The sequence below is a fragment of the Schistocerca piceifrons genome, chromosome 8 (assembly GCF_021461385.2).
Source record: "Schistocerca piceifrons isolate TAMUIC-IGC-003096 chromosome 8, iqSchPice1.1, whole genome shotgun sequence".
Classification (NCBI taxonomy): Eukaryota; Metazoa; Arthropoda; class Insecta; order Orthoptera; family Acrididae; genus Schistocerca; species Schistocerca piceifrons.
Window position 1 is genome coordinate 393,687,872 of NC_060145.1, and position 144,179 is coordinate 393,832,050.

At 41.7% G+C, this 144,179-nt stretch overlaps 1 protein-coding gene and 1 pseudogene across 1 annotated transcript; both read left to right on the forward strand.

Moving 5' to 3' along the window:
* Positions 1–18,005: 18,005 nt before the first annotated feature.
* On the forward strand, positions 18,006–102,713 carry LOC124712374. The gene is made up of 13 exons (XM_047242670.1): positions 18,006–18,439; positions 32,362–32,620; positions 32,732–32,873; positions 40,826–41,037; positions 91,080–91,199; positions 91,582–91,617; positions 93,542–93,667; positions 94,277–94,403; positions 95,805–96,060; positions 96,999–98,311; positions 98,775–99,003; positions 100,571–100,695; positions 102,001–102,713. The coding sequence occupies exons 1-13, from the start codon at positions 18,006–18,008 to the stop codon at positions 102,156–102,158; spliced, it is 3,537 nt and encodes a 1,178-aa protein (XP_047098626.1). The 3' UTR covers positions 102,159–102,713.
* Positions 25,656–25,773, forward strand: LOC124712824 (annotated as a pseudogene).
* Positions 102,714–144,179: the final 41,466 nt, after the last annotated feature.

Genomic DNA, 144,179 nt, shown 5'->3' on the forward strand with positions numbered 1-144,179 from the left:
GTCTTGCTTCCATTACCAAAAAATGGTTCAAATGGCTCTAAGCACTATGGGGCTTAACATCTGAGGTCATCAGTCACTTAGAACTACTTAAACCTAACTAACCTAAGGACATCACCCACATCCATGCCCGAAGCAGGATTCGAACCTGTGACCGTAGCGGTCGCGCGGTTCCAGACTGAAGCGCCTAGAACCGCTCGGCCACACCGGCCGGCGCTTCCATTACCAACTGCAACATCATAACTGCCTCTCTGGTGCCTTTACCTTTCCTAAAGCCAAACTGATCGTCATCTAAAACGTCCTCGATCTTCTTTTCCATTCTTCCGTATGTTATTCTTGTAAGCGACTTGGATGCATGAGCTGTTAAGCTATTTGTGCCATAATTCTCGCTCTTGTCAGCTCTTGCAGTCTTCGGAATTGTGTGGGTGATATTTTTCCGAAAGTCGGATGGTATGTCGCCAGAGTCATACATTCTAAGCACCAACGTGAATAGTCGTTTTATTGCCACTACACCCAGTGTCACAGCTAATTAGCGTTAATTAACAGTGAATTAGGACGATTGCTAAGAAAGTTGCAGGTGTTGGCAGTGACAGAAGGCACTTCCTGCAATAGAGCGAGCTGGCCGGCGAGATCCTTGGCAACGTTCCTACACGCGCACGCACTTAGCACACGCATACACGCTGTGTTCACTTTTCTACGACCTCCTCAAGGCCGACCCGTGTCGCGTGGACGGATTTAGCCCGCCACGCGCCACCTTACTGCTCTCTCTCTCTCTCTCTCTCTCTCTCTCTCTCTCTCTCACACACACCGCTTCGCCTTCCGGAATCCGCACTGCCTAACATCAGCCTACGTCCTCTCTGTTTCAGGAAGCTGTACCTCACGGATCTCTTCTGGACAATGCGACAGAGCTAAACTGCAAAGCTGCCACCACAACTAATGGCCATGAGGCAGGTGAGTGTCACGCGCAATTTGGTACATTTTACTTCTCGGCGCAAGCACAAATAGCAAGTCTGCCTACACCTCATGCTAAGCAGAGCCCAAACACGTAAAACTGGCTAGGTACGAGAATTTGTACTGGAAAGAGCAGGTGCAAGTCTGGCGTTGTGAATGCAAGAAAGACGTTGAGAAATGTTTCCATGTGTATTGGATTAGGAACGGAACTTTGAATTTATTGTTAACTGCCACATAAACACTGTGTTCAATATGAGCACGACGAGTTGGTGTACAGCGCCAGATTTGCACCTGGTGGCCAAAATTGGAACTAATTTTTTTCCAGCTGAAATCAGTTCCGCATCAACGTATTAGCATACCAAGTTTCCCTGCCATACGCTAATTGCAGCCCACACTTGACCTGTGTGAGTAGCTGCATTTTAATTAGAATTACAACCACCCCCCGGCCCCCACTTTTTCTCAGTTGATGGAATTCTTATCCCCATTACAGTGCAACCAGTGATAATTAGGGGCAATTATCTCCAATTATTTGCGCCCCTTCTCTGAAACTAAGCCCGCTGTCGGTGTGGTGGCAAGGCCACGACTAATTCCAACACAGATGAAACGAACGCGAGATACTGTTGTCCCTGGCTGGCTCAGTGTGTGTGCTGGCCGCTGCCTCCAGTGGCTCGGTCTTTCTTCCGCTCTCTCGTTACCCGCTGCGACCGCTGGCTTTTGCCGCGCACACAGGATGCTGCGCTTGAAAGGAAGTTTAATACCGCTGAAAGGGCTGGCGCACCCCTGCTGCTGCTGCTGCTACCTCCCCCATAATAACGGAATTAACGACCTGCGACGACCACCAGCCGTCGCCGCACTGTTTACGTCAGCCGGCACCAGATACACAAGGTCGAAAGGGATACGGGCAGGGAACGGAAGAATCGAGAGGAAATAAAGAAAAAAAAAGGCACCAGCGCTGACCTAGGAGACGGCAGTCTGGGAAGCGCAACGGCGCAGTCGTTGAGGAAGGTCGGGCAGTTCGTTGGATCTGAATGCTTGACTCTTTGACGTACATTATTAGCAGCCATCTCGGAAAGACTTTATTGGATTTCCGTCACGTACCGTAGAGATGCGAGACGTCAGAATTGCTTCCAGGAAATGAGGGGGGCGAGCGGACGTTGAAAGTTCCGTGAAAATGGGAGTGGGTGGTTTTGCAGGTGAATTAAATCGCGTGTCAATGAAGTCCGAAGGTCGGAACCGCTTTATAAAACACCGTATCCGCCTGTACGTAGGTCGCGCCGGATTACAGGGTATTTATAATGTAGTTACACAAAAGTAACCTTTAATTTCAAAAAGATAAGTAACTTACTGAAATGCAGTGTATATTCAATTTTTGTTTGCAAACGTTCGTTGCTGCTACCTTTGGTAACAATACAAACGTCGCATCTGTAATCGATGTTCTGAGAACTCCTATGAAGCGAGTCTGGATGTATGGTGGTAACTGCTTGTGTCATCCATTGGCGCAAATCGTCGACGTTTCCCGGACGCGGAAGATCAAACACTCGGTCTTTATTGTAGCCCCATGCATAAAATTCCGTTTGCAATAAATCAGGTGATCGTGGTAGCCAAGATATTGTTCCACGACGTCCAATTCAAGTCGGCGCATTCCTACAGAGATGTGCGACAACTTCATGATAATAATGTGGTGGCACGCCAAATAATAATAATAATAAGAAGAAGAAGAAGAAGAAGAAGAAGAAGCGAGTCCCGAGGTTTCTGCTCATCCCATATCCGAACATCATGCCGTTTCACATTGCAGCAGGTATCGAAGGTGGCTTCATTACTGAACACAATTTTAATAAGAAAAACAAAAAAAATGGTTCAAATGGCTCTGAGCACTATGGGACTTAACATCTGAGGTCATCAGTCCCCTAGAACTTAGAACTACTTAAACCTAACTAACCTAAGCACATCACATACACCCATGCCCGAGGCAGGATTCGAACCTGCGACCGTAGCAGTCACTCGGTTCCGGACTGACGCACCTAGAACCGCACGGCCACCACGGCCGGCTAAGAAAAACATCTTCAGTCTCTGCACCATTATACACGACTCCATGACAACTTTTGAAATAACTCATTCGCGCGTGCCGCCTAGCGGGAATGTCGGGAACCTGGAGTGTTGGTGGTGGTGGGGTGGGGGGGGGGGGGGGGGGGCGCGGAGTAAACCATGAAGATTCAGTGCTGTATCAAATATTTCTATAAGTTGTTTATCCTTTTCTCAATTAAATGCTACTTTCGTACAACTGATTTCTAAACACCCTGTACAAGCCGTACCCAAATTGTAACGAGGGAAGAAAAATACAGTGTAGAAAAATGTATGTCGCCTCACAAATATTTAAAAAAAAACTATTTAGAATACGGTAGCTGTCAAATTTTTTATGAGTGTATGTAAATTACGTATATTACATAGAAGCAGCAGCCTCAGAACACAGGAAACACCCACAGATAAATTCAATAGATCAGGCTGATACTAACTTACGTGAAACTTTTGTCAATTAATATACGTAGGACAAACACGCCTGATTTTAAAACAAGATGGACAGAACACTGCAGGGCACTAAAAAGTAGTAGCTTTCATAATATATTTGCTGACCACTTAGCAGCCCACGATTGCAAACCAACTGAAGCAGACGTAAAACGCAAATTTCGTCTACAAGCCTTGGCTGATACAATAATACCGACCAAGCGCTGAGTCAGCCTCTGGCAGTCCCGTCATAGCAAGCAAGGGGTGGGATCAGCACACTTCTCTCCAGTTCGTTATCGAATTTGTGACCTGAACTAAAATAGACACAGATAATAAGAAATACCTATATGAAAAACTTAAAAGAAAATTTCGACATACAGAACGCATTAATAGAAGGAAAACAGAAAATGGTTCATTATTTAACACATTAAAGGAACAATAAAAAAGAATAAGACACACACACACACACACACACACACACACACACACACACAGGGAGAGAAAGCGAACAAAGTTCAAATGTGGCCTTTTCAGACGAATCACGACGTTTTTGTATGGCGTGAAACGTTTGAAAGCAATCACCCTGCAGTAAGGAGTGCAGGCCGGAGGAATGGTCATAACGGTCTGGGGAATGTTTTCGTAGCATTCTCTGGGTGATCTCGCATTCCAGGACGCACAGTGGATCAACACACGTATGCGTTTATACATGGTGACAATATCCACTCCTACATGCAGTTTGTTTCTCCTCACCACGATGGCATTTACCAGGAGCACAATGCAACATGGCTCGCAGTGTACGTGCGTGGTTCGAAGAGCAGCAGACTCCCAGAATCTGTAGCCAATAGAAAATCTGTGGGACCACCTCGATCGGGTTGTTCGTGCTACGGATCTTTAATAGAGAAACCTAGCGCAGCTGCTAAGGCACTGGAGTCGGAATGGCTCAACATCCCTCTCGGTATGTTCCAGAACTTCATTGATTCCCCTCCCGCACAACGGTCCGCACTGCAGAAGGTAGTTGTTCAGGCTTTTGACAGGTGGTCACTTTAAAGTGATCAGACAATATACGAAGAGGAGGATGGGAGGAAGGGCAAAAGGGAGGAAACTTTGTTCATCATAAGTTTATGAATCATGTACACTTTGTTCTATGTATTATCGTGTTTTAACCGCTTGCGTATCGTACTGCCTGAAATGTAATTTGGGGAACAGCCCAGGATTTGCCTAAACGAGCGTTGGAAACTGCCTAAAAACCACACTCAGGCTGGACCCCAGTCGTTAATCGATCGCGCGGGTCCGACCCAGGTCTGGCTCACTTCTCTGTCTAGCAAGCTACCGCGCTACGCCATACGAACAGGTCCATAGAGTGCGATTAAGTATGTATAAAATTATTGCGATAAGAACAAATTTATTCTAGGCACTTCAAAATTATTACGCATAGAACACCTTCAGTTTCGAAATTCAGATCTTAGCGCTGGTGTTACGTCGTGGGTAGATGCCAGAAATTTCCGCGCAGGGAAACCTGATCTTGTTCCCTCGCTGTATTAGCCATCGCCGTTCATGAGGTCCAAAATCGACTCATTGGACCATAATTTCTCATCAGTTCGGAGACGAAATTGTGTCAGTATCCATCCCGATCACACTGCCGTCATTTCGCAACCTATTCAACAAAAATGAGAGAAAAACGGAATGATATCGCATGGTAACGCAAATTTTCAGCTCATATCTGCAAGATGTGTCATCAAGCAGTTAAAAGCTGTTTGAGCTTCATTCACAACTAAATCAAATATCAGAGGTGCGATCCGCTGTACTCTTTTTTATTTTATTTTTCGAGCTATTACGGTTGCATAAAATATCCTAGTGCACAGATTATTATACGCAACGATATCACATGGAAGAGCACTCGCGTTCAGCGTTCATTGTGAAGCCCCATCGCTCCCCAAATTAATATCGCACTCGGTTTGGCTCCAACGACGCAGTTGAAAATTACATCGGTAATGAGTCAATCATTCGCACGCAACACACTTACGAGTTAAATGTTCGAGAGTAATTTGGCAGATGCGACAGCAAGAAAACTCGGTGATACTGCTGAGGATAATTAAAAATCTAAAATCGAGAAATAAATATTTTATTATGTGCTGTATGGATATTACATCTTACGCAGACATTGTCTGGAGCTAATTTCTGGGTGTCAGTTCAATATCGCGCTTCAAAGAGGGAAAAAACCATTCACTCGGTAAGTTTTATTCAGAATATAGCGTGGTTTGCCTACGTAAGTTGCTATTGTGACCGTTAGGACAACTAACTCACTTCTAAATCTAATAACACGTAGCAACATGATTAAATGTAGCACCTTTATGAAAATAAATTGTTACCTTGATTTTGCCGTTCTCTGCTTCGCGACTGACACACACATATTTACGACGGCAGCATTTTAGAGTCCGTAAGGCTATGCAGCGTTCGTGTAACGAATGTTTGCTCATATTTTTCTACTGCTGGCTCTAGAGTATCGCAGTTCCTACTTGCCGTGAAATACACGAGAATTATTGGTGAAATTATAGCCATTGCTCATGGTGGTCCGAAGTAGTTTGAAAAGCCTCTAAATATTGCAGAGTAGGTTGTGCTGAGAAATAAGTTGCATATTTCCCGAGTTAATTAGCACTGAAGTCAGCCATTCACGTCGTTGAGCGTGAAAATTCAAGCGGCCCGCCATATAGAGTAGTAATATTAGGTGTTCTCATAGCGTAGGTGATACCGCACGAGACTGTTCAGCCTTTGGCTCGGGTTCGATCCTTCCTACCGTCCCATGGCTAATTTTTGTATCGCTCTCTTGTTCGATTTTAGTAAACCAAACGAAGTACACTTTTGGTGACACCGTTTCTGGCGGGCTGTTTGCATTTGAGCGCCCAATGGCTCGATCAGCTAAGTTAAGTCCTACTTATCTCGGAAACGGTGCAATGTAATTTTTTCTTAAAAATTATTTCTCAGCGCAGTATGCCCGGTAATACCGTTACAAGCTTTCCAAACTGTTTCTGACCACGCTCTAAACGCCGTCGTTACCTCACAATATTACCTGAACAACGCCTGTAATGAACGTCAAAATATTCAAGCAGATGAGAGGCAGCATTCACATCGCGACTGAAATAGATGAAGGACATGGGATCTTTTTGAGACAGCATTTATACAGTAAATAATGCTTTTGCAGTGATGTAAGACCTCCAGGAGATCTGTAAGGCGTAATATACACAAAATGTAATTCTCATGTCTGTAACATGAAGCCTCCCCGAATGACCATAGAAATAGTTACATGTCTCCTTTGTCAAAAAGAGACTTATAATGACTATATTCATTACATTCTCGGATGCGTATAACCCTGAAAAAACTCCATGTAATCCTAGGACAACGAAAGCAGCAGGCTCGTATCCAGAACACAGGAAATTCTCTCCCGTCGTTTCCATTGCTTTTAGCAATATATCGGTGACACAGTTGTAGCTCACATTGATGAGAATGTGACCGTGTGTAGTAAAGCAGTGTGTTGTGATACTTGTATCCTCCCTGCTTCATCCGTCGTGCATTATTTTGCTTCCAAAGTAGCAGAATTTAGTCGGTACGTTTACTTCAAGCTCCCCAAGATTCACACTAAGTTTGCCGCTAATTTCACTTCTTTTGCTCCTTAATACTTTCTCCTTTCTTCGGTTTCCTCAAATATTCTTTGCTCAGTCGACCGTTCATTCTACTTAACATGTCCTGTAACACTATCTTATTTTCATAGATGACATATATGTCATCAGTGGAATTTATCATTGATACACAGTCACGCTGATTTTTAATTGCTTATCTGAGCCTTTCTTCCTTTCATTGCTTTTTCAAGATGTTTTTATTAAGTTGCTTTCTTGTCTGTTCGGTACACATCTATATCTAAATTTACAGCTACATCTACATGCCTGCTCTGCAGTACACAATTACATGCCTGGGAGACGGTTCATCGAACCACCTTTAAATTATTCTTCATTTTTGAACGTCGCGTGGGAAAAACGAGCACTTAAATATTCCTGAGCGAACTCTCATTTCTCTTATTTTATTGTGATGATTATTTCTCCCTGTGTAGACGGGTGCCAGTAAAAGAATGTTCACAGTCTAAGGACAGAGCTGGTGATTGATATTTCATGAGAAGATCCTGCCGCAATGAAAAACGCCTTTGTTGTAATGATTTACATCCCAATTCACGTCCGTAGCACACCCGTAGCACACTCTCCTCTGTTTCGTGGTGATACAAAACGAGCTACCTTTCTTTGAACTTTGACGGAGCACAACGAAAGTCTCGCCTAACGCGGATCCCACACTGCACACCAGTGTTCCAGAAGAGAACGGGCAGGTCGTCTCTTTACTAAACATATTGCACTTTCTAAGTGTTCTACCAAGAAACTGCAGTGTTTGGTTTGCTTTCCCCACAACACTATCTAGGTGCTCGTTCGCAATTGTAATCCATAGGTATTTAGCTCAATTTGCAGCCTATAGATTTGCAGTTGATTTTAGGCTATCTTCCAGTGAGCTAAAGATTTGAAATTTGAAACAAAGCTTAGTATAGGGTAATGATGCAATATTGATTCGCTTTCTTGTCGGTCTCTTCGGTAAGGGTGGGGGCGGGTTTGAAAACCTTCGGTAACGCCTCATACATCGGCTGCCCTGCAGAGCCAGCGTGTTCGCCTCTTGCGACAATGGGGTCCCGTACAGCAAAATACCCAGAAGGTTCAGAATGGTTCAAATGGCTCTGATCACTATGGGACTCAACTTCTGAGGTCATTAGTCGCCTAGAACTTAGAAATAGTTAAACCTAACTAACCTAAGAACATCACACACATCCACGCCCGAGGCAGGATTCGTACCTGCGACCGTAGCGGTCTCGTGGTTTCACACTGCAGCGCCTAGAATCGCACGGTCACTTCGGCCGGCTACCCAGAAGGTATCCCTGAACAACTTCTGAACGTTTACCAGTGAAGTTCTAGTTCACCCCGTACATATCGCGCCCTTCGTGTATGGCGTATAGAAAACTATAGACGAATCTGTCAGTTCCATCGGACAAAAAAAAAGAATAAGCAGATAGCATCCTAACCGAAAAATATCGTCATGAGCGAACATGTCCCGCGAATGTAAATGGGAAGACTACATTCGCTCGTGGAGGAAGTGCAAATCACGACCTAGGGGAGCCAGTCGCATTCAACGGGGCTTGCAAGCTGCCTGCAGAGAAGGCAGGAGCGGCTGAGATAAGGAGCGGCCTCCCTGCACGAAACTCGCGGAGCGTCGGGCGTGGGCGTCTGCGTGCGTGTGGCCGGCCGCTCAGCTGTGACCCCGAACGGAGCGCCAGCTAAAGGTCACCGCTTCGACCCGCCCCGGGGCCGACACGTGCCCGCCTATACTCGATGCGGTTGCCCGTGCTCGCAAACTTTCTCCTTCTCGGAATAGCTGCCTCCGGCGCCCGGCCGTCGTGATAACGTTGAAATATGCGCCTCCGCTACCGAGCTCCGCTACCCGCTGGACACGTCCTAGCGGCCACACCGAGCAACAGTTACGACCTACGGCGACCATCACTGTTCGGGCAAAGCATCGGTTAACGTTAATTCTGATATGAAATCTACATCTACATCAGTACTGCACAAGAAACCTAACAGTGTACTTCTGGTACCACTATCTGGTTCCCCTCTTCCCTATTCCATTCACTCATGGCGTGTGGGAAGAATGATAGTCGATAAAGCTGTGTATTATCTCAAATTTCTCGAATTTTCTCGTTTTGGTCATTTCATTAGGCGTATGTGAGAGAAAGTAATACGTTTCCGATTCTTCCCAGACGTTCTCTCTCGGAATTTCGATAGTAAATCATTGCATGACACACAATACCTCTCTTGTAGAGTCTGGCAGTGGAGTCTGTTGAACATTTCTGTATCGCTCTCACGCCGACTAAACTGTCCTGTGACGAAACGCGCCGCTCTTCGTTGGATCTTCTCTATCTCTATCCCCTCCGTCAACCCGATCTGGTACGGATCCCACACTGATGAGCAATACTCAAATATAGGTCGAACGAGTGTTTTGTAAGCCACCTCCTTTGTTGATGGACTACATTTTCTAAGGACTCTCGCAATGAATCTCGACCTGGCACCCGCCTTACCAACAATTAATTTTATATTATCATTCCACTTCAAATCGTTCCGTACGCACACTCCCAGATATTTTACAGAAGTAACTGCTACCAGTGTTTGTTCTGCTATCATATAATCATACAATAAAGGATCCTTCTTTCTATGTATTCGCAATACATTACATTTGTCTATGTTAAGGGTCAGTTGCCACTCCCTGCACCAAGTGCCTATCCGCTACAGATCTTCCTGTATTTCGCTGCAGTTTTCTAATGCTGCAACTTCTCTGTTGTGTAAGCCTCTTCCTTTGTGGATGAATTACATATCCTTAAGATTCTTCCTATGAATCTCAGCTGGCATCTGCATTTCCTACTACCTATTTTTTGTCGTCATTTCACTTAAGGTTCCTCTGTTAGTTGCTCCTAGATATTTTACGGTAGATACTGTTCCCAGCAGTTTGTCATCAGCGGTGTAGTTGTACAGCGGTGGATTACTTCTCCTACGTATGCGCAGTATGTTACATACGAGGGCAGTTCAATAAGTAATGCAACACATTTTTTTCTGAAACTGGGGTTGTTTTATTTAGCATTGAAATACACCAGGTTATTCCCCAATCTTTTAGCTACACAACGCTATTTTTCAACGTAATCTCCATTCAATGCTACGGCCTTACGCCACCTTGAAATGCGGGCCTGTATGCCTGCACGGTACCATTCCACTGGTCGATGTCGGAGCCAACGTCGTACTGCATCAATAACTTCTTCATCATCCGCGTAGTGCCTCCCACGGATTGTGTTCTTCATTGGGCCAAACATATGGAAATCCGACGGTGCGAGATCCGGGCTGTAGGGTTCATGAGGAAGAACAGTCCACTGAAGCTTTGTGAGCTCCTCTCGGCTGCGAAGACTTGTGTGAGGTCTTGCGTTGTCATGAAGAAGGAGAAGTTCGTTCAGATTTTTGTGCCTACGAACACGCTGAAGTCGTTTCTTCAATTTCTGAAGAGTAGCACAATACACTTGAGAGTTGATCGTTTGACCATGGGGAAGGACATCGAACAGAATAACCCCTTCACCGTCCCAGAAGACTGTAACCATGACTTTACCGGCGGAGGGTATGGCTTTAAACTTTTTCTTGCTAGGGGAGTGGGTGTGGCGCCACTCCATTGATTGCCGTTTTGTTTCAGGTTCGAAGTGATGAACCCATGTTTCATCGCCTGTAACAATCTTTGACAAGAAATTGTCACCCTCAGCCACATGACGAGCAAGCAATTCCGCACAGATGGTTCTCCTTTGCTCTTTATGGTGTTCGGTTAGACAACGAGGGACCCAGCGGGAACAACCCTTTGAATATCCCAACTGGTGAACAATTGTGACAGCACTACCAACAGAGATGTCAAGTTGAGCACTGAGTTGTTTGATGGTGATCCGTCGATCATCTCGAACGAGTGTGTTCGCACGCTCCGCCATTGCAGGAGTCACAGCTGTGCACGGCCGGCCCGCACGCGGGAGATCAGACAGTCTTGCTGGACCTTGCGGCGATGATGACACACGCTTTGCCCAACGACTCACCGTGCTTTTGTCCACTGCCAGATCACCGTAGACATTCTGCAAGCGCCTATGAATATCTGAGATGCCCTGGTTTTCCGCCAAAAGAAACTCGATCACTGCCCGTTGTTTGCAACGCACATCCGTTACAGACGCCATTTTAACAGCTCCGTACAGCGCTGCCACCTGTCGGAAGTCAATGAAACTATACGAGACGAAGCGGGAATGTTTGAAAATATTCCACAAGAAATTTCCGGTTTTTTCAACCAAAATTGGCCGAGAAAAAAAATGTGTTGCATTACTTATTGAACTGCCCTCGTATATTAAAGTTCAGGGCCAACTGTCAATCGCAACACCATTCATCCATTCCTCTTACTAATCGCTGCACTCTTCTGATGTCATCAGCTAATAGTCTTACGGAGCCTCCGACATTTTCTTCTAGATTATTTTTGTATCCTGTGAACAGTAATTGTCCTGTCACACTTTTAAGGGGTAGCCTACTCTTGAAACTAACTTTACACCTGTGTGGATTGGCAACTGAGCCGGCCGAAGTGGCCGTGCGGTTAAAGGCGCTGCAGTCTGGAACCGCGAGGCCGCTACGGTCGCAGGTTCGAATCCTGCCTCGGGCATGGTTGTTTGTGATGTCCTTAGGTTAGTTAGGTTTAACTAGTTCTAAGTTCTAGGGGACTGACCTCAGCAGTTGGTTCCGGACTGAAGCGCCTAGAACCGCTCGGCCACAGCGGCCGGCTCGTTTGGAATGAAGTATGTAATGAGGATGCGAGGTACCTTCTGTCACCGGAAGTCAGCTGCGCAGTCATCTTACAACCCCAGTGAACTATTTTCATATCACACAGATAAGATGAAAGGAGGGGTTATTGTAGTTAAACTACTTTTCACATTAACCAAGCTCTGTCAGCCGCGCGGGATTAGCCGAGCGGTCTCCGGCGCTGCAGTCATGGACTGTGCGGCTGGTCGCGGTGGAGATTCGAGTCCACCCTCGGGCATGGGTGTGTGTGTCTGTCCTTAGGATAATTTAGGTTAAGTAGTGTGTAAGCTTATGGACCGATGACGCTAGCAGTTAAATCCCATAAGATTTCACACACATTTGAGCATTTGTGAACATTTGAAGCTCTGTCAGAGGTTAAAAAGATGAAACGAAGAAGAATCTTAAGACGAAACCGGATCTTTAGTCTTCTAATCTGATAATTAACATCCACCCACAAAAACGAAAAACAAAACAAAACAAAAAAAGGTATGGCACTGTTGGCTGGGCTCCCCCGAGGTTTAGATTAAGCCGCTTATTGGAAAGTGTTTTCTACCTCTGAGCGCAGGTCCATTCCCTCACGGTGCAGTAGAGCTGTTTATTAAGTGTATCTGTCGAGCGTAGGTTATTGCAATGAGTGTGTATACAGAGCAGTGTCATGTTTGTGTTGAATGATGATGAGAGGAGGAAGACGGTGAAATCCGGTGCCCGAGCCGACCGGAGTGGCCGAGCGGTTCTAGGCGCTACACTCTGGAACCGCGCGACCGCTACGGACGCAAAAAAAATGGTTCAAATGGCTCTGAGCACTATGGGACTTAACATCTTAGGTCATCAGTCCCCTAGAACTTAGAACTACTTAAACCTAACTAACCTAAGGACATCACACAACACCCAGCCATCACGAGGCAGAGAAAATCCCTGACCCCGCCGGGAATCGAACCCGGGAACCCGGGCGTGGGAAGCGAGAACGCTACCGCACGACCACGAGATGCGGGCGCTACGGACGCAGGTTTGAATCCTGCCTCGGGCATGGATGTGTGTGATGTCCTTAGGTTAGTTAGGTTTAAATAGTCCTAAGTTCTAGGGGATTGATGACCTAGAAGTTAAGTCTCATAGTGCTGAGAGCCATTTTTTTGAACCGGTGCCCGAATATAGCCCACTCTTCTGGAAGTGTTGAAAGTCGACATTTGATGGGTGATCACCATGATCACTGTCTATCGCCCTTCTCCGTGACACACTGCAAAGGAATCTGAGATCTAATCCAGGACACTGGAGCAGCTTATGGTGACCGGGAACCGTGCGTCGTCTCGTTTCCACCCCTTGCCGACCAAACACTGGCGGTGAAAATTCCTTTTACCACCGCGATTGAAACTGGCTACCCAAGAGTGGAAGCCACCGGTCGGGCATAACTTAGCGGCCTGGGAAACACAGGTGGATGCTGAGCTACGCGCAGCACGAGAGTATGAGGGGTGTCCGGCAGCGGCGCCTCACCTGCAGCCAGGGGTGCCGCGAGCCGAATGCGACGCCGCGCGTGGCGCCCGCATCGATTCGCCGCCGCCGCCAGCCCCGCCGCCCCCACGGCGGGCCAGACGCGACAGAGCCGCCGCCGCCCCCTCGCGCCCCTGGCCGCCACTTGCCACGTGCCGACCTCCGCCGCCACACCCTCCACCCCCGCACCGTCCAAAAACGCGACACTTCCTCGCGCCGCGCCGCCGCTGCACCCCCTGCTGCTGCTGCTGCTGCTGCGCCGGCAGCCCCTACTACTCCCACACCTACACGCAAAAGCAAACTCCGTGAGGCGTCCTGCAGCGAAATAAAAGCTTGCCCTTTCACTCGCGGTGCCACCGTGCACACCCTGGAGGACATCTCCTCCCTCCGTCCCCCACCCCCTCCCGCCACTCTTCCCTAAGTACTCTTGCCGTCTAAGGGCACTGCTGTTTATATTCCTGACCTTTAAGCCCTACAGCGCACGTGAGTTGTGCAATGACGACGCCTGGTGAGGACTTACTCATTACCCTCGCCGTTTGAGAAAAAGTCTCCCCTCCGGGTTTTTCTACACAGCAGCGCTCGCTGAGCCCCGCGTTTTAATTGGACGTAGGAACCCCGACTGTACACACACCCCTCGCGCTCTGGCGGAACAATACAACGGACGTGTAACTAGGAGAATAAAACTAGCCAACCAGTTGCATATCTTAAGGTTCGTCTTGCAACAGCATTTTTTTATTAAATGCACTGCTATACGATGTGTGTGTGTGTGTGTGTGTGTGTGTGTGTGTGTGTGTGTGCGAGCGCGCGCGCGTGCTGCACTTTGTTTCCATTTCCAGCGTTCCGTATACGGTAAGATAATGGGAGTCAGAAAACAGAAGCTTTCGTGCAGAAGTACAAGGGAACGAATAGGTTCGCCCTCGTGAAAAGAAACAAATTCTGCATATTACCTCCAACAGGCAGTAGTTAACTTCAATAAGATTAATCAGAGTGGGAGTTCAAAAATGGCTCTGAGCGCTATGGGACTTAACTTCTGAGGTCGTCAGTCCCCTAGAACATAGAACTACTTAAAGCTAACTAACCTAAGGTCATCACACACTTCCATGACCGAGGCAGGATTCGAAACTGCGACCGTAGCGGTCGCGCGGTTCCAGACTGTAGCGCCTAGAACCGCTGGGCCACGCCGGTCGGCTAGAGTGGGAGTCTGAACCAAGTTAGTATCTCAATCACTCTCTTTCCGACTCGTTTACTCTAATGCTACCTATATCACTTTTGCGTAACACACGTAGCGTGTTAACGTGTAGTAAGAGACGGGAAGTCAAGAATAATTTTCAAATTAAAGTACCTTCTTTTCCTTATTTTCTGATCTATCAAAGCTAATCATCATTCAAGAATAGTACAAAGCTTTTGTTAGTTCATTACGGTACTCCCAATATCAAAGTCAAAAACATTAGCGCGCTGTTCTGTTTATCTTAAACCGATAAGGGTGCCTATTCATCAGTTGGTTTTGCTGCTCTTGTGGTCGACGTGGTTAAACAACACAAACATTAACATCGTGTTTTCGAAATGATTAAAAATGTTATTTACGAAATAAGTTCCGAAAAGTGTGTGTACTCTTCCCGTGTGCTTCTAACAACTTACGAAAATGTAGATGAAATAGGATTTTCGTAAGCTACATGGGGGGAATCGCAAATATGGTGCTGAAATTTTTTCTCGCAGTAAAATTACGTTTAGATACTAAAGTGACGTGTTAATTCGCCAACCAAATTCACATTGATGTTATTTAGTTGCAGATCCGATAGTGTACAGAGAGTTCTGCGCAATTTAGTAATGCAGTAAAGTTAACGTGATGATAACAACTGTTTAGGTATAGTTTTCGTAGCATAATTATCACTTTTACGGATTTGAATAAAGAATATGCATTGGCGATGGAACAAAGGTGCTGAAGCAAGTTTGAGTTTTATATGAAAAATAGCGTTTGCATAAAGGGCGGATCTCATAATAATAAGACCGAGCGAGGTGGCGCAGTGGTTAGCACATTCGGGAGGACGACGGTTCAATCCCGCGTCCGGCCATCCTGATTTCGGTTTTCCGTGATTCCCCTAAATCGCTCCAGGCAAATGCCGGGATGGTTCCTTTGAAAGGGCACAGCCGACTTCCTTCCCTAATCCGATGAGAGCGATGACTTCGCTGTTTGGTCTCTTCCCCCAAACAACCCAACCCAACCCATAATAATAAGAGCACAAGAATGCAATCAAATTGGGCCTCCAATGCAGTGTAGACACGCGTTCGGAGCTAATCTTAGAGGCACAGATCTCATTAAGAGACAGAGGAAGGTTTTGTCAGGAAATGGTTCAATTTGGGGAAGAAAATGCGATATCTGGAGGAGAATATCGTAACGTAATCACCATCTGAATATTCTCTAATCTACTAATATCTCTGTTTTTCTATACGAATTTACCTGTAAGGGGTAAGAAAGTTGACGAGCAATTGTTGGGCAAGTGATTGCTCAGGCGAACCAAGAGGCTACCAGCAGCGTCTCCTCAAAGGCCATTCAGCGAAAGTTGTTGCATATGGGCGTTCGCAGAAAGGGCATGGTTCGTGCACTCATGCTGATTGGCTGAAAAATGGCTCTGAGCACTATGGGACTTAACATCTGAGGTCATCAGTCCCCACAGAACTTAGAACTACTTAAACCTAACTAACCTAAGGACATCACGTACATCCATTCCCGAGGCAGGATTCGAACCTGCGACTCTAGCGGTCGCGCGGTTCCAGACTGAGGCGCCTAGAAGCGCTCGGCCACACCGGCCGGCCATGCTGATTACTGTTCATCGATGACGAAGGCTGGAATTTGCACGCCAATATCGCAAGTGGACGCGCACTGAGTGGCGACAGATGGCCTTTTCATATGAAACACGTTTGATGCCCCGTCGGACAAATGGTCGTTGGTGTGTACAGCGTGATACGCTCGAAAGCAAACAAGGAGGGAACGTTGTGGTCTGCGGAATGTTTTAATGGCATTCATTGGGTGATCTCGTCATTCTAAAAGGTACACTCGATAAACACAAGTCTGCATCTGCCCTTGGGGACCAACCCCACCACTACATGCAGTTTGTTTTTCCTCAGCGCCTTTGCATCTACCAGCAGGACAGTGAAACATGACACACAGCTCGCAGAGTACGTGTACGGTTCGAAGAGCACCAGGATGAATTTAGCGCACTTCCCATGCCACCGAACTCGCCAGATTTAAACCCGATCGATAATCTGTGGGACCACTTCGATCGGACTGTTCGCACCATGGATCCTCAACAGAGGAACCTGGCGCACTGGAGTCTGTATGGCTCCACATTCCTGTCGGTACCTTCCAGAACCCAAGTCATTCTCTTCTTGCACGTCCCTCGCTGCAAATGTGGTTATCCAGGGTTTTGACAGGAAGTCACATCAGTGTCACCAGTCAATGTATTTGGCTGGTTAAGCGAGTTTGCAGGTCGGAGCAATGCAGTGGGATCGTGCCTAGTAAAGCAGTGTGCCGTTCGTAGCGTTCGGTTGATGACAACTTTACCAGAGTTTCTTTTAATGAACTCTATACTTGAAACCGAAGGGTTGTTACTAACATACCTTGCAGAATTTCAAACTTTGTGAAATAAAACAAGGAAGCCTCGCGATCAGGCCCTGAAAAGCTAGCGATACTCGACCGGCCGCCGTGTATACTCAGAACATCATCGGATGCGGTATGGAGAGGCTTGGGTAAGCACATCGCACTTTCGGCCGTTGTCGACGTTCCTACATTGGTACCGTTATCTCCCTACAAGGTAACCCCTCAATTGGCATCACGACAGTGCGCTACACCTGATCCAGTCTTCGCACCAAGGAAAAATCCCTGGCAGCTCCAAGAAATCATCCTGGTTCTCCCACGAGGATCTGTCGCGTTGAGCACTCCGCTACAGTTGGTGAAATGGGAAAACTAAAAATTGAACTGGAATAAGAAGTCGTGTTAAAATCACTACTAGCAGCTGCGAAAGAAAAGTTTTTGTTTTGCGGGATGGAGAACGAGTCACATTAGATAACACGTAAGCTATTGACTCGTTTAGCGGTCTCCCTACAAGGTAACCCCTCAATTGGCATCACGACAGTGCGCTACACCTGATCCAGTCTTCGCACCAAGGAAAAATCCCTGGCAGCTCCAAGAAATCATCCTGGTTCTCCCACGAGGATCTGTCGCGTTGAGCACTCCGCTACAGTTGGTGAAATGGGAAAACTAAAAATTGAACTGGAATAAGAAGTCGTGTTAAAATCACTACTAGCAGCTGCGAAAGAAAAGTTTTTGTTTTGCGGGATGGAGAACGAGTCACATTAGATAGCACGTAAGCTATTGACTCGTTTAGCGGTCTTGTTACGTCGTAGAGTGCCTGGGGTAACAGCGTCGTCAGTTCGGGAAGGTCAGTAACGACGACAGAGGCCGCATAGGGAGGGCAACAAAAGGATGGCAGAGACCAAAAAAAGAGTGCGCCGCAAATCGGCTGGGGGTGGCGAAGCGGACGGTAATTGGCAAAAGCCCGCAGGAGGCTGGAAGGCAGCAAGGAGGCGGCGTGGGTCGGCCGTCACGCCGCACAAATATAGCGCGTCGGGTAGGCCATGGCGTCGCCCGGCAACGCGCAGACGACCCCATCGAGCGGCGCGCGGCTGGGCCGAAGTAGGTCAGTAGTGCCAGCATCTAGCACACGCATCGATCGCCACCTCCCGCCACGCCGCCGGCGCGCCGCGGTGCACCTTCCGCTCCCCTCCCCCCCTCCACCGCCCCCCCACCTCCTGCTCGAGCGTCGCGGTCACCCCTCCCGCAACCACTCCTGCCACCACCAGCGTCACCACCTTCACCATCGCCGCCACAACCACCAACCACCACCGCCGCAGCCATCAGGCCGCCAACCAATGCCAGGGCCGCTCCGTCCCGGCAGCAGCGCCGCCACGGCACCTGGCGGCCGCCTGGCGAAACAGGTGGCGCCCTATGCTTCCGCCAGGCCCCAGCGCTCGCTCGTCTTTTATTTGCCCCTGTGTTTGTGGTCCACACGGTCTGTCTCAGTAAGGAACAACGCTTTGTGGGGAAGGCAAGGGGATGGGGGGTTAAATTGGCTGCCTGTGCTAGAGGAACAGTCCGATATTTAAAGTATGCCCTCTGTACGTTTTGGTTAAGTGTCTGCAAAGGGACTCCTCTTCGGGCAGTACACAACTAACAAAATAATTGTCATGGAACGCCACATACCGTGACACCAATGCGGCATGGAGTACCTCTCTCATTTTATTTCGAAGAGAGGATGTAAATTTAGCGCGATACATTTCCCTTTGACAAAGCTTCAAGTTGCACGGTGTGGACCATCAGCGTTCCTTGGCCTTTTTTAATTCACATTGCTGCTCTCGGTTGTCTATCTGCATGTAATAGCTATCCATAGAGAAGTAACGAAATTTCCTGGCAGATTTCACTCTGCGTACTAAAGTAACATCAGGCAACTGGTCTAGAAGCTGTGAAAATTGAAGGTGGAAAGGAAAGGAAAGGAACCAATAATATTAGCTGCATCAGAACTATATGCAGAATCAGCAGCGACGAGTGAAAATGTGTGTCGGATCGGGACTCGAACCCGGGACCTCCTGCCGACTAGGCAGTTGCGCTAACCACTACACTATCTGGACACGAAGTTTATGGCCAATACGTGGACTATCTCCGAATGCTTCCCGGCCGACTCACACTCCCAACTAGCGACACCTACCCGAGGTCCCCGTCCATGTCATCCATGCTAGCAAATTTTAGATTCCTGCAGGAGGTCGAATTTTTTGTATGGAATTTTAGTAGCCAACATGATAACTTGTCATTTACTTCTTCCCCGCCGTCCCCTCCCACACTCCTCCCTCCCCCCCCCCCCCCCCGTCCTCCACCATTCTCTGATAACTAATAACTAATAACTCTTCCTGGTCTCATTTCAGTTATCTTAAGAACAAATGGACCGAGCTTTTACTAGCCTCCAAAGGATCGGCTTGAGCAAACGTTTCTCTACGCTCTTGATTCTGTCTAATTATTAGCTGATGATACCCAGGTAGCCGGCCCAATTGGCCGAGCGGTTCTAGGCGCTTCAGTCTGGAACCGCGCGACTGCTACGGTCGCGGGTTCGAATCCTGCCTCGGGCATGGATGTGTGTGATGTCCTTAAGTTAGTTCTAGTTTCTGGAGACTGATGTCCCATAGAGCTCAGAGCTATTTGAACCATTTTGATACCCAGTTATCTGTATCTGCAAGGTAATGCTCTGCTAATGGAAAGAGAGAAATCAGGAAAGTACAAAGGACTCTTTCGTGTCACTGTATCCTAATAACTTTAAGAAACAGGTTTTACTATAGTACTCTACCCCTTTTATCAGTCTCAAAATTAATGATGTTGTTAATACTACGTTAGTGCTTTGTAGAACACAGTCCAGCATTGTATTTGGTTTACAAACTTCAAGAATATACAGCCTTCAATCCCGTTGCGGTCTGTCACAGCGGGAATATTTTAAGACGTAACTGCAGTTTTTTGCAGTAATCGACATATCGCATATTTCAGTAATTTCACCAAATTGTTTACACTACATTAAATTCGTGGCATATTGCAAAAAAAAGACTAAAACACGTAAGTATATCTAAGCAGAAGCATCAAATATACTCTGCAGTCCAGCCTATAGTCCCATACCCATATCCAATACAACAAAACGAGCCACCGAAATGTTCTTCTCCATTTTATTAGATAGCAAATTTTTCTGAGCTACTATTAAGCCAACCTGTGTGAACGCCGAAAAAGCTCCTCCTTGAATATCATTTAAAATAAATTAATATGTGCAATCGTGAATAAAGCGGGTCCAAAAGCAAGGCACATTCTATTCATTGTAAACAAAAATACGCTGAACGAAAGACCATTAGAGATTCTCAAAAGTTTCGGGTGACATTAAAAATATTTTTGTCACACAATATCAGATAAAAAAATTAGTTTCTTTTACACTCATATGTACAATGAAATTAAAATTTCTTAATACCTAATTTTTAAGAACTTTTTTCAAAGGCATCCATCACAAACAAACACAAGAAAGCTGAATTACGTCTACCGTCCGTGTCGCAACAGACACGAGGGACATGGAAAACAGTCAATTCTTTATATAGCTACAGTTTCTATTTACGAAACCAAGATGTTGAACTTTCATGAAGGCACTGTATATCTTTCGCAACACAGCTTGACTATGTTGGAAGAAGAGCATTTAAATGCAAAATCGACTGAATCTGCACATGTAAAGTTTTACTTTGAATAAGTAACTCATTAAGCTTTTTTTCAAAAAAATAATTTCATAATCCACGAAATTTTTTAAAAAAAGTGTGTTTTTTGCTTTAGAGACTTGCAGTTGACCAACATGTCTTACGCGTACGTGATTATTATTATTCTTTATTCGGTTTTGTTTTTCGTAATTAAATTATTACGATAATATTAGGCTGTTATTTTTCCATGATAAATTAAATTAGTTATTATTCCAGCTAACGCACAGCATCTGATCCTTCTAAGCTGAACGAAGCCTGGATAGATAACTATTAAACTCGAGTAATTATTATATGTCACAAAAATCTACCCAGTCTAATTTGTGTGAAATATTTTGCATATATTTATGTATTTTTGGCTAAATATGACGTGAATCAATCGTTACTTTAGGTTATAGATTAAGTAAACCTCCAGATTTTTTCTTTTTTTAAGGAACAAATTACGGTTATCACTATTAAATATCTTCCATAGATCATAAAAAAATAACAAATTTAAATTCGTTTGGTTTCATTAGTATTCGTAATATATTTTATTGCCAGGTGTATGGGTGACGAACTGCAAATTCTCAAAACTAGTTCCGCACTGTAGCTTCACCTGTCATGAAATAGCTACAGAAGTTTCATTATCCGCTGCGAAAGTTGGCGGAAAATTTCTCGAGCGGCTACAGGCGGAACTGCCACTCGCTTGCCATCTAGCGGACATTGATGTAATGAGTCTTTTGTTCCCGTAACGGAACGAGGGAGAGCTTACGCCGGGACACAGTGTTTCGTCTTATATCCGACGACGTAATTTGATATTATTTAATACAGTTTAATACATTTTTTATGTTTTTAATAATATGCAAAATGTGACTGAATTAATTAGGATAGTTCGTAATCCACGAATCGTGTAATCGGTAGGGCGGTACTATTTGTGAGCGCGCTCGTGTGTGTGTGTGTGTGTGTGTGTGTGTGTGTGTGTGTAGCTTTCGTCCAACCGTGAAAATCCGTTGGTGCGGCAGTTGTTGCGACAAAATTATTTGTTCCGTTTTTCCCATCCCCCTCTCCGTAGTTCACGTTTCAACGAAAATGGTGACCTCTGACCTATAACCGTATGCTATACATACAGGTTATCACTTGTCCTAGCGTCCGTTACAGACGTTAAAGGACCGACTGTTTCTGAGAAGAGGTCGCGTTTTTTGACGATTCGTACCTGTCACTCCAAATCTGTGTCGAGAGACGAAGGAGGAAACGTTTGAAACCTTTGAACACTCTGATGGATGTGATGTCAAACGCAGGAGCTTGTAACGTAATATCAGGACAACTTCGAGCAAACGACGTTGAGAGTAGACAGTCCACATGTCGCATCTGAACGACGTGGATAACTTCCCGTTACAAGTACCATTTTACCACTGCAAGCGGTATTCACTGACAGATTTTAGGGTATGAAGTACGATGCCGCTACTGGCAACAGCCTGCTTTCTAAGTGTATAACTTAGACTTCTGTTTACTTTATTCGTTACAGGAGGTTTACTGAACAACATTACATTAGCATTTACATCATTTGCAGACTAATAATTACAGGTACTAGGAGTAGTATGTTTTTAGGTTGGTTAGTACCTACATGTTGCAAGAACAAGACATACATGCTTATTTTCAAGTGGGCGGCAGGTCAGGTGTTGAGCTGTGGGACAGAAAACGGTTAGCGTATGGCCGGCCGCTGTAACCGCTTGGTTCTAGGCGCTTCAGTCCGGAACCGTGCTGCATCTACGGTCGCAGGTTCGATTCCTGCCTCGGGCATGGGTGTATGCGATGTCCTTAGGTTAGTTAGGTCTAAGTAGTTCTAAGTCTAGGGGACTTATGACCTCAGATGTAAAATCCCACTGTGCTTAGAGCCAATTCTTTTTTTTTTTTTTTTTTGTGTACTGGCAGTCGCAGTGAAGTTACGACCATGCAGAAAACATCAGGTTGTAAAGTTTGTATGTACATATTAAAATACCACATATAAAAATACCTGCAGTTATATCCATGACGTCCTGTAGAGCTATAAGAGGAAATCATTTAGTGGCAGCTTGCAAAGTCTTGGCTTTTCCTGAACTTTGGCAACCACACATTTCCCGTGCTGTGTATTTAAAAAAATATATATGTTACTGTAGTATCACGTATATACGCCAGAATATGAGAAAAACTATAACACTGCGTCGCTCTAGTAAAACGTCTGAATTATTCCTAAGAGCTACCACGTCTCCATCGTATTTTTTTCTGACTCGTTAAATTTACTGGTAGCTGTATAACGAAGCTCAGTGGAGAACCTTGCTCGAAACACACAGATATTACAGTGCTATTCAGCTTTAGAAGGAAGAAATATTACTCCCAGGATACCTTCGGGAGTGGATAAATCTGGGTGTGAGAAAATCCGGCATTGCTTCGCGGGCTGCCGAATGAGTATGGCAATACGAAACGATTTTCGGGTGCCGATCGGTCGCACTCGTGCAGTTAGAGTCCATTTCCGGCAAATGCTACTTCATTTGCGAGTTAATAATTCCGCCGCAGAACGCAGGACCAATTTTAGCGGCGGGTTGTGTTGGACTTTGGTGCACCACCACAAATGCCTCGACACTGCGGTTGACTCGCAAACTGGTCTCGTGTGGCACGTGCAATACACATAGCACCTGCCGTTGGAATTCCAGCTTTGATTGTGTATGTAAATCCTTATAGTCCTCGTGCAAAGCACACAGGCGAACGGTGTGCGAGATCAAAGGAGAATTTCATGCAGCCAGCATTTTAGTTTTTATTACAGCTAAACTGTACACACAGTGACTGCATATCGAAGCTGGAACAGACATGTTGAAAAATTGCTCACTTTCCGTTCTCAGCCGTTTTCCCATTTATAATTCTCTCTCTCTCTCTCTCTCTCTCTCTCTCTCCTCCCAGTGTGTGTGTGTGTGTGTGTGTGTGTGTGTGTGTGTGTGTGTGTGTGTTTCGCCATCAGTAGACGTAAATAATACTGACATCATCTCCTCTGTGTTTCCCGGGGAAAAGCTCAATCTCGGGAAAATAATTTTCTTTTTACATATAAAGGCATGATTCTATGAACAGCACGACTTACTGTGTATTAGCTGTGATGTTTAAATAAACACACTGCAACATCTCATTAAATTTCTCTGAACCAACACAGCAGTACTTAGAAGAATCAGCAACCGCAGAGAGAGGAAAAAAAAAAAACATAAATTAATTATGTGACAAGTCAGTTGTGTGCTGTATTCTGAAACACTCCATTCGCGGTTCGTATTTTACCGATTTAACTACCCAAGTGCACCTCGCGGACAGTTCCAAAGATTGTCGACTCTTAATTCCTTCACAATTTCACAGAGTCTTTCTCGCGATGCTGTGATACAAGCAATTGTGAGGGGAATGTTAGCTTACCTGGTCGTGAATCGTATGTTTTGCGAGGGCGTGCTGACAAGCAATGCCTCCGAATTATTTATTCTGTTCTCTGTGTCGCTTGAGGTATAACATGTCATGCATATTATCTTGCCGACTTCCCCGCTGCGCTGAGGCAAGTTGCAAACCTCTGCCGCTAGATGGCTCCGAATTGTAGCGTCTAACATGGCGGTATAAAAAGTAACTGTGTCGGTGCGTGAGAGAGAGCGTGTTCGTCCACCCATTGAGCATCTTCTCCTTCAGTATAATAACGCTAGACCACACACATCGACATCTGCAACAATCCGATGCCTTGGGATGGCTGTCATCGATCATCCGACTTGGCTCCATCCGATTTTAAAATGTTTGCAAAACTAAAACAACGGACAGTTCACTTTGATAGCGATGAAACCGTACAACCAGAGGTGAGGTTGTCGCTCTGTTAACAAACTCAAACATCCTACAATGACTGTATCAACAATCTCGCCTCGCGTTCAGAGAAATGTGTCCGCCGCCAGGGTAACTATATTGAGAAATAAATATATAAATATTAAGAATAAAGATATAGAATGTTGCTAATGTTTGTTTAATTTGAAAATCTGAGTTTTTACATAAAAATCACAGGCATTATTTTTCAATAGGCTCTCGTAGAAGGTGAAAGACAGTCATTTCTTCTGATTCACCTTCTTTTCAGTTATTCAGTCTCGTCATCTTTAATCCACTTCTCTCTGTTCCTTTTAGTTAGTCTTCTTAGTTCATCATTCCGATTGTTATACATTTTTTTCTTTTATAGAATGGTCATGCCTCCTTTTCCTGCAATGATAGATTTCATCCAGTGTTCCTAATGTAACACATTCTTCGTTATTGTTTTCTTTTTTACTTCTCCACCATCTTCTAAAATTTTGAGATTTATATTTTTAATTTTGTTCTATTCATCTGATACGTTGAACTGTCTGTTGAATTTTCCACTTTTTCCTTCAATAGTTCACATCTTCCTGAGTTTAACTTCCGTCTCTTTTTCTTGTCAGTTGTCTTCTTTTGACATAGTTCAGACGTGTTTGTGTGTCTACCTCTAGCAAGTTATGATATGATTCAAGAATGTTCAAATGTGTGTGTAATCTTATGAGACTTAACTGCTAAGGTCATCAGTCAATAAGCTTACACACTACTTAACCTAAATTATCCTAAGGACAAACACACACACCCTTGCCCGAGGCAGGACTCGAACGTCCGCCGGGATCAGCCGCACAGTCCATTACTGCAGCGCCCAAGACCGCTCGGCTAGTCCCTCTCGACTATTATATGATTCAGTATATGTTACAATTGAGGTTTTCGCCACTTTCAGTCTCTCTCTCCTCTCTCTCTCTCTCTCTCTCTCTCTCTCTCTCTCTCTCTCTCTCTCTGTCTGTCTCTTTACGATGAAATCTGTTTATTACCTTGCAATGTCAGCAGGAGCTTGCCATGTATATAGCCTTAAAACAAGTTTAAATTGTTGACGGCGAAGAGAACACAGTTACATTAATTTGTTCTGAAATATAATTGCTATCTAATCTTCCCCTTGCCAACGGCCTTGCCGCAGTGTTAACGCCGGTTCCCGTCAGGTCACCGAAGTTAAGCTCTGTCGGGCTGGGCTAGCACTTGGATGGGTGACCATCCGATCTGCCGAGCGCTGTTGACAGCGGGGTGCACTCAGCCTTTTTGAGGCAAACTGAAGAGCTACTCGATTGAGAAGTAGCGGCTCCGGTGTCATAAGCTGACATACGGCCGGGAGAGCGGTGTGCTGACCACATATCCCTCCATACCCGCAACAAAACTGGCTCTGAGCACTATTAGACTTAACTTCTAAGGTCATCCGTCAGTCCCTTAGAACTTAGAACTACTTAAACCTAACTAACCTAAGGACATCACACAGATCCATGCCCGAGGCAGGATTCGAACCTGCGACCGTAGCGGTCACGCGGTTCCAGACTGTAGCGCCTAGAACCGTTCGGCCACCCCGGCCGGCATACCCGCATGCAGTGACGCATGTAGTTGAGGATGACACGGCGGCCGGTCGGTGCGTTGGGCCTTCATGGCCTGTTCAGGCAGAGTATATATAATAATCTTCTCCTTATTCGGTGGATTCTATAGTCTAAAGATAAAACGATGTGTACATACAAAACCATCGCCAAACAGTCTGTCGATGGGATGATAGAGTTCTCTGTAGAAATAAGAACTACATTATGCAGGCTACTATCTCTTATAGTGTCAACGATGGTTCGATAAGTAGCGGCAATTTGTGGTGAGATGATAGAGACGACAATGGCGCGAAACTTTTATTTAAATTTGCTTAAACAGCTTTTACAAGGAGACTCGCTGTTAGCTCAATATCTCACATGCGTTCAACTATACGAAATTGAGGAAGAAGAATGTAACTTGCTTACCTGGGCATTAATTATGTATTGTCACCAGATATATTCGCCAAGACGTATAAATGTCGATATGATAGTGTTCTTGAACTATCATATGTCTATCACTTCAATTTTTTCTTTGCCGTCACAGTGATACTATTCACTTAATTTTTTCGTGCTCTGTGCAGTTAAGGTAGTCGGATTACGCCCACATTAGTCCTCTATCAGTTTCTGTCTCACACCCCAGTGTTACCGATGCGCGGCACGTTTTTGGTGCCTAGGTACCCAGAGGAGACTCCGTCTATCACGCTCGCAACCGCCAGAGCGATTGGATCGCCGTAGCTCCATCATTTACGCCGCGGTAGTCACATATGCAGCGACACGCGAAATCTCGTTGTCCCCCGTCCCCTCGCAAATGAGATCGGTATAATCGATGCGTGACAGGTAGCAGCGTTCGCAGACCAAAAGCAAAGTCACGTGCGACAAAACGCGAGCACGCATGCGCATACAAACGAAAGATTTGGATCTGCCTGTAGAACCACGTGTCTCCATCGGAATAATATGAGCATGCATATTATCAGGACCTGAAGACGTTTCGTCTTATATAGTCTGTTGTTTCGGTGGTTTGTATTCATTCGGAAAGTATCATGTACTGTTGCGGATTGTACACATACATTAATGTATCACATTAATAACAGTAAATGGCACAGTACTATCAAACTTTAATCTGTTTCAGACGATTTTAAATTCTAAAGTTTGCGATATCGGCCGCTATCCGTTCGCCGTTCTTTCAAATAGGCGCGCCGTCAGTTACGCCGCCGTGTTTCCCACAGCCGCCACAGCGGCATGAGGCCTCTCCCACGAACGGTTACGCCTGTACCAATAAGATGCAAGCACTCTCTCTCCGGAACTCCGGCGGCAGGTTGATCTAAGTTAGAACATTCATGAACTGGCCCCATTTTTCGTGCCTGCCAGCTGAATAACATTTAAAGACTTTCATAGTAGCAGGGGCTTGACATCTTCAGAATAGACATTGTATTGAAAAGTCACAGGTTTATAACTCTTTTGTATATTTATATATGTCCGAATTCACCTCTACCGTCAGCAACTGACGCAGCAACTAAGTTATCTACTATTTCTACTATTTGATATTAGATGTAGAATAAATTATCATCTGAATTGTCTGTTAATGAATGGGATCCCTGCATAGCGTCGAACGGAAGAACAGTATTAATGTAATTACCGCAGTCAGCCACTATTGTTTTCACTATTTTTCTATTTTTTGGAAAATTATGATTTAGCACAACAGCTGTATTTCACTTTATTAGTACTACCTTTTCAATCAAACAACAGATCATCCTCAGGTATCCACATGCACTGAGAAAGACCGTAAATAGAGACCGTGACCGCAAGGGAAAACAATCATATCATACCGGTACAACATTCGTCATGGCAACCGTGCTTACCAAAAATACCAAGTCACTGACAGCTCATCCATCCAGTCCCATCATTTGTATCTAGATCTGCACCGACATTAAGAATGCAGGGTGGTATCCGATTTATACATATGTTAACAGGGCTGCAGTTTGACCTAAATTTTTAGTTTTGCGGTACGTTTAATGAAGGTCATAGAGCTATTGTGCCAAAGCATGATTTTTCAAAAACACTATTGTTTTGTTTTTATATGTCTACAATGCACAAGTTCTCGAGTGGATAACAATCCATATCCTCACGCTCGTGATATAGTTTTCTTTTAAATATGTCTGTCCGAAAGATTCATGCTAATATCCACTGCACTGCATCACAATACCTGTCTCAGAATTTTTCGAAAAAGAAAAAGGTTAGTAAGACAAATGGATTACGCACTTTTCTGTGTCATTGTTCAGATCAGACAGCATTTGGAGAAAGAGACAGATGGGCAAGGAGGGCAGAAAATGCTTAAGGAAACATCTCAAAATTCGCTCTAAGAACTTTGGGAGAATTAATGGATAATTCGCCTCGCGATAGGGAATTTAAACCTTATTCCCCTCGAAATTCGGCCTGAGAGTTCCGAGGATTCGCTCAAAGCTCTAAAAGCGAATTCTAAGATGTTTCCTTAAGCGGTCTCTGCCGCCTCCCCACCTCTTCCTGTGCCTCTTTCACCCAAATCCTTTCTGATCTGTACAGTTACTATTGCCTGCCCCTATTCTATTCGCGTATCACTTAAAAGGATTACATTTTCTTACGGCGTACATTTTCTTACATTTTTTACGGCTTACATTTTTACATTAGCTGCAGTGTAGATACAATTGATTTTGTGTGTGTGCGTGTGCGTGTGCGTGTGCGTGTGCGTGTGCGTGTGCGTGTGCGTGTGCGTGTGCGTGTGCGTGTGCGTGTGCGTGTGCGTGTGTGTTTATTCTGTTAACCCTGAAGGACTCGTACGAACGCTTAGCAACGTTTTCCGTGTTTTTTATGTGCCTATTGATCTCCCAACGCCTAGAGATTGTTATTTCTACTCCTTCGTATATTTATATTAAAGGAGTATAATATTTGCATGATCCACCATTTGTCTAGATTTATAGACCAGGATTTAACGAGAACGAGCCACCCTCCATGCCGTGTGGCTCGCATTGTGAAAGGTAGCCTACTCATTCAAATCTCAAATTAGCAACAGTTCAAAAATGGTTCAAATGGCTCTGAACACTATGGGACTTAACTTCTGACGTCATCAGTCCCCTAGAACTTAGAACTACTTAAACCTAACTAACCTAAGGACACCATACACATCGCCGGCCGCGGTGGTCTAGCGGTTCTAGGCGCTACAGTCCGGAACCGCGGGACTGCTACGGTCGCAGGCTCGAATCCTGCCTCGGGCATGGATGTGTGTGATGTGCTTAGGTTAGTTAGGTTTAAGTAGTTCTAAGTTCTAGGGGACTGATGACCGCAGATGTTAAGTCCCATAGCGCTCAGACCCATTTGAACCATTTGACATCACACACATCCATGCCCGAGGCAGGATTCGAACCTGCGACCGTAGTGGTCGCGCGGTTCCAGACTGTAGCGCCTAGAACCGTTCGGCCACCCACGCCGGCTTAGCAACCGTCATTTACGTTGCCGCGAGAAATGATACAAACGGAAAGCAACCGTTCTGTAGTTATAATTCCCCTCATTCGCACAAATATTTGTGACGAAGTGGCATAAAACTTAAGAGTATGAGCAACTGGACAGGGGTTCGAACCCAGTAAAGGAGCCTTTTGTCGCTAGGAGACCATTACGGAGATGCTCAACAAACTACAATGGCAGACACTGCAAGAGTGACGTTCTTCACCACGGAGTCGTTTACTATTGAATCTCCAATAGAGTGCGTTCCGGAAGAGTCGGACTAAACATATTACTTCTTCCCACATACGTCTCCCTAAATGATCCTAACGAGAGGATTCGAGAAATTAGAGCTATTACCGAGGTTTAACAGCAATCACTGTTCCTAGGCGCCATTCGTGAACAGAAGAGGAAAGGGAGGGGGTATCATATGGAGGTACCAGGCGTACGTCCCGCCACACACCGTCAGGTGGCTCGCGGAATACGAATGTAGGTGTAGAATACGCTATCCGATCAAAAGTATCCGGACACACCTATGTAATGTCGGGCTGCCGACGAGAGACCTACCAGCCATTATTAAAGGAGCCGGGGTGTGTTTTGATGTCAGCAGAGAAGCACTAACTGCAGCGTGAGTGGGCCGGGAGAGCTGAGTGACTTGGAATGCTGTCTACGTACTCACTGGATGTCACGTGAGTAACAAATCGATCAGGGACATTTCAACTGTTCTAAAGCTGCTCAAGTCGGCTGTTGGTGATGCGAGGGTGGAGTGCAAACGTGAAGGAACAACCACTGTTAACAACCTCATGGACTGGCAGGCACGGACCGCTTAGCATGAAATCAACGGACGGCACCACCCGTGAATAGTGATGTAAAATGCCCGGACATTTACACGATGGAGCAAATGCCCAGGATAAGTGCCTGCGTAAATGCCCAAAATTCACAAATGCCTTGGCATTTATACATATTAAAGATTAATTGATAACCGACGGCCGGCCGGAGTGGCCGAGCGGTTCTAGGCACTACAGTCTGGAATCGCGTGACCGCTACGGTCGCAGGTTCAAATCCTGCCTCGGGCATGGGTGTGTGTGATGTCCTTAGATTAGTTAGGTTTAAGTAGTTCTAAGTTCTAGGGGAGTGATGACCTCAGAAGTTAAGTCCCATAGTGCTCAGAGCCATTTGAACCAATTTTTTTTTTTTAGAACAGACGCTTAAAAAAATTAAGCCAGTGTATTGGAGGGCCATCGACAGCCAGACAGTCGGGTGCGTTTGACTAGATTTTGTTTATCCTTCTCTATCGCTATCGCTTGCGCCTTGTCCCGCGGATACGCAGGCTCGGCCATGGTTAATCGTATTTGGCATGTTAATTTTAAGGGGTTCGCAGATGCCCTTCCTGCCGCCATCCCGTACCCCCCAGGACGGAAATAGTGTACCCCAACTGTCTGTGTCTAGTGGAATCCGTGAAATAGTGTGAATGTATTCAGATGTCTGCGAGCTGTGTAACTGAGACGGAACATGGGGATCAGCCCGGTATTCACCTAGCGGGATGTGGAAAACCGCCTAAAAACCACATCCAGGCTGGCCGACACACCGGCTCTCGTCGGTAATCCGCCGGGCGGACTCGATCCGGGGGCCGGCGCGCCCACCCGAGTCCAAGGAAGCAGCGCGTTAGCGCTCTCTGCCACCCTGGCGTGTTTTGCTTATCCTTCTCTCACAAGCATAGAGAGAGAGATATGCAGTGGAGGCAGTATAATTTTTGTACGGTCTACCTGTTGTCTAGGGTTATACATTCGGTTTAGTGATAACAAGCCCCACGCGATCTCGTTATGTTGGTAGTGTCAGAGGTACTACTTCAAATCCGAACCTGGCATTGCTTTCCCTGAGAGATGTGAAGTATTAAAAAATGGTTCGTATCTTGTATTTTTCCCAGGGCTCTGAAAACATTTTGCGAAGAAATGACTGTAAAAATTCTGGATGAGCGTAGCCGGACCTTAGCAGTAACTTCAAAATCCGCTTATATCAATCGACCATTATACCTGTGATGTTATATGAATGTGAAACACTAATATTTAGAAAGAAAGATGAAGAAAAACTGTTAATATTCGAAAGAAAAGTACTAAGGAAAATTTTTGGACCTGTATACGACGAAAATAACATGGAATGGAGAATAAGAAGAAATGAAGAATTAAGAGGGCTGTACAAACACCAGTACATCGTCGTAGTGCTCAAGAGGAGAAAGTTGAATTGGGCAGGCCATATAGCAAGAATGACAGAGAATAGACTACCTAGAATGGCATTCATCAGAACAATAGAAGGAACGAGAAGAAGAGAGAGACCCAAAATCAGATGGCGGGATAACATCCGGGAGGACACAATGAGGATGAACAGCAGCAGCAACTAGACAAACAGCGCATTGGGCAGGCAGAAGTGGAAGAGGCTCATAGAGCAGGCGTATGGTCGATAAGGCCCTTGACACATGTAAAGTAAAGTAAGTAAAGTAGCTGGACCTGGCTTCCAAACCAATACTCTCGAATCGACCGCAGCTAGGAAGATAAGTATGCGTGACTTGGATTTTCTTATCTCTGAGTCATTCTGCGCATGGAAAGTGATCTTTCTGTAGTATTATGACCATCTTTCTCCTAAATTATAAAAGAAAGTGACGGGAAAGAGTTTCACATAAGAGTAGTGGAATGGAGGTTCGAACCCAGTACCCTCGAATCGAAACGGTGGCCAGACATTTCTGTAGTAAATTTTGCGGTATCTGTCGGAAGCACAGAAGCGTAGAGCCGCGGCTATAACAGGCCGGGCTCACGCGACGCGACGCAGCGCGACGCTAGGGTGTTGCGTGCGGCGTTTGGGCAGTTCCCCCTGAACACGCAGCCAGACGGCGGCTGTGCGGCCAGACAACGCACACAACCGCGCGTCAGGCGCATCGCCGGCGGCTGCACTCCTCCACACCCCTCTCCAGCCCCCGCCCACCGCGCCCACCCCCGCCCCCGCACCATAGCCCCTGTGTCTGCCACGTGCCGCATATCGATTTCCGCCGTCGCCGGGGTTTGGGTACCGGACCGCTCCGCTGTGCTGTGCACGCGCGCCGCGACACACACACACACACACACACACACACATACACACACGAGGGCGCACGCATCACGCGCACACGCACTGCAGCTGCAGCTGCAGCGGGGGCGGCGTCGGCGGCGGCGGCAGCAGCTTCGCACGCGCACACCGGACCGCCCTGGGGTAGGCTCGCGCGCCGCGGCGCTGCCGACTGGGCTGTCCTCGGCCGATGTCATTGCCAAGGTCGCGCGAGGCCGGGTCAGCCCGCTTGCTCCGTAGGCTCCCAGCCTCGGCGCACAAAACTCGACCTTAGCCCACTTTGCCCGCTCTTTCACGTGCCTCGCATCAATGGCTATTTATTCACGCACTCGAGATGCATTTAGCGCCCTTTCAACAAGCGAGAAAACCACACAGTAAGAATCTCTACGGACTGAGCATTTATGTGCGGAGAACGTAGTTTCTGTTGTCCACTTACACTACTTGCAAAGTCACGTGACCAACCGAGGTGGTGCAGTGGTTAGCACATTGGACTCGCATTCGGAAGGGCGACGGTTCAGATCCTTGTCCAGCCATCCTGATCTAAATTTTCCGTGTTTTCCCTAATTTGCCTCAGGGGAATGCTGGGATGGTTCCTCCGAAAAAAATGGTTCAAATGGCTCTGAGCACTATGGGACTTAACATCTGAAGTGATCAGTCCCTTAGAACTTAGAACTAGTTAAACCTAACTAACCTAAGAACATCACACACATCCATGGCCGGCCGGAGTGGCCGAGCGGTTCTAGGCGCTTCAGTCTGGAACCGCGCTGCTGCTATGGTCGCAGGTTCGAATCCTGCCTCGGGCAAAGATGTGTGTGATGTCCTTAGGTTAGTTATGTTTAAGTAGTTCTAAGTCTAGGGGACTGATGACCTCAGATGCTAAGTCCCATAGTGCTTAGAGCCATTTGAACCATTTGAACACATCCATGCCCAAGGCAGGATTCGAACCTGCGACCGTAGTGGTAACGCGGTTCCAGACTAAAGCGTCTAGAACCGCTCGGCCACTCCGACCGGCCGTTCCTCCGAAAGGACAGGGCTGAAGCAATGAGCGAGCGAGGTGATGCAGTTGTTAGCACATTGGGCTCACATTCGGGAGCCGGCCGAAGTGGCCGTGCGGTTAAAGGCGCTGCAGTCTGGAACCGCAAGACCGCTACGGTCGCAGGTTAGAATCCTGCCTCGGGCATGGATGTTTGTGATGTCCTTAGGTTAGTTAGGTTTAACTAGTTCTAAGTTCTAGGGGACTAATGACCTCAGCAGTTGAGTCCTATGGTGCTCAGAGCCATTCACATTCGGGAGGACGACAGTTCAAATCCCGGTGCGGCCATCCAGATATAGATTTTCGTGGTTTCCCTAACCCGCCCTTGGCAACTGCCGGAATGATTCCTTCGAAAAGGATACGGCTGATTTTCTTTCCCATCCTTTCATAATCCGAGGTAGTGCTCCGCCTCTAAAGACCGTGCTCCCCTCCTTTCGTTTCAAATGATTTCATCTCCATTTTTCCAGAGTTGCGTAATTTTTTGAATGAAAATATTTAAGGTTGAGAAACGTGCAAACTTCGTTCTGCTAATATTTGGACCAACGTCAGGAAAAAACTGAGTAGCGTCCATAAGACATGCTTGTATGTAGGAAAACATATACTAGAAACACCAGATACCCTCAAGACTGACAGAATTTTTGGTCACGACATTACATGAAAAATGTCATATCGAGCGCCCATCGCTCGTGTTATACACTAACCATGTTGTATTGCAGTATTAAATTACAATTTATCTGATGGATTGTATCAGATATGCTGGCTAATAAATGTTTTACACATTCGTTATGTACTGTGTTTGGTAAAAGAAAGATAAACAAGCTACGAAATCATAATTTCCCACCCGAAGTTTTATAAATCGAGTTTTGTTTCTGTTACTGCGATGTAATCGTGTTGTGAAATATCATAATCTGCGAAACAAAAATTTTGTATTTAAAAATACTGTCGGTAAGAGCATTGTGCACTGAAAACAAAGTTCCAGTTGCGTGCCTAGGTCGCGCACACAATTTTATCCTGTGTGCCGGCCGCGGTGGCCGTGCGGTTCTGGGTGCTACAGTCTGGAACCGAGCGTCCGCTACGGTCGTAGGTTCGAATCCTGCCTCGGGTATGGATCTGTGTGATGTCCTTAGTTTAGTTAGGTTTAATTAGTTCTAAGTTCTAGGCGACTGATGACCTCAGAAGTTAAGTCGCATAGTGCTCAGAGCCATTTGAACCATTTTTTTTTATCCTGTGTAGAAGTTGAAAAAAAGCGTACATTCCGCTGAGGAGCGGAATGGAACTCCAGACCCATATTACGTATGTCCCCTTTTGGAACGAGTTATACACCTAAAAAGTAGTGCAGAATGGTTTCGTACTTAATTAAGACTACTGCCACTCAGTCTGACGATCGCGCAATGTACAGGGCGTGTCCGAAAAGTAATTCGTCGCAATTTTCTGTGACACAGTTGTCGGACCGATTGACGTGGGTGGAGGGGGACCCTTAGCTTTCCAGTGGTAGGTCGCCCAAATGCTTCCGTGTTCTTGGTGCGTTAAGACGGTTCCTATCGGGAACCTCTACGTCGCGTCGAACTTAATGTGGAGAAATCTTTAGAGCAACGCTATGCGATAAATTTTTCAGTGAAGCCCAACAAGACGCCTCTGGAAACTCAAAGAATGTTTAAGGAAGCCTTCGGGGATGATTGCCTTTCCGGTCGCAGCCAAACAGGTGGCACAAGATGTTTGGAGAAGGTCGGGGTGGAGATCAGCCCCGAGGCCCGAGAGGGACGTCCCGTAAACATCTCGAACGGACGACCATGTGCCTCATGTCACCAGTTACTGAATTCAGACCGTCGAACAAGTTTTCGATTGATGCCGGAAAAATCTCAGTTTTACAAGGCAGTACTTCAGAGTCGGCCGCGTTCGAAAGGAGTTTCGTGTATCGTGGAAACTGCAAAACGACGGACTTTATTTTTGTTTCTTCGGCTGAACAGGGATCTCGGATGAAAGCATCTCGATTCAGTGGATAATGTGCAAGCTACTTCGAAGAAACATGAGCAATAAGTTTTTTTAAAAAAATGTAACGCACTACTTTCCGGCCAAACCTTTTACGCCAGAACACTTCCTCCACTCGCCGTAGGTAAACTGGTGATAAAAGCGGCTCCCATCACTACAATTCGAACCAGCTATTTCTGGTCGAATGCCACTATATTATTGTTCTTACACTGATGATCTCTGTTAGAAGGGCGGGGAGGCTAATATGGAGTACAACTAAATGAAGATAATCCTTCAGCCATACTGCGCACGGTGAGAATGAGCTATGATTATGTCCATACAGACAAGCATTTTTATACAGTATTGTCTATGTTAAGGCGAATTTTTGACGCTTTAACTTCCAGGAGCTCTTACACTTGTGAACAGTCGTTTAACAATACTCAAATAAAACATTTGAAAGATCAACGTCTCTTCAGGTACATCTTTTGTTGTTAAAAGTTCGGAACTTCACAGACAATTTTGACAGCGGTACAGATCATAAACGGTTTAACCTCTACGTGTCTCTCAGTCAATAACGTTTCTTCCCGTTAATGCTCGATAGTTTTCAACAAGCTGACTCATCTGAATCGCACTGATGAATGCCAGAAATGAAACCCATACGTTGCCAGCTCGCACAGACATTTTGTATTAGAGCAGATAAGACTTCGCAGCTAGAGCACACCAATGGAACAGTGCGCCGAGCTTCAAAATTCTACACTGTGCATAGCTATGTATTGTCCTCACATAGTCGTTTTTATGCGATCTGGAAATCCTTCTTGATGCGCGTAATGTTTGGCGTTTTTGAACTGATGCGAAATCACACAATGGCTGGCTTATCCGTCGCTGGAATAAACGTGTTTTGCCACCTTCCTCGCGTGCCAACGCCTGCGCTGCGCGGAGGATATTGTTAAGCGCACGACACCGCCATGGATAAAAGCTCTCCTAAAATTTACTCTGCAGCCCTTAATCATTTATTCTGGTTCGGTTACAATAGTTGTTTTACAAGAGATCGCTCGCCGAAACTGTTTGCTTGTGGGCACGAGTGGACAACACTAACAGTGCAGGTACCGTCATGCTAGGTTTTTTACAAGTCGATATCCTCCGCTAAACACGCAAAGCAGTACCACCGAACGGGGAAAATCTTTATTCCAGTATTGGACACAACTACATGGACGCTTCTGGCACTTTCGGACGCACCGAGGTATAACAAAAACGTAGAGCACTCGAAACAGGACTGGGAACTCTCAATTTGATCGTAAAGTAGTTACTGAGTCACTTACTTTTTCGCTTCGGACCGGCTAACGACTAAGTGTAACAAGTAAGACGATAAGTCAACTTTATAATATCCCATTTCTCCTTCACTTGTTTACTTCTTTCATTTCCCTTAGTTGCTATTACTTTTCTTAATTGCATTCCCTGACTTTTTTTTTTTTAATCTCGGGGGCTGTTTCACTTTCTAATATCATGTTCATATTTTGTTATACAGTATAATTCACTCATTGCTTATTTATACCAATTTCATTAAGATTTTCGTGTCCGTTCCTAAATATTATAGGTTTAATTCTTGAAAGTATTCCTTAATATTTTTTGTGAGTGTGCCAAGATTCATTCGTTGGAAGTTTACGTAAAATACTAATAATTTTATCTTAATTACATCTAACTATTCCGAGGTGTTGGAATGCTTGTTCCTTACCTCTTAACTAAAATTTTTTCTCCCTTGTTGTTTGTTTTTCTTTTATCGTTGCTAAGTCTGCGAATAAATATTAAAATTGAGCTGAATAGCTCTACTGTGATACTAAATTTCTAAAGAGTGTTTTCTTTGCTTTTGTAAATGTCTTTTGTTTGCTGAAAATCGAAGTCCTTCTTTCGACGATTTCGCTAAGGTACTTACGTATATTGCGTTTCCCGATTTTTTTGGTGGTGCCGTTTTATGCTTAGCTACGCTAGCAACTGAGCCTTTAGTAGAAGGAAAAATGTTAGACCGTCTTCCTCACTTTCTCATTAGACTTTATGTGAACTTGTTTGTGGTTAGAGTATTTTAGTTACTGTAATGCGTAACAGAAATTTGTAGTTTGCATTAAAAAATAAGGCAGGACTGTTAAGACAGCCGCTATTAACAGAATGGATACTAGTTCGAACCCCGCTCAATGTGCACGTGTACACTTTTCCAATTTATTTCAGATCTCTCCGTATAACGAGCGACACAGCGTTTTATCATTTCCTCCCTGGCTTTGGTAAGAAGATGAGGCTTCGCAGTGCTGAATAGTGCAATAACCGCCTATGCACTCTCCGTATGGCTAGGATGGGGCCCACTTGCCGTGAGTGGTTTCGATCGCTCGGCTAAAAAGATGCACCATTCACAATGAATAACACAGATACCGAGGTGGGAAGTAAAAAAATGGGTATGCTGATAGCTAAAAGACGAATGAAGACTATCGAGGAAGACGTTGAGTCATATTCCAGAAGATATGGTTATATTTCAAAAGATATATTCGTTTCTTACCAGCAGAATATTTGCATTCTTTATGATCTGTTGACTAATTTAAATTGCACAGTAAATCAAAAGCAAAAAAAGAATCATTGTTAGCAACAATATGTATTGTAACCTAATTAAAAATCCTGTGCTCTGTTCTTTTGCGTATGTAATTCATTCTTGTATCCACCATGTGTGGACTCTCACTGACTTGGTGACGAACATTTTTGTCCCCTCATTCCACATCCAGTAACTACATTTTTCATATCTCTTAGCTCTAACACTCTTTGTTGCTAATTTTATGACCTCTGAGTTACCCCATTTCCCATTATCAGACATTTATTTGTGTTTGTGTTGATACACGTAGGTGAAAAGTGAAGAGAAATTCAGAACTATAAAGGTCTCAACATTATGTCGACTTCCAGATTACGCAGAGACGCATACGACAGACACTGACTTACGAAAGAGAACCATAGGAGTTAGGAAAAGTGCAATACTGCAGGCCATTGATTTTCGAGAGCGCTTTCTTGGATTGTATAACAGCAACTTGACAGTAAGAAAACCAGCTGAGTAATAAAGACAAAATAACAACAACCTCTCACGAAAAAAAAGTCATTTATTCACTTTGGTTTCCGTAACTAATGTCAACAAGAGTGATCTAATCTCACGCCTGATCGATGCTTTAGTAATGGTTGCGAATACTGATGCTCAGCATCTGACACATGTATAATTTGTATAAACAAACTAGTTATCCGCCTGGACTGCGTGAGAAGTGATTTTAGTCGATTCTGAGAAGACGTAGAGAGATGGGGGGAAGGAGGGGGGGGAGGAGGGAGGAGGAGGAGGAGGAGGAGAGAGAGAGAGAGAGAGAGAGAGAGGGAGGGAGGGAGAGATCGTCTCCTTTCGTTCAATTAGTTTCTTTGTGCTGGCGTCCATAAACGTAATATACTTCAGCGAAAAAAGCTTTCAAAAAATTTGGATTTCATTACGCCACTTCTGGCAGATTTCGGCCTTTATATATCGTGGCATAAACACTCGTGTACATGTGTGCCAAATACATTCCAGGTCGTAGGCTGCCTTAGTCCCACAGGCATTTAATTTTAGACAAGCAGAAGGATAAACTAGCTTTGGAAACGCTTGTATCTCAGAGCTTAGAGCTCAGTGGATCTCTCTGGACAACATTAAAGAATGAAGCAGGGTTAATGACTGACTACTCTGAAAGGGATTCGGAGATTCTAAAATAGCTTTTACTCAGTATCAACAAAAGCGTACTGACGGTCTTCGATAAACAAGACATTTATTAAACCTATGTTACAATACTGAAGAAAATACACTCGAATGACAAAAGTTGTGCGGTGTCGTGAAGGAGCTCATTTCATCCGGGGTAGTACAGCATCTCGATGTAGCATGGAGTCAACAAGTTCTCTGGAAGTCCCTTGCAGGAAAATTGAACCATCCTGCCTCCATAGCCGTTCATAATTATGAAACTGTTGCCGGTGTAGGATCTTGTGCACGAACAGACAGACCTAATCATCATGTTCCATAAATGTCCGATGGGATTCATGTCGGGCGATCTGGGTGGCCAAATCATTAGCTGGAATTTTTCGGAATGTTCTTCAAATCAGTCACGAACAATTGTGGTCGGTGACATGACATAGTTTTCGGCAACATGAAGTGCGTGAACAGCTGTTCTCCAAGCAGGCGAACACAAACATTTACAATTAATGACAGGTTCACCTGCACCAGAGGACGCAGTACATTCCATTTAAGCACAGCTCACACCATTTAGTAGCCTCCAATAGTTTGCACAATGCCTTGTTGACAACTTGGGTTCATGGCTTCGTCGGCCGGCCGCGGTTGGCCGAGCGGTTCTAGGCACCACAGTCTGGAACCGCGAGACCGCTACGGTCGCAGGTTCGAATCCTGCCTCGGGCATGGATGCGTGTGATGTCCTTAGGTTAGTTAGGTTTAAGTAGTTCTAAGTTCTAGGGTATTGATGACCTCAGAAGTTAAGTCCCATGGTGCTCAGAGCCATTTGAACGATTTACAGAAATGAGTGGCATATGACGAGCTGCTGCTCCATTATACCCCATTACTTTCAACTCCCTGCGCAGAGCCATTGTGCTAGCTAGACTGCTACTAGCACTTTGGAATTCACGACTGGTTCTTTTCGCTGATTTCATGCAATTTTTTTAGACCCACCTTCCGCAAAGGTCGACGCTCCCTGTCCTGAAGTACCTGCTTCTACCTGTATTGGACTTAACAGTGGTCGTTACTTCGCTTTTCTTTGTCACAATCACACTCAACAACCGTCGAAAGTTGGAAGCTCCGATTCATATTGCTGTTACTGATTCTCTACTCACAAAAACACTCGCTACCTTCTTTTATACCGGCAGGTACGCCTCTAGTGATATCTAGTGGTCAATTCCGCAATACACACGGATTCTAGATACGTTTTTTTCCGGCAGTGTAGGTGTAAGCAGGTTCCAGTACCTCGAGGGCCCTTGCCGGAAACCTCCACATCGCCATCACCACCATCAGCAGCGAGAAGCAAACAAAAGTTGTCTCCCACCTCTGACAGGCATCTTGTTTGTGGTACAGGAGGAGCGCGACGGTGGCGGAGGCGGGGGCGGGAGTGGCGCCGGCGCCGGAGGCGGAGGCGGCGGGGGCGGCAGTAGCGTCCCCGTGTCGGCCGTCGTTGGCGCCGACCCCGCTTTTGACCCGAGCACCCTTCGAGAGGATGAGTTCGAGAAGCACGTGGTGTACATCGTGCCCGACGTCGCCACGGAGCCGGGCTGCCCTAACCGCGCGCAGGAGTCGCTGCCCCGCAACCTGGTGCTGCGACCCAGCCAGGCGCTCAGCGATGTGAGTACCAACCCAAAATGTCTCTAGCTACTCTCTTAGTCTCGCCAGCAAGGGAGGCAGGTGAGTCCCACCGTGTGGTAAACCCAACGACGACAGACACACCGCTGCCGTCATGAAGGTATGTCAATTAAGTCCTGAAAATCTGCACCCATCATGGACTTTTCTTGAACAGAACATTTCTGTACTAAGTACGGTATTATCGGAGGAAATACGACTTTGCTTCTTTCGAACTTTGGTCAGACTGTTAACGACGATACGGGCATACAAAATACACTACTGGCCATTAAAATTGCTACACCAAAAAAAAAAAAAAAAAAAAAAAAAAATATGCAGATGATAAACGGGTATTCATCGGACGAATATATTATACTACAACTGACATGTGATTACATTTTCACCCAATTTGGGTGCACAGATCCTGAGAGGTCAATACCCAGAACAACCACCTCTGGCCGTAATAAACGCCTTGATACGCCTGGGCATTGAGTCAAACAGAGCTTGGTTGGCGTGTACAGGTACAGCTGCCCATGCAGCTTCAACACGATTTTACAGTTCATCAAGAGTAGTAACTGGCGTATTGTAACGAACCAGTTGCTCGGCCACCATTGACCAGACGTTTTCAGTTGGTGAGAGATCTGGAGAATTTGCTCGGCAGGGCAGCAGTCGAACATTTTCTATATCCAAAAAGGGCCGTACAGGACCTACAACATGCGGTCGTGCATTATCCTGCTGAAATGTAGGGTTTCGCAGGGATCGAATGAAGGATAGAGCCACGGGCCGTAACACATCTGAAATGTAACGTCCACTGTTCAAAGTGCCGTCAATGCGAACAAGAGGTGACAGAGACGTATAACCAATGGCGCCCCATACCATCACGCCGGGTGATACGCCAGTATGACGATGACGAATACACGCTTCCAATGTGCGTTCACCGTGATGTCACCAAACACGGACGCGACCATCATGATGCTGTAAACAGAACCTGGATTCATCTGAAAACATGACGTTTTGCCATTCGTGCACCCAGGTTCGTCGCTGAGTACACCATCGCAGGTGCTCCTGTCTGTGATGCAGCGTCAGGGGTACCGCAACCATGGTCTCCGAGCTGATAGTCAAAGGCTGCTGCAAACGTCATCGAACTGTTCGTGCAGATGGTTGTTGTCTTGCAAACGTCCCCATCTGTTGACTCAGGGATCGAGACGTGGCTGCACGATCCGGTACAGCCATGCGGATAAGATGCCTGTCATCTCGACTGCTAGTGGTACGAGGCCATTGGGATCCAGCACGGCGTTCCGTATTACCCTCCTGTACCCACCGATTCCATATTCTGCTAACAGTCATTGGATCTCGACCAACGCAAGCAGCAATGCCGCGATACGATAAACCACAATCGCGATAGCCTAAAATCCGACCTTTATCAAAGTAGGAAACGTGATGGTACGCATTTTTCCTTCTTACATGAGGCATCACAACAACGTTTTACCAGGCAACGCCGGTCAACTGCAGTTTGTGTATGAGAGAAAGTTTGGAAACTTTCCTCATGTCAGCACGTTGTAGGTGTCGCCACCGTCGCCCACCTTGTGTGAATGTTCTGAAAAGCTAATCATTAGCATATTTCAGCATCATCTTTCTGTCATCTAAATTTCGCGTCTGTAGCACGTCATCTTCGTGGTGTAGCAATTTCAATGGCCAGTAGTGTAGGTTCCCAAATATACGAATGGTTTGAAGATTTCGTAAGTAGTAGGACTCAGTATGTTGTCCTCGACAGCCAATATTTGTCAGGGACGAGGAGATCGTCAGTAGTGCCCCAGGGAAGTATTCTCTACCTGTATAAATGATCTGACAGAAGAGGTGAGCAGCAGTCTGCACTTGTTTGCTGATGATGCTGTGGTGTACGGGAAAATGTAGTCGTTGAGTGACTGTAGGAGGATACAAGATGACCTTAACAAAATTTCTTGTTGGTGTGATGACTAGCTGGTAGCTACAGCTGCAAAAGAATCGAAGTTAATGCAGACAAGTAGTATAAACAACCCGGTAATATTCGAATACAGCATCAGCGATGTCCAGGCTGACACAGTCACGTTGCTTAAATATGTAGACGTAACGTTTAAAGTGATGCGAAATGCAAAGAGCATGTAAGGACTGTGGAGGGAAAGGCGAATTGGCTACTTTGGGTTATTGGCAAAGTTTTAGGAACGTGTGGTTCATCTGTAAAGGAGACTACATGTAGAATACTACTGCGACCCACTCTTGAGCACTGCTGGAGTGGTTGAGTTCAGCGCCAGTTCGGATTAAAGGAAGACAGTGAAGCAGTTCAGAGGCGGGCTGCTGCATTTGTTACAGGCAGACTCGATAAATACGCGAATATTGCGGAGATGCCTCAGGAACTGAAATGGAAATCCCAGGAGGGAAGGCGACTTTCTTTTAGAGCAACGGTATTTAGAGAAAAGGAATTTGAATCGGACTGCAGAACGATCCTATTGCCGCCAACGTAAGGTTTCGCGTAAGGACTACAAATAAGAAAAAATAGGGTTCGTACGGAGGTATATAGGCAGTCGTTTACCACTCGCTCTATTTGCGAGTGTAACAGGAACCGAAATGACCAGTAGTGATACAACGTACTCTCTGCCACGCACCATACATTGACTTGTGGAGTATCAATGTAGATACAGATCTAGGTGACCCTTATCCAGTCAGTCAAAGAGGGACCAACAGTTTAACAAAGTTCAAATGTTCAAATGTGTGTGAAATCTTATGGGACTTAACTGCTAAGGTCATCAGTCCCTAAGCTTACCCACAACTTAACCTAAATTATCCTAAGGGCAAACACACACACACCCATGCCCGAGGGAGTACTCGAACCTCCGCCGGTACTAGCCGCACAGTCAATGACTGCAGTGCCTCAGACCGCTCGGCTAATCCCGCGCGGCAACAGTTTAACCTGAACCCCAAACAGCTGTGGAAAAAATTGGGTATCTTTCATACCGGTAAATATTACCACAGGTGAAATATGTAGCGACGGGTATAATCGTGGAAATGACGGAGGACTGAACCCAAGACCATTGGATCCGTAGCCTGGTATATATATCAGTAACGGAGTAGACACACTAAAAAGGAGAGAGTAGAATTTGAACTTCATTTGACGTTTTGGTCATTATAAAAGCACTGAGGAAGGAAATTGGTAGTGCCTTTTTTGAGAAACCACCGCAGTATTCTTCTTAAGCGATTTGGGGGAATCATGGAAGAGAGAAATCTGTATGGGTGGAAGGGGATTTGAACATAGTTTGAACATCGTCAGATGCGTCTGCCTTCCGGAACTAGTATAGTGGGCCCAGTGTAACACCCCTACGGTTGTGACGATTGTGCCAAGCAGGGTGTGATGAGGAGGATCTGTCCACGCTCGACAGCGTCAAGAAAACGTTATTCACAACGAGAGATTTATTGATCAGAAATACAGGAACGTCTTCTCCAGGTGCCGGTAGCTCACTCGGGCCAGCAGTGTGCGGACCCAGTCAGCAGTAGCGGAGTCGTGTCACTCGGCAGTAGTGCCGCAACCATTACATCACGGGTGGTTTACTGACTCCCAGGCATCGCATCTGGCATGACTCTCGACGGACGGCAGCACACAGCACCCTCTGCGGGCTGATCTCTTAAGTGCTCTCGTTGAATACGTCTACCCAGGAGGCTCACCCCTCCAGCCAAGCCCGTAGTACTAGGTATCACAGGACAGCTGCAAGATTGAGATTAGGAAAGGTGTAGTATTTACGCTTGATCTTTTATACACTCTACTATGCTGGGGGTAACACTGACGTCATATACAAGCGTTTTCTCGCAAGTCTGCCCTTCAGACTTCCGTAACTTGGTCTTTCATACACTCTTTTCTGTCGTATCAGTGCCAGAAAAGTTACTGTTGCGTTATAACTGGGATTTCTTGTAACACTCTGCTCTGTCACCAGTATGACGACACCTGTCTGTTCACATTACGTCATTGTGCTTCATCTGCAAACTGGGCACTCGGCCGGTCCCGCTGGTTGCAATCACTTCCGTGTTCACCTCGACCTGCTCAACATTTCCTCGTAGCTGGCAGTTTGCCAGTCACTGACTCGGCCGGCTTCATTCCTGGTGTCACCAATCAAGAGCTTCAACATATTTTTAGTGTTAGCCTGCGATGCATCTGATGATTTCATAGACCGAAAGCAGTCATGAAATGATCATATGGCATCATTGTCAGGGAGACCCTACCCCGTCAGGGGCTGTTCGTATGTCTGGCGGATATCCTTCTGCTTGACGCTACTTCGCTGACTTGCACGTCTTTGTGAAGAAGACAGATGAGATAAAATGATAAGGACAACACAAACATCCAGGCCCCGAGCGAAGAAAATCTCCAACCCGGCCGAGAATCGAACCCGGAACCCTGAAGCCTAGAGGCAGTGACGCTAACCGCTAGGCCGTGAGTCGCGGTCATAAAATAAAGAAAACAATTGCGATCAAAGACTGTTTTCAGATCCAGAAATTTTGAACATTAGGTCCCTGTATCGTAGGGTCATACTTCATAAAGTTTTGTTTGTCCATGTAAATTCTCGAGAAAAGCACGAAATGCTTAAATGCAAACAGCATGCACAAGCTTTGCAATTCAGCAATGCACACGATCACCTCCTAATATTGCTCCCAACAGTCACAGCGTTATATATTTTTCCCAAGCAGTCTTCTTGGAAAACGTTCAAATGTAGATTCGGTCGAGGTCGAGAGCAATTGGGCGTTTTGATTTCGTTCTTAGCGCCAGAATATCCTCTCTCAGAGTTGAAAGAAAGCCTGTGTGCTTAATTTAGTGGAAAAATGTCCCTCATTAAGACTTTAATTACAAAACAGGGCTTTTGTCAACCGCCAAAAAAGTCTTCCGAAATTAGACTTGTTAGCTTAAGCTGAAGCGGTTAGTATTGGCCATGGTTTCGTTTCTGTTTGATTCTCATGAGGATGCACTATTCACAATGACAATATTACTATCCGACTGATTATTGTCGCATCATCAGAGTTACGTAACAAAGTGGTAAACATCTGCTAGCGGCATAAGTATCTTCATCTAGTTACATGGTCACCATGTGGTCACCATAGTTTATACTTATTTCTCTTTCACAGTCAATAAACATATAAAGTGTCGAGCTCATGGCGCTCACGATAGTCCAGGTGCATTCTTTTAGACAGTGTTAATGATCGGTTTGATGAAGTGCAAGGTACATACGCGTATCCAGCTTAAGAAATAGCTTTTAGCTAAACATAGTCTTATTTTGCCAACAAAAACGAGATTAGACATACGTGGGTTAAAAGTGGGTTCTACAAGGTGATTCGTAATAGTGAATACACCTTAGACGCATGGGATCGTCAAAATCTATCACAGTTCTGTAACGTATCAGATAACAAAATGGCGTGGCATAACATCGTCAGGAAGATTTTAGTTCATTCTGCAAAAGCAGCGAATTTCTTCACAGTCTGCTTTAGTATTACCACAAGTAATGACGGATTATAAACCTTGGACGTTTATGTACACCTGGAAGTAAGCACACCAACAGCAGTTTACTAGCTACACTTACTTTTGGAACCCATACTTGGTAGTAATATGTCGAGAACAGTCGTTCTCGAAGTCATAAAATCTGTATATCAGTTGCCTATTGTAGCACTAGGCGGAATATTTTGATGATAAACATAGGCTACTATGTTCCTAATTGTGAGATTCTTAAGTATTATTTTGCGTTGTTCATCTCCATTGTGTCACCGCACAGCATGTCGATTATGAACCGTCGCCATAAACAGACCTTCGATGCAATGTCAGCACGCCCACAGATAACCATCACGCCACGTGTTGCCTGTGGTCATGCGATTATTGTTTCACTTCGCTCAACCTACCTACCTAGACTCAAAAACATATCATATCAGTATTAGGTTAACATTGTGTCAATACTTGAAACAATTTTTGTTTTGAATCTAGTCTGAGCATTTCTCCTTCCTACAACAACGCTTCTTCTCTTTTGATAGTCTTCACATTGTTCCCAATAATTCTGTATAAGTTATTTAGTAAAATGCACAAATCTGTCTTGAAGATGGAGACTTGTCTTCATTCGGCCACGGTAGCGTGGAGTTTAATATTTTCTTTAAATAAATAAGAAAAAGGCTTTAGAATAGGATAGGCACTCCTGATCAGTTATGAAACCACACGCAACATTCTGCTAATGATAAAACTGTTTGTATGTTTAACTACGTTACTCACCTGCTATAGCGGCCTGTATAGCCTAACGCAGCTAATCCAAATACGTAGCAGTTCCGATATTCTTTAGGTATAACTATTTAAAGTCGATGCCATCATTTTATATGGCATCAAGTCACTCCAATACGTCAGCGAAAAGAGTATCTTTGGTTTTATCCAACATGGAATTAAATGTGATTTAGACACAGCAGACAGATTCTTTGATATTCATATTAACATTCACCGGAATTAACTGTTGCATTTCAGAGATGGAAATGCGGTTGAAATCATCTCAGTAAGAAATGTTGTGGCATTAATATTACAGTAGCGTCATTTGCGAACAAAAGGTCGTGCCAATACCATCATAGTTAATAGAGCTATGATAGTAATTTTAAAATATCGGTTAAAATAGAATGATGACCTCTTTAACTGATGTTTAAGGGGAAACAGATTAGTTTCACTCAACGCGTATACATTTAAAAACGGAAACCGCACCGCGCTACATTTACTCTTAAAATATGGAGACAGTAGAAACTTCAGATGTCCGCAATGCGTTTTGCGCATTGCTGGCATGGAACGCGGAAAACGTAATGCATATATCTCTGGTCTGAGAAATCTCCTTCTAAACAGAACACGTTATAAATTTCTTTATTAGAGCTTGTATTATTCCGCCCGAAATGCACAAACGCCTCTCCAACGACATTTTGAGAGTTAATTTAATTGCTCGCGTTCTCTTATTTACACCGAAAAATAATCAAATAAAAGGCTCTTCTTAATAAGAATTGCCGAGTTTTTAATATGCTTCTCCGGCAAAACAGAGCCAGGGAATAAATATTTCTTGAAAGCTACAGAGCATTGGCTTTCGCAGAAAACAGCTGCCAACGAACCCGTCTCGGCCATCAACTTTCAGATTCCTGGTGCAGCGAGACGAGAAACTAGTAAGCGACAGGCGCCGCTGCCAACGACCTGAAATAATTTCAAGAGTTCCTGCCACGTTCCGTACGTGTGGGGGGGTGGGGGGGCACGCATTTCGCCTTCTTTCTTCCTTCTCCTGTGTGTACTGTGGAAGGTGGAAGACGAGAACCTGATGATTAGCGGGGGGGGGGGGGGGGAGGAAGACGCGGGAAAGAGGACAACGAAGAGATCTTGTTCCATTAAGAAAGCAAAGCACGTCCGTGCCAGCGACGATTGCCTAGAAGAAAGGTAAACACCGTTGAACAGTTCCTCTACTATTTTGTACAAAGGCGTTTTCTGTATGTGAATCCGGCTGACCCGCTTGGTACTGACGTAACTTAACGGTGACCTGTAATTGTGGCCGCATGGACGCTCCACTTGGCTGATCGCGTGGCGCACACCCCCTTTGATCCCGTGCAGTACGTGGATGATTCAAAAACTAGAGGCACTTATACTAAAACGTAAAAATCGCTTTACTCGTATGGCCACCAGTAAAATGGTTCCCAGAAGGACAGTCTCTCTAAAACACAATTCTATAACGAACCTACACTTCATTCATCGATACTTTCACCTAACATATGATTAAATCTATTTTCGCACTGTAGTAGAAAGAACTGAATACGGTGAAATTTGTTGAAAAATGCTGGTACAGCTCTGGAATAACCACCTCACAGGAGGCTTAACTGAACAACACGATTTTGTGTGCATGTACTGTAAGTATTAATTTATAGTTAGTAGTGCAATATGATACATAATACTAACGTAAGAAGTTGCCCTGTATGCACCAAACTAGGTCTGTATTTTACTGATTCTTGCTATCAGTATTTTTTTCCCCCCTTACTACTACTTTCATCGACTAAATTGCGTAGGAATGCTGAAATCAGAGCAGAGAGATTACATCAGGTACAGAGGCGTGCAGATAATCATCTTTTTCTCGCATCATACTCGAATGCAGTAAAACGTAGAGTGGCTAACATTTGTTAAAATTTGAGTCGTCATGGTAGGTATAATATGCACTCGGACGAACGCGGTACAGTGGTTTATGAAATATGTAGATACGGATCTGTGTGTAAAAGCATAAATTAAGCCGTCCCACTCTAAGGACTCAACAAGGGAATAACAGTCACCTAACGTACAATCAAAACATTAGGAGAATGGGAACTCACACCAGATCGCTGCCTGACAGAAGTGAAGCACCCAGAGACGGAAACGAAACGGAACTTCACGAAGTGAGAAGAAACGCGATGTTATTATTCGAGTGATTACAATATCGAGCCAAATTTACAAAGAACTTTTGTGGCAGTATGGGCCCACCTAGCCCTCCTATCGGAATGATGTGCCGCAAGACACACGGGATGACTGCCGACATAGCCCCTTCACGTTGCTCATCCTTCGTGCACTGTTTCTAATGACCTTAATGTCGATGAGACTTTCTGTCCTCTGAACAACGTCTAATTAAAACGTTGTGTTGTAGTGTTAGTAGGATACATGAGCTCTAACATTATAAACTGCCGCAGGGCTACACATTACGCGGGGTGAAGTGTCCAGATATACATCAAGAGGTAAAACCAGACGTCGAATCGCTGCAAACGATCTATTGAAGTTACGCCCGTGCGGGACGCTGGCGCTAGATTGACACTGCAGTTACAGTCGTACGAATTCCAATAGAGACATTTATCAGAGGAGGACATCTGTGTAGGGCATTTTGTGCAGTCGTGACAGGATCTGATTTCTGCCCAAATGACATGAACCGATTTTTATACAGCGTTATGCAGGCGGGCTGTTGACATTGCCGTGTAAGGCCCACATTTGGCTCAATTACCTTGCGTTTGTGTTACTCAAATGGGAGTAAATTAGACACAACTGACGTGGTTTAGAGATCGGCAACTTCCAGCCACGAGCGCCGAATCGGCCTACAACTTCAATGAAAGTGGGCATTTACTGATCGCCACGGTGAATAAATAAACTAGAATAAAAATTTTAGCTCAACAAAACAAATAAGCTCTAAAACAGAAGATGACGCTCCACGAATTATCCGAGTGGGATGGAACTTTTTAGATTCGGAAAAAGTAGGTGATTGATTGAAGAGAAAGAGCTTCACAAATTAAGCAGTTCAGTAACGCAATGGTCCACCTCTGGCCTTTCTTCAAGCAGTTTTCGACTTGGCATTGATTGACAGAGTTGTTGAATGTCCTCCTGAGAAATAGGTTGCCAAATTCTGTCAATTGACAAGTTAGATTTTCAAAATCCCTACGTGGTTAGAGGGCCCTGCTCGTAATGCTCCAAACTTTCTCAGTAGGGGAGAGACCTGGCGACCTTGTTGGACAAGATAGGGTTTGGCACACACGATGACATTCAATAGGAAATCGAGCGGTGCGCGGGCTGTTGTTATATTGCTGAAATGTAAGCCCAGGTTGGCTAGCCATGAAGGGCAATAAAACTGGGACTAGGATATGGTCGACATACCGCTTTGCTGTAAGTACCGCGGATGAGAGGCAAAGGGGTCCTGCTATGAAAAAAGGAATTGCTGTCGTGAATATCATTCCCGACTGTCGGACCGTATGGCGAGCGATAATCAGGTTAGTATCCCAGCACTGTGCGGGGCGTCTCCAGCACGTCTTCGGTCTGGAATTTCATTGACTGGAGTAAAATTGTCGTCACTGATGAGTCCCGCTTCGAACTGAGCCCCTGATGACCAGCGAAAACGTGTCTGACAGACCCCCAGAAAGTGGTGGGATAGCAGCCTGACAACCAGTAGCAATGGTCTGGGGCGTCATTTCTTTTTATAGTGGAGCCCCTTTGGATGTTATCTGCAGACCCTTACAGCACAGCGGTACGTTGACGATATTCTACACCCCGTTTTGTTGCCCTTCATGGCAAGCAATGCTGGGTTTACATTCCAACAAGATAATGCCCGCTCACATAAGGCGAAAGTTTATACTGCTCGTCTTCGTGCTTGCCAAATCCTACCTCGACCATAAAATGGTTCAAATGGCTCTAAGCACTATGGGACTTAATATCTCAGGTCATCAGTTCTCTAGACTTAGAACTACTTAAACCTAACTAACCTAAGGACATTACACACATCCATGCCCGAGTCACGATTCGAACCTGCGACCGTAGCAGCAGAGCGGTTCCGGACTGAAGTGCCTAGAACCGCTCGGCCACAGCGGCTGGCACCTCGACCAACAAGGATATTGGAGCATTATTGTCAGGGCCCTCAAACCATCTCAGGGTTCTGATCATCTAACTCAGCAGTTGCACATAACTTGGCACGATGTCACTTAAGAGGACATCCAACGACTCTATCAATCAATGCCAAGCCCAATTGCTGTTTTCATAGTTGCAAAGGTGGACCAACGTGTTATCGACTTGCTCAGTTTTTGAAGCTCTTTCTCTTGAATAAATTATTCAATTTTTTCTGAAATTGTAATCATTTGCTTGCATGCACATCACATCCACCGAATTCCGTCCCATTTGGATAATATCTTCGTGGCGCGTCACTTTTTTTCCCAAGAGAGCCTGGATCACACTCTTGTCAGGTTCGTCCAGATACAACTATTCTGTGTTCTTCGTTACTCACCTCAGTCGAAATCTTGAATGATTATTTTAACAAGGTCCTAAATGCTTAAAAAATGGCTCTGAGCACTATGGGACTTAACATCTGTGGTCATCAGTCCCCTAGAACTTAGAACTACTTAAACCTAACTAACCTAAGGACATGACACACATCCATGCCCAAGGCAGGATTCGAACCTGCGACTGCAGCGGTCACGCGGTTCCAGACTGATGCGCGTAGAACCGCACGGCCATACAGGCCGGCCGAAATGCTTAGCTATCTCATTGAGATAGTATTCTGGTGTAACTTTTCACAAAGGCAGAAAATATTCATTGTACAAGAATTGTACGTGGGGTTCACACACGTGCATCTTGCAGACATTTCTTTATGCAGCTGGAAAAATTAAACACAGTGCCACAGTGCATTTCTTCGCTTACGAAACTGGTAACAGTCCATCTGAGTTTAAGATACTCGTAAGCACAACACTGAAAGAAGAAAAAAAGTTCCACATTACCCATTAATGGATCTAACTTTGACACAGGAAGGCGAGAAATACGAGGCTATAAAAACATTTGACAACCTACCTATGGAAATAAAATATGAGTGACGGCAGAAGTATTTTGAAATGCAAATGTAAGACGTTTCTCCTTAAAAACTGTCTGGGTAGTACAGAAGCATTCTTGACTGACAGAAAAATTACCATTTTAACAGAAAAAAGCCTGTAAATGGCTAGCACATAGCGACAAGGTGTCCCTTCTAAGATTCGTCAGGAGCATTTCTAACGGTCTTTTGACAAATATTTGCAATTACATTTTTGTAACGTGTAGCTGACGTGGGCAAACAATGCTCAACGCTCATCACATCTTTCACGCGACGCCCGTTATCGACGGAAAGTGTCTGTTTTTCCCCATTACAAACAAAACGATTTTTGAAGCGGAATTTTACGTGCCCATTCGATAGAGCGGTCTCAAATTAGTCTGGTGCGATATTCGATTTATCGATATGTATTAGCAGAGAAAGTAAAACACGGACAGACAGTACTCTAGCAGCGGCTGAGTAGCGGTGCTGCATGGCGGTAGCATTCAAGGCGCCGCTACATTGCTACTGGAGTACTGGTTATTCTTCCTGTTTTAATGTTTTCTTATGCGAAGTGCCAGTGTGCGATTTAAAGTTTCGTCTTCACCAATGTGACCAAAACTGATGGTTACGTGTTTATCTAATCAGCTTGCTGGACATGAAAGTCATTAGTTGCATCTATGTTTGTGAAGTACATTTTGTTTCTCTACATACGCCTTCTTGAGAAACAGAGGCATGGTATTAGTTGTGTAGACGAGAAAAACGGATTGTTCTAATTACTGCCAAAGAAATGTTCAACGGAATGCTGAGCGGTGGAACGTATTTAGGATGGGTGGAGGGGACTGTCAGTCGTTCAGGAGTAGCGTGGCTCGAGTATCGATCCAGCCATTCAGTGTAGGTGTCTTGTGGTTTCAGTAACTCAGTCGTAGAGAAATATCAGTTTCATCCGCCAAACTCTCCTCTGATTTCATCCCCCATAGCTGAACATGTCACTTACGATCACGTTGTCGACAGGTGTTAATGACGTCTGCATTTCTCATGACTAGGGTTCTCTGCCCAGCCTTTTGCAGCTGATACTGGCAGTGTGGCAAAAAAATGGTTCAAATGGCTCTGAGCACTATGGGACTCAACTGCTGTGGTGATAAGTCCCCTAGAACAGAACTACTTAAACCTAACTAACCTAAGGACATCACACACATCCATGCCCGAGGCAGGATTCGAACCTGCGACCGAAGCGGTCGTGAGGTTCCAGACTGTAGCGCCTTTAACCGCTCGGCCACTCCGGCCGGCGGCAGTGTGGCGCAGTGACCATTATCTCAGGGCCGATTCTGTTTGGAAGCTGCGGAGCGGTATCCCATTGGAAGAAGCAGCAAAAAGTGCTGACAAGAAGCCTGCCATCGATTTAGACGCCGGCAGGAAGTGTGACGATCGCGGCCCAGACAAAACGTCTCCGCGTTGCTCCATTGGCGAGAGCCCGGCCTGCTATTGGCCAGTTCTGGGACTCCCACGAACAACCGCAAACCGGGGGTGATTTCGCCGGCTAGAGCGTCGCTGGCCGTGAATTTTAGTTCAGCTTTCCGTCACACGTCGGCGGTGATGTAGCGCCCCCTGCGGAACCCTGAGGGGAGCGGACAGTCTATGGGGAAGGGGGCAGGGCACTGTCTGCAGTCCCGCAGTCACACAGGTGGCCATCGATATGGGACGAAAATGATGAAAGGTGAGGGAATTTTGATTATGACGGCAGCAGCGGAAACGCGCAGCAAGTGCTTTTGTTCTGACCTCCCGCCAGAAAGGGCACCATACTGCGCTATTACCTGTCCGGCATATTCTATCGGACATATTACGCAGTACACCCGGCGGGAGCAAGGTCGTAAACGCACATCAGAAAGCAGGCGCTTGACCTGAAGGAAAATGACTCTAAAACCTGTGACAGAAGAAGCTGTGATGTCCAGTTTTTTTTTTTTTTTTTTTTTGTCAGAAAAGGGAAAAAAATGTTTCAAATGGCTCTGAGCACTATGGGACTTAACATCCATGGTCATTAGTCCCCTAGAACTTAGAACTACTTAAACCTAACTAACCTAAGGACAGCACACAACACCCAGTCATCACGTGGCAGAGAAAAATCCCTGACCCCGCCGGGAATCGAACCCGGGAACCCGGGCGCGGGAAGCGAGAACGCTACCGCGCGACCACGAGCTGCGAACGACAGAAAAGGGAGGAGAGCTGGTTGAATCCAATTTCTGCTAACCCAACCTACCATGAATGTTCTGTGTGAAATTCAGGATAAGTCTACAGTGATACCTGCTTGAAGTCCAGCCAGGAAGCAGTTCTAAAATAATCACACTTGGCGAAGACAATTATGTCAGTCGTATAAATGGGTAACGAAATGGTATTGTTAACGCGGATGGCAACCACGAATTCGTGCAGCTGTAGACGACGCTTTGAGGAGCAAATTGAGAGTAAGAACATACGCCCAGGAACATAATCCAGAACTAACTTAAAATTAGGCTACTTTGAAGACTGATTCATTAGCACACGACTCTACAGTGTTCATGCGAGATTCGATGTAAAGCCATGGAATACGACAGTTGCAGCTGCAGCCCCGATTTTTAATCTATTTCCAGAGCCTGTCGGCGGTCGTTACTCTATTTGCTTACTGAAACGGCGCTCCCACTGAATGATGCTCTGCAAACGGATTTTATCGGTTTTCCTGAGAGGGTGTAACTCGAGAGCGTTTGAGAAGAATCCTTGAGTCTCGCTGTAAACTTCAGCCCGTCATGGCTTCATTTTATTGCATAGCGGTACAGAAATACGCACAGCATGAAAAAGAAGGTTGGTTAGAAGTATTTGTACTGATAACGTTAATATCGGTAGCATCCTAATGATATCTCGAGCCATTCCATTACCTACGCTGTTGTGCTGTAATATCACTTCATACGCTGATAAGTAAGTCAGCTCAGCTACTTTATTCCAAATACTGAATGGAAAGGTAAGTTTTCTAAAATTAACTTTAGCGTGTAGTCTATCTCTTGAACAGCATAATGTTTCTGGCTGCACAGACAATGGAATTAAAGTTCATTGAGAAAAATCTGGAATGGCCATCGGTAACAGAAAAACTCAGAACGGAAAACATCATTCAGAATTCCTGAAAAGCTTTTAAAATCATTTACCTTCAAAATAGAACCTCAGTAGCTGCCACGGCGAACTCGAGCAAAGTTATTAATTATTCAAAGTCTTTAAAGCAAACGTGTGAGGTCCATGACAGCTGTAATAAGTAAATCCGTTCCAGCCTTATTCGTTGAGAAAGATGAATGCAATAAAAGTGAAATTAACGTGTACACAGACTACGTGAAATATTGAGCGCAATTCAACTATGCTCTGTCTGCATGTTTCATTCAGGAAGGTAGATAGTAAAGCCGGAAACAGCAATTGACTCGCTGCCGCAGTAAAAACAAACCCTACAGCGCAAGATTAAAAGCACAGTGTATATTTAGATTCAAAAGCAAAATTTTTCTCCCTGCAGAATAGGAACATTAGACATGTCTAGTTTTTGCATATATTTTTCAGACGTGAACTTTAACACGGCATCTCACAATGCTTGATTTAGATTTAAGCCAGTTCTTGCATATTGGACGTCAGTGCAAAGTGGTGACAGCAATGAGTGTATACTCTTACTTAGAGTTCAGATGATCTGACCCTATATGACTTTTTTTTGCGTTCGACTGTTAAATGGACACGGAACATTTCAATAAGAATATTTTATACAATTTTTGTATTTATACAATTTTTTTATTTACAGCTCAAACTCAATAAACCCACCGCCCTAACTCTGCCTGGACCACATTCAATTGTCTTTTAATTTCTCTACAACAAGTCGGTAGTTTGTCAGTGCTTAAGGTTTTGAACGTTAGTCCACTATATCTGTAATAGTTCGTTTCAATAAGTTGGAACCGCCACGATAAAAGCCTATCGTCAGTATGATTTTCTACGGATGTGCCATTAATTCCTCAAACCAGCACATCTTCCTTGAAACAGCCTAGGCAAATATAGACATTTTCGTCAACAGCACGACAATGCCGCTGCATTAAAGACGGCATGCATTGCACAGAAACTGATGGAAATCCAGCGATATACTTACTGATAAGATTCGACTCCACACTGGTTTCGGCTCTCCGGACATTGCTATCGACATCAATACCGTCACAGCACTCAATAACATAATGCACATAGTCGTTGATTAGTGATGCGTCAGTACGCAACAGCACACGCCATAATGAAAAGTAACAAACTCTAAATTCTGTCCACTGCCGATCTAGTAGTGATGGTTCAAATGGCTCTGAGCACTATGGGACTAAACATCTGAGGTCATCAGTGCCCTAGAACTACTTATATCTAACTAACCTAAGGACATCACACGTATCTATGCCCGAGGCAGGATTCGAACCTACGACCGTAGCAGTCGCGCGGTTCCGGACTGAAGCGCCTAGAACCGCTCGGTTACAACGGCTGGCAGTCTTGAGGGTGTCGAGGTTCAGATCTTCTCCAGCTAGTCTGAATTAGACGTTACTGAATCATCTGAAGGCGTTGCGGGCATGGTTCTCTCAAAGAAGCCACAGCCGAGCCCTTGTCCCAAACTCGAGCAATTGAGATGGTGTTCATTCTCTAACGACCTTGGTATCGACAGAATATTAATCAGTGAACATATTTCTATCATGATGCAGTTTACACCAAAACAGAGAACCATTATCCATAAACACAGTTGCATTCAATACCAAGTAAAGTTAACAACAAATGTTGCGTTATTACAGTTTAAAATTCTCCGAAGTTTCGCAACTTCGGCTCTTACGATAGTGGGCGACCGAGCGAGGGAGAGTAATACCTAGTCACTGGACTCTCATTTGGGAGGACGACAGTTCAGATCCATATCCAGCCATCCAGATTTAGGTTTCCCGTGATTTGAGAGTCTGCATAGTTGCGAGGGAGTAACGTACAATGCTGTCTCTCCTGCATTTAGACAGAACATTTCAAACTGGATCAGTGCTCGACTTTGTTTAGCAATAACGTACGTCAGAATTGGTCGTTGATACTAGCAGAGCCTCTGTTTAAATTGCGCTGGTCCATTTTTGTCTTCCAGCTCACGCCGGACGCTGACGCTCCCACAACTGTACGCAAATCTCAGGGCAGGCAACTTGTAACCAACGGGGCGCTCATCCGTTCCCTGTCTGTCTAGACAGACACAGATGTAGCCGACTCTGACAGCGGAGAGCAAATTATAGCGGTCGATTTGCAGCCTAATTCAGCTCCAACACGGAGCTTAGCGCAGCTGACCCACTTCCGCACCCCATCCTCGCCGGCACGGGGTATTTGTCGCAGCTCGGCGACGTGTAAAGCCGACACGACACAAAGGAAGCTTTCCTGAAAACCGCGGAGGGATCGGCTGCAAAATCTTCTTCAGAGACTGCAGCTTACTTCACAGTTTAACAAAAGAATCAAGGAAAACAGTGAGGTTAAGGCTTTATATCTCGCCGACAGGAAGGACCACTTGCTTCTTTGGGGATACGAAAACAAAAGTGGCTGTGGTCTATCTGGAGGAACCATCCTGACATTCGGGCAAAGTACAGCTGTAAAACTACGGTAGGCTACCGTAGACTACCAAAAGTAAGTTGTGACTATAGTAGCTTTCCTATGGTCAGTCCATGTCATACCCACATTACCTGTACGTAAGGTGTGTTGCATACCTATTAGGCGTTACCTCATGACGATTACTTTCTTTACGTGTGCGGTCAGTGTCTTCCGAGTTTACCCTAAAAACCGGAAGCGGTAAGCCGTCTAGGAAATGAAAGAGGATATGCAAAGGGCTGTGTAACCTACAAAACATTTTTTTTCTGCATAGTTATCCAAAATAAACAGTATTTATAGTAAAGTAGAAATTTTCAATGTTTAATTCAGGTTTTATTCCAAAATTGTTGATTTGCAATGTGAAGCAGAGGGATGTTGTACTAAAAATAAAGGTAAAAAAATAGAGATTTGTCATACAGGGTTAGAAAATGTGAACAAACTGCAAAACAAAAATATCAAGCACCACTACAGTACTTCATCGAATTTAAATAAAATATGTTTCTGTTATTCATAAACACCTTTCTGATTTATCAGTAATAACAGGAAAATTTTGCCTTTGATTATGATGATGACTGTTCTGGTGAGCACAAAGCAGTAATAATTACATATTTTTATTTGTCTGCACATGTAAACAGTACATGCATCAAAACCGCTTTCGCTCTCTTACAACACCGTCTTAGTCGACTATCTCGTCAACACGATTGATTTCAACTTTCCCGTGAGTGTAATGAAAGCACAAACTCTTTTAAACGCGATTCAAAAACTAATTACGTTTACAATTCACTCTAAACTTAATCCTTACAACCACAGTAGTATAGTACACTGAGGAGACGAAAATCTTGGTCCCGGCGGAGGTTCGAGTCCTCCCTCGGACATGGGCGTGTGTGTTTGTCCTTAGGATAATTTAGGTTAAGTAGTGTGTAAGCTTAGGGACTGATGACCTTAGCAGTTAAGTCCCATAAGATTTCACACACATTTGAACATTTTGAACGAAAATCTTGGGATGCCTCCTAATATTGTGTCGGACCTCCTTATTTCCGGCGTAGTGCAGCAACTAGAAATGGCATTGACTCAACAAGTCTTTAGAAAGTCCTTACAGAAATATTGAGCCCGGTTGTCTGCACAGTCGTCCAAAATTGCTGAAGTGTTGTCAGTAAATGATTTTGTGCGCGAACTCTCTGTTATGTCTCATAAATGTTCGATGGGGTTCATGTCGGGTGATCTGGGTAGCTAAATCATTCGCTCGATTTGTCCAGAACGTCCTTCGAACTAGTCGCAAAAAATTACGACCCAGTGACATGCCATCCATAAAAATTCCATCATTGTTTGGGAACATGAAGCCCATGAATGGCTGTAAATAGTCTCCAAGTAGCCGAACATAATCATTTCCAGTTAACGATCGGTTCAGTTGGACCAGAGGACACAGTCCATTCCATATAAACACAGCCCACACCAATAAGAACCATCTTCAGCCTCCACTGTGCCTTGGTGACACCTTGGGTCCATGGCTTCGTGGGGTCTACGCCACAATCAGTCCCCACCATCAGCTCCAACCAACAGAAAACGGGACTCATGTGACCAGGTCACGATTTTCCAGTCGTCTAGGGTCCATCCGATATGGTCACGAACCCAAGAGACGCGCTGCTGGCTATGCAGCGCTGTTAGCAAGGACACTTGCGTTAGTCGTGAGCTTCCATAGCCCATTAACGCCCAATTTCGCAGCACTGTCCTAACGTATACATTCATCGTACATCCCGCATAGATTTGTGTATGTTGTTTGTCTGTTCGCACTGAAACTCGACGCAAACACCGCTGCTCTCGCTGCATCGGCGTGGTGAGAGGTAATGCCTGAAATTTGGTATTGTCGGCGCACTCTGGACACTGCGTATTTCGTAATATTGAATTTCCTAATGATTTCCGAAATAGAATGTGCCATTCGTCTAGCTCCAACAACCATTCCTGTCATTTCCCGTCGTGCATCCACAGTCAACTTTTCCATATGGCGGCTGACCCCGGCGGAGGTTCGAGTCCTCCCTCGGGCATGGGTGTGTGTGTTTGTCCTTAGGATAATTTAGGTTAAGTAGTGTGTAAGCTTAGGGACTGATGACCTTAGCAGTTTAAGTCCCATAATATTTCACACATTTTTCCATATGAAGCACCTGAGTACAAATGAAAGGCCCGCCAATGCACTGCGCTTTTATACCTTATGTACGTGATACTACTGCCATCTGTACGAGTATATGTACAGATCGCTGCCCTATTGACATTTGCCAGCTCAGTGTAGTAAGAATACAAAACAAACAAAACTCTTTGATCGTTGACTTTATGCTGTTAAAATTCACAATATTCTGAGACAAAATTTACACAAACGTCCGTTTTATGATTTGTAAGTGCAAATATAAGAAACGACTTTATACAAAATCTTCAGAAGCATGCATGCGCTGCAGCTTAGGTGGCCTTTGTAGACCAATTTGATGTTTTGTTTCCGAACTGATAAGACTGCAAGTGTCCTGTATTAATTTCTTCGTTTCATCTCTATGTAGACCACTGTCGGACGTGTAAAATACTTATCGTTTACACCGCGTGTACCGAAATTTCGTCAGTGTGCAGAAGAACGGCTGATACTAGAATTACAGTAACCAGTATCATATTTTTGAACAATATTTATTAAACTTTGGAAGGTAGGAGACGAGATACTGGCAGAAGTAAAGCTGTGAGGACGGGGCGGGAGTCGTGCTTGGGTAGCTCAGTTGGTAGTGAACTTGCCCGCGAAAGGCAAAGGTCCCGATTTCGAGTCTCGGTCCGGCACACAGTTTTAATCTGCCAGGAAGTTTAATATTTATTAAAACTGCAACCCATTTAGAGCATTCTGAGCCGGCCGGAGTGGCCTAGTGGTTCTAGGCGCTACAGTCCGGAACCGCGCGACCGCTACGGTCGCAGGTTCGAATCCTGCCTCGGGCATGGATGTGTGTGATGTCCTTAGGTTAGTTAGGTTTAAGTAGTTCTGAGTCTAGGGGACTGATGACCTCAGATGCAGCAGCGCGGTTCCAGACTGCAGCGCCTAGAACCGGTCGGACACAGCGGCCGGCCAATATAGTCAGTGCCAGTATGCCTCGTCGACGTCAAAGGGAGCCATATCGGAATGTGAGCGAGTTCGAACGGGGCAGAATGATAGGTCTCCGAGACACGGGGTTGTCATACCGTGACAGTTAGGCTCGCACATGGCATGCTGCTACGACAGTGATGTGTGTGTGGAAGCAGTGGATAGAGGAAGGTCGTACGCAGCGACGAGCGGGAACTGGACCACGGAACATGACCACAGCACGGGATGACCGTCATCTTGTCCGCATGGCTGGAGCACTGCAACATGTGTGAACTTGTCTGCATCGACGGTTCGTCGCCGTCTGCTGCAGATTGGACTGGTTGCGCGCATGCCAATCCGTCGGCTTCCATTGTCCAGAAATCACAAGCTCCTCCAGCTGCAATGGGCACGTGAACACCGTCACTGGGGTGCTGAGTGGCAATATGTAATCTTTTCGGATGAGTCCCACTTCAACGTATCCTACAGTGATGGCCGCATACGTGTTCGGCGGTACCGTGGTAAGCGCAACCTGGAGGGCTGCAATGTGGAGCGGCATAGAGGACAAACAACAGGTGTGATGGTTGGGGGCGCCATTGATTACAACAACCGATCTCGCCTCGTACGTATTGCGGGCACTTTGAACAGCAACCGGTACCTAACGGTGGTCGAGAGCCTGGGGTACTCGCCCATCGAACATGGTATGTCGTCCATCGAACATGTCCGGGATATTGTTGGTTGGCACCTGGTGCGTCACGGTCCTCCAGTAACTGGTGTCACGGATTTGTGGGCTCGGATGCAAACTGCGTGGAGGGAAATCCCTCAGGGACGTATTCATAACCTTACTGATTCAATACCACGGCGTATAGCAGCTCTAAATGCAGCGCATGGTGGCCACACGACATACTGAATAGCAGGGGCAAAGGATATGTACAGATTTGAAAAGGCAAGCAATTGTTACTTGTCATGTACCTAACCTGTGGCACTAAATTAATTGAATTCATGCGCTTCCTTCTCGGTACTACAATTTCCACAAACGGTAGTGTATGACACGTGGTTAGGCATGTATGTACTTCCTTAGGCAACACAAAGAGAGAGAAGGAGAGTGGTGATTGTTTTCTCATCCAGCAGATATGCACGCTATGCTATCTGATTTGTCAGAAATATAGGTAGCTTGTTTGGCTGATTTGGGTAGCGAAATCTGCTCTGTTTCGTCAGCCGAATATCGCCGTCACCTTAATGAGCTGTATCGACAAATTTCTAGGTCCTCCTGGAGACGAAAATCATAGCAGTGAAGTGACATATATGTTTCTCTCGGTTGTATGGAACGACAGTAGTGAGATTGCTTGTCATGGAGACTTGGAATAATGGCAGAGAGGACCTATGGTGTTTGGTTGTGCCCATGGCCACACTGCAATAATTATATCAACGAGGTTTGTCCAGCATTTTTATGAGGAATGGAACAATATATGCAGTCATGTAACATGGGATGAGAACAGTGGCTGTAAAAAAAAAAAAAAAAAAAAAAAAAAAAAAAAAAAAAAAAAAAAAAGAATCCTTACTGACATGGACCACAGACGAATGTCACCACTTTCAATGGCAATCTGTTTAAAACTTAACAAGAATTTCTATTGTTGGTGAATGCAGGTCCATGTCAACCAGTTTCCGAACGAACGTTGCGGAAGGTACTACACAGTGGCACATAATGTTGCACTTCTACAACGGGTCAAATAACGCAAGAGTGGACACTAACTGAATGGTTCAAATGGCTCTGAGCACTATGGGACTTAACATATGAGGTCATCAGTCCCCTAGAACTTAGAACCACTTAAACCTAACTAAGGACATAACACACATCGATACCCGAGGCAGGATTCGAACCTGCGACCGTAGCGGCCGCACGGTTCCAGACTGAAGCGCCTAGAACCGCTCGGTCACAACGGCTGGCGAATACCTTTATGCCTCCGTATAGCCGCAAATTTCTCGTATCTTACCCTCGTCGTCTTTACGCGAGATGTATGTTGGCGACAGTCGACTCCTTCTGCCGTTTCCCTGAATTTCCTCAGTAGTGTTCCTTGAAAAGAACTTCGCTTTTCGTTTCTATATACATAAATTATCTGGTATAGGATGGACAGGAATCTGCAGTTGTTTACTGATGATGCTGTGGTGAACAGTGATGTGTCGAAGTTGAGTGACTGTGGGAGGAAGCAGAATTTCTATTTGGTGTGATGACTGGCAGCTAGTTCTAAATGTAGAAAAATGTAAGTTAATGCGGATGAGTAGGAAAAAGAAACTTGTGATGTTCGAATGCAGTATTGATAGTGCCCTGCTTGACACAGTCACGTCGTTTAAATATGTGGATATAAGTTTGCAGCCGGCCGCGGTGGCCGAGCGGTTCTAGGCGCTTCAGTCCGGAACCATGCAGCTGCTGCGTTCGCAGCTTCGAATCCTGCCTCGGGCATGGATGTGTGTGATGTCCTTAGGTTAGTTAGGTTTAAGTAGTTCTAAGTCTAGGGGAGTGATGACCTCAGCTGTTAAGTCCCACAGTGCTTAGAGCCAGTTGAACAATATAAGTTTGCAAAGCGATATGAAATGGAACGAACATGTGGCTATTGTGGGTGGGAGGGGGGGGCGAATGGTCGACTTCGGTTTATTGGGAAAGGAGAATACAAATAGGACGCTAGTGCGACCTGTTCTTGACAACTGCTCGAGTGTTTGGAATCCGTACCAGGAAGGATTGGATGAGGACATCGAGGAAATGCAGAGGTGGGATGCTGGATTTGTTACCGATAGGTTCGAACAACACGTGTTACAGATATGCTTCGGGAACTCAAATGGGAATCACTGAAGGGAAGATGCGTAACTTTGTGGGTCCTTTCTTTTACCCTGTGCTTTTTTCCAACCGCATGGGATTCTGCGTTGGGCGCTGGACGAGAGACTGGTGATAAACATAACCATCAAGGATAGAAGCGGTGTCGCACGGCATTGGCGCAATGTCTCCTGAGGGTCCAATTTTTTATTTTTTTTTATTTTGTTTTATTTTTTTTTTAATATGTTGAAGAGGGGCAGCAGCCTCTTCAGTAGTTGCAGGGGCAACAGTCTGGATGATTGACTGATCTGGCCTTGTAACGCTAACCAAAACGGCCTTGCTGTGCTGGTACTGCGAACGGCTGAAAACAAGGGGAAACTACAGCCGTAATTTTTCCCGAAGGCATTCAAATTTACTGTATGCATGGAGAGCTGCATCAAACCAGTCTCAGGACTGAAGACAACAACAACAACAACAACAACAACATTATAGTCTGAGTAAACCCGACGTATTTGCGCAACATAAACGGTTTGATCATGAAACTTTGCTAATCCACGGCAGATGTCTTGAAGCGCAAATTCACAGTCGATAGCGCGTAGGCCAAACCCGTTGTACCACCTGTGTGATGTTAGCTGAGCGAGACTAATTGTATCGTCCACTGTGCGCAGAGCGGGTGTACAGCTTGCGAAGTAAACGATAGTGTGGATCTGCAAGTGAGCTCGAAGGAAAAGGTGTGGTTTGACGCCATAGACATTTCGTTTGGCAGCCGGTGCCCTGACCCCCAATCTCGGCCGCGCCGACGGAAAAAAAATCACAATAACAAATGTGCGTAGCCGCGGCACGTGCCGGCCGGTCCGGTGGGCCGAGCCTCCCCCCCTAGGCGCGCAGCTCGGCTCGAGCGCGCGCGGTTCGCGAGCGGTACTCGGTGCTCCGCCCCGGCAGATCGAACCCCGCGCCCTGGCGCTGACGTCAGCGTCACGTGACCGCCGGAGAGTGCCGCTCCGCCGCCGCTGCCGCGCCGCGCCGTCCTAGACCTAGACCTAGAGTAACTCGGCACGCGCCAGACAGCCCGCCGCCCCCCGCCCCCCGCACGCCAGCCCCCGGCCACACGGGTCCTCCTCCTGCCCCACTCCCGGCGGCGGCGGCAACGGCGGCGGCGGCGGCAGCAGCGGCCAGAATCCGGCTCGCGCTCTTCGCACTCTCTCGTGCGTCCAGTCCGGCTTCGCACCCCGCCGGGCCCTGCGCAGACCGGAGCTGACACGGCCGCCTCTCCGCTGGCCTCTGGTCACGTAAGGAGCGATGACTCTGGCGTTCGCCTGCTACGCTGCGCGCTTACGCCCTTTAGCGCCTGCACGACGAAACACGCCTCACTATTCTCGTTTTACTCCCGAACATACCTCTGTCCCATCCCGCTGCCCTTCCCGTCCTGTCAAACAGTGCACCTCCGGCCGCGCATGCAAAGGTTTCCCGCGCGCTTGATTTTGTAAGGGGACGCTGGCCGTCCTAGCCGTAGGGCGCCTGCGCGCTCCCGACCTAGCCCTTCAGTTAACTGAACGTGCCTTCGCCGCGTCCCTTTCCGTCCCTTCCGCTCGACCCCTCCAACTTTGCTACTTTGCTACACCCCTTGGCACCAACCCACCTACCACCTCGTACATCCGATATTCTACCGCCTGTTTTTCTTTTATATAAATGCTGCCTGCGCGAAAACAGAACTATCAATTTACCAATTAGCACGTGGCGGCGCGAATAAGTGACAGAGTGCCGCGCTCCTGTAATGCTAATTGGCCTAACTAACTCCCCGACCGATGACTGCAGTAAAAAATAGACTCGAATAGCACTGCCGATCAGTCGTGGTGAATAATACTTCAACTGTGTCACTCTTTTACACCGATTAACTGTAAGCCGAGACATCTAACAGGTTGCAAATTGCATCTCAGTGTCTACGCTGAAGCTAAATAATAGCTGCATGACGACGCTACAGTAGTTCATAATTACACAGATTACTTCCAACGCTTTTATCTTTCATCTGTCTGTTTTTCGATTAGTTAATATAACTTGTCATTCCCAACAGCTTTTACTAAACTACCTTTTCTAAATAATAACAAGTACATTAGCAAAGGTATGTATAATGCTAGAATGCATGCTATTCTCTTTTGTCCCGTTGTAAATTAAGGTACCATGTACAAATTCTACGAAAGATTTTTTTTTTTTTTCAATCATAATTGTGCTTCCAAATTTTCAGAGCAGCCTTCGACATTGCAGTACACCAAGCTTAAGTTTGCGAATCTGTTGTTCCATTTTTGAAAAAAAATACATGTTTTTATCAGAATGTTTCCAGCTCACCTGATGGCGAATTTTAGTTACGCAAATTATGCAAGGCTGTTAGTGAATTTCAGTTATTGATCATATGTAAGCTGTATGACATTTCAGCTTAATATTAGCCCTTCCAATTTTTTTGTTATTCATTTGTAAATTTATGATGTAGTCTCTTTTAAGTATAAAATGTGTGCAAAAAAAAAATCCCTATCTGACATACGTTAGACCATGTTAAAGACTCAACAGGTATTGTGGTAATTGAAATATTGCTGTATATTCTCTGTATATTGTATGCTTCTATTGATTTTACGTGTTGTCACACAGTGATTCCGAAGACTCTCTCTCTTTCGTTTGTATCCTAGCGAGCTAGCGAGGGCACACGCCGCCAGCACCCCGCCACACACGCGGGAAGCGTGGGTGGGGGGGGGGGGGGGAGAGGTTAAATACGGAGAAAACCCAAGGCGTTGAGATGGAAGCACGAAAAAAAAGAAAGGAAAGAATGAAAATTCCTTTTCTGTTCTTGCTTTTTTTTTTGTGTGTGGGGGAATGGTGTGTGGAAAGAAATTTTACTTACCTGCTTTCAAACCACATGATCAACCCTCTTAAGCCAGCGGTATTTTAGCAACCCGCAGGGAAAGGTACCCACAGAACAACGCAAATTTATTACATTTATTTATTATGCAAGTCTTTGTTTTTCCAGACAAGTCTGCTTCTACGTTTAGAATTGCATTTCATAGCATTTTGACAAATTATGGAGATCCTAGTCACGAGCCTGTCACATTACTAAAACCGGCGCCCATCATTATCTTAGGAACGTTGGCTGACCCTAGTAGAGTGTCAGAATGGATGTGAGGAGGGATGGAAGGGGTGGTGGGTGATGGTAGGGAAAGGCTGTTTGCTACAACACACATGGGGAACTGTCTTAATGTTTACGTCAATTACGTGTGCTGCGAAGGTCTTTTCAAAATGAAAGCCCATTCCTTCATTTCTGGAGACATTTCAATGCGGCCGCTGCGTGAGGTTGAGGTTGTCTGAGATGTGCTGTAGTAACTCTACACAAATGAGCGTGTATTTGATAGTACACTACGATGGGCATGGTTTACTCATAAGTGAAGCGTACAGGGGTGAGTTGGTGTTAGATGTCGGTCGACTCATTTTATTGGCAAACACAGTCACTTCCATCTGTTGACCAGTTTCGACCAGCACAACTCTTCTTCACTACTCGTACAACAAGCAGTGTGCTATGGCATCCTGTGCATGCCCAAGTCAGGTGCTGTCATAGACAATTTTTCATTACGCCCTCCAAAAATTTCTCGACACATTTTCACCTAGCATGAAAACGAACTTGAATAATCTCTTGTTCTTCCAAATTTCCAATATTTTGCAAACAGTAGCAATGTAAGTTTATATCATCGAATGCAGTATTCGTTCGTTTGACTGTCCTGCGTCATATACTCTACTAACATGTTTGCGAACAGACTAATTACGTGACTTTGCTTCATATATCGAATACCTCTTATATCAGTATCACCGAAACACAATGTCTGATTTTCCTAGTATTTGACTCAGCCCATCCACAAAACAACAAAAATTTCTTCGCTGCTGGTGTCCATTTCAGGAAGAAGACAGCAAGCAGTCAATGAGAGATGCAACGCCTTGTTATCTTAGGAATTTGTCTCCAAAATTTACACAGCTGTTGTTTATGCCAGTGAGGCTAGAAGTAAAGTTTTGTCGAAAAATTTACCATAAGTTGGGACGGGATATTTTTGTACTTATATTTAAAATCTCCAGACTGGAACACATTTGAAATGATAGAATACGGTAAATTAAAAATAAAAAGACACTATTCTCGATGCCACAGAGGTCAAATTACTAACTTGGGATAGCGAATGGATGATAACCGATTTCCAAGTAGAATCTATTAATGAACACCAGCTGAGCAAAGGAAACAAGGAAGTCCACCTATGAGATGGATATAAGATGTTCATTACGCGATAAATGCTAGGCTCCTTCAGGAGGAGATTTTTTTTTAATTATATTTTGGAGGCGTGGTCATACAGCCACCTCAGTAGTGGAATGTCAGCAATGATTGTAAGGGCAACACAACACCCATTCCCAAGCACAGAAAATCTCCAATCCAGCTGGGAACTGAACTCAGGCCCCATAGATTAGGATTCTGTCACCCTGATCACACAGCTACTGGGCTGCATGCAGGAAGGAGATTGGACAGACAGGAAACTGTGGAAGCTGAGAAGCGGAAAACAATGACCATTGTTCAAATGACGTACATACGGAATGTTACAAAAGATATCGACAGACTTGGGGGGTTGAAGAGGATGTTGTGAGGAACGAACTGAGGATAGGAACCCATATCTGGAAATGTCATCTGACGACCCCACAGGGCATCGAAGTTATAGGTGCCAGCGCCTGCTAGTAGGCCACCCCTTTGGCATCAAACGTGACTTTGTACACTGACGGACGATAGGCGGAACGTCTCACAATGTTGTTTAGTGATTGCGGCTCTCCTATCCCCAATTTGTCCCTCAAGACACACTCTACAACCCCTCGAAGTTTGTCGGTATTGTTTTGTAACTCCATGTGTGAGGTACAAAATTGTTTTATCTAACTCTCAGTAAACTGTTAAGAAGATCTTTTCACTTGACTTCGCTGGCACACACAACAACAACATCGCACCTGTAGCGTTTGTAGACATACAAAAGAATGTATAATTAATACGTGAGCACCTGATGATGGAAGTGTACTGCCAAAACGTATCTTGCCAAACTAAATATTGGTTTTAAATGTAACTGAAGCAGCAAATGGTGTTGCTTATTAAATTATTATTACTCTTTCTGTGGCTAGCCTTTCTAAATGGTAGAGTTCATGTAAAATAAGACATTGTAATACAGATAGATTGGTCTTAATGAATGTACTGATACATGTAATTTATGGGAGATTAGGGGTAAGAGAGTGCCATTTAGTCCTTAAAAGTACGAATAAATGGAGAAACAAATAACTGATCATCAGGGTAGTGCTAGCTGGTAATAATTACTCATAGAGATCTAGTATGGGCTGTAATTATCGTATGTCAGTGAAACTTTGTAAATATTCTAATGCGTTAATGCGGAACCGATGTACGCTGGAAAAAAATTAGTTCCAGTTTTGGCCATCAAGTGCAAATCTAGCACAGCATCTCGTCGACGTCTCCTTTGGTCATACTGAACAAATTGTGTAAGTGACAGTTACTAACAAAATTAACATTTGACCTTTCCTGTCTGCATCCCGTTCCTAATCCAATACATATGGAAACTTCTTTATACGTCTTTGATGAAGTCACAGTGCCATATCTTCACCTGTGGCGCAAATTGGAAGTAGTTTTTTTCCATCTTAAATCGGTTTCGCATTAACGCACTAGAATATCTACAAAGTTTCGCTGCCACACGATAACTACAGGGCACATTGGTACTCTATGAATAGCTGCACTTAAATTATAACCACCTGGTGTTATTAGCTCGCTGGTTTCGACATCCTTGTGGTCAGTAGGTATGATACTATAGCAGGCTGTAAGCTCCCGCGTTCTCTCGAGCTCTAAACGGGTGAACATGGACATTGATTGGGGGGGGGGGGAGAGAGGTGTAACATGAAATCTTTTGCTGACACGTTCAGGAAAAGAAAAGTGAAGCTTTCGCTTTCGAAGAAAGACAAAAAGGGGGGATCGGTGGAAGAAGGATGGGGGGGGGGGGGGAGAGGAGGCTAAGTGAGAGGAATGGAGGCACAGCTTTCAGAAATAGAACGCAGAGTTGGCGTGCCCTCAAAGTGGAATGCGGCTCGCAGAGGCGAACTGCGGCAGAAGGGGGCTTATAGCTGGTGCAGCGGCGGGAATATAACCTAGCCCCAAGGCCGGGACAGCGCTAGCCGCGCGAAACCCAGAGACCAGAATAGCGCGCCGCGCTGCACAGCGCACCGACTACCCGGAAACTGCGCGTCCCACCGCGACCGCCGATTATCACCTTCTCGTCCCCAAGTTGCCACCACCTGCATTGCTGGTTAAGGCTGCGATAGGCAGCTAGCAAAGAGTCCGACATCCAAGCGCATTTATTCGAAATTTCCCGTGCCTTACTGCATCCTTTTGTCGTTGTTCATCAGCATCAAAATCTGCACCTACACGTGGATATAAACTCCACAAGCCCCAGCATAGTATTTGGTAGGCGGTTCTTCGTCAATAAAGGCCACTATTATCTCTATTCAGTTCGCGTATGTCGCACGGGAAATACGCCTCTCGATAATCTCTGTACGAAAGCTATGGGACGTTTAAGTAAAAAAGAGATTATTCTCCACAGAAGATTCTCAGAACATTTCCTGAGAAAGTTCTAAATTTCGTATGATTCAAAATTCGAAGCATATTCTCTGACGAGGCAGTTCTTACTCACTACCTTCCCTCCTTGAGATCGTGTGTGTCGTCTGCCACGTCCGGCACAGAAGACACGCGTAATCTCACATTTCAATAGCCTCGCTCAAACAGATAAACTATTCGATGTACGAATACGGAGTTGGCAGAGTTGCACTACGTTTCGATTAATTTTTGATGTTCAAAAATGGTTCAAATGGCTCTGAGCACTATGCGACTTAGCTTCTGAGGTCATCAGTCGCCTAGAACATAGAACTAATTAAACCTAAGTAACCTAAGGACATCACACACATCCATGCCCGAGGCAGGATTCGAACCTGCGACCGTAGCGGTCGCTCGGTTCCAGACTGTAGCGCCTAGAACCGCACGGCCACTCCGGCCGGCAATTTTTGATGTCTCGGGAACACATTAGGCGAACTAAATCTCAAGAATACATTTGCGTCTTCTTCAAACCGGAACTCTGTCGGAGTTTTCTAAAACGACATAATTTCGTTTAATTATGACGCATAATGATGCACTTGCACGTCAGGTACTTAAGCGGTTGCCATGTGGTTTAGTTACGAGAAACAGATACCTAGGTTTGTAATAAAACAGTTACTGATTTTTCTGATCCGCTAATTATTTCTAGCCGGCCGAAGTGGCCGTGCGGTTAAAGGCGCTGCAGTCTGGAACCGCAAGACCGCTACGGTCGCAGGTTCGAATCCTGCCTCGGGCATGGATGTTTGTGATGTCCTTAGGTTAGTTAGGTTTAATTGGTTCTAAGTTCTAGGGGACTAATGACCTCAGCAGTTGAGTCCCATAGTGCTCAGAGCCATTTGAACCATTTTTGAATTATTTCTAACATAACAAAATCTAACATTTATGCCGTAAGAAAACATGGTGATGACATCTGAAACTGTCTATGACGCAGTTGTTTAGTTTAATTTATGTCTCTTCTTACATCGGGGTGGAAACATGGATCTACACCAAGCGAGGTGGCGCAGTGGTTAGCACACTGAACTCGCATTCGGGAGGACGACGGTTCAATCCCGCGTCCGGCCATCCTGATTTAGGTTTTCCGTGATTTCCCTAAATCGCTCCAGGCAAATGTCGGGATGGTTCCTTTGAAAGGGCATTTCCCATTCAAATTCCCCAAGAATCTCTGTTCCACTTTTGTATGGGCAATAGCGGCCTGTTACGGTCTTAGCATCGAGAAAAGCTGTCCACACTTCGAAATAGTAATTCCTTCTAGGTAAGGCTCGCGAACACTCGAGCAGCATTCAGCAACAGACCGCGATTGAGTCTTGCGTGCATGTACCTTTCCTCCTAACGATTTCAAGTATTCGTTCAATATTACGTCACTCAAAAATGGTTCAAATGGTTCTGAGCACTATGCGACTTAACTTCTGAGGTCATCAGTCGCCTAGAACTTAGAACTAATTAAACCTAACTAACCTAAGGACATCACACACATCCGTGCCCGAGGCAGGATTCGAACCTGCGACCGTAGCGGTCGCTCGGCTCCAGACTGTAGCGCCCAGAACCGCACGGCCACTCCGGCCGGCATTACGTCACTCACTCCTAAGGATTTCACCTAGAAGTATATAATTAATAACATAGAATCATATTAACCGATTCTTTTTTCTTGCCTATACTCATCGAAACACGTAAAATTATCCAAATTATTCGGTTTTTCTTCTTCTTAAATTTGGCGAGAACACTTAATTGGCATTCCGCCAATGATTTATGTGCTAAAAGGGTGGATTTGTTGTAAGGGCAGCGGGTGTTAGCGTCAGGATACCAATATTTGTAACTCCGCAGTGCATATGACTCAGACTTTTCTCGTTTTTTCCGTAATAGTTAGAGAAATAGTGACATTTATCCGCTGAAACTGATTTCAATGTAAATAGTTTTGCTCTTTTAAAATAATTCTGCTTGTGACTTACTGCAGCGATATTATTTTTATTGTACGCATCGGATTCCGCCGTTATTTGCTTCGAATGCATCAGATGAAATATTTCAGCCTATTTGGCACATTCTTCTGGCAAATGGAGTACACGCTCACAATTTCCGTGTCAGGCATTCAATTCGAAGGCAAGCGTGACTCTGACCACATTTATTCCAAACCGACAGTTTTGTTTACAATTGGTGAGCTTGTCATAAAATAACGATCAATCAGCATGTGTTGACCTCGATGAGTGCTATAGGAATTGTGTTAATGGATTCCGATTTGGACAGTCCGTTTAATGTATCTAGGAAGTAGCATCAGAACGCTTAGGCTAGAAATTCTACTGCGAGCTTTTCTTTAGCCTCTTTCTCGTCAAACCAACTGATATATTCATCTGTGCTGGTTCGCTAAATATCTTAACACCCTTGTGCTTTAGCGACACTGAAGACTGAACAAAAATCTCGTTCAACAGTATATTCCTCCTGACTTCAAGATATATTTTTTTACCTCTTGGTCACTGCTGCTGCTAATCAGTTTACGTGATTAAATCCCTTGCTTAATATTCATGACAATACTCCTCCCTTCCGTTTCCCGATTCCTGATAAAACAACTTCAGAAAACGTTCTTCTCAACTGAAAGTAAGGCTGTTTGGAAATTATTTCACAGCGAAAAGAGTTTTCACCAAGAAAACGATGTATTCCATTCACGCCATCCACTTTAATGGGGATAAGAATACCCTCCACAGCTGTTCTGAAATTAGCCGTATATATCACGTCCCACTAAGTTTCAAAAGCAGCGAGGTCCCAATAACGGCTCGAAGAGTTACTACCTGTAGCATTTAAATTACACGCCTGGAGACCGGTGTGGCGCGAACTCGACGCCAGCAACTTCTTGTGCGTGACTATATACACTCCAGTGGCGCACAGTGTTTTGCAAACGAAAACCGCTCTGCAGTTAATCACACTGCATATTGATTGTGTAATACGTGGCTGCAGGGACACATCGTAGAAGCTACGCCACTAATTAAATAGTCTGAGCGCCAGAATCGCATCTCGTGGTCGTGCGGTAGCGTTCTCGCTTCCCACGCCCGGGTTCCCAGGTTCGATTCCCGGCGGGGTCAGGGATTTTCTCTGCCTCGTGATGGCTGGGTGTTGTGTGATGTCCTTAGGTTAGTTAGGTTTAAGTAGTTCTAAGTTCTAGGGGACTGATGACCATAGATGTTAAGTCCCATAGTGCTCAGAGCCATTTGAGCGCCAGAAGGAAGCCAGCGCATACATCGTCATTGGTGTCAAAGAAAGCAGATTGAGCAAAACATTTACCAGAGGGGAAAAAAATTAAAATGTAGCCGTTTCGCTCTGAAGTGGTGACTGTTATACACTTTATGACAGAAAAAAAGACGCACCACGAAGAAATTATCCGAATGGGACGGAAATCGGTGGATGTTATGTACGTGTACAGGCAAGGAAATGATTACAATTTCGGAAAAGCTGGATTATTTATTCAACCAAAAGAGCTTCACGTACTAAGCAAGTCAATAACGCGTTAGTCCACCTCTGGCCCTTATGCAAGCAGTTATTCGACTTGGCTTTGATTGACAGAGTTGTTGAATGTCCTCCTGATCAATATCGTGCCAAATTCTGTCCAACTGGCGCTTTACATCGTCAAAATACCGAATGGTTGGCGGGCCATGCCCAAGATGCTCCAAACGTTCTCAGTTGGAGAGAGATCCGGCGACCTTGCTGGCCAAGGTACATTTGGCAAACTCGAAATCAAACAGTAGAAACTCTCGCCCTGTGGGGGCGGGCATATCTTGGGGAAATGTAAGACCGGGACGGCTTGCCACGAAGGGAAATAAAACGGGGAACAGAATATCGTCAACGTAACACTTTCCTGTAAGGCTGCTGCGGACGACAACCAAAGGGGTCCTACTATGAAATAGCACCCCAGACCATAACTCCAGGTTATCGGGCCGTATGGCGGGAGGCAGATTGGTATCCTATCTCCGTCCAGGGCGTCTCCAGACACGTTTCCGCTGGTCATCGGGGCTCAGTCCGAAGCGGAACTCATCATTGAAGACAATTCTACTACACTCAATGAGATTCCAGGCCGATGATGTGTCGGCCGACGCCTCGTACGGCAGTGGGTGGGATACCAACCAGACTGTAACCTTCCATACGGCTGGACAACCACGAGTGACGATCTGGGATGCCATTCCTTTCCGCAGTAGGATCCCTTTGGTTGTATCGCACCCTTACAGCACAGCAGTACGTGGATGACATTCCACTCTTCGTTTTGTTGTCCTTCATGGCAATCCTCCTGGGCTTACATTTCAGCAAGACAATGCCTCGCCCGCACACACTGAGAGGTTCTGCTGCTTCTTTTCGTGCTTGGCGGGCCCCCTACCTCGGCCAACTTGGTCGCTGCATCTCTCCCCAATTGAGAACGTATGGAGCAGGGCCCTCGAACCATCTCGGAATTTTAACCGTCTAGAGCGCCAATTGGACATAATTGGTCACTATATGCCTCAGGAGGATATGCAATAACTCTATCAACCAATGCCAAGCCGAATAACTGCTTGCATATGGACCATGGATGGATCAACGTCTTACTGATTTGTGGCCGAGTGGTTCTAGGCGCTTCAGTCTGGAACCGCCCGACCGCTACGGTCGCAGGTTCTAATCCTGCCTCGGGCATGGATGTGTGTGATGTCCTTAGGTTAGTTAGGTTTAAGTAGTTCTAAGTTCTAGGGGACTAATGACCTCAGATGTTAAGTCCCATAGTGCTCAGAGCGATTTGAACCATTTTTCTTACTGATTCGCTCAATTTGTGAAGCTCTTTCTCTTAAATAACCCACCCAATTTTTCTGAAATTGTAATCATCCTTTTTTCTGCGCATGTACATCACATCTGCCGACTTCCGTCTCATTCGGAAAATTGCTTCGTGCTCTTTTTAAGAATTTATTTTGTGCGATCTACGCAGGTTCGTTTTGTAAACTTCATTAGTGATCTGGGATCGGTAAGTTTATCTGTGAGTCAGCGGTTCCGGATTTAACCTTGTTACTAAGTAAATAAAATGGTTCAAATGGCTCTGAGCACTATGGGACTTAACATCTGTGGTCATCAGTCCCCTATAACTTAGAACTACTTAAACCTAACTAACCTAAGAACATCACACACATCCATGTCCGAGGCAGGATTCGAACCTGCGACCGTAGCGGTTACGCGGTTCCAGTCTGAAGCGCCTAGAACCGCACGGCCACACCGGCCGGCTACAAATTAACTGGTCAGCTTATGAGCTAAATAGCCACCAACTTTGAAAGGCGTCCATTTCGCTCTTAAAATGTTGAATTACATTGTAGCTAATCGGAAATCGACGATACGTGAAATAACACGGCGAATCCAGATGAGAGATATTTTTTAAAATAAAAATCTCTTACGCAATGGTTTCGTTTTATCTTGTGACGAAAGTTAGTTTTTTTTCGAATAACTGGCATATTACAACAGCAAAGGAACATGTTGTACAAAAAAACCATGGCGAATTTGAATCTCGAATCACAGCCGAATGCTCATCATGGAACTGGTATTTTCTTTTTCACTGTTGCACTGACCAGCTCCCAGTAACCGTACAGGGAGTCAGTAATCGATAATGGCGTTACTTGCGCCTTCTGCTGTTTCTTTCGGATTTCCTTGCGCGCGTTCACTTTCGCGGTTGCGGCAAGCCTTGGCAACCAGTTCATCCATTTGCTCCCTAACGGGCGCTTTGCCAGACCCGTGGTGACCCTCCCACCTCCTCCTCGCCCTTCCCCACCCTACGAGCTGTGAAGTCGTGACTTGGGCTGACTTAACCTGCAGATAAGCAAAGAATTGCTCTCTCTCTCTCTCTCTCTCTCTGTACAATTTCGATAGTCTTCCCTCATGGCGTAGTTCAGTTGCCTTTGCGTTTGCATATGCTCATGCGGCATATATTGTGGCGGGAAAATATGTGTTTAAGAGGAGGACCTGGTCGAGAGATACGGAAAATGGCTGGAGTTCGGGATTGTTTTTATCAAAATGGAGATTTTATCATTTCATTATACATACATTCGCGTATGAAAAAAAGAATTATGTCATAACAAATCATAAATGGCGGGTGCAGCCTCGCGGCACATCCTGGATTGCGCAACGCACTATATAGACTCAAAGCTGTTTCAAAAATCGAAAATTCTTAAAGCAGAATGAACTGAGAGGGGAGGGGGGGTTGGCACCACGATGGGGTTGTAAAAAATACCTCGGAAAGAATGGCAGTTATCTGAAAAAATGTCAATTTCTTGGCATGTTTTTCTAAGTTCAGGTGTTTTAAAAAATACTTGCAATTCGAATAAAATAAACTCCCGTTAAAGGACACCTAAATTTAATTATCCTTCATTTTAAGAAAATCAAATGAATAGAGATACGTGCGCCTAAAGTTATATATGCTCTAGTTCTGAATCTGAAGTTGCATTTTTTTCAATCCGAGCTCTTTTAACAAACTGATATATTCCTTGTTCCTGTCAGACCGCGAATTTTGTGCTGTTCGTCCCTATGACGATTCCTAACACGTTCATGGTCTTCAAAATAGATGATAATCTTCGTTGAATATACCTGCAGCTATATATGCTAGTATTTCAATTGTTATTGCCCTACAATAAAGATGTTTCGGTACCAAAATGTTAAATGAATGTGCATGTTCCCTGAACATTACCACGAAGCGTAAAACAGATAAGGATGAAAGAAAATTTAATTTGTAATTGTTTAAATTTAAACAATATTCTATAAAAGATCAGCAATTAAGAATGTATATTTGCAATGAGTACTGGATTTTTTTGTACGGTGTGTAATTAGAAATAAGAAGAGGTGCATTTTTCACAAAAATAGCAATTATGCAGTGCATATGTGCAGATATTTCTACTGATGACGGAGGACAGTATACTGAACAACCTTACATTAGAATTTACTTCATTAACAGGCTAATAATTATAGCTACTACGAGTCTCATGTTTTTAGTTGGGTTAGTGGGCTATCGCTAAGTTCATGTAGCAAGAGTAAGCCACTAATGTTCATTTCTCCCTGCGCAGCAGGTAAGGTGTTGAAGCGTTGACGCAAAACCTTCTGTCTATAATGACAAGCGTAGTTCAGTTAATTGTGCAGTTACGGGGGCGCAGATATCACGTCGTAAAGTTTATGAAGCGTTTCTGGGAAGACTTCGACACAGAGAAAAAAAATAGCCAACACACTGAAGAGTGAATATATTAAGGTACCACATTCAAAAATACCTTCACTAATACTCATTACGCCCTCTATGTCTGACCTGCCTAGTCTGCAATGGCGGGCATGGCAGCAGCGGCCTGACAAGAAGGAACCAATGACTTACGAGCACCGTAGACAAGAGCACAACGCCAACGGTATAAAGCAGTGCTTTCCGTGTTCAGAAGTACAACGCTCTCACCGCACAACGATTGGTGGTTTTTGTTGTAGGCTATAAGCACATTTTAAAGTGTAAACTACATGGTGTGGTTTCCAGACAATAATCAAAATCATGCAAACACTCTGATATGTGTTAATAACGAAGTTCATACACCATAGCATTGTGCATCTAAGAGTGAATAACGTGAAAATATGTTTTTAATAAATCTAAACTTCCAAATAACGCAAGACTCCCTGTGGACTCTCCAGTTTGACTTTCCTAAGAGAGTTCAGCACTAGCACTAGCATTATCATTTATTAGCACAAAGGCAATGCACAATTTGAAGTAAGGTGCTCCCATTGGTAAATAAAGACCACGTTTAAAACGAAGACTATAAACTATTTTGCTCTGGCAAGTGCAGAGTGAATACCTTTTTACCTTCGTGGACCACCGCTTTCTTATCTGTTGTTTCCCATAACTCAAAGAACGACAGGCGCCGGTAATTTAGCGTTGAAAGTGGACCCATTGATCACGGGAGCTGGGAACATATTTCAGATTACGCGGTAGCTATCGTAGGAACCAGAATTCGCGATTTTCAGCACATTTGGTCTGACTAATTGCTTGCTCGTCCCGTTTACAAACCCAGTGCCAACTGTTATTACTTTTTTTACCAGTCGTCTCACCCAATTTCCGCTGTCGATGCCAGACCCCGTAGCGCCCAGGAGAAATCACGAATCTGTTGCTAAACACTCGATGCGAATGTATTTCGGCTGCCATATTTCCATGCTACGAAATGTTAAAACTAATGTGGAGACATACAAAAATTTTTCACAAACAGTTCAAGATACCAAGATAATGTTCTCAGCAAATGATAGTACGTCAGGAGCAAATATTTTGTTGTATGACGGATACTTTTAAACTTTCATCTGTCGAAGAATTAAAAACCGCCTGTGGTTTTTAAATAGCACGATCTATTTTTAAGGGCATGCAGTAAGTCTTGAAAAAAAGAGTACAGTGCAATATGGTAGTATACGAGTATGTTCACAGTGGAACTTTTTTCACAAACTGGCCGGGAAAATTGCTTCTAAATGTAAAACCGAGCCAGGTGACGTAGCGCAATTCCACGAATATTTCCATGAAAACATAGCGTAATGGCGCTAAAATTGCCAGAACTTCACCCTCACATTCAGAACAAAAATTTCCGACTATTATCAGACAAATTCCACAGTGAACATCCCCATCTTATATTTACATATTCGTATTCTCGCTTTCCACAGTTTATCTACCGAATACATTGGACGAGAAAGGCTCGAACTAGAAGAAACCACTAGAGAAAGAGTTCTTGCAGGCCGTAACAATGACTAGTACAGGATAGGGATGGCGGTTATCGCTGAAATGACCGTTTTTTCGGTTGTATCGTCTTTTTCGTGCCCAGTTTAACTTTGCTGTTAAAATCGTTAAAAATAACCGATTTCTGAAATAACCGATTTTCGATTTTTTATTGCTGTTATTTTCAGTAATAAGTGTAGACATCGAACCATGACTGAAAAATTCCAAGACTTCCTCAGACTTTTACATTAAGCTTTCAAGATACACAGAATCAAAATATAGAATAGAGAAAAGAAAAATTACTCCGTCCACCGTTTGCTGTTTTTCTCGAAAAGTAGTAATGGGCTGAACACTACGAAAAATCACCAATGTCCTCTTGTTGATTCTAATTTTTTGAAACTCTGCTCAAAAAACATGTTGTAATCGAGCATCATACCACTATTTCAGCATCACGAATAGTCAGTGCTGAAGTGTGAAAACTGAGGTTGGAGCTCTCTTAACTTTTTGCGTTCAATTGTCCGTTTCCAAGGGCTATAAGCAAATAAAGACGTATGCACGCAGATCAGCTACTGTCTATTTCTATCATAAAGTATGTACGAGTTCTTAAGTTTTTTATTTATCACTGTTACCATAACATCCTTTTCCTTTTATTATTGCGCAGAAATGGTAGACACACAATACCGTAACCTTAATTCAAATGAAAAAATTTTTAAAAGAAAGTTTTATTTAAAAACCAAAGATTTTAGCACCGCTGTTATGGTAAATTGATATTCCGATTTTTTATCCGATTATTATTAGTAAAAAAAGAAAGAAAACTGTTATAACCGAGGCGAAACAAATACCGAAAATTATTGGTTTTCAGAATTAAAATACCAGTATAGGTTTTAACCGGTCGCTTTTTTCCATACCTGCTACAAGATCCGTAGAATTTCTCAGTTCGGCCACGAGGAACAGCGGAAAAAAATTCAAAGATATGTGCGGATCAAGAACAAACTACAATCTCTTTTTTACTTCTTTCATGACATGAGATGGAAGGCAATAGATGTAATTTCGCTTCGAGCAGCGGTTCCTTACAACAGCGACGGCTGAAGTTACGGCAAAGGCGTTCTACGTAAACTTAGATCCCAAGCTCATTTAGTCAAGAGGGTGGATATTGGCGCAATAGCGCAGAAGAAAGAAAATATAAATGCTAATTTGACCGGCAGCCTTTTCGAGTCACGTTAGTGCGGAATGATTCCCATTCATAAGCAGAGAACGGATATTTTCTCATTACAATGCTGCTGCTACCGATAGCTTCCGGAGCCTCTCAAGTCGGATAGATACATATGGTTTTACACTGGTAGCAACCTGCCTGAAAATGAGGCAAACAGGTTAAGAGTAAGCTATTGTCAACCCTCGTAATGCCCTCGAATTACTAACGAAGGTGATGAAATACAAACTTGTACAATGCACAGATAGCGGAATTAGTGCAGGTTTTCCGTGCAGTGGTTCCTCAGGGTGATTTACTGTTGCGTTACAAGCAACGCGCTGAGCTCTTTCTGCGTATACCGAGGAGACAAGGCGCTGGTTTTGTCTGTGTATCTGAAATTTATTGCCGACCTACCCCGACAGAGTAATGCGCTGACTGCTCGCTTCTAAGACAGGGAAGTAAGCCAGACGCTTTTTGAATGTAAGCCTTGCAAGAGTGTACCTCTTCACTATATCACTGCTGCATTTGCCTGGCATTTCATTCACTGTGACCATCTGGAAGGCTTCGAGTTACGATACATCACTTTCCATAATTCTATAACCTGCGGTTCGGTAACAAAATGTAACGACTAAAAAAAGTATTTAAATCAATGTTACGATTGAACATTTGCGACTTGTTGAAATTGAATGTCGTTTTTGGTTGATACTTCATCGACAAACGTCTAGTAAAGAAGATACTACGGCCGACATCAATGGTTTCCAGTCGATATTATAGCTGATTAGATAATCTCACGGAAGACCCCACTTACGTCACATTAATTTACACGCAGTGAATTTCGTTATAAGAGGAAAGAGCTGCGACTATGCCAAAATCATAGAGCGGATGTCCTCAATTTCGTTGGTTGCCAGTACATCGATTTGCAGATGGAAGAAGTTTCCACATTTCAGTAGATGAATGACAGACTGATTCCTCAGTTCAGCCTCCCTCTTCTAAGTCTCTGATGTATGTTGATGGAAATAAGAGGTCGATGTTGCGAGATTGTTGAGCGAAACAAGATGAGATTACTTCTATCGCCAAATAAGGAATTAATGTCTTTGATAAGCTGTTTCCCACAGTTGTTAAGTAATTAAAGCAAAATATGTTGAAAATATTAATCTATTTCACCATCAGTTTCGATGGTCAACAATCGTTCTTAGATAGCGAAACCGCCTTCTCACATCCTTAAGCGTAAACAACAGTGACGTCATAAATGCTACGTCAAATTAGTTATATCAAACGTGCTTCAAACGTGTTTATCTTCGATAAGAACATTTGTGATCAAATACATGTTCAGCTTATGTCATGGAAGTTAATACTTCCTATTTCACTGCGAAATACGATCGTTTGCAGTAGGTTTCATCTTTTAAATTTGGCCCAGGCATAAACTCACTCGAAGTGCGTTTAGTTATAAATGATTTTAAGGAAGATGAAAATGTTTGAAACATATTTTATCTTACAGTTAATTCAGTACAGAAAAAGGGTTTCCGACATCAGTAAGAGATGATGCAATCATTTCCGTTCCTGAAGATGATTTACTATTTTCGTAGAAATATAAAGTGGCTCTTCTTTGCCGCTGTTTGTTTTCTCAACAAAACTTCTGATGTTTCTCTCAGAGTTCTTGCTTACTTTGACGTCATTATTTATGAAATATGTGCAATAAGCTGGGGAAGAGCTTTTCCCATTGTACGTAGAGTGTTTAAATTCGCCTCGCAAAGCTAACTGTTACAGTAATAAAATAACAAACATGTAATGAATCTGTTTTACTCGACCATATAATCAACTAGGTGATATGTTTAGAATGTTCAACGGTAATGTACACACGAAACGTTCAGTATTCACTGGTCACATTGCGCACTAAATATCTCTTCTTTCGCCGACGATCCGCATCCATTACTACTATTACAATAGCATTTACCGTTTGACATCGTTACCACAGTAGGTACTTGGTTACAAGTGCAATAGCTGCCACAATCACGTTAATTAAATATCGATCTTTCGCCCAGCAAATAAAGGAAATTATCTCCTCGTTTCCGTTGTTTCTTCTTCTGGCACGGAAATCGTCTGTGTGAATATGCACAAATTCAGCCCATTATCTGTCCAGTAGGGAAACGCCTAACTCACTCAAAGAACGAGAAGTTTCTCACACCGTGCGTTCTAGGACAGCGCAATGGTAATCAAGAAAATGCTGATGGCAGAACCAGAAAAAAATATACAAATGCCACTAACAGTGTCGTGTTACGTAAAATTTTTAAAATATGTGGTGCAATAACGTACGAAACGAATAGATTCCATACAGATTAGCTTCGGAAAGAATGTTACGGAAAAATGGAGCTAGAAGGGCTTAATCTGGCAACGGAGGCAACAGTGGGTGGAAACAATAGTAGAGCATGACAAAGACTGTGACACAGTCTGTGGCACAGATTATTCAATACTCTTTGTACAGGAAACACACGGAGATGAAGAATCGATGAATACTGAAAAGAAACAAAACACGGTGTAAAAGCACACTACACACATTATATCGATGGCTTTAAGCAAGCAAATACAAAAAAAAAAAAAAAAAAAAAAAACCCAGAGGAGAAATATGATCTTCAAAATTGCTAATCGTGAACAAGTGCCGAATGATTAAATCAAAAGAAGTAGTTTGAAAAATTTGGCTTAAAATCCCACTAGTACATTTATTTCTGTTTTTCATTTGTTTTTCCGGTTGCAGTAACGACTAGTTTCGACCGTTGTGTAGGAGCGCTAAATTTACAGTTCGCTTAAAATATTAACGTGTGTCGTGTGTGCGTGTCCGACACACCTTGTTCAGCATCACTTCTGAAAAGTTCGTCCTGAGACAGGTATCAGTTTATTCTGAACTGGGCCCATAGAGTTCTGACGCAACCGATAGCAAAAATTATTGCAAACGCGGGCAAGTTTCCAATAAAAATACGTGTTTCTGCTTGCAGCTTAGATATTACTAAAGGGCGCAGAACGCTTTGGGACGTATTACACAGGGCAAGTCAAAGAAACTATTCACACTAGACATCTATCTACTTGTTGAATAAATGTTAATTTGCACATACAGTAATAATGTCCTCTGGTGACATACCACGCATCGTTACAGCATTGTTAGTGATCAGTACATATGTATTATTTTTAATGGCACAAATTCCGCGACGTGTTGATATCTGGTCTTCAACAAGTGGTTAGAGTGAAAGAGAAAATCTCTCGTACCTTTACGCATCGGGTCCAGGGCTGCGTGCTGCGATAGCGCAAAAATTTAATTGAACGGAAGTTGGCTTAATACTCTTAGTTGGGAATTCATACCGTTTACAGGAAGAGCACAATTATAGCATCGATCTGACCGTACGAATTAAAATTTTCACCCTTAAGCCACGACCTACAAACAGCGGGATGGTTTTTTTCACAGGACAATTTCCTCACATCCAACTGAGTTACTGTTCGTGTTTACTTGACATTGAGTGAAAATAAGAGACGGGGGGAGGGCGGTCTGGTGAGGAAGGGTGAAGAGAGGAGAGATAAGCCTTTGATATGGATACCAAGTATGTATTCCAACCCAGGTTTTCGCTTTTCACAAACAGTATTTAAGGCAGCGGATGACAAGCAAAGGAAGACGAATACATTGTGTTAAAACGAGGAGTGCTTTTGGGTAGCCTAGCAGTTAAATATTCGCTGCGGACCATTTTCGATGTCCATTTCAGCAGTCAGTTTTAATTCAGTACAAACGTCCGATATCCGCGTGTTCCTAATTTGCTACTAAGCGATCACTCCATCTCTAAAGTAATCATGAGAAGTCTCTATTAACAGTGGTGTTGGTCTGTGATTTGGCGAGCACGAAAATAAACCACTAGAGATAATAATTAAAGAAGTTCGTTGAAGGTCGACAAACACATCCTACTGCGTAAAATATGACCACGAATTATTTTTCCCCGTTCTAAAACTACTTTTGCGTTTATATCCACGTGTCTGTAGCCGTACGAACACAATGCCGAAGCCGTTTGATACAGTCGAGAAGGTTTTACTAGATCGCACTATGGAATACCACGATGTAGTCCTCACAGCAGAATAATATCCTTTATCTGACAGTGGAAAATCTTTCCCTCTCTCCTCTTCCTTTTTCTCTCTCTGTTGAGACCACTTCTTCTCACAGAGCTCGTCTCAAATACAAAACTGATACGGTGCTAATCGTCTCAAAATTATCCAGCGAAACGAACAACGGATATGTCATTTAAACGTTTTCTGTGTCATCTAATAGTCAGCATCTGGGAAACTTCATTCCACGCATGGTATTAGAACTTCTCGTTGTAAAACAGTCGATTTTGGCAAATCTGCAGATTCGTCAAACGACTGTATAGTTTTTTTGGACCTCAGAACTTTTGAAATCGGTTGAACATGTCTATCATATTGTTGCGTCCCTCCTTGATGTTAGAACTGAAGTTCTCGTTACCTGGAAAAGACGAAACACTGCAATGAGTAACATACCTATACAAACGGTACCTGTACTTCGCAACACAGAGTTTTCTGAGGCGCTGCCCATGTGACAATTAAATGCGAGGAAGATACATTCAGTGCTTTATCAGAAACACTGCACACAAGAATGGCGTGCTCCTGGTTAATTCCAGTAACGCCATATCACGGAAGCATATGCATGCAATCCATGTGCATGTTAAAAGGACTCAATTACACCAATATCGCAGCACCTGATCTTTTTACCCTGTAGTCGTGCTAAAACACCGGTAATCGTTTCTAGCGATACCTGGCAGAACTATGTTCCGAGTCATTTTGGGCAGCACCTCGCGAGTTTAAAAGCCATTGGATTAACTAGTTTTGCTATCCACACATGACAGTAAACGCACTCAAACGCAGTTTACGTTCAACAGGTTTGGAGCTTAGCTGCAACTCAAATTTTACACAACCGACTGCCCAACAAAATATTAGCAAAGACATTTGTTTCTCACTGTAGTCCACGAAACAAAAAGTTTCACATCGTCTTCACGGCCACCCCTTGCAAGATGGCTTTATACACACTATATTGTTTCGACAGACTCGTTTGAGACAGATGTTTAAGATTATTAACATAACAGTAGGAAAAAAGAAAAATGAAGGAAACGGTCATTATAATCTTCAAAAATGGTTCAAATGGCTCTGAGCACTATGGGACTCAACTGCTGTGGTCATAAGTCCCCTAGAACTTAGAACTACTTAAACTTAACTAACCTAAGGACACCACACACATCCATGCCCGAGGCAGGATTCGAACCTGCGACCGTAGCGGTCGTGCGGTTCCAGACTGTAGCGCCTTTAACCGCTCGGCCACTTCGGCCGGCTTATAATCCTCAAAATCAGGGCAATGAAAGTGAAGATAATGTGACTGAGATGGTGTAGCGGATCACATACAGGACAGGAACAGATTATATTTGCTACTTTTCTTGTTATGAGAGACCATAAAATTAAAAATATACCAGAACTGGTTACTAGGCAAAAAAGGGAAGCAGACTATAGCGCAAAGACAAACGAAAAACGAATTCGACTAGATAAATAAAGTAGCAGAGTTACGAACGTTGCCAGATGACTGCAAAAGAAATCCCTCGGCTTATATCAAGCGTTTCTTTTTGTAAAGTAGATCAATACCGGAAGTCAATTACAAACAAATCTCAGCAAAGAGCGATAAGATAACGAACCAACTTCCTGTTCTACAAGAATAAGCATGTTAAGTGAAATTTTCAGTAGGCTTCATAAATACTCTAAGAAATAGCCGGATGTATCTTTTATTACAATAGTTTCTAAGAATAAGAGGAGAGAAATGGAAGTTGGCTAGCTACAGAACGAAATAAACCTGGAAGAAGTGCTGAATTTGAGTACGTTACTGTCACTGTGAAATTTCTTGCTCGGTTTGTAAACAGGATTACTCTACATATGCTGAGTCTGATTTACAAATATAAAAAATGACGTATACACTTCCTTTCTCATGTGCTTCATACATACATAACAACAGGCATAAGGAAAATAATTTTCCTCACAGCAGTATTTCATCTTGAGGCATATTTTCGATAAAATGTTGTGACGAGAAATATTCCATCCAGAGGACTAGGTCTCAGTTGATAGCTCCATAATTTCGTTCTGAGGCAGACTGAATACCTTGCTTAATATCTGCTCTTTGCAAAATGAGTCCTACCAAAGAGCGTCGCTCTACATCTCGTGTCCGTATCGCCTCTGTATATGCACAACTGTAAAGTGGTTCATGTAACCTACAATTAAAGAGTTCACGAAGCATGCGATAAAGCACTCGCACAGACTGCGTACGGAATAACCGCCAAAGTTACGAGAGCGGGGTTTCCCATAGCGTCTAGAGCGTATTAAATGGGGAAGTAGAGGAACGTAAATGTGGTGAGAGGACGTACAAAACCTAATTTCTTGTTTTTGTTCCCGACGGAAAAATTTTGTCCGAAAACTGGCACTCCAGAGCACAGGTAATCAAATTCGTGCTGGAAATTTTTTAGATTTCCCATTCAGGGAAACGTCGGTACAGTCGTAATTATCACAATAATTTTGCAAAATCCTACTACGATTCTCTAGCGCACAATCCGATTAAAACTTCAAGCACGTCTGGGCGAATTGGAGAGTATATCCTTTTTAATAGTAAGCTTTCGGTCGCCATTAATCGGCGTTGTTACTCATCTGATTATGCTAGGAGTACAGTAAACACACGGCATTTATCGTCTCAGCAGAAGAGATCAAGGGCCAGGCTAAACCTATTTAACATAAAACGGGGAGAAATTTGCGTGAAATATAAGTAATTCGCAAACAAATGGGTTCTTTTAATTGCCAATGACGTTTGGAAACTACTCAGATTTTTTTATCTTGTCGAACACCGGTATAATAAAAATTGGTGAAAACAATTCCAATCGGCAAACTCCTGCTTCGATTCTGTGGCGCACCGCCAGATTAAAATTTTAGACAAATCTGAGCTTTCGTTACCCGCTAATTAGTGGTATTAGTCTGACCTACGCTAGGAGTAAAGAAAACACACAGCGTCTGTTGTCTTCGAATGAGCGTAGGAGAAGTCAAGACGTAGCCAAAAAATATGGAACCTAAAACGGGGAGATGTTTGTGTGAAATGTGAACCTTCGGCAAGAAGCTGACCGTTTTTAAGCAGGCCCAAGTCATATCTGGCACGTGAAGTTTCCTTCCGTGGAACAACATTATAAAAATGTTGATCTCGCAGAGACGAGTCTGCAAAACAGAACATCACAGGTAATTATGAAGCTGGTGAAACACGTCAAATTTAAGGAAACGTACGTTAGTAAATGAAAGCACTTTATACGTACCGACAAATACAAAAGTTACCTTAATTCCATGAATAAACCAACATCGTTTATGAAATGGTCACAGAAAAAAATGGAAGTTAACAGACGTAAGAGCCTACTACAGCAAATGAGATTACAAGTTCCTTCACCATAGCAGACAGACGCTATATGTCCACTTCCACGTCTACGTGAAGAATTGTAGCAGGTGTCAACCAACGTTTCTTCTTTGGTATTATGTTGGTGTTGTTCCGTTTTGAACACTTCCCCCGACGTCGATACAATATCAAACAAAACAAAAAAAAAAAGAATAGAATTCTCTCGCCTCTGTAGGTAACTTGACTGGTTATTCTTACCTCTTCACTTGCTTTAAATTTAGACAGCATAGTGTCAACAACAATAATATCAATACTCTCCTACGTTGCACCCTGCCCAAATCTTCCTTTGTCCCTTCTTTGGTCCACAACTCATAGAGAGTCCGAACAACAATCTCCTCGGATAGACGCATCTGTCCCGCTGTCAGGCGAGAGTACTACCGGCATATCGTAGAAGCTCACGTTAGACTTAACGCAAAGGCAAAACCGAGATGTAAGATGTTACTACGGGAATGGCGGTCCAAAAATAGAAACTGTAATTTCTTCCGCCATTCTCCGCTTCGATTAGAAACTGGGGCTAAAATTTCAATCCCAGTAAACTACAAAATACAAACATGGTAAAGCCAGATAACGATAAGCACAACAATTAGATTTTTGTCGGTTGGTAATTGATTCGCGAGTTCACATGCTGCAATTTCCGAAAATTTATTTCATATTAGACATAAATTACACTACTTTAACCAGGGCGAGTGTTTTCGCAAACTAGTTCAATACCAGCTACGGACGCAGGTGGGAGGACACTCATAAGCTAAGTCAGTCTTAGCTACCAAAGAAAGCCTCCGCCGGAAATGCGGCTACCACCCTGTAACCTGTGCTGACTGAGACCCCGCAGTGAAAACTGACAGCTACTCGCGACAGCCCAGTCTGATTTGCTCCTGCATATATTTCGCCAGACCCGCTCCCTGGTGTGCTCGCCCGAATGCGACGCCGGGGGAACTGTCTAGTTGGCGCCAACCCGGGAAGGCACCCGACTGGTGCAGACGCAGACCCACCTGTCGGCGACTTCTGGAACCTCAACGCTAACTCTGCAGCGGCGCACGACGGCAGCGCTATAATATTAAGCGTCGGCCTGAGAAATGAAAATGGGAGGGAAAAACGAAATGTATACTTAAGAGAGTTACGGCTTCGTAATAATTTTCGATCCGGCGTCAATCCTGCAAATATTTCTGAAATTCATTTTGAGCAGTTCTGTATTATTGACCTCGACTGTACTGTTCGTTATGTTTATTATAATTTATAAATACGGTATCCCACATTATTGTCAATGAAGAATACCACTATTAGTTTTCGGCTAATAAAACCATGAAGCAGCGTTCACTGCATATCAAGTAGATAGAAAAGTTATCGAAGAGGTGTCACATCGAAAGGTTTGCACCAAGCTGGGAGCAACACAGCAATATTGTCAACGATGTATAGTCTACAAAACTAACAATAGCTCTATTTAATTGCCTGTACAGTAATAGTTATACAGGCTGAAGTAAAAAGTGAAGCTCCCATCAACCCGAAGGTTGGTTGGAACATCACAACGTACCTATATACACTCATTGTGCTATTTACGTGGTAGTAGTTATAAATTTTAATTCTTGGTCTGTTAAAACTTTTTTTTCTTCGTTTCTCATTTCTCCTACGATCTAGATATACCTTCAAGCGTATCAATACCGCAAGCGCGAAGTTTCTTAAAATAAAAGTGTGGCTTTCGTTTTCCGTAATCGGTTAACAAAATTCCGTGATCAGTTCGGTAGAATAGTGCAGCAGTAATTTTTTAAGTGAAGCTAAAGCTGCTTTTTTCGCTGATCAGTGCCGACTGACGACCCGAGCTGGAGGCACCAAGCTCAGAGGGGCGCAGTGCAAATATTTTAATGGTCTTACCAAGAGTGTCAGGAGAGCTTTAAATCGTACGTGGCTTGTGACTTTGTGAGGCAAAATGGTTACGAATCAGTCCTGCCCACATCATTGTCCACCTGAGATGGTGATCATCTTCTAATGACCTCCTTTATTTAACAGTGGAATAAGCTTAACGTTTCTACCATAATAACTTTTGATACGCAGTGAATAGCAGGTTCACCCCAGAGACCAAACTATTCTTTCATCGTCCATATAAATTACAATTTTTATCGTGTTCCGATACTTGGTCAGTAAGTTAATTCCTTGTGCTAAAGGGAATATATAAGGGCCTACAAAAAAGTTTCCATTCAAAAGCTGTACTGTCCAGAATCAGTATGCCTAGCAGGCAAAATCACTGTGAGCATTGAGACAATCATCCCACCAATGCACCAGGCTGAAGATACCTGCTCGGTAAAAAAAACAGTCTCCTGTTGTGTGAAGATGTCCAAAACTGCCCACTGCACATCCTAACCCAACAGGAATCCTCACCTCTTTTCTAAGAGACCAAAGGGGTGATAGTTGTATGAGGAGAGGCAGGACAGGCTCTTGAGCGTCTCCCATTTGAGTTAGTATAACTTCTGCATTATGACATTTGTGATATGGGGATGTGCTTTTATCCTGAAGCAGTAGCACCCTTTGTCGCAGTTTTCATTCCACATCGGTAGTTTTTGACAGACATGCTGCCCCACATACATTCTTCATTGTATGATGGATGTCTACCAGAGTTCGTCTTTCAGCAGCCAAAAATAACAGCATATTGGCCCTGCATTTGGTAATAACATTGCCACAGTACACATTTTCTGCATTTACTGCTTGCACATCAGAAAGACACAAATGCCACATTAATCCCTTGTCTGCATGTCAGAGCTTACATACCTGCACCAGAGTCTCTCTACATTGCATGTATGCTGCAACAATACCCTAAAATGGAAACTTTTTGATCGTCCCTTATATAATCTTCTTTCAGGTAAGCCTACGATGTGGACTTCTGTAGCTACCCATGACTTAGTTTCATACAATTATGTGTTGTTTGCCACAGATTGGCTCATGCTTATTTCATCTCTCTTCTGTTTATGCATTTATGATATTGTTTATTTATGGAATAACTGAACTTTATTCTTGTAAGCTTTTATTCTGACTGATTCTGTTTATTTCTACGCCAAAGACCATTTGTGCTGCACATTATGCAGGTAAGCAGTTTATTAACTTTACCATTTTCTTTTATTTTAGGTACAAGGTGTTTGGAGTACTGGGTACATACCACCAGGAACCAGATTTGGTCCTCTTGTTGGAGAAGTTTATGCCAAGGATGCTGTTCCCAGCACTGCCAACAGAAAATATTTCTGGAGGGTAAGTACTCAACATGACATGTGTATGTATAGTAACCAACGAACCAACAACCACTGTTGTTACCTGTAACCATGGCACAAATTAACCACCTCCCAAAGGCATCAACTAGAAGGTGGCTGGGCTTTTACTTTCATTTACTATTGCTGGAGAAGTTAATGCATTGTTTGGGTTTCTTTATGTGTTAAAAAATCACGATATGGTGAATACATAATACACTTCACACAAAACTTTGCATCTTGAACAAGCTGTTACACATTAAATTATATCAGACAATCTAACAGTAATAATAATAAAATCTTTGTGACACTGGTGTATGGGTTTGTTTTCTTATTGCTTGTTTTTCCACTTCTTTTCATGTCATCCTTCTAAAACACACAATCAGGTGCAAATTAAAGAAGAACTGGGACACTGGCCTAAGGTACAATGATTATTATTTTCACATATCTGAAACTACTCACAATTAAATCACAAGGATAATATGTAAGCTAGTTAAAAGATAGAAATTAAGGCACATATACAATAGCAGAATTAATTCTGGACACTTTGTAGAGATTCATTGAATATTGCATTCAGGTGTCCACCAACATCATCAGAGGTCTTGTGGTTTGATCACTCTGAACCATGAACTGCCTATGGCCTCTTGCAGCTCACTCTGGTTACTGGGATTCATGAAGCCATAATTTTCAATCTTGACCTCAAGTTCTCAATTGGGATGCAGAGGGGAGTGTTGCCCGGACAGGTCAGCACACTAATCTGGTGGTCAGTAAGCCATTTCTTATTGATTCTAGTGCTGTGACATGGTGCATCACCTTGCTGAAAGTTGCACTGATGTCTATTGTCTGGAAACAAATCATGGGTATGTGGCAGCAATTTGAGCACTACAACCTCCTCTTGGTGTTTTTGTTGCAGATGTTGCCCTGTAACACTTTCAGACACCCATTGCCATGTCTTGCAATGCAGCCCCACATATTGAAACAGATGGTATGCTTCATAGTGGCAGTGATGCACTCAGACAACAAGTCTTCATTTGGTCTACAATGAATGAATTTAAATCCACAATTTTCAAAGATACTGATCTTAGTCTCGTCGATTCTAATGATTCTAACCCCATTCTCTTACATCCACTTCCTCTGTGCTAAGGCCCATTGCATACATTTCTGCCTCTGCATTTTGTTCAGGCAAGGTTTATTTCTGGGAGTCACTGTTTGTAAACCATCTTCACAAAGTTACGATCTGACTGTTCGAACAGAAACTTCAACCTCTGAAGTCTTCAACAAGGCATGAACGTCTTCAGAAAAATGTCAACAATCTTAAAGTCTTCATTAGTCAGTGTTGGTATTCTGCTGATTATTTGAGCAGTTTTGGTTAACCCGGTTTCTTCATACTGCTTGCAGATTTTCCTCACACCCAACTTTGCAACACCTGCACCCATGCTTTTTGCTATTTCTTCATAAGTGCAACCTTCTTCATGAATTATTATTGCCTTACTCCTTTTACTCTGTGACCAATCAGCATGTTATGGCCCCAGAAGCGTAATTTCCAATACTGTCTTCTGTCTCAGCTCACTTTAAATAAATCTTGCACTTCAACAACAATAATGTATTGCTTGCTTCTGTAGCTATAACAGTGTTCAGCATACTTTTTCTTACTATAATATGCATTCCTTGTTTGATCTGTCAGAACAGAACAAATGACAGGCTTGCTTTGCAGTTGCACAAGGATGTAAAACAGTGAAGTTTTCAACTGCATTTAGTGAAGTTTATTCATCTGCTTTTAATAAAAATATAACATATTCTATTTTCTAAAACTGATAAATATTTAGTATACACATCATACAGAAAAAATAGAAGAATAGCTCATTGATTTAGTATACTACAGCTTACATGCATCTCGTGATGTTAACTGAATGAATGTTTCAATTAAGTGTCCAGAATTAAAACCATTGTGTTTAAAAGCAAGCACATATAAAATAAGATGTTTAAACAAACCAAAAAACTGTGGAAAGCAAAATGCACATGGAAATTATTATATCCTTCATTTTTCAAATCAATGCTCTATACATTATTGAATATACATGTTAAGAGTTTTAGTTTTCCTGCCTTTCATATACAAATGCATGCTTCACTTTTTTGCCTTTGTTACATATTTAAAAAAGAATAATGAAACAATATGAATGAAGTCTTCATTCCATTCATACATTGTATTCTGCCACATTCAGTACAAACATATAAATGACACCACATCATAGCTGATTAATTCCTACTGAATAGACTGATTAAAAACACATGTAATAAGTATTGATTACCCATCTATCTAAAATGCAACCACTTTTGTCATTTTAGGTCTACAAGGACAATGAATTATATTATTATATGGATGGTTATGATGTCAGCAAGTCCAACTGGATGCGATTTGTAAACCCAGCATATTCATCAGACTCTCAAAATCTGATTGCCTGCCAGTACAAGGTGAACATTATCTCCTTTTATACAAAAGATAGGAATAGCCATTTTCTTTTTATAGTTTTTCTTTTTATAATTTTAGTAAAAAGAAAGAAAGAAAGAAACAAGGTAAACATGAATGTGCAACATCAGACCCAAAGAAATTCATTTGTTAACTCTGCAAAATCAAAATTGTACTTTTTAAAACTTTTAACAGTGGGAAAAAAGTAAGACAGACTTTTTGGGAGATACACATAAAAGTAATTAATTAATGGAGGAAAAATGAATATGAACATGGAAGCAACAGTTAAAGAGAGAAAGCAGCTTTTGTCTTCAAATTACAGTAGTGTGCTCATTAATAAGAATTGAAGTAGGTGGAGGATAATTGGTCCATTACAACTCCTTGTCTTACGGATAATTCACCATGCATTGGAAAAGCATTGTATTATTCTGAAAACATCTAACAGGTTTATTTTTAAGTATTTAAAAGCATTTCTATAAAGAGCAACAGAGAATTTAATTTTTTCATTAAATTAAGAAATATTAGAAATTTTTTTAACTCTGTTTCAAAACTTCCATCAATAAAAATAGTTGCATATAATAAATTTATCATTTATGCAAAATTTCTTCTTACAGATGAATATCTATTTTTACACAATCAAGCCAATCCTACCCAACCAAGAGCTGTTAGTGTGGTACTGTCGAGAGTTTGCAGAAAGGCTTAATTACCCACTCACTGGGGAGCTCATGTTGCAGAGAATACGTAAGTCAAAATTTACACTCATTTGTGTGCATTTTTTGTTAGTCATCTTTATCTACATTAGTTTCATACATAACCATTTGTTCCAAGAATGTTTGAAGGAGGGGGTTGGCTGAGAGTTAAGGATTCATCTGCTAATGATTTTTTCATAATAACTAGGAATACATCTTCAGGACTGAGTATTAATGAAACTCCAAACAGCATGCTGAGAACTGATAACCAACTGTTTTGTATATTGTGGTGACAAAAGACTTGGGATAGTAATATGCACATATGCAGGTGGTGGCAGTATCACATACACAAGATATAAAAGAGCAACACTTTGACAGTTTTGTCATTTGCACTCAAGTGATTCATGTGAAAAAGGTTTCCGATGTGATAATGGCTACATGATGGGAATAAGTAGACTCTGAATGCAGAATGGTAGTTGGACTAGATGCATTTTGAAAATTGTTGGGAATTCAATATTCTGAGATTCACTGTTTCAAGAGTGTACCAAGAATACCAAATTTCAGGTATTGCCTCTCAGCACGGACAACCCATTGGCCAATGGATTTCACTTAATGACAGAGAGCAGCAGTTTGTGAGCGTATCAACTGGAACCCTGATGACTGGAAAACTGTGGCCTAGTCAGATGGGTCCGGATTTTAGTTGGTAAGAGCTGATGGTAGGGATTGAGTGTGGTGCAGACCCCACAAAATCATGGACTCAAGTTGTCGACAAAGCACTTTGCAAGCTGGTGGTGGCTCTGCAATGGTGTGGACTATGTTTATATGGAGTCTACAGCGTTCTCTGGTGCAACTGAGCCAATCATTGACTGGAAATGGTTATTTTCAACTACTTGGAGACTATTTGCAGCCATTCACAGACATCATATTCCCAAATAATGATAGAATGTTTATGGACGACAATGTGCCAGTGGGCCACAATTGTTTGCAGTTGCTTTGAAGAACAAACTGTACAGTTTGAGTGAATGATTTGGCCACCAGATCACCCAATATGAAGCCCATTGAACATTTATAATAATTGAGAGGTCAGTTCATATGGCTACAAAGGCAACATGTCTCATTATTTTCTGCAAGGGACTTCCATCGACTTGTTGAGTCCATACCGTGTCATGTTGCTTCACTATGCTGGATAAAATGAGGTCTGACACAATATCATGACATTAGAAGGTATCCCACGACTTTTGTCACCTCAGTGTGTGCTCACCCAGTGACACCATGACAAAAAAACATTTGTATTACTGATACCTGACACTCCACAACACAGAACAAATAACAAAGTAATGGGAACAAATATCTCAATATAAAAACATATGCATTTTCTGTATTGAAACTGGAAGCATTCTCTGCAAGGACACAATGACTTACCAATTAAGTGATGCACAATTTTATGAAACAGGACAGCAGGTTAATGGTGTGGCACCTCCAGCCTCACTGCCTGAAGTATCAACAACAGCTGCAGCCAGCCCAACGCGGCCTCCCAGTAAGGATGCTGGAGCACCATATGAACCAAGAACCACACAGTTCACTCCTACAGCAGATGGTTCTGTGCGTTCTGATGAGGGCTACCACAGCAACGAATACCATGATGATGCCTTCACACCACCTGAGGACAGCAGTGATTCAGACAGTGATAATTATGTCCTCGATTTCAGGTGAGGGATTAAAAGTATGATTAAAATTATAAAGTTCCTGGAAATAACATATCCATAAAGCTCTCAGTTTACTGAACTTTCATACCAGCACAGAATAAAATGTGCAATGATACAGTTTAAAGCAGTAGTCTCACATTTACAAAAAGGCTGGTGAGCATGTGGTGGGAAGAACAAAGACATCTCCTGTTTTGAATTTAAATATAATGCTGATTTCCAAGGTTATCATTTTCAGTATAACATCCATTGCAAATATCAATTCATATTTACATTTACACTACTTCAAAGTAGTAATATTCCGGCTTCACTGAGTTCTGTTTCAAAATATAAATGTGGGTGTATTTGTAATTTGTTTCATGAAAGCATTTTCATGTGTGTGCAGCATATAGTGAAAACTTGAAAAATTACTTATTATTCATGTTACTGTAGCACAAAATTTTCGAATAATATATTTGACAATTCAAACATATTTATATACCACAAGCTCCCCACAATATGGTCTACTGACATGACATACACATGTTATGCCCCACACGATTTTTGAAAAATATTTGAAGAACATTTCAGCTATCTTGTGGTATTTTCAATTGCACAAATGTAAACATGTTGAGTAATTGCTAATGGCCATATAACACTTGAAAAATGCAGAGGAAAAAAGAGACTACATATTATAAGAATAACAAAGATACATTACAGGCAACAAGAAAGGCATTTTATATGCTTGTACCTATTAATTTATATGAGTTGTTTATTGATCACAGTTAATGGTAGCATGTTTAATTCTTTACAAGAAGTAGTTTTTTGTAGTAAATTACGTTGTAAAAATAGCTTCATTATTAGAATGTTATTAAATAATGTTACATTATAGTAAAAGTGTAAGGAACATTTTTGCTTTATAAATAAGTGGCAATATTTAACTATATTTTTTTTCTAATTTTCAGTAAGAAATCATCCCAAAAAGAGACAAGTGTTGTTGTTGAACCACCAGATGTTCAGAAAAATGAATACCGGAAAGTAAAAATCAAGATAACAAAAGCCTACCATTACAAAAGTGCCAAGAATGAAGCAGTACCAGAAACAACTGTTGTCGCAGACCACGAGAAGGAGAGGTTATCGCCTGTCGCTACAGTTCATGCACCACCAGCACCAGTAGCGGTGCCCAAATCTGAAGTACTAGATGCACCACCCACCAGTACCACATCTGTCATTGTCAATGAGTCATCACTGAAAAAACCATTTTATGAGCCAGATGTCGTACGTGAGCCTACACCACCAAATCGCCACCGTGTAAGTCCCCTCGGAGGCACGAGCATTCTCGAAAACATACTGCTGCGTAACAGGCCAAATGCAGGTCAGCAAGCAGAAGTCAGTGAGAGAAGTAATAATAATGACGGTGGAAGCAACCCACCACATGCCACACCACCACCACCATCTTCACCGACAGAGATGGCATATTCTTACAAGAAGTCACATCGCTACGGACCACTTCCGTGCAGTCCAGACTCTAGTTCTGGTGCAGGTCACATCATCCCACAGCAGCCCCCACCACCTCCTCTACCCTTATCACCGGTTCACCAGCCACACACGATCCACCACCCCGTACCGAGACATCGATCACCACGTACACCGACCCCGCCTCCTCCACCTCCACCGCCTATGTTATACAGCCACCCTCAACCCATTGCTGTACCTCCTCACCATCTTGATGTCTCATATTTACCTTCTACAGCTGGTCCAGCAACTATGTTCAATACCCATCAGCCTCCATATCCTTATGGTTTGTATGCCACTCCAGCCCCTCCACCACAACAAAATGGGCACCATCCTCATCATCCACCACCTCACTTACCAACTCCTTCTTACTCGCCACCTCATCTACTCCATCCACCTACTGTTGTTATGCACCACCCCAATACGAGCAGTCATCAGATGCTAACTCCCCTTCAACCATCTCCTCCTTCTTCATTGTCACCAGATGGCAGTGCGGGAGTAACACGGAGCAACAGCCCCCACAGCCCAAACAACACTGCTACAGGAAATGGGCGTGGATATCGGTCTCTCCCTTACCCACTGAAGAAAAAAGATGGAAAGATGCACTATGAGTGCAATGTGTGCTGCAAGACCTTCGGTCAGCTGTCAAACCTCAAGGTCCACCTGAGGACACATTCCGGGGAGAGACCATTCAAATGCAATGTTTGCACAAAAAGCTTCACACAACTTGCACACCTGCAGAAACATCATCTAGTCCACACAGGTGAGGATTAATTTTAAAACAAAACTTTAGGACTAAATTAGCATGAATTATTTCTTTGATGCCACTTTCTAATCATACCAACTTGAAAAACAATAGTAAGAATTTCTTTATACTATTTCTTATAACAATTAACGATGATAAAATGTTATTTCTGAACACGTATGTTTTATACTACCACCCCCCTCAACAATGTTAGAAGATCCAAAGTTAGATGACAATGTAAATTATTCTTGGTTAGTTGAAGGCATTCATTATTCATCCCATTTGTAGCACTCAATATTTGTAATGCATATGAATTATTAAAATTATTTTTTAAAATATTTTAGCTTTAATAGATATATTTGTCAGTTGTTTATTTAACAAATACTGTTCTAAAAGTATTAATTTCTAGAATACTTGTGGTAACAATCTACTAAACCAAGTCTTATGGCTTACACTAATATCTTAAAAACAATTTTTCCAGGAGAGAAGCCTCATCAATGTGAAATTTGCCAGAAGAGGTTCAGTTCCACATCAAACCTAAAAACTCACTTGAGACTACACTCTGGTCAAAAACCTTATGCCTGTGACTTGTGCCCTGCTAAGTTCACACAATTTGTGCATCTAAAATTACACAAGAGACTGCACACTAACGAACGGCCCTATACGTGCCAGGGTTGTTCCAAGAAGTACATCAGTGCTTCTGGTTTAAGGTAAATTTTATTTTACCTTCTTGTACTAGGAATATTATGTTTATATGTAAAAATAATTAACTCTATTACTTTTGTAATGAAACTAGTTAGTTCATCCAAATTGCCACTCTGTGTTAGACACCACATAGTCAACAAAACAAGTAACATTTGAAATTCAGGGACGGTGGTGTCATAGGCACTAGATTGTATTTGTAGTACCACACAAGTGACTTAAATTACAGGAAAAAGATATTTGAAATATTTTTGTGAATTGCATTTTTTATGTATCACTGTTTATTAAATTATTAAAGACAGTTCATAGCTTTGTTTAATGTGCTATTATGGCCTAATTCATGTGGTTTCATCAAAATATATTCAGATCCTACTTAAAAGCTAGCAATGACTATGGAATATTGGGAAATTTCCAGCTGAGGTGAAAAAGTTAACTAGAGAGAAATAAAATACCACCACTGTAGTTGAAAACTCTATGAGATAGTAAGAAAACTGTAGTGCTCTAGAATCATAAAAAATAATCAGGTACTAAGCATATCCATTTTATCTTTAATAGCAAGATACAGCTTGTACTTCGTCAGATACTTGCTGGAAGAATGAATCTAGATTTTATTACATTAGGGAATTAGGTTAGGAAATGGAAAACTAAAAATAATGCATGAATTTTCCTATTTGTGCAGAAAAATATCTGACAATGGCCAAAGTAGAGAGGATATAAAATTGACACTCACAATATAAAGAAAAAGTTTCTGAAAAATATAAATTTATTGACACTGAACGTTTAAATTTATTTTATACACAAATTTGTATGGAGTATTGCCTTATATGGAAGTAAAGTTTAGTTGGAAAAACAAAGATGATTTGTTGGGTAGAATGGGTAACTAATGATGAGATATTGGGTTGAACTAGGTAGAAAAGAGCTTTTTGGCACAACTTTACTAAAAGAAGGGATATGTTGATAATACACATCCTGAAGCATCGAGGAATAATTGACCTGATAATGGAAAAGAGAGAGAGGGGGGGAGGGGGGGGGGGGAGGGAATGAGCAAAAATTGTAGAGGGAGGCCAAGGCTTGAGTACACTAAGTAGGTTCAAGAGGGCTTAGGTTGCAGTAACTGTGCTGAGATGATGAACGTTGCACAGGATACAACAGGATGGAGAGCTACATCAAATCAGACTGAAGGCAACAACAACATGCCAAGGCAGGAAATAGTAATACAACCCAACTGTTAATGAACTTATTAACATTGAAAATATTAAATTTGTAGCAGTGTTATGCTTGGTAGTCACAGGTAAAAGGCTGCTCAAGGCTAATCTTGAATCTTTACAAAACTCACTGTGAAAAGGTGCTGAATGAGAAGATGTGGAAACATTGGTATTAAAAGAAAGATAGAAAAGTGATTCACATTTACGAATGAAACAAATAATATGTATTAATTTCTGCTATGGAGAAGGAGATTGATTTCACAGTTATTTATTCATCAGTTTACCTCTGGCACAAACATTTAATATGCAATAAGGTCTCATAATATTGTGCATACAACTAAAGATGTTTAACATACCATTGCCTTTCCAGGACACATTGGAAAACCACAAGCTGCAGGCCAAACAACATTGAGGAAGAGCTGGCATTAGCAGCTGCAGCGGCTGCCGGTTCCCCCCCAGGATATTATGAATACAATAGTATGGATGTCAATATGGGTGAGCTGATGCATTTCATGAACATTCATAAACTTCATTCATTGTAAATAAATGCTGACTGGTTTTACTAACATTTCCATCATGGAAAAGTCAATAAACAGAGAAAATGAAGTTTTCTAGTCACAAAATAATTTAGGCATTCCCTATAATCTTTTATCTTTCTTCCCTCTCAATACAGGGTATACATAAAATCCAGGAACACTTTCAATTATTTATTGCACAAAAACTAAACATTATACAGATGTCATACATATTGCATTTTAAAGAGAAACTGAAAGTGGTTTTTTTTTTTTTTACAAACATTCAATATGTGAACCATGAATGATCCGGCAGACATCAATATGGTAATCGAATTCTTGCCATACCCGCCCCAGCATGGCATCATCGACTGTGCAGTCACTTCCCATATTCTCACCCAGAGATCTGCTACATCACGTCGTAGAGGTGGTACATACACCAGATCTTTAATGGGTGCCTACAGAAAAAAAGTCACACGGAGTGAGATCTGGTGATCGGGGAGGCCATTTCATAAAACAGCTGTCCCCTTCTGTATCATGGCCATGTTTGCGACTAGCACTGACTTTCAGAAAATTACCAAACTATGCTGTGGCAGTATACATCGATAAAAAAAAACTTTCAGGGTTTCTCTTCAAAATGACGTATGTATGATATTCGTACAATGTTTGGTTCTTATGCAATAGATAATGGAAAGTGTTCCCAGACCCTATGTACACCCTGTACTTATTATTTTCTATTGTACACAAAATTTCTTAGAAGTTTAGGGCATATCACAGCAGCATCAATACTTTTTTGTCTTCTTTTTTTTCCTTTTTTTCTGTCTCTTGCAGTTTAACAGATTGACATACATTAATTTGGTAGAAGTGTTGTTACACATGATAGCAAAAGCAGATGACTGTGTAATATGTTGTTCATGTGTTCAGTTTTATGATATTTCATTAGATTCAAAAACTGGATGCATGGTGTAAATACATATATGACAAGACATACTATTTCTAATTTTCAAGTTAACCCAGTATTCTGTGATCTTTTATAAACTTTTCAGAGATACTTCTTTTGAAGATTTCAATTCTGAGTTGATACAAGTACAGTAATATTTCCTACAACTAGTCACATACATCAGTTTTACCAAAATGATGCCCTATACCAACAGTGATTTTTAATCATTTTTATGTTACTGGGTATTGCCTATGCCCAGTTGTTTCTGTGTCTATATTTTCAGTATTTCCTGACCATTTCAGAAAGTTGTGGCTGTTAGATTATATCCTCCAATATTTCATGTTGCAGGAAGTCTTGAAAGAGAGATGCCAGAGATGGACTCAAAAGACTCTTTCAGCAGCCAACAATCCCAGCACTGCATTACGACTGCCAACTTGGGATCACAGGAGCCACCTAGGCCAAGTGTGATAGAATCTTCACAGCCACATGTTATTGAATGCACTTAATGTGGAATTGTTAGTGTTGAATACAGAAAAATGACTCATGTGGTGCAGCCAGTGTTAACTGAACCAACACATTAGATGTACCTCCATTTTTCTGTGGTGATGTTCTTAGTTACATTTTTAAAAGTTCTGGATGTTTGCTTCCCATGATTAGATGTTATGTGGTAGAACATTCTTTGAGTGTATAGTTCATATCTTGTAGTGAGAGATATCATTTGTAAAACTGTGATTGTGGACATAAGGTCACAAAATGCAGACATCTGTTATAAGGGTCATTACAAGAATGGATGATATTAGCATGTGGTGTCAGTGCAATAACTGACTCAGTTTCAGTCTAGTGAAACTGGGGACTATTATCTCTCTGCATTCGTGTTTCACCACCAAAGCTCCTCAGATTTTGCTTAAGTATCAGTAGGATGGTGTTTAGGTGCTATGAAGTAATTTTTCTTGATGCACTAAGAAAGCAGGCTGTAGGATTAGGAATAAATGTTCCTGCAGAGGTTCTGTTGTAAATTTGTATCTATTTGTAAAATATTTCTGTTGCACAAACTGTATGTTATCACACATGTGTCTCCACTCTTTTCCTCTTCAGCTATTGATCTTAAGAAAAGGAAGAAGTGAAAATTTCTCTCCTCAGATAATACTGTAAATATTCAGAGTATTTAATATATTTATATCAAGCTTGTCCAATGTATGTTTCTGGGAAACATGTCATTGCACATGTTTTGCTCTCATTTTATTGTAATTGATGTGATGAATGTTCTAAGTACAGTAATGACTTTTGAAGCAGTTATTGGTGCCAGATAAAACTGATAGTACATATAGGGGTGTAATGCCAATATGCACAATAGTTATTTCTCTGATCTTTAGTTTTAAAGCCATACAGATATATGTAGCTGAGTAATATCCTGCTATGTAGCTGCAGTTACTCTCTTAAAAGTATTGACATGTAGACAGAGGGATATTTATTGTGTGAAGTAAGGCAGTTCTGTGGAAAAGTGAAACAACTGTTACACTTCTTCCAATTTAATTAAGTTTGGTGAAACGATATTCCAAATAGATGCTGTTAAATGTACTTACACTCCTTAGACCAGATATTCCACTGCCCATAGATAAGTAAAAGTTATGAGATACCACTGTCAAAGAGCATAAAAGAATCACGTGCATATATGTGCATCAATGAGGGAACAGTTATAAGAGGTCATTTTGTCATGTGTCCTGAGAATCAGGACTGTAAAGCATTATACAAGTGAAGTGCTGAATTCATCTAGAAGTACTCCACATCTGAGGTGAATATAAACTGAAAAACTGATATGAGGACAAAAGCCCACCGACAACTAATTCAGAAAAATGTTAGAAAAAAAGAAGAAAATATTCAAAGCTACCTTTTAATACTAGGGTTAATGACAGCATTTCCAGTTCAAAGCGTGTGTTTAGAAACATAACTGCAATATTTGCTCATTTGTCTTAAAGGGGTTGCATAAACACTTGTTTCCTGTGCAAGTAGACAGAATGATTAATTGTTAAATGTCCTGCCATCAAAGAGTTTATTTAATGGTATATATTAGTCATATGTAATGTATATTTATTTTATTTATTTTTAAGTTAAACCCAAAGTTTGTTTCTCATGGAAACATGTATTTGATGTGTTGCTTTTGTTTCTCCATCCAAACAGAGATGGATCTTTTTTAAATAGATGGCTCCTCTTTATGAATTAAAAAGCCTTTATTTAGTATGTACCATGTACACCAACATTAAATTTTTAACTGCTGTGGATGGTATATTTATTCAAGGAAGTATACAGCCTGGAAGCGGTGTTCCTAGAGCAAAACAGAGAATGATCTCATTAAAGTTATTGATCACGTAGATCTAATCCAAGAATTTTTTGGAAAAAATGCTTTTCTACAAGACAAGTACTTCTGTTAAAGTACTGTGTGAAAACAGCTATATAATTATATAATATTTTATTAAGATAAACATTTGAAAAATCGTGTATTTGCATCACTTAAGCCCACTGAAATAAATTTGAAAGTCTTTTCAGTTAAATTCATAGAACATTTATTTGTAAGTCACAATTTTGTGCATTTATTTACATGTACACAATTAACATGTTTGTTAAGTGACTCAATTCTGTGTGATTAGCTCATACTTTTAACTTGACTAAAATGCACTTTGTGCTTTCAACCAATTATTTTATCATCATGTGAATACTTATTATTGTTATGAGCTTGATTACCCAGAAACTGAAATTTATTTTAAAATTTTGCTGTCCATTTCTGTAGGCTTATGCATCAGTATGATGCTGTATTTGCCTTTTCAATTTTAATGAGTATATTGTCCTGCCAGCAAATTGTACATATTAGCTAAATATTTATTTCAGAAAATGTGTGCATCATATCCCATTCCCCATATTTAGATATATTTCTCATGGTCTTTAGAGAGAGAGAGAGAGAGAGAGAGAGAGAGAGAGAGAGAGAGAGAGAGAGAGAGTGTGTGTGTGTGTGTGTGTGTGTGTGTGTGTGTGTGTGTGTGATGCACACAGATGTGTGTGCACGTGTTTGCAGTGATGATGGCTTTGTGTAATTTATTAATGCTGTGTGTTGTTGATGAATGTCTACAAGTTTTTGAAAATATTGCTACACATTTTTTTACATTTTAGAAGTCTGGCCAAGCTAAAAGTGTGAAACGTTTCCTACTTGTATGCCAGTATGCCAGTTCTTACCATCAAGTGCATACATTAAGTATTACATGTAATTCACAATAATGTAAGTAAAGATTGTATTGGTAATGTTGACAAATTTGCTCAATATTACTTATGTATATAGTAAAAATGAAGCTGTGAATATATTCATATAATTTTAAATATGTAATTAATTTGAAGACATTTATACTCTACTGGTGAAGTATATATTATTATGAGAGTGAACTATTGTACACATGTTTCATATTTAGACTTGTGCATCATTTTGTGAGTAGTCAGACTTGTAAAATGTATTCTGAGACTTGGCACCATAATGGTATTTCTTCACTGTCATCTTGTAAATGTCTCATTACTATGGTAGTATTATTTATTTTGTTAATTTAAAAGTAAATGAAAAAGGTGAAATCACCTTCTCTGTAAACAAATACAGAGTTCCATGACTGAGAACCATACTGTTTAAGAAAATAAATTGTTTATAATAACTTGAAACTACTGTTATTTCTACAATATCGTGTCTTTATATCGTAGAAACTGCACATTATGCAATGAACTCTCATGTTAAGCTCATATAGAATAGAAATGTTGATTGTTTTATTTTAATCTTTAGGTGTGTCAGTAATTTCAGCAATTCGACAGGCAGAGGCGTGAAGCTTTAAAATATCTGACTATGTGATGGAGTCTTCAGCTACAAAAGGAAAAATAATCTCTGCTATATGAACTTTTATTGCTGTCTTTCTTGAGTCTTTTATGCTCTGAAGATCTGTACTGAGCTGACATATTGATGGCAATAAAATCTGATTTACAGTTAAATTATTATATTTCTTTGAAAATATTCCAGTGCCTGAAAATCCTTATCTTATATTGCTGGAACTTTATTTTACTTAATGGATGAAGTTAGATTTTTGTTATGGTAGGAACTAATATCTTAATAATTGCACAGGTGTCCAAACCATACAAACAATACCATCAGGCTTGTATACCGTGATTATTTGGCTATTGTTTTGTACTGTATGGTGGTTCAATAATATTCCATTCTAGTCTTTGTCTAACTTTTTTGTGATTCACTGGATGTCTGCAGAGGATAGGATCAAAGATAAATATTCATGGTGTTGAATGTTGGTATTCTTAAATCAGTTCCTATAGTTCAACCTTTCCTTGCAAGAGGGCCCTATCAACCTCATCTCCTTTTCTCTGTACCAAGTATTATACATTATCTCTACTCACTGGTTTAGTATTGAGTGGTCCATATTAGTTACTTAAAAATTTGAGCTTATACATGATAAAATCAGTCTCTAATTTACATTCCTCAAGCAATCCTAGCACTAGGAAAAATGCATGCTACTTGACAACACTCTGAATAAGTAGCTCCAACCTGGTTTGCAATGCTGACACCTTTGTTTTCACTCCTAATGTCCATAATATTTACATCACCAACAGCCAGGGAATGTGCCACACAGTTTTCATAAGTTTTGTGACCACACTCTATTAGGCACCATACATGGAATTGAAACAGTTAAAAAATTTACTACATTTAGCCCAACTGCTGATTGTAATCTCTTACTTTAAGGTGATTACAATGTTCTAGAAGCTTGTTTTAATTACATATGGTCACACCTTAACAAACTGGCTTCATAATTTCTATCCTCATTCCAGTTTTTTGGTCCTTGCACTAGCCTGTTTTGCTTCCAATTTTAGTAGTTCAATAGTAATTCTCATTTTAATGTACTTGGTAATCACAGTAATTTGACTTTTTAAAATATTTCTCAAAGTATTTGCCCAAGCAGCCTGTCAGCAAAATGAATGCTTTCAAGTTATGCACTTTGTCCCTCAAACTACTTTGTAACCAATTTTTAGCCAAGAGCACTTTCTTCAAACTTTCATATGACTCATACAACTCCAATACTTCTGCTGACCATAGTGCTGCATTTTATGGCATACTACAGTTGTTGAACAGCAACAAACTTCAGTTCTTCATACTAGCAAGTCAGCAATACTTCACAAAATGATCTAATAAACACTGTTGGCTAAATTTCTTTCTTTGTGCATTGCATGTACAAGAGCTCATTCTGCCCAATTCTGCAGTGTGATTTATGCATTTTTAGTCTTCTACTGATTTTCAAGTTGACTGATTTCAAAGCTTAAGTTTGGTATTCATTACTACTTACTGTAAGCATATTGTGAATTCCCATTTAAAGTCTCTCGTGACACTGTTCCAAGAAGGAATGAACAGTCTTCAGGGATATGACAGGAACAATCATTTGAAGCAAACAAGCCTAGTAAATGTAGGCTCTATCAAGTATACCTTAAGAGCTATGAGTACTTGTTCAGTACAAAAGGTGTTTTTCAAAGTAGTGAAGATGAACTAGTGCTTTCTTTGCCCCCTTGTTTTGGTCCATGTGACCACCTCTCAAAATACTGAAAGTAAAGAACTTCCAGTAGAAAATATTTGTTTCACAAAGATGAAGAAGTGGTCAAAGCTCTTAAAGTATGCATTTTAGAGCCCATGTTTACTAGACTTATTTGCTTTGAACAACCATTCCTGTCATATTCCTCAGTACTATGCCATTTGCATAAATGTTTACATCCTCCTCTAGGTTCACACTTAAAAACCTACCGTCTCTTTCATATTGGCAGTATACCACTTTTGTTGCTCTGATCATCTCTGAAATTAAAACTGTGATTCATGAGATCACTTTGTACACACTCAGTGATTATTGTAAGTTCCATGAATCATCCATCACTTAGTCCTTTTTTTATTTGACTTCTTACCTATGTTCCTGTTCTAGCCCAAAATACAAATTCTGTCATTCCAACTTGCATCACCAACTTTTATTCGGGTTTACATTTCTCTATGTGCCCTCACAAATAGGCTCCATTAATCATGGTGACATTTTTTTTAATAAGAAACAGCCCACATCACAATTCAGGTAACCAGTTTTAGTCTATAAGACCATCTTCAGAGCAAAGCCTCCAAATGACATAAGCCAATTCATGGAGCTGCTGTGTAGTACCAACTGGTACTTGTCACACAGTGCACTAGTTAGTACTACACAGCAGTTCTGCAGATCAACTCCTCATGGCTTCTGGAGGCTTTAGTTTGAAAATGATCATACAGATTGAAACTCATTACCAGTATTAAAAATTAATAAACTATTGTGATCTAGACTACTTTTTATTAAAATATAGGTATGGTCATTGTGGGTCACCAGTTACATAAAAAATTATGATGATAAATCTTTAGTATTAATTTTAGCCAGTTGATTTTAGACTGATAGTCCACTAGAACTTTGTTGTGTCACAGCTTAATCTCAACCACGACAACAATTTACTAATGTGTCAACAAAACACTGGGTCTCTATAATAGTGGGAACCTAATTTGGCTGTCCTAAACTGTCCAGAAAGCATAGACATTGGTGATTCCCAGTGCTGGTTGTTCTTTTAGATAACATCATTTCTTTCCACTTTGGCAGGCTTGGCTTTATTTAAAACTGCTACCACATTTTATGGCTCATTCTTGAAATTGAAAAAAACAATAAACTTTAGTGTTTCTATCAACAACTGAAATTAGTGTTAGGAATCGCCATTGGAACATTAAAATCAAATCCTGTTATAGTTCCTAAATATAGCCTCCATGCATAAATAAAACATAGTTCCAGCAATATAGAATAAGGCTTTTCAAGCATTATATTTTCAATGAAATATTGTAAATTGAACTTTAAATCAGAATTTTATTCCCTAAAGACATTAAGATACAGAGATTTTGAACACAAAAAATTTAATAAAACAGAGCAGGAACAGATAATTGAGATGTGATTCTTCTTCCATAACAGCTCATACCAGCTCCATAACACAGTTTGAGATTTGGTGCAACTGAACAGACTGCCAAATTGTTCAAATTACTGACATGTCGAAGACACGAATGAAACTTGTAAGGACACAATAGGAGATCATTACAATTGGAGATTTCATGTACAACAGCAAAAAATCTTGACATGAGTAGTTTTCAACCAGAGATACCAAAAAAATGAGCTGAAGCACAGAGGTTATCAACAGGTCATCTTCCAGAGGTCACCAAAACTGCACCAATACAAATAATGGAAGTTACCTTCCTTTGCAAATTTAAAAAACACAGTATGCAGAAAACACTGTTGGCCAGAAATACTAATGGCTTCATTCTGCCTTAGTGAAGGAAGAATGTATGTCTAAGAGTAAATAGAAAAATATATCTAAAAACAAAGATGATGTGACTTACCAAACGAAAGTGCTGGCATGTCGATAGACACACAAACAAACACAAATATACACACAAAATTCTAGCTTTCGCAACCAACGGTTGCTTCGTCAGGAAGAGGGAAGAAAAATGTTGTTATGGAGGCAGAATGAGATACTGTAGCACTTCACTTCAAAGAAAGGGAAATTTTTTTCACACCAGTTCAAGTAAGATACAAGCTGTAGGTTTAAAACCTTTCCTTTGGGGGATTTTAATCTTCATGGCCATAATTTTAGTTTTCTTTCCATTTAATATAATTTTCCAAGTCACTTATCACACATTCTGCATCTATACTTTTATTTCTGTAACAGTAAAAGAGCATTGTAGTTCTGCATTCACTCTGCACCTTTAAGGAAACTGAAGTATCATTTGTCCTGTGTAGGAAAAAAATTAACATGTGCAGAATAAAATCTGAATATTCAAAATCCAGATGGCTTACTGACAGTATAAGTTTATAACATGCAGTAGATGGAGAATCATTATTAGGAAAGGGTTGAGATGTAGTATTATGTGGTGTTCCTCTTTCTAGATGAAAGAATTTCTTTTTTTTTTTTTTAATTGCTTCATAACAAATTTAGAATGTAATAATCATAATTATTTCCAGCTGGACACAGTCCCATACAAAGGTCCACTGAGAGTCTTACTTGTATAAACAATTTTATTTGCAAAGGATCTCTAGCTAAAAAGTACAGGTAAGTTAAGAAAGAAAAACTACCAGGTAGGAGCACCACAGACCTGATCAAGGAACACAAGTGCTAATTTCCAGACTCCAATATTCCTTCATCTAGCAAAGAGGAAAGAGCTGTAATACTGAAGACATCACTTTAACTAAATTGACTCAGTTATTACGAATAAGTGCAGTGAAAACAATGAAGTGTTGTCAGTAAGTTGGGTAGAAAAAGTAACTGAGGGGGCGATAAGTATACCACACACAACTCAGATTACTTAGCTCTGCAGTCACTATTAGAATAATACACAAAACAGAATTTGAACTTATACTCTCAGAAACAAACTCCGACATGTACAAACCACACAATGTGTTTAAAGGTTTTTCAGTTCCTTGTCATGTTGTATTTTTTTGTATACTCAAACAGTCAATGACTTCCTTAGTCATCACTGTCAGGAGTTAACTTTTTGTACAAACGGGTCATGTGGTACTTTAGTATTGGTGGTCAAATTATGGCTTGGAGACATTACAAAGTCATGATCCCCTCTATGTACTACCATAAATTACGTCAATGTCTGTGATGGAAGAACATTAGTAACAAAGCTGAAACCATTAGGTTGAAAATAACTCAGTTTATTTTTGTTTGATGAAACAAAAACCTTATCTTTTGCACCAGCCTGCTGAGATTCTGTCATTCATGAAGCTGCTGAGATCTGAATGTTCAACAGGAATTTTAACCAACGCAGTGGGCATATCTGTTGTGGCTCATGAAAGTAGGCTCTCAGTACTGAAAGACTGCAAAGAAATAGGCTGAATTATCTTCCATCTAAGACATTGACAAAAACTGGTAGCATGTCTCCATGACATAATTCAACCAACTACAGATGAAAATACCACATGCATAAATTAGTGTGACAATTCACTCCAGATTATGACAACACAGAAATCTTCAAAAGTTTGAGTATACAAAGAAATCTTATGTTGGTGTTAATTTGTAAGCATTACTCAATCTTAATGAGAAATAGTTGGCACTAAAAATTGTAATCTCTGTCTTCTCTTAGACCAGATAACGGACAATCTCAAAAGCAATTTTGTAATTGAAGACCACAGGGGAAATAGAGAGGTTCTATGTGAGTGATTTCCATTGAGTTAACTAGGCTCTTTCTAGAGTAAGTAAGTCCAAAAGACAACTGACGAATAAATAAAGTTTCATTTTAGAACATTCCTCACCTGACAGATGTCCTGCAGTAACTAGTTGTCAAATGTCCATCATATGGTTGCTAGGTGTAATCTAGTTTTATACCAAGTTTAAAAATAATGTATGCAACTGAGCATCAGTTAACATGAAACATTTTGACATTTATGGTCATTAATAATAACAACACAATCATCATCTTTGTGAGATGTCATACATAATATTGTCTTGTCAAAATCACAATCAAATCCAGATCCAAAGGCAGGGTCATCAGTGAAGTACAACACTTAGAACTGGAAGCACGTTCATTACTGACAATAAAGTACAGTCAGAACAGAACTGACCACTTGGACAGAGAGTGCAGCTATTTACACAAACATCGAATATTCCAGAATGCCTATATTTATACAAAAGTCAAGTATTCCAGAATATAGAAACATGGTATTTTTCAGGAACCTTCCAGAAATGATAAATACTAAATAACTAATTGCTGGTGGTTGGGTTTGAATTGGTGACACATAGAACACAAGCCAGCAACGTTAACCAGTATGCCACATGGCATGCACGACACTTCGCTGCATTGCTCCCCCTCCTGTTTCAGAACTTCTTGTTGGAGCTGACTACAGTATCCTGGATGCAGTTCTTGTCAATGGTCCTCTGCATCGTGACTCTGGTGGATCCCTGTATGTTGGTCATGCTGTTACATCCTCTTCTCTATGCTGAGCATTGAAGGTAGCCCATCCCACAAAAGCTTCATCATTGTTGAGTGGGTCTTAAGTTTCCTTGAACCTCCCATCATCAGCCTGGGCCTCTGAACTGTAGTCAGCCTTTGAGTGGAGAATATGGATGATGTCCCTACGTTTTTGTTTTCTTGATGAAAGGTCATAATCCTCTACTTCATAAGTGATGCCTGACAAGCAACGAAGGATATGATACTATTCAGAGTAATGATTTAGTAACTTTTCTGATTGTATCACCTTCCACACAGGTGTGAAAATACAAACCAAGTCTCCCTGGCTGTATCTCACTGGTTGGAGCTTTGCATTGTAGTGCTTTCAGTCACTCTCCCAGGCATCCATGGTCCATATGTGAACCAGCTGCCTTGCTTTTTGGTTCTGGTGGTGAGTTGTTTCACATAGTCATCCTGAGTATCACCTTGTTGAAACAGGAACAGTGCATCCAATGGCATTTCAGCTTCATGACCATAGAGCTGAAAGAACAGTGTGAAGCCTGTAGTGTCTTGGTTCATTGTGCTGTACGCAAATGTCATGAAGGTCAGTATTGCATCCCAGTCTCTACATTTGATGTCAACATGTATTGAGAGCATATCTCCTAACATCTTATTAAAGTGTGAATAGTAGGCAGTTGTCAGCCTGTGGGTGATGTCACAACATGAAATTATCTCTGGCATTAGTCTAACCGGAAAACTCTTCCACAATCAGAGATCATCGCACAAGATAGCCCATGCTTCAAAATGAAGTCTTCTACAAGGAACTTTGCAATTTCTGGTGCTTCAGCAGGTGGCACAGCTTTGGTGATGGCATAAAAGTAAGGTAGTCAATGCAGACTATTATCGATTGATTCCCATTTCCTGGCTTTGGGAACCTCCCCAAGATGTCAGTTTCAGTTCAGTGGAATGGCACTGATGTAGGCAGGACTGGCATCAGATGCCTTGGAGGTAACTGCAGCATGTACTCCCATCATTGGCATTCCTTACAGTGGCTCAGATAACATCTAACGGATTAGAAGAGACGTGGCCAGTGATACCTGCATCTGATACTTCACAAATCCAGGAGCATTGTAGAAATATTTCAGGGTCACTGGCCACAGGTAAGGTGGAATCATGAGCAGTCATTAGCACCTCTTTGGCTCATAGTTCGTCTTATACAAAGTTTTGTTTATTAATTGGAATACTCTTTTGGTCAGTTCCTTACTCTTCAAAGCTCAGTAGTTTTCAACAATGTTGGATCTTCCCTCTTTTCAGCAGCAATGTCATTTAATGCAGCAATTACTGAGATTTTGCCTGCACTGTTGTGCTCCCCCATCTGTACTAGAACTGTTCCTATCCCAAAACTGGTAACATTGGTGTGAAGTTCTACTTTGGTATTCTCATTATACAATTCTAGACCTGAATAAATTTTTATGTCCCCTTAAGCACAAGGAAAGACTTTCTTGTGCCTCATTCCAGGAGAATTTTGCATCTTTCCCCAGTAGATCTTGCAAAGGACATGCCTTAGTAAAGAAGTGCTTTATGGATTGCTGGTAGTACAAGCACTTTCTGAGAAAATTTCTCTCATCACAGATATGCCGAGGAGTTAGAAAATCTGTGATTGCTCTTATTTTCTCTGGACTGGAATAGATTCCATCGCCATTCACTAGGTGCCCCAAGATTTTTATTTCTTGGGTGACAAAAGGGCAATTTTTCGGTTTCAGGTGCAGATCTGCAATCTGAACTAACTTCCTTATGGTTGTCAGTCCGATATTCTTCAAATGTCTTCAATAAAAAGACAGTGTTATCCAGATACAAAAGGTATGTTGTCCATTAAGATGTCGTAGCACGCTGTCCATCACACATTAAAAGGTAGCTGGAGCATTACACAGTCAAAACGGCATAACTTAGCACTCATAGAGGTTGTCAGGAGTTATGAAGACAGTCGTTTCCCAGTTAGCCTTATCAGTCTCAATTTGCCAGTAGTCCACCTACATGTCCATAGTTGAGAAATACTTTGCTCCTTTCAAGCAGTCCAGGGAGTCATTAATACATGGCAGTGAATAGACATCTTTCTTTGTGATTTTGTTCAGTAATCAGTGTCTTCACAAGGAGCACTGGAGAGGATCAATGACTCTGAAGTTTCAGTGATGTTATCTTGCAGCAGCCTCTCCACTTCCTCTTTGGTTACCTGTCATTTAGTCAGTGACACACTGTATGAGCATTGGCCAATTGTTCAGTGACACCACTTGGTCTGTCTTCTCTCGATTCCGGATTTGAAAGAATCCAAAAATTGACACATAATGGCTATTACTTATCCACATTGTTCCTTGGTTAAACCAGGTACTATTGCCAGTTTGACGGCTTCCTCCCTTGCTTTGCCTGTAGTGGTAGTGGAGCATGATTTTCCATCAATGACATGAAGCTGCCCTTCCTGGACTGGTTCAGCTGTCACTAAACACGTACCCTTAGGCATGAGCTGTGCCTGCTTGTCACAATTAGTGATCCAAGATTCTCCTTGACCACCAACAATGCTTATGGTTGTGACTGGCAAATAGATTTCTTTTCTGAGCCTGAGTAGCTCTTTGCAACTGTCAGAAGCTTCACAGTTTAACTAATGACTGGAACTTGTCTCAACAATAACAGACTAACATCATCTTCAGTGGCACACAATTGCCCACAGCAACTTTTGTTATGCTTGCTTGTTGGAATAGCTTCATCAGTCTGTGGATCTGATCTTCCAGTATCTATTACTGCTTGTGATGGCTGCCAAGAAGGCTCTCCAAAAATAACATCACAACCACATTCTGTTAAAATGACAAACCCAAAGGATTGTGTTCTGTCATTGATAGTGTTGCAATAAGTGTTCCTGTCAGCTGAATGTATTCCCCACTTGCAGTTTTCAACACAATTTTTATTTTATTTTATTTATTTTTTTTTTATTTTTTTTTTATCATGAAACATAGTTTGCTGTAGCTGACAATGATAAGCATCAAACATTAGGTTTGGCGTTGATGGTACAACAAAATTTCCTGACATCTTGGTGACTGTCTTCCAAGGAGGTTTTACATCCATGGCAGCCTGTCCTCCATATATGGTCACCTAACTGAGTTTTCCTGAAGTCTCCAGCTAGGCAAGCAGATGGCACCTCTGTATAGCAATGGAGAACAGCTAGGGCTCATTGGGGATCTACCTCATCCAAGGTGCGGCAACAAGCTTCAGACCATAAATCAGCTGTAATTGTCTGCAGTTGACTGGTGTGAACAGGACTGTTGTGATAGGTGACATCTTACAGATTAATAGCCATTGAACACTCACTTTCTTTCTCTGCAGCTGTGCACAGTGTGTTCAAGGCATCCACAGTGAACACGGACTGGCATGTTATCCTCCAACCTCCAAATGTCTGTTTTGGTGGGTGTTTTACTTTGTGGAGGAGCTGTTTGTACCTCGATTAATCAGATGTTCGGTTGTTGTTCAATAGCAGCAGCATAAGTCTGGGTTAGCTGGGTCCATTCTTCATGGCACATTCATCTTGTGGTGCAGATTGTTGCAGAAGATTAATGCACCTCTTTGTCAACATTCTCTCTTACTTCCTGACTTATGGGTCAACATTCATGGCTGCAATCTCTTGTGTACACAGTCCAGCAGGTCTGATTGCCATATAATGCAGCATCTCTTTCCTCACACTTCGGCATATGAAAGAAGAGAGGTCATGATCTAAAACTGTCAATAGGACTACATTAGAGAGTTGAACATATCTCCTTGGTCCGACTCTTTTTTCCTGTTGTGTTTCCTTGATGTGCTGGCACCACTTAGTGAATTATTCTGTTGTTGTGACATCCCTTACCAGAATAGCTTGGTGCATATCTTTTGCAACTCCTTTCATCAAATTTGTGATTTTTTGGGCTTCTATCATACTCAGATTCACAGTGTTGCAAAGGGCCATAACATTTTGTATGTATGGCTATCATTTTGCCATAATATTGGGCATTGTTCTTCAACTGTCCTTCTCTTAAACGGAATTGCTCTTGATTGTCACCAAATGTTTTCCTCAGTTCAGCTTGGAATTTTTCCCGCCTACTGAGTTTGTCTTTGTTGTTCTCAAACTGTTGCTGAGCCATGCAATCCAAGTAAAAGACTGTATTCATCAAACACATCATGTTATCCCACCTGTTTTATCTGGTGACTAGACAAACCCTTTCAGCCATTTCGTATGGCACTGAGCAGCATCTCCAGAAAACATTGATGGATGCCTGAAGTGCAGCTCACTCACTGCTGTTTCAGAATCCATATGTCTCCTGAATATAAGGATCTTATGTATGATGTACTACTTGTGTTCCTGTTCTTGTCTATGTACACAATGGCTTTTACATTGCGTACAGGCAGGGTCATTAATGAAGTAAAACACATAAGCACCAAAAGCACATTTATGACTGACACGTGTACAGCCAGAACAGAAATTACCTCCTCTACAGAGAGTGCAGCTATTTATTGCAGAGGCACAAACTTTCTGGTATGGGTTAGTAACATAACGTCTGTATGCTACTAGGTGTGTTATGAGTATCATTGCTCTACTGTTGAAACTGCTGCCACCTTTAGAACTGCACTTCACTAACTTCTGAAGGTTTCAATTGTCTCAATGAAGATAATTTATCACTTTCTTGAAATTAAAGTGTAGGCACAATATCTCATTTATTATGCAATAATAAATATCAGTAGGTTTGACCATAACGTTGCATATTAGTGGTGCAATTGACTGCATTGCTATGTCAACCAGAGGCAACCTGATACTGCAGTGCCGCAGTGTGCAAGGATCCCTGACAAGCAAATTAGTTAATTTCAGTTCACTGTTCATTGCTGTTTTAAAGTTAATATCCACTAGGATCACTTTTGAGACTGTTAATTGCTATACTTTTTACAGACGGACAATCTATAGCTCCCTTCACAAACATCAAAATATTTAATGTTAAATTCAACTATTTATAATGTTTAACAGCCAACGACAACCATAGGTTACTTCTTCAGCGTGGTAATGTCATATTAGCCTTAGATCAGTGATACTGACTTCAATGGAAGTATCTCCTCAGTAGATAAATTTCAACCATATCTCCATTAGGGTAATATCAAAGAAATCACCACACCAACACATTTATGTTCTATTCAACAAAACAAAACTTTATTTCTGTAATCCATGCTATTGTCGATTTGTTCTTACAGAAATACAGGAATGTTTCTTTCATTAGCCTGTTCTCATTAATTCTTACACTGATTGTCAATTTTTCTACTCCATTTTGTCATGTGTTTTCTCCAAGTTATTTAAATTTACTTACATGCTCTATTTTATCTATCTGTGTTTCTATGAATTTTTATGCATTTTTTATGTTTATTCTGAATTGTTTTTTTTTTTTTCAGTTGAAATGTTGGGACTATTTCTATTTTTTTCCAGAAGATTTCTCACTCTGTCCCTCACATAATAATCTTCTAATCCTATGGACAATTTTCATAGGGCATCTGATATGACATTTCTGCTACTGCCCACATAATATATCTCAAACTCAAACTCTTGAAGGAATAACCCCCACCTCTTCTGTTTCTCACGCAACAGTTTCCTATTTGAGTCCCACAATAAAGGATGGCAGCCAAAAACAGTTGCAGGATAGAATTTTTTTATTAAAATTCTTGACCAAGGTTTCGGTACATATAAATATACCTTCATCAGAAGTAAAACTTCCTGAATAGAAATCTTGAAAGGTATTAATTTAGTTTGTGTTTCTCCAAAACTCAACTGGCAAACACAATAATCAGGTGGTTTTGTGACCAACCTCAAACTTCGTTTGAAAACATTTGCACACAATACCATAGGATGACCCATTTGAAGGCATTTTAAAGACTTCGTCCATTTTAGTATGATGTAATAGGTTGGCATCCATCAGTTCCCTTTTTGTACTGTCAAAACTTCCACTCTCCCATTCACCCCACTGTCACTTGGCCTTTCGCTTCAATAAATATAATCTATCTGGGTGAATAGTGCTGAATCCAGGGAGGTGCTGCCTATAAAAGCCCACTATAGCAAAAAACGATTTTAATTTCTTCTTATCTTTTGATTATTGAGTATTTTGCAATGGCCTCTATTTTACATGGGTCAGCTCTTATATCCGGTGCATTTACAATATGGCCTAAATACTTAAGCTCTTGAACCCCAAAAGAAAATTTATTCACTTTTACTGTGATTCCTTTCACTAAAACTTTTTGTAATACTTCATCTAATATGTCTTTATGTTCAGACCACATTTTTGTGATAATCGTGATGTCTCAACACATAATTAAATCTTCTACAATAGACTGCCCCCCCCATGAACCATGGATCTTGCCGTTGGTGGGGAGGCTTGCGTGCCTCAGCGATACAGATAGCCGTACCGTAGGTGCAACCACAACGGAGGGGTATCTGTTGAGAGGCCAGACAAACGTGTGGTTCCTGAAGAGGGGCAGCAGCCTTTTCAGTAGTTGCAAGGGCAACAGTCTGGATGATTGACTGATCTGGCCTTGTAACAATAACCAAAACGGCCTTGCTGTGCTGGTACTGCAAACGGCTGAAAGCAAGGGGAAACTACAGCCGTAATTTTTCCCGAGGGCATGCAGCTTTACTGTATGATTACATGATGATGGCGTCCTCTTGGGTAAAATATTCCGGAGGTAAAATAGTCCCCCATTCAGATCTCCGGGCGGGGACTACTCAAGAGGATGTCGTTATCAGGAGAAAGAAAACTGGCGTTCTACGGAACGGAGTGTGGAATGTCAGATCCCTTAATCGGACAGGTAGGTTAGAAAATTTAAAAAGGGAAATGGATAGGTTGAAGTTAGATATAGTGGGAATTAGTGAAGCTCGGTGGCAGGAGGAACAAGACTTCTGGTCAGGTGACTACAGGGTTATAAACACAAAATCAAATAGGGGTAATGCAGTAGTAGGTTTAATAATGAATAGGAAAATAGGAATGCAGATAAGCTACTACAAACAGCATAGTGAATGCATTATTGTGGCCAAGATAGATACGAAGCCCACGCCTACTACAGTAGTACAAGTTTATATGCCAACTAGCTCTGCAGATGACGAAGAAATTGAAGAAATGTATGATGAAATAAAAGAAATTATTCAGATTGTGAAGGGAGACGAAAATTTAATAGTCATGGGTGACTGGAATTCGAGTGTAGGAAAAGGGAGAGAAGGAAACATAGTAGGTGAATATGGATTGGGGGACAGAAATGAAAGAGGAAGCCGCCTGGTCGAATTTTGCACAGAGCACAACGTAATCATAACTAACACTTGGTTTAAGAATCATGAAAGAAGGTTGTATACATGGAAGAACCCTGGAGATACTAAAAGGTTTCAGATAGATTATATAATGGTAAGACAGAGATTTAGGAACCAGGTTTTAAATTGTAAGACATTTCCAGGGGCAGATGTGGACTCTGACCACAATCTATTGGTTATGACCTGTAGATTAAAACTGAAGAAACTGCAAAAAGGTGGGAATTTAAGGAGATGGGACCTGGATAAACTAAAAGAACCAGAGGTTGTACAGAGATTCAGGGAGAGCATAAGGGAGCAATTGACAGGAATGGGAGAAATAAATACAGTAGAAGAAGAATGGGTAGCTTTGAGGGATGAAGTAGTGAAGGCAGCTGAGGATCAAGTAGGTAAAAAGACGAGGGCTAGTAGAAATCCTTGGGTAATAGAAGAAATATTGAATTTAATTGATGAAAGGAGAAAATATAAAAATGCAGTAAGTGAAACAGGCAAAAAGGAATACAAACGTCTCAAAAATGAGATCGACAGGAAGTGCAAAATGGCTAAGCAGGGATGGCTAGAGGACAAATGTAAGGATGTAGAGGCCTATCTCACTAGGGGTAAGATAGATACCGCCTACAGGAAAATTAAAGAGACCTTTGGAGATAAGAGAACGACTAGTATGAATATCAAGAGCTCAGATGGAAACCCAGTTCTAAGCAAAGAAGGGAAAGCAGAAAGATGGAAGGAGTATATAGAGGGTCTATACAAGGGCGATGTACTTGAGGACAATATTATGGAAATGGAAGAGGATGTAGATGAAGATGAAATGGGAGATATGATACTGCGTGAAGAGTTTGACAGAGCACTGAAAGACCTGAGTCGAAACAAGGCCCCCGGAGTAGACAATATTCCATTGGAACTACTGACGGCCGTGGGAGAGCCAGTCCTGACAAAACTCTACCATCTGGTGAGCAAGATGTATGAAACAGGCGAAATACCCTCAGACTTCAAGAAGAATATAATAATTCCAATCCCAAAGAAAGCAGGTGTTGACAGATGTGAACATTACCGAACTATCAGCTTAATAAGGCACAGCTGCAAAATACTAACACGAATTCTTTACAGACGAATGGAAAACCTAGTAGAAGCCAACCTCGGGGAAGATCAGTTTGGATTCCGTAGAAACACTGGAACACGTGAGGCAATACTGACCTTACGACTTATCTTAGAAGAAAGATTAAGGAAAGGCAAACCTACATTTCTAGCATTTGTAGAGTTAGAGAAAGCTTTTGACAATGTTGACTGGAATACTCTCTTTCAAATTCTAAAGGTGGCAGGGGTAAAATACAGGGAGCGAAAGGCTATTTACAATTTGTACAGAAACCAGATGGCAGTTGTAAGAGTCGAGGGACATGAAAGGGAAGCAGTGGTTGGGAAGGGAGTAAGACAGGGTTTTAGCCTCTATCCGATGTTGTTCAATTTGTATATTGAGCAAGCAGTAAAGGAAACAAAAGAAAAATTCAGAGTAGGTATTAAAATTCATGGAGAAGAAATAAAAACTTTGAGGTTCGCCAATGACATTGTAATTGTGTCAGAGACAGCAAAGGACTTGCAAGAGCAGTTGAATGGAATGGACAGTGTCTTGAAAGGAGGATATAAGATGAACATCAACAAAAGCAAAACAAGGATAATGGAATGTAGTCTAATTAAGTCAGGTGATGCTGAGGGAATTAGATTAGGAAATGAGGCACTTAAAGTAGTAAAGGAGTTTTGCTATTTGAGGAGCAAAATAACTGATGATGGTCGAAGTAGAGAGGATATAAAATGTAGGATGGCAATGGCAAGGAAAGCGTTTCTGAAGAAGAGAAATTTGTTAACATCCAGTATTGATTTAAGTGTCAGGAAGTCATTTCTGAAAGTATTCGTATGGAGTGTAGCCATGTATGGAAGTGAAACATGGACGATAAATAGTTTGGACAAGAAGAGAATAGAAGCTTTCGAAATGTGGTGCTACAGAAGAATGCTGAAGATTAGATGGGTAGATCACATAACTAATGAGGAAGTACTGAATAGGATTGGGGAGAAGAGAAGTTTGTGGCACAACCTGACCAGAAGAAGGGATCGGTTGGTAGGACATGTTCTGAGGCATCAAGGGATCACCAATTTAGTATTGGAGGGCAGCGTGGAGGGTAAAAATCATAGAGGGAGACCAAGAGACGAATACACTAAGCAGATTCAGAAGGATGTAGGTTGCAGTAGGTACTGGGAGATGAAAAAGCTTGCACAGGATAGAGTAGCATGGAGAGCTGCATCAAACCAGTCTCAGGACTGAAGACCACAACAACAACAACAACAACAACAATAGACTGAGACCTACGGCTTGGTCCAGAATCCTCAGGAACATGCTTACTGTTATATTTAATCTGGAAGGTAAAACTGTGGATTGATCATACAACTGGACAGATATCTATGTAAGGGAACCTGCCAATATCCTGAGGTAAGAAGCATGGAACTTATGTATTTAATATCTTACAGTTTTACCAAAATTTGTTCAATAGGTGCATAACGATCTATTTCCATGTCAATGCTTTCCTTAAGAGTACGGGCGTTGAGTATCAGATGCACATCTCCAGAAGGTTTTCGGAATATGAATAAAGGATTCATATATAGACTTGGTGTTCTCTCAGTAACACTTTGTCAAGCATATTTGCAGGGATATGTAAACTGATGTCAACAGCTTACTCTTTACTCTTTGATGTTACTGTTACTCTGTGGTTGTTACATGGTCATGTGTGTGTGTGTGGGGGGGGGGGGGTCACAGTACAGTAGTGCAGATACTGATTTTCATTAAATAAAACATTCTTTCATGAAGCTTTCACAGCATTCACTTAAAATGATCAAAAATAAAAGTTATAGACACAGGAGCAGGTGTGAGAACAACATTTTATGAATGTTAAAAACTGAAGTTGTGCATGGAAATCCAGAGTCTGTTAATGAAGTTACATGCATGCCAATTTTCTTTCTTTTTTTCTGTCGGTCAATCATCTGTGCATATAAATTGTCATTTACTTTATATGTTCAGGCCTAGAAATGATTGGTGCAGCCTCATCTGGACTCTGCAGTAGTTGAAAAGTCACTAAGACTAGAAAATTATATGATGTGGAAATTTACCATGAAGGTGTATTCCATCTGTTGTAATGGCGACCAGGATGGTCGCGGGGTAGCAATGACGGAAAGCACGGTGGGACCCGCGGAGAGGCCCGCGAACAACAACACAATAAGAGAGGACGGACATGACAAACAAAGGGAAGAACAAATACAACACGATCGAACAACAGAGTCACAAGGAAACAAACATGTCCACTTGTACACAGAACAAGGAAGAAAGCTGTCTAGCATGAAGTGAGGTGTAAACCGACGTATGCGAGATTAGACTCGCTGGCTGAGCGCGAGGCAGGCGCTTAAGTATGCTATCGGGGGCGCCACTATTGGCCGCTGGGACCACGTGTTCCATTGTGGTGCCCTCACACTAAAAGCAGACCAGGAGGTGCGCACCGCCATAGCTTACGCCGCGATGGTGCAGAGACCTCTATGGGTCTTCGACGTCCATGACATCTGGCGTTGATTCAAATTCTGCGGCGCGCGGTACCAGACCATCCATAATGAACTGTGGGATGCTACACAGAAGACTAGACAGTTCTGAAAGAAAAGAGACAGATAAACACATTCTCAGATTGTACTCCTCGTGAACAAAATAAATTATGCCCATATAACAGATACAAATGCAGCTTGGATGGCCCTAGAAAAGCATCTGAAGACTCTGGATGCACACATAGAACATTAATCACAAACCAGTTAGACAGATGCAAGTCACTAGATGGCTATTGTGATCAAATCATAATGACTGCATTTAAGTTAAATGAAATGGGGTCCCTGTGGAGTGAAGAGTGAATAGGAAATTTGCTCCTTGCTGAACTATCTGGTCCTTATCAACCTATGATATGGCACTTAAAAATAATTGCATGATTATCACCAGAGAGCATAACCATTTTACTTCCAAATGAAGACATGAGTGATAAAGAGGCTTTGGAAGGTATAAATAAGAAAGAATGGAAAATAAGCAAAGGAAAAAGAATTCTCATCTCTAGTTGGTAATGACATGTTGAAAGAAGTGCTGCCCATTGAAGAAAATCTCTCAACTTTAAGTAGGTATTGAAGATAAAGCCTGGGACTAGCAGTGCACCAGAAACATTAAGGCACACCTAGTGGCAAAAGGTTGCTGTCAAGTGCAAGACATTAATTATCAGGAATACTTTGTCTTAGTAGTAAAACATGCATCCATTAGATATTTCTTATCTATGGTAGCTTGAGAGAACTTGAAAATTAACCATATTGAAATCACCACTGCTTATGTCTATGGAGACCTAAATGAATAAATTTATGTCATGCCACCAGAAAATTTTGCAGCAGCTGGCAAAATGCGGAGGCTGAAGAAAGCTAAGCTGTTTATGGACTTAAGCAGGATAGTCAGTATTGGAACCAAAAAACTGATGAGGTGTTGAGAGAACCAAAATTTTCATAGAGATGGCACCAGACCAATCATCATAGCTTCATATATTGATGATATGATATGATTTTCAAGTGGTAGAAATGTTTTGAATAACATCCAAAATTATTTGAAGACTTTTTTGAGATGAAGGATTTAGGACCAGTGAGCCAACACCTATGTATGGAAATTACACAAAACCATGAAAAAGGAAAGATCTGGATCTGCCAGGAATTCTATACAAGAAAAGTTCTGGAGAAATTTGGAATGAATGAAGGCAAACTTGTGTCAATGGCTTTCAAACTTGGCTTGGATTTCAAGGCAGTCAAATCGGATGACATAAATGCACCTTATCAGGAGGTAAGTGGAAGCCTTCTATATCTATCAAAAATCTCTAGACCTAACATATGTTTTACTGTTAATTTCATTAGCAGATATAATCATTGTTTTAAAAAGATCCATTGACTATCAGTAAAAAGAGTTTTTAGGTATTTAAAGAGAACCATGGGCTCTAAGCTAGAATTTTTTTAGAGAAAGCAGTAGAGAAACAATGGTCTCCAATGATTCTGATCAGAGAAATAAAATCATTGGTTGATACTCTGTAACTGGTACATGCCCAAAAACATTAAACTCATAAAATTTTTGGACTAGCAAAAAACAAAAAAAAAAAACTATTGGAATTTCTACTTGTGAAGCTGAATAAGTGTTTGAGCATCGACTGTTCAGGACAACTTGTATCTGAAGTGGATCCAAGTAGTGTCACAAAGTCTGTTAAAGTATATTGTGATAATAAAGAAGCTGTGCAGTTTGTCAAGAATCTAGTAACAAATTCTAGATCCAAGCATACAGACATTAAATATCACCTTATAATAAGACATGTTGAATCAGGTGTAATCAATATTGATCATATGCCTTCCAAAGAAATGTTAGCTAATGCTTTTACAAAAACTCTAAGCAACACAAGACATGAAACACATAAGACATTGTGGCCTTGAGAACTAAGAGATGGAGTGGTTGGTTGGTTTTGGGGGAAGAGACAAAACATTACGGGATGGAGTGGTAGAGTGGGAGTACATGTGAACTTCATATTCTGTGTCAATGTCAGTTTAAGAGGACATGTTAGGATATGTAAATTGATATTGACGGCTTACTCTTTACTCCTTGCTGTTACTGTTACTCTGTAGTTGTTATGTGCTTTTGTGTGTGTGTGTGTGTGTGTGTGTGTGTGTGTGTTTGTGTGTGTAGGCAACAGTTGTGAACATACTGATTTTTCATTAAATAAAAACATTCTTTCACAAAGCTTTCTCTGTAATTGTACTTAAAATGCTCACCAATTTTGCTAAGCACTCGACCGGCTACCTTCTTTAAAGAAAACGGTACAGGGTAAGGTTTAACAAAGAAAGGATTATACTTACATTCATAAGCTTGTGTAGTCCCAGGTAATACACACTCCTTATTGCAACTTAAGGCCTCGCTAGTTTGAACATTTTCTAAAATTTTATTTTTGAGCTCGCTATCTTCTACGCTTCTGTTTTCCAAGCATTGTAATCCCAGCAATATATAAACATTTAAATTAGGAATAATGAGGAAACTGTGGTCACACACTAAGTATTTAAGAAGTAGAATTGTAGTGAATGAAGCCACCCACAGCTTGCTACAATTCATGATGAAACAGCTACTAGTACAACAAAATACTGCAACTTGGGTAAAGCTGCTAAATGTGTTTAGTGAATGCCATCAAAACATCAAAAGCTTAATAAAAGGTAGATAGAATTTCAGCAGATTTGTGCATATTAGAATCACTGAAACTGAACAGAATCATCTTGCTGGAAACAAGCTAATATCATGAAACTGCAGAACCAATGCAAAGAAGGAGGAAATGATTATGCAGTATACTCTCCATTATCCATGGTAATTGGAGACTTGAAAACCATGGATAATCAAATTCCACAGATAACTCACAATTAAAGTATACAGTGATGCATTAGAGTTGTTCAGAAATAAAAATTACAACATCGTAATTAAAATCTCTTAACTAATATTTATAATAAATTATATTTTATCTATCACATTATGTGTCAGAATACAGTACTTGAATTGGTCATTTTATAAACAACATAACTCCACATTTTATGCAAAATGAGTTCCTTATGTCCATGCCTAATTTAACGGTGGCCACAGCATTCCATATATAAACAATGTAATTTTTGTCTTCCTTTGTGTGCTTTTTGTGTCTGGTAAGTTTATGTTGGTTTTAGAAATAACGTAACTCTTGGAGTTCTGTTGTTTCTAATCTTAATGTGGCAGTACTGCTGATTCTACTGGCAGTGCTGTGATCTGCTTATTCTAGTAATTGCTGAACAGTTGTTTGTCTTTTAGACAGAACAGAACATTCTTGGTTATATAATGTGAATACAGGGTGCAGGTTGACATCAGATTTATTTTATAGTTCTGTGATAATGGAAATCTCTGCAGAACAAAAGAGGAGTGTGAGGAATGAAACTGAATACAGGACTGAGGTAATTAAAAGAGCAAGTGTTGATGGAAGTGAGAAATGCAATTGTAAGAAAGCAAGTTTTGCTGATGTTGATATATTTCATTAGACAATTTTTTTTAGATAGATTTAATAATTTCAAGACCAAAGACAAACAGGGTATGTACTTACAAGGTCTCATGGCCTGTAACAATGTACAACAACCTCATTCATCTAAAAATGTGTCATCGATTAAGCACAATTACCGTTTTAAGTACTTCATCATACTCAATGCTGAAAGGAAGGTAATTTGTCAGAGGGCATTTAGCGTTTCCCATGGTCTTAAGGGTGAAAGTAGGCTCCGTCACCTTAGAGAATTGTTGATAGCCAGTAAGTCTTCAGTTGATTTAAGAGGAAAAAACCCCACAGCAGATTCAAAGCCTGTTGAAATTAAGATGCTCATTCATCAACATACTGAGCCTTTTCCAAGAAAACAGACTTGCTATTACTCCAAGGTGAAAAGTTACCTTGGTGCAAAGTTAAATGTGAAAATCATGTTTCAGATGTTTAAAAAAACACATCCTGATGTAGACATTACATGTCAGTACCCAGCTTAATACTTCAAAGACCATTTTCAGCTCAGTTCTAGGAGACCTCAGGCAGATACCTGCTGCAGAAGCAAAGTTCTGGAACAGAAACTAAATTCTCCAAACAAGATTGCTGAAGCAGAATTAACAATCCACAAAAGAAGAGCTAAAAATCTTACAAGATGTGATTAACTTCAAAGATTGGTGGCCTCCTCTTCAAGCGTCAATGAATCTGTGCAAAGAAAGGGAGGATCTCGCTGTTATTAAATTTGACTGCAAGCAGAATATCGCACTTCCTAATATTCCAGTGCAGGGGTTGTTTTACATTCAACAGCTAACCCTCAACATTTTTGAAGTTCACAATGCAAAATCAGGAGATGGTCATCTTTACCTCCATGAAGAAACCCAGGATAACAATGCTCCAAATGAAGTAGCTTATTTTCTTGTGCATAACATAGATAATTGCATTATGGAGAATGTACAGATACTGCACTTCTTCAGTGATGGCTGTGGTGGTCACAACAGAAGTCACACCATAGTATGGTGTTTATTGGCTCTTGTAGAAACAAGAGCATTTTGATAAAAATCCAGCACTTCTTTCTCCTGAGAGGACTTTCTTTTCTCCCCAATGACCATGATTTTGGTGTTGTTAAGAGGCTTTTGTCAAAGTAGAATCAAATTTATCTTCCAAATAATGTATGTGAGAATAGTAAAGTCAAAAGTTCACGATTACTATGGTAAGCATTGAAGATGTGATTAACTTCAAAGATTGGTGGCCTCCTCTGTGAAGAAGATAGTAAATTCACTGGAAAGCAAACATCTTTCAAGAGACAAGTTTAGTGCATTCCAGATATCAACATTAAGGCATTTCAAACACTTATCTCAGCATCCAGTGGCAGTAGTTGAACCACCTTTCACCAACACAGCAGTGAACATACACTCATCTTGCAGGGAACTGGGAAGTGAAATGTGTGTCAACTATAAACAAGGGCATACAACAGACAGCTGTCAGTCACTGAAGCTAGACATGCTGACCTGAAGAAGATCTTGCAGTATGTTTCTGAAGAATATCAGCAATTTCACCTTGGAATTTTGGACAATCATTGATAATTTGAGGTAATTGTCTTCAGTACTGCATTTGTGTTGCCAAGTCATAACATTATAAGATTATTTTTGCTGTGTAATTTTTTAAAAAAATTTGCTGTTATTGTGGTGGTGTTCAGTCCATAAACTGGTTTGATGCAGCTCTCCATGCTACTCTATTGTGTGCAAGCATCTTCATCTCTGAGTAACTACTGCAACCTACAACCTTCTGAATCTGCTTAGTGTATTCATCTCTTGGTCTTCCTCTATGATTTTTACCCTCCACACTTCCATCCAATACTAAATTGGTGGTCTCTTCATGCCTCAGAATGTGTCCTACTGAAGCTGTGCCACAGATTCCTCTTCTCCCCAATTCTGTTCGGGGCCTCACCATTACATGATCTACCCATTTAATCTTCAGCATTCTCCTGCAGCACCACATTTCAAAAGCTTCTATTCTCTTCTTGCTTACACTGTTAATCATTAATGTTTCACTTCCAGACATGACTACTCTTCATACAAACACTCCCAGAAAAGACTCCTTGAGATTTAAATCTGTACTTGATATTAGCAGATTTCTCTTCTTGAAATGCTTTCCTTGCCATTACCAGTCTACATTTTACATCCTCTCTAATTTGGCCATCGCCAGTTATTTTGCTGCCCAAATAGCAATACTCATCTATTACTACAAGTGTCTCATTCCCTAATCTAATTCCCTTAGCATCGCCTGATTTAATTCCACCACATTCCATTACCCTAATTTTGCTTTTGTTGATATTCATCTTAGATCCTCCTTTCAAGACATTGTCCATTCCATTCAACTGATCTTCTAAGTCCTTGGCTGTCTCTGACAGAATCACAGTGTCATTGGCAATCCTCAAGGTTCTTATTCCTTCTCTCTGGATTTTAATTCCATACTCCAAATTTTCTTTTGTTTCCTTTACTGCTTGTTCAATATACATATTGAATAACACTGGGGTAGGCTACAGCCCTGTATCCCTCCCTTCTCAACCACTGCTTCTCTTTCATGTCCCTCGACTATTATAACTGCCATCTGGTTTCTGTACAAATTGTAAGTAGTGTTTTGCTACCTTCAGAATTTGAAAGTGAGTATTCCAGCAAACATTGTCAAAACCTTTCTCGAAATCTACATATGCCATAAACATATGTTTGCCTTTCCTTAACCTATCTCCTAAGATAAGTCGTAGGGTCAGTATTGCCTCACATGTTCCTACATTTCTACAGAATCCAAACTGATCTTTCCCAAGGTCGATTTCTACCAGTTTTTCCATTAATCTGTAAAGAATTCATGTTAGTATCTTGCAACCACAGTTTATTAAACTGATAGTTCATTAATTTTCACAACTGCCAGCACCTGCTCTTTTTAGAATTGGAACTATTATATTCTTCTTGAACTCTGGGGGTATATCGCTTGTCTCATACATCTTGCTTGCCAGATGAAAGAGTTTTGTCATGACTGCCTCTCCCAAGGTTATCATTACTTGTAACGGAAAGTTGTCTACTACCAAGGCCTTGTTTTGACCTAGGTCTTTCAGATTCTTCATGCAGTATCATATCTTCATCTCACCTTCATATTTGTCCTCTTCCATTTCCATAATATTGTCCTCAAGTACATTGCCCTTGCATAAACCTCAATACACTCCTTCCACCTTTCTGCTTTTCCTTCTTTGCTTAGGACTGGTTTTCCATCTGAGCTCTTCATATTGATACAGGTGCTTCTCTTTTCTCCAAACATCTCTTCAATTGTCCTGTAGGTGGCATCTATCTCACTGATATATGCTTCTACATCCTTACATTTGTCCTCTACCTGTTCCTGCATAGCCATTTTACCTCTTCTGTTACCCAAGGATATCTATTATCCCTGGTCTTTTTACCTACTTGATCCTCTGCTGCCTTCATTATTTCATCTCTCAAAGCTACCCATTCTTCTTCTATTATATTCCTTTCCTCAGTTCTTGTCAAGCATTCCCTAAAACTCCCTCTGAAACTATCTACAACCTCTGGTTCTTTCGGTTTATCCAGGTGCCATCTCCTTAAATTCGTACTTCTTTTGCAGTTTCTTCAGTTTTAATCTATAGTTTATAACCAATAAATTGTGATCAGAGTCCACATCTGCTCTGGGAAATGTCTTACAATTTAAAACCTGGTTCCTAAATCTCTGTCTTACCATTATATAACACAGGTCTGCAAAAAAATATTTTTTGAAAGTAGTTCATAATTTGATAACTGACTTTTATGTACTTTTCAACACTGATTTCAAAAATGCAATCCATTTTTTCTATCACATCAAGTTTTCTCACAAAAAAGGGAGTATTTTTGGGTATAATAACAAAATTTAAGCAATTTATCACATTTTTTCCAACATTATAAAATTTTATTTCATTTATAAATCATGTTCTAAACTACATTTCCAGTACACTTCCATTTCTGTTTGAGCTCATAAGTCTTTATAATAATGCCTTCGCTTTCTGTCGAAGCTTCTTTTATTGCTTTTCCAGCTGTGGACTCGTTGAGGATCATCTCTTTTTATCACCCAGCAGTAGTCTGCTATCATGTAGACGTTCCATCTTCACTGATATTGTCTTTCCATTTCTTTGATGCCTTGGTGAAATCTTTTGCCCTTCTCTTAACTTACATCACCAAGGTTTGCAGGGACGTAGTCAAGGTGTGAGTGGAAAAAATGAACTTTAATGCTCATCTTACAGCCCAGTTTCTTAAAGTTGTCGAGCATGTCTGCGACAATTGTCTTGTAGTTTGGATCTCTTTTGTTTCTTAGGAAATGGATAACAACTAATTTTTAAAATGTCCATGCTGCCATTTCTTTTGTTCCCATTTTGTCCACAAAGTTGGGATCTGTCATTAGTTTTTTAATGTCTGGTCTGAGAAAGATTCCTTCCTTTAGCTTTGCCTTGGATAAACCAGGTAACTGTCCACAAAGATATCTGAAACACTCCCCTTCTTTTGGCAATGCCTTAACAAATTGTTTCATCAGCCCCAACTTAATGTGAAGTGGTGTAAGTCCTCTGAATCAATACTGTACATGACATGCACATGGTGATGCAGAAACTTACATTTGATGTTGGACATTATGATGATTTGCTGGCATGAAGTAATATGCCGAAAGTTTACACAAACATGAGTTTATGTACATATTTCCTGAGAAGTCATGAACTCACAAATTTATGAACACATGAATTACATACTCAGTTACACATTTGTAATTTAGTGCTGTATTCCTCTCACACATACACACAACAGTACTTGGTTGGACATTCTTTCTGCACTTAATTTGCTTAGTAGCAGATAATATAGATGCAAGATTTTTGAACATACTTGCATTAATGTTTTACTCTTTACAAAATTCTTTGCTGCAATTTGTTTCATGTTTCTTTCCATCCATGTGGAGCAGAAATTCAATTGCACTGTAGAAACAATGAACAAGCAGGAATGATTTTAATTTTTTATTAAATACAGTCAGGGACTTACTGTTTTTTTTATTTCTGATGGCAAGCTGTCGTATATTTTAATGCCTTTGTTGAAGGGAGAGTTTTTAAAAGCAGAGGTGCGCATTTCTTTAACATGGAGTTTCATTTTCTGCCTAGCGTATAGTCATGGACATGTACATTTTTATCAAATTTTGTAATATTAATTTTACAAATTTGCATAGTTTTAGTATATACAGGCTGCCAAGGGGTAGGATGAGCAACTTTTGGAAGAGAGTTCTGCAGCTATCAGTTGGCTTTGCCTTATTCATTATTCTTATAGCTCTCTTTTGGGTGAGGAGAATGTTTGGGCTATGTGTAGTCTCTCCCCAGAATATAATACCATACTGTATTACACAGTGGAACTGTGCACAGTAGGCTGCGTGAACAGTTTTTGGGCTTGTGCAGTATGTGAGGATTCATAGGGCATAGCACACATTGGTTAACTTACTATTAGTTTCATTAATGTGTGTTTGCCATTTTAGATTTTCCTGGATCCATAGGCCTAGAAATCTTGTCTCTGTATTTAGGGATTTTTGTGATCTGTGTAATTTCATATCAGGCATAATTTTATTTGTTCTTAGGTGGAAGTTTAGGTAAGTGCTTTTCTTTGTGTTAACTATGAGCTTGCTTTTCTCAAACAAATCACCACGTTCATCCGTATATCCTTTTATGGCCTCTTGGAGTTCATGTACATTTGTGCTTGTTATGAGAATACTGGTATCATCTGCGAAGAGTGTACTGGAGCTGGCATTGAGATTGACGGTAGGTAGTTTATGTACACAAGGAGGAGCACTGGTCCAAGTATTGAGCCTTGAGACATACCTTGTGTAATATTGCAACAATCAGAGTAGTAGGTTTCGATATGTCCTTGATTACTATGTGCACATTTTAGAGTGGGAGAGCTATTTTGTTTATGAAGTTTTTGATGATAAAATCTGGGATGTCATCAATTCCAGATGAGAATTTATTTTTGAGGTACTTTGCGCTTAGTACAATTTCTTCAGCAGTAGTTTCCCAGAAGAATATAGATTCTACAGTAGTTGTTATTTTGTTTTGTCTGTTGGGTGTGGGTTTGTTGATGCTATGTAACAGATTTTTAACAATATTTTCACAGTAATTGTTGAAAATATTTGCAATTTCTTGTGAATTAGTAACTTTGGTGTTGTTGTGGATCAGAATAGTGTTTTCATGTGGCTGTTGATTTGTTTCATTCCTTATGATGTTCCACACTGCCTTGGTTTTGGTTGAGAATGTTGCCACATAGTTGACATTTGCTATTCTCTTTGCTAGTGCTATGACTTTTTTAAGGATTGTGACATATTGCTTGATATATCTTTCTTGAGATGAGGTGGGGATGGGGTTGTTATTTTTTAGATACTTCAACAGATCTCTCTTCCTTCTGCAGCAAATCTTTATACCAGTTGTTATCCATGGCTTCTTATTGGTTTCTTTTGATGTTATGTGTTTCAGTTCAAGAGAAAAGGCAATATAGAAGTAATATAGAAATGTGTTTAGGAATGATTCCATTTTGTTGTCTGTATCGTACTTTGTCCCTTATTTCTGCTGCTAAGGAATCATTAAAGATTTTCATGTTTTCATTGCTGTAATTTCCTACTTTAGTTGTGTATTTGTTGTTGCAGTCCAAGGGGAGAACATTTGTAAGGTATAGGACTTGGCCACAGTGATCACTATAACTTGCTGGTAGGGACAGTTTACAAATATGTGTAACCAGGTAGGCTAGCTGAACTAATTTGGTCTGGTTTCAGCCAATGTTCTGTAAAGCAAATGACATTTACATATTGTAGGTATGTTGTTAATAGGAGTTCGATTTCTGCAAGCTTTTTTTGTTATTGACTGCACATTTTGGTGGTATATGGAGAAGTTGTATGTATGTGGACACTGACGGCTCTTTTTTATCGCCTCTACAGAGGTAAGGGGCTTGGCCATAAAATTTTTTTTAGATTAAACATCCTACCCTCGTTGGCATAACCTGTATGGTTTCATCTTTGGGTACAAGGTTTTTTACAGTTATGTTTTGTCCCTTAAATCTAAGAGGTATTATAGGACCGCATTGTCCCTTTTTTTGCTCTACAGATTGTGATACGTGATTTGCGATTTCTCTTCTGCCAACATTGTTCAAGTGGAACCCATTTTGTGTGTAGTGTTCTCTGCAAAATTTGTTAGCTTCAATTACAGTGACATTTGCAAATTTTGAACCGAGCTTATAGATTTGTGAGTCTGCATTTGTTACGTCTGTGTTTACACATGACCAGTTTGGAAGGTCATGTCTAAATTGTATGTCCACTAGGAACACTTTGTTTGATGAAATGCTTGGTAGTTTGTTTTTTAGTGTTTTTTGTAGATTCTGGCTATTGTTGCAGATGACATCATTTGTTCCTGCTGCAAGTACAACAATGTCACAGGTGCATGTTTTAGCGGTGTTTTGATCAATGTTTTTTAGGACAACACTTGCATTTGCTTGGGGATAGACATAACCAAAACTTTGAATGTGGTCACCTTCATTTAGAAATTTCGATACATTGCAGCCTTGGCTGTTGCCCAAGATGATTGCCTTAAACTTTTGTTCAGTCGTTTTTTGTTTTTCATGGAATTTCGTAACCATTTTCACTTTGTTTTGGGGATCATTGGTGGGTAAACATGAGTTTGTAAGATGTGTTTGTGTCATTTTCTGACATATGTTTGTCTTACCTGATATTAAACTTGGTTGCCCTTTACCTTTTGAGCTGCTGGTGCTACGTACATTATTACTGGAGCGATTGATTGAAGCACTAAACACCTTCTTGGGATCCACAAGGCTTTTCCTCTCAACATTTTTAACACCTTTGTCCCATTCACAGGGAAAACAAGGGAACTTTGTATAGCCACTTTGTTGACCAAGCAGCATTGAAATCACTTTTAAATCACCACATAGCGTCCATTTGTGGTCTGAATAGCAGAGTTTGCTTAAAACCAGTTCAAGGTTTTTGTAACATTCTTTTAAGTGAACCAAGTGTCCAACTGGTATAGAAGCATACTTATTTCCATTGTGTAGAAGCACTGCTTTAAGGCTTCTTTTTGAAGAATCAATAAAAAGTCTCCACTCATCAGGAGCATATTCTATTTTGGAACATGCCTGGAACATCACTGCAAAACACCAGGTCACCTTCTTGAGAGAAGAAGGATACAAACTCCTTTTCTCTCAATTGATACCAAGAAAAAGGATTTACCCAGAGCCAACATATGTTTAGCTTTCAATCTAGATCCTAAAACCTCTGCCAATTCTTTAGAAAGGCCTACATAATCATTCAGTTCAGAGTGTGAGAATGGAATGGGATCGGTTGTGCCAGGATCGTAGCAATCTCTGTCTTCTTCACTATCACCTTGCTGAGCCAATGGCTCGTGATCATGTATATCATCCAAAGAATCTGTAGGAGAGGGTATTGGTACTTCAGGTCCATGAGGAACAGGGCAAATGGCTGACTGAATGTTAGTGTAAGAAATATCCTTTTTGTTTTTCAAATTGAAACCTCGTACATTGCAAGAACAAAAATAGCAGTCACCACTATGATTTTTGGGCTCCCTCCAAACCATTGGTATTCCAAAATGTAAGGACTGCTTTTTTATGTTGAAACCATTGCCTCAGTTCTTCAACACACACTGAACAAACTTTGTAAGGGGCCCAAGGCTTGTCTTGATTGCCTAACTTTATACCAAAATAAGTGAAATATACTTTTTCAACAAAATTGGAAAGGTTTCTTTATTGCTTTTTAACGGTATAGTTACCACAAATGTAGCAGAAGCAATCTGGCAAGTTTATACATCCTCTGGTAGCCATTGTCCATAAAAAAACTTCACAACACAAGAAAACAGTCACTACTTTAAAGCACTAGTAACACCAACACGTGAACAGCACAGAGTGACGAGGTACTGTGAACTGAAGGACAATAGCAGAAGCTCACTGTTTGGTGATGGCAGGGAAAGGGGCAGCACGACAGACAGGCACTGACATGAAAATAGTGCTGGTTTCTCCTAATTGCTCTTTATTTTACATACATCTAGTATAAAACGGCTAAATAACAGTTTATGGAGATCCCAAAACCCAAAATTCAAACTCACTAGAGTGTTGAAATATCAAAAAAAGCTAAAACTAGACAAGCAGTTTGAGAAATAACTGTACGTGATGGAATTTTTTCACTATTTTTTCCAAAATCAGCATTGAATACAAAATAAAAATCAGTTAATAAATTTGAAACAATTTTTTATGTCAGAGCCCTGTGTAATCAATCTGAAACCTTCTGGTGTCTCCAGGTCTCTTCTACGTATACAACTTTCTCTCATGATTCTTAAACCAAGTGTTGGCTACGATTAAGTTACGCTCTGTGCAAATTTCTACCACGCAGCTTCCTCTTTCATTCCTTACCGCCAGTCCATATTTATCTACTACTTTTCCTTCTCTTCCTTCTCCTACTATCAAACGTGCAAGCCTGTATACTGACAGTTTACAGACCACTGCTAGGGTGCATCTTAACTTTCATAAAGTAGCTAGAAACAGTTTTAATAATGTTATGGAGACTTAACTGGAGAATCACTGTTCCTGGAGATTTTATCTTTGAATTTTTGCCAAATAGTGCTGACAGTTGTTGATATCCAGTTTTGGATTATTTTTCACATTAAAATTTCCTGCAGGGATTATCAGATCTATTGTACCGGCTATTGACAATTAGTTTTCAGACCAAACAACTTGCAGTGGTTTAGCTTTAAAATTATTTATCTGACCATGATGATCAAATCTTAATAATAAAATTCAATGACCAGTTAAGGCCCAGTTCACAGAAGAGAAGAACTATATTGCAGAATCATAAACAATGACTTGATGACAGTGTTTAGAAAGATTACAGGAAGAATGCTGGGGAGATGTTTATAAAGTGACAGCGTAAATTGAAGATATCTTGTGCTATGAAGAATGAGCTCTACACAATTTAAAGAAAAAGAAGTAGTTAGGATCTGAACCTTTACTACCACCAGTATTCATCATCAAGCCTCCACTCTGTCATTAAAAGCGTGTTCTATGTATCATTTTGCACAATAAATCATAATGATGTGAAATGAGTCAGTCTGCATTCACATCGCAGTTTAATTTGTATACATGGTTACATGCTGAATCTTTATAAGTTAAAATAATACAGATGTGAGTTAGTAATTGCTACGCATTACCATTTACACATTACAATAACAGAAATTCATCTACAGAGTGAAGGGTTTGTGAAGGAGAAATTTTTTCAGTTTGTTTCCAAATTTTACTTTGCTGCCTGTCGCATATTTTATATTCACTGGAAAGTGAAGAAAAATTTTAGTTGCAGCATTGTGCACCCATTTTTGTGCTAAAGACAACCTTAATGTGGAGTAATGAACATTACATTTCCTCCTGGTATGGTAATTATGCACATCATTGTTCCTTTTAAACTCCAGTGGTTTACTTACAGCAAGCTTCATGAGAAAATAAAGATACCATGAAGCAGAAATCAGAATGCCCAAGTCCTTAAACGGATGGCTACAAATGACTGAGGGTGAGCACCTCGTATTATTCTTACAGCACATCTTTGAGACATGGAGACTATCTATATAAAACATATTGAAACAAGCAATCATTACCTTTCAGCAACAGAATAAGATATCAATGTCATACACTCTTCCTCACAATCAGATGAAAGATGTTCATGTAAAAATGCTGTTCATGTAGTTTGATGTAAAAAATATCGACAGTGCACACTCCACTTTTGGTTTGTGCAGAGATGATGAGAGAATTGTGACCACAGGACATTGGCAAGGTGCAATGCTGTCAAGAGTCTCTCTGAAGGTGGTGTGTATACTTCGGAATTGTGGCTCAATGGTATTTTGAAAACACAGTGGAAGTATCCCTGATGACAATGTAAACACCAAAAACCAGTTGATAAAAGCTGTGGCAAAATGTTATTTCTTATGTGTTGTTCTGTGATCCATTTTAGACATGTTATTCTGAGTAATACCAGATATGTCACCACACACTGTAATTATTAAGTGCAAGAACAACTAATACAGAAGAGTTCTCTAAAAAGCAGTTACATCATTTTGTAGTGAACTGGCGTAGTTGTGAGCTTTATTGCAGCCCTCAGCCCCCTGGATGGCAAGTCCACTGGATCAAGAAAGAATGGGTACACAATTATAAATCTTCAATAATGTAAAAGTACTCTTGAACAACATTGATCCAACAGACCAGTTAACTGAGAACTTATTTACAACCTGTACCTAGAGACCCTATTAAAACACTTCAAGCACGGTGTGTACAATTCCTTGGTGTCTAGTAGGATGTTGTTGTTGTGGTCTTCAGCCGTCAGACTGGTTTGAAGCAGCTCTCCATGCTACTCTATCCTGTGCAAGCTTCTTCATCTCCCAGTAACTACTGCAACCTCCATCCTTCTGAATATGCTTAGTGTATTTATCTCTTGGTCTCCCTCTACAATTTTTACCCTCCACACTGCCCTCCAATACTAAATTGGTGATCCCTTGATGCCTCAGAACATGTCCTACCAACCGATCCCTTCTTCTAATCAAGTTGTGCCACAAAATTCTCTTCTCCCCAATCCTATTCAATGCATCCTCATTAGTTATGTGATCTACCCATCTAATCTTCAGCATTCGTCTGTAACACCATATTTCAAAAGCTTCTACTCACTTCTTGTCCAAGCTATTTATCGCCCACGTTTCACTTCCATACATGGCTACACTCCATACAAATACTTTCAGAAACGATTTCCTGACACTTAAATCTACACTCGATGTTAACAAATTTCTCTTCTTTAGAAATGCTTTCCTTGCCATTGCCAGTCTACATTTTATATCCTCTCTACTTTGACCATCATCAGTTATTTTGCTCCCCAAATATCAAAACTCCTTTATTACTTTAAGTGTCTTGTTTCCTAATCTAATTTTCTCAGCATCACCCGACTTAATTCAACTACATTCCATTATCCTTGTTTTGCTTATGTTGATGTTAATCTTATATCCTCCTTTCAAGACACTATCCATTCTGTTCAACTGGTCTGACAGTTGCTGTCTATGACAGCATTACAATAACGTCGGCGAACCTCAAAGTTTTTATTTCATCTCCATGGATTTTAATACCTACTCCAAATTTTTCTTTTGTTTCCTTCACTGCTTGCTCAATATACAGATTGAATAACATCGGGGAGAGGCTACAACCCTGGCTCACTCCATTCCCTACCACTGCTTCCCTTTCATGCCCCTCAACTCTTATAGCTGCCATCTGGTTTCTGTACAAATCGTAAATAGCCTTTTGCTCCCTGTATTTTACCCCTGCCACCTTCAGAATTTGAAAGAGAGTATTCCAGTCAACATTGTCAAAAGCTTTCTCTAAGTCTACAAATGCTAGAAACGTCGGTTTGCCTTTCCTTAATCTAGCTTCTAAGATAAGTCGTAGGGTCAGTATTGCCTCATGTGTTCCAATATTTCTATGGAATCCAAACTGATCTTCCCCGTGGTAGGCTTCTACTAGTTTTTCCATTCGTCTGTAAAGAATTCACGTCAGTATTTTGCAGCCGTTACTTATTAAACTGATAGTTCAGTAATTTTCACATCTGTCAACACCTGCTTTCTTTGGGATTGGAATTATTATATTCTTCTTGAAGTCTGAGGGTATTTTGTCTGTCTCATATATCTTTCTCATGAGATGGTAGAGTTTTGTCAGGACTGGCTCTCCCAAGGCTGTCAGTAGTTCTAATGGAATGTTGTCTACTCCCGGGGCCTTGTTTTGTATCAGGTCTATCAGTGCTCTGTCAAACTCTTCACGCAGTATCATATCTCCCATTTCATCTTCATCTACATTCTCTTCCATTTCTATAATATTGTCCTCAAGAACATCAGCCTTGTATAGACCCTCTATATACTCCTTCCACCTTTCTGCTTTCCCTTCTTTGCTTAGAACTGGGTTTCCATCTGAGCTCTTGATATTCATAAAAGTGGTTCTCTTTTCTCCAAAGGTCCATTTGATTTTCCTGTAGGCAGTATCTATCTTACCCCTAGTGAGATAAGCCTCTACATCCTTACATTTGTCCTCTAGCCATCCCTGCTTAGCCATTTTGCATTTCCTGTTGATCTCATTTTTGAGACGTTTGTATTCCTTTTTGCCTGCTTCATTTACTGCATTTTTATTTTTTCACCTTTCATCAATTAAATTCAGTACCTCTTCTGTTACCCAAGGATTTCTAATAGGCCTCATCTTTTTACCTACTTTATCCTCTGCTGCCTTCACTACTTCATCCCTCAAAGCTACCCATTCTTCTTCTACTGTATTTCTTTCCCCCATTCCTGTCAGTTGTTCCCTTATGCTCTCCCTGAAACTCTGTACAACCTCTGGTTTAGTCAGTTTATCCAGGTCCCATCTCCTTAAATTCCCACCTTTTTGCAGTTTCTTCAGTTTTAATCTACAGTTCATAACCAATAGATAGTGGTCAGAGTCCACATCTGCCCCTGGAAATGTCTTACAACTTAAAACCTTGTTCCTAAATCTCTGTCTTACCATTATATAATCTATCTGATAACTTCTAGTATCTCCAGGATTCTTCCATGTATACAACCTTCTTTTATGATTCTTGAACCAAGTGTTAGCTATGATTAGGTTATGCTCTGTGCAAAATTCTACCAGGCAGCTTCCTCTTTCATTTCTTCCCCCCAATCCATATTCACCTACTATGTTTCCTTCTGTCCCTTCTCCTACTACCGAATTCCAGTCACCCATGACTATTAAATTTTCGTCTCCCTTCGCTATCTGAATTATTTCTTTTATTTCATCATACATTTCTTCAATTTCTTCGTCATCTGGAGAGCTAGTTGGCATATAAACTTGTGCTACTGTAGTAGGCATGGGCTTTGTGTCTATCTTGGCCACAATAATGCATTCACTATGCTGTTTGTAGTAGCTTACCCACACTCCTATTTTTTAATTCATTATTAAAACTACTCCTACATTACCCCTATTTGATTTTGTATTTATAACCCTGTGTTCGCCTGACCAAAAGTATTGTTCCTCCTACCACTGAACTTCACTAATTCCCACTACATCTAACTTTAAACTATCCATTTCCCTTTTTAAATTTTCTAACCTACCTGCCTGATTAAGGGGTCTGACATCCCATGCTCCGATCCATAGAATGTGTTTTCTTTCTCCTGATAACGATGTCCTCTTGAGTAGTCCCCGCCTGGAGATACGAATTGGGGACTATTTTACCTCCAGAATATTTTACCCAAGAAGACGCCATCATCATTTACCCATACAATAAAGCTGCATGCCCTCAGAAAAAATTACGGCTGTAGTTTCCCTTTGCTTTCAGCTGTTCGCATCACCAGCACAGCAAGGCCGTCTCCTCCATTGTGGTTGCACCTACAGTATGGCTATCTGTATCACTGAGGCATACAAGCCTCCCCACCAACGGTAAGGTCCATGGTTCATATGGGGGGGGGGGGGGGTCCAGTAGGATAGCAAGTTAAAATGGAGTCAACACATAAACTAACCAAAATCCCAGTCCAACATGTTATGTCCTTAGAAGCACCTGTTACTGTGTTAACCAAAAGACAGGAGTGTTGACTTATTTTACATATCTTCATTCTCTCGTCTTATGGAATTACCATCTGAGGCATTGCACCTAAAGTAAATAAAGTATTTATTCAGCAGAAACAAGCAGTAACAGGCTGAGTTCAAGAACTTTTTTCCACACAAGAGATATGTCATTTGGTATATCCAACCCCAACTCTGACATTAGATATGGTTCCTTGACATATTGATGAAACATTTAAAAATAAAATAAATAATTAACATAAATAAAAACAAAACATTGAACGATCACTGGATTTTGATGGTTTGTTTTGTCTTTTAAATTAACTGATACCTAGGCATTTCTTTGCAACAGAAATAAATTTCTAACCTTATTCCAGTGCTAAATATTAAAAAATAATAGTTTATTTCCAATTTAAGGTAATTCCAGAGATCTTTAAAACACTTCATGAAAACAGAAATAACTACATACATTGTATTGTCCTAGCTTCAACAAAAACATTGTGTCTTTTAAATTGAATGGGAAGAATGAAAATGCAAAATTTCTGTTACATCTTAGTTTAACGAGACAGTAACAAAATTTATCCAAGTTTTTATTTATCTTAATTTTTTATTGTTTGTAGCTGACTGTACTGGATTCTAAAATCAACTGTCAAGGAGTTTTAACATTAAGAGTGTTTTCCATCCACCTTCCAAGATTAGGGCACTACTTGGCTCTTTGAAAGATGAGTAGGGGCTTAGGAAGCCTGGCATATATAAAATTCCATGTCAGACATTTGATTCACACAGTTCAGGAACAGCACTGTCATACAAGGCTACAACAGCCAGAAAAATCAGCAGTAGCAGAACATTGCTTAAACAAGGGACATGGGATGAAATCTGATGAAACTGTGATTGCTGCCAACACTTCTGGTTTTTGGAACAGTGTTTATAAAGAGACAACTGAAATTAGATTGCCAGACAATTTGATTAAAGAGACAATGGGTTTCCTCTTAGCAGGATGTGGAACCCCATACTGTCCTGCATCAAAACAGAATGTCCTTCAGTGCAGCCAGTCTGAGGTTCAAAAATCGTTTCTGGGTGCATATATCATTGTCAATATGTTTCTATTAAGGGTGTGCCACCTGACTGGTCTTGGAGGGCAGCAACTGTATTTGGTGATGCATGCACCATGCGCAGTACAGAGACCTATACAGGACAACTATTTGCAGCCATCTCATCAGGTTTAAGTACGACTCAGCAGCAGCAGCACAGCATTTTCCTGAAGATGGCAGAGAGTTGGATCACTGAAATATTGAATGAAGTTGATTTTAGGATCTGGCAGCAAAGCAAAAGAGACTTTCAAGAATACTTAACTATTGTATCTAACAAACGGAATAATACACAAAAAACTAACATTCATGAGCACAATAGTTCTTATAATGTATGAAAGACATTTCAAAAGGATATTCTTTAGTTCAGAAAGAATTCAATTAAAAAATGAACACGAATGGCTTCTTTGCTTGTGTGGTGCCACCTTCATTTCAAACACCAAGTCCCAGATACAGACCACCATCACAAGCTGTATCCCACCTTTCTTGGTGTTTTTTACCACACACCAAAAATCTGCACTCACCTCTCCCACATTCAGTCTAAGGAAATCAACATGTAAATGCAAATAGTGACCTTTGAACTGCAGTATCTCTAAGTTCTAGGTAATTTTCTCTTCTTTTCTTGTCTAGAAATCAATGAAGCAGAATTCTGAATGATTCCCATGCATTACATTCTCATGGAGTCATTGCTTCTTCCATATCTTTAGATTCTAACAGGAGCTGGATCTGGGCCCAGTAAAAATTCTACCTTTCACTTTTGCATCAGATATCTGAGGAAACATTTACCTTTTAAAATGAAGAGCAGCAGAATCGCTAGCCTTTAATTAACTGTTTAATTAGCCTCAGTTTAATATGCAGAGTGAGTAACTAAATTGTTTTCATGGTACAAGAGGCCTTCAAAGTATGTTATATGAGCCTGGAATTAACTCTTCTGTGATATGCTGCTCTTTGCTAACATGGTGTTGGGAAGTTTCTCTGCTATCCCAAAGACAGGGGAAACATGAAGGTTTTGTGAAGAAGAGATACTAATCATCTTGTTTATGATTTAGTCATTTTGTTTATGATTTACACTGACTGTTTCAAAGAGAGCAGTGGTATCTGAACAGTAACACAAATTTCCCTCCATTTCATAGATACAAGCAAGTTCAAATGCCTGTTTCTGTATTTACATATCCTGCAAGAAAAATCAAGTAAATTTTATTCTTTTAAAGGCGATGCAAGAAGCTAACCTTTTGTTTTCAGGAATTGCAAATCCCTTATTAAGTCATCCAGATCTTCCGAGTTTTGGAAAATATGGTTCCATTATTGAGTCTCCATCACAGTCAAAAAGTCAATCACTGTTAGTATCTGGTTGCTGCCCATGTAGTAAATAACTTGGTGGTGCTGCAATCGGCAACTCCTCACCATGTGTCACTGGAGCAATAGACGTGGTTATGATAAGGTAAGCCAATTTTTTTTATTTTCTTTGTACCTTTGAGCTTGATAAATCCACAATACAAAAATAGCAATCATCATAATGTATTGAAGCTCCCTTCAAATTTGATGGACAGCAAGAGTCTTATTCTTTCTTGTCCCATGACACCATTCTTCCAATGTACTCATAGAGCAACAGCTTCCACATCACACATGAGAAGCCCAAAAAAGATCCAGATCTTATACAAGCACTTCAAAGGAAGCATTATATGCTTCCAAGGAAGCTTTATATGCATCACAAAACTTTATGCCTAATACAATCTTATGTCTAAATTGTTTATATCAAATTTAATACAGACATAACAAAAAGAATTATGTGGTAATTCTAATTTTTCTTAACACAGTGTTGGGTGCATAGAGGAAACATGAGTACTTTGTGAAGAATAGATACTGGTCATCTAGTTTATGATTTATGCTAACTGCTTCTTTTCACAGCCTTTCTTCTGAATCATGTGTAAAGAAAACACATCAACCAAAACATACAACCAGTTTTAATAATCTAGAAAACTGGGGAATAAGTCTGCATTTGAGTGTTTACTTATGGAACTAAGAAAGAAAAAGGAGACAAAACTACTTTAAAAAGTGAGAATAGGTACTATCTAGTGATTAACGAATGAGTAGTTGAAAAATAACAATTCCATTGTTATTTTAAAAAATATCATCTAATTTTATACTGATGTGTTAAACATAAGGCACTCCATAAATTAAAGTAGTTACACTTGGACGCTTCTGGCAGCCCTCACAGTTTGGCACCACAAGCAGTCACTTGTATTGCTTGGGGTATAAACTGCTGCTGAGTATGAATACTGTGTAAAGTAGGTAACCATA

Bases quoted from the DNA above. Each gene is read 5' to 3' on its own strand.
- LOC124712374 (XM_047242670.1), top strand. From the start codon at position 18,006: ATGGCGTCGCCCGGCAACGCGCAGACGACCCCATCGAGCGGCGCGCGG. The intron at 91,200-91,581 runs GTAAGTACTCAA...ACACACAATCAG, and splicing joins ACAGAAAATATTTCTGGAGG to GTGCAAATTAAAGAAGAACT. The intron at 94,404-95,804 runs GTAAGTCAAAAT...TTTATGAAACAG, and splicing joins GCTCATGTTGCAGAGAATAC to GACAGCAGGTTAATGGTGTG.